The sequence below is a fragment of the Balaenoptera acutorostrata genome, chromosome 18 (genome assembly GCF_949987535.1).
Source record: "Balaenoptera acutorostrata chromosome 18, mBalAcu1.1, whole genome shotgun sequence".
NCBI classification, from domain to species: Eukaryota; Metazoa; Chordata; class Mammalia; order Artiodactyla; family Balaenopteridae; genus Balaenoptera; species Balaenoptera acutorostrata.
The window spans coordinates 78,700,273-78,844,451 of record NC_080081.1 but is presented as its reverse complement, the minus strand read 5'-3'; the positions used below and the strand labels follow the sequence as shown (position 1 = coordinate 78,844,451).

General features: G+C 42.0%; 2 protein-coding genes, 1 long non-coding RNA gene and 1 pseudogene across 8 annotated transcripts; 3 read left to right on the top strand and 1 right to left on the bottom strand.

The window, feature by feature from the left end:
* The first annotated feature begins 2,852 nt into the window (after positions 1-2,852).
* On the top strand, positions 2,853-49,194 carry SGCG (sarcoglycan gamma). 3 transcript variants are annotated; one of them, XM_007164216.3, is made up of 8 exons: positions 2,853-2,918; positions 24,960-25,154; positions 25,770-25,871; positions 27,397-27,484; positions 32,434-32,553; positions 39,179-39,251; positions 45,945-46,068; positions 48,393-49,194. In XM_007164216.3, the coding sequence occupies exons 2-8, from the start codon at positions 24,960-24,962 to the stop codon at positions 48,564-48,566; spliced, it is 876 nt and encodes a 291-aa protein (XP_007164278.2). In that variant the 5' UTR covers positions 2,853-2,918; the 3' UTR covers positions 48,567-49,194. The 3 variants fall into 3 exon arrangements, with proteins under 3 accessions (XP_007164278.2, XP_057388637.1, XP_007164277.2); XM_057532654.1 differs by lacking the exon at positions 2,853-2,918 and adding an exon at positions 4,314-4,415; XM_007164215.3 differs by lacking the exon at positions 2,853-2,918 and adding an exon at positions 14,374-14,541.
* LOC114236026 (U2 spliceosomal RNA) lies at positions 5,151-5,296 on the top strand (annotated as a pseudogene).
* Positions 49,195-53,367: 4,173 nt separating the features above from the next.
* On the bottom strand, positions 53,368-131,764 carry SACS (sacsin molecular chaperone). Of its 4 annotated transcripts, XM_057533206.1 has the most exons (10): positions 131,644-131,764; positions 114,623-115,147; positions 92,400-92,550; positions 86,370-86,457; positions 85,388-85,473; positions 82,808-82,919; positions 79,518-79,664; positions 75,961-77,452; positions 75,253-75,344; positions 53,368-66,242 (listed from the first exon to the last, which is right to left on the bottom strand). In XM_057533206.1, the coding sequence occupies exons 2-10, from the start codon at positions 114,640-114,642 to the stop codon at positions 54,685-54,687; spliced, it is 13,746 nt and encodes a 4,581-aa protein (XP_057389189.1). In that variant the 5' UTR covers positions 114,643-115,147; positions 131,644-131,764; the 3' UTR covers positions 53,368-54,684. The 4 variants fall into 4 exon arrangements, with proteins under 4 accessions (XP_057389189.1, XP_057389190.1, XP_057389191.1 ...); XM_057533207.1 differs by lacking the exons at positions 114,623-115,147; positions 131,644-131,764 and adding an exon at positions 92,617-92,850; XM_057533208.1 differs by lacking the exons at positions 82,808-82,919; positions 85,388-85,473; positions 86,370-86,457; positions 114,623-115,147; positions 131,644-131,764 and having other exon boundaries at positions 92,400-92,522.
* LOC130705633 (uncharacterized) lies at positions 93,739-110,080 on the top strand. Its single transcript, XR_009005968.1, has 5 exons — positions 93,739-94,133; positions 98,263-98,433; positions 103,452-103,514; positions 107,118-107,202; positions 108,819-110,080. It is a non-coding gene; the product is annotated as an uncharacterized LOC130705633 (long non-coding RNA).
* Positions 131,765-144,179: the final 12,415 nt, after the last annotated feature.

Below are 144,179 nucleotides of genomic sequence, written 5' to 3'. Positions count from 1 at the left end.
CTGTGGAAGTCCCCGCTTAGCCTGCCTCTGCCCCGGGCAGAACCTCGCCCCACTGCTCCAGAGCTAGAGCCCCCTCTCTCACCATGACCTCCACCTTACGACTAGGGCACTGATTAGGGACTGCAGCCCCTAGTCTCCTCTCCTCTCCGAGTGTGGAACTGCTCCCCTACGAAGGAGCCAAGATGGGGCAGTAGTGGCCCCATATCCTTGGCCTGCCACACCTGGGGGACAGGTTCCACGCTCGAGTGGTGGCTAGGTACGTGGGAGGTCCCAGACCTGTCGGCCACACTTGCCTGGAACAAAGCTTGTGCCTGCAGCTTGGCGGAGGGGGGCTGAGGATGCTGGAGGCCTGCCCCTTCTAAGGAGAAACCAGCAACGCAGACTGGGAACTGGAGGGGAGGAAGGCCGTCTTCTCGGCTGCACCCACATAGCGCATCACACTGAGCTGGGGTGGCGCAGATTCAGTCCTAGACCGAATACCCAGATTCCTGCTGTTCTTACCAAGATTTAGTAGGTTCTCATGAATGAATGTTTCTCCATTTACTGTATGCCCTTAGGACAATTTCCAGAGACTTTAAATAAATGTTTTTAAAATAATTTTCACCCCTCACTTTTGATTGTTTCACTGGAGAGAGGGTCTACAAAGAGGCTCACATCACCATGCCAATACTTTTTCTATTTATATGCACTTTTATCATTCATTTAAAATTTTCTCTTTGTGTTTTACAATCTAAGTAATTTATTAATCTTCTGCATGTGATATGTTCATAAATACGTATAAGATGCAAATAACTGTAATGTCCTGTGTCGCTCAAAATATCTCAGATAAGGCGCTCAATCAAAACCATCTGGAGAGTTCAGACCTTGTATACACCCCTGGCTTTTTCCATATTCCACTTTGGATATATTTACCTTTTCCATCAGGGAAGTCATAGCACGTGCTCTGGGCCCTTGATGCCGTCACCATCCCCAGCAGGAAATTCTTGCCAGCTCTTTCTTCCTAAGCCAACGAGAGAGATGATGCTGGCTCCGGGATCCTGTCAGTTTTGGCAAACAGAATACATTAATAACTTTTACACTATTTGACACAAATATAAAAACAGCAACCTTTACTTGATAGTATGGACATGTTTAGAGCAACAATTCCCAACTCTTTTCATTATGCTGGCTGTGAAATATGTAGAAAATTATTAATCCATCTTTAATAGTACGTCTGAATCTACAGCAATCTTACTTATCCCTGTGAGAGTAAATTTTTTTAAAAAATGGTTGTCACTATCACCTATGAGGTGGAGAATAATTAATGAAAATTGTCATTGGACTTTTCTGGGAAAACGGCTTTTGATTTCCACCTGTGAAAAGTCTGCTTTAAAAAAAAATGTAATCTAAGAGTTGTAAACATTTCTGCCTTGCAATTATCCACTTGGTTACGTGAAAAACATTTTTAAATACCCCAGCGTCTTTGTGTTTCCATTTGCTTCCAGATAAAATAGCGTTATCTCCATTTAAAAATTCACAGAATACACCAGTAGGACCCTTCCAGGAATGTGTTTGATAATCCACCTCCTCAGTACGTTCACCAAACATCTGCAGACACCCCGGCCATTCCCCAGACACAAAACTGCGGGAACCAAGTCACCCTCCCGTGCGGAGGTGTCAACAAGTAAACAAGTGACAGGCACGGAAGCACTACCAGGAAAACCCTACGCCTTAGCATCATTTGAGCGAACCGCTCCAGGCTTTAAAAAAGGAAACAAATCGTAGTACAGCTGCCCTTCAAAGCAGCGGGAGGGCGCGCAGTCCCCTTGGTGCCGCGGCCAGAGTTTCTGCAAACCCCGCGGGGGCCGCCCAGCGGCCAGGCCCCGGCCCTGCTCGGTGTCCGGAGCCGCAGAGCCTCGCGGGGGACAGGCCGGGGGACACACTGGAGCCCGCGAAGGGCCGGGTCCCCAGCAGGGCCGCCCTGGCGCGCGCGGAAAGGGCGGCGCCGGTTCTGGTACCTCGTGGGCCGAGGGCCGAGGCAAGGACACCGGAGCTCCGAGCCGCACTGCGTGACGCGACGCCGCTGCACCGGGAACGGCTGGAAGGCGCCCCCGCGGCGGCAGAGGAGACGGGCCGGGGCCCAGCGACCCGCGGGTACGTGACTCGGGGTTGGCACGTGGACGCGCGCGCCGGGCGGGCGGGGGGGCGGGACGCCTCGGGGGCCCCGCGCGCCCCGCCGAGGTCTGCGGTCCCCGCCCGCCCGGCGCCGGGTCCCAGGCGCCCCGAGCCCGCGAGGGGATGTGGGCCCCCCCGCCCGGGAGCGCAGTCGCCGCTGCGGCCGCCGAGGACGCAGGACGGAGCCGCGGCCCGCGCTGTCCGGGGAGCAGACGGCGGCCCTTCCGCCTGCGACGACGGGACCTGCGGCGCCGGCCCGCGCCCCCGGCCCGCGGGGAGCAGCGCAGGTAAGGAGCGCAGCCGCGGGCCACCGCTTCGCCGTCAGCTGCCCGGTCTCCAGCCCCTGAGCGGGCCCGCGCGTGCTCAGGCGCCCCCTGCCCGGCCCCGCACCTGCTTCTTCCGCCGCTGCGGCCCGCGGGTCCGGGGGAAGCCACGCAGTGTAGTTGGGACCGTCCGCCTGCCTTTGCCCCAAAGAGTTTTGCCGGCCGAGCCGCCCTCCGTCTGGACTGAACTTCGGGGGAGTGACTCGTGTTCCGTGAGTTGGTTTTGCGCATCGCGTCGCCCTGGGTTACTGACCGGCCCGCCCCCGGAATTAGGCGCGAGCGCACTTGGGGGCTGACCTGGGCTTCCCGGGGCGGGGCCGGGCGGGGGGTGGAGACAGAGAGCCCTGAAGTCACGTGTCTCACACCCGCTTCCCTGGGTTGGGGGGGTCCCGGGGGGGGTCCCTCCAGCTTCAGCCACTACCCACCGAGTACCCATGGTTGGTAGGTACATATTTGCGTGTTATCGCTTGGTTAAATCGGGATTAATTAGAAAGTTGATAGGAGCCAGCGGTGGATAGTTGACTGGGAGAGTCACGTACGGTTTTTCTGGGAAACAGCTGCTCATCCAGTGATACCTACTGTCGTAGGAGTAGATGTTATAGAGATGGCACTCTGTGTAGATGCGTGGTATTGTTGTACTAGGGCTGCTGGGTGTCCCTTAAAGTGGGTAAATCTGTGTAAAGCAAGGGAATTGTATTTTTTAACTAAGCCTTTTTCTATGGCTCTTCTTGTGCTTTTCTTCCTTGAATATGAGCAGGTTATTTAAAAACTATGAAAAATAGATTTTACAGTATTTTTCAAATATTTACCTAAGCTGATCTCTTGGTTCTTGGTGATGGACTGTTTTACTGGAAGGTTCAGTGTGTCTGGTATTAAAACTTCCTCTGGAGAAAATGTGCTTCCAAACAACATGATTGCAAAGTGGCCTTCGGTCCACGTGTGTAAAACATCCTGCAGTGAACTTTTGAGGTTGTAGAACAATCATGTTTTCAATTATTTTACTTTCTCTGAATCCTATGTTCTTTCCATTTTCAGTGTTTGTTAGAGCTGAATCAGACATTAAAGACAATATTTAGTAAATACTGCACATAAATCATTAACACGGATAGTACACTTACACTTCAGGCTTAGAAACGTAAGAAGGTGCCCTGCATAACAATTGTAATCTATGAATAATGTTTCTTTAATCTCAGGAAAAAATGTAGTGATGAATAATCCATTGAACAAATTAAATTCGTTAGAACTACATAGCAGACTATAAAAGGAATAAACAAACTCACATTTAACCAATAATTTGTTTGCTTTTTCAAACTATGAAAACACCTCTCTCAGAGATAATGAGGATAATACTCATTTCATTTTTAAAGAGGCATTTTATTCCTGTGGCTAGATCATGTTTCAAATATATTATATTAAAAAATATATATGTACTATTACATTTTAATCGTCACCATTTCATTTTCTTGGTTCTGATTTTTTTTTAAATAAACCTGTAGATTACTTAGAGTTTTGTTTTTAATTTTATTTATTTATTTTTGGCTGCTTTGGGTCTTCGTTGCGGTGGCTTCTCTTGTTGCAGAACATGGGCTTTAAACGTGTGGGCTTCAGTAGTTGCAGCAGGCCAGCTCTGTAGTTGTGGCTCGAGGGCTCCAGAGCGCAGGCTCAGTAGTTGTGGCACACGGGCTTTGTTGCTCCACAGCATGCGGGATCTTCCTGGACCAGGGATCGAACCCGTGTCCCCTGCATTGGCAGGCAGATTCTTAACCACTGTGCCACCAGGGGAGTCCTGATTTATTTTTTTTATTTTTTATTTTTTTTAACTTATCAGACCCTCGTTTAGTCTTTACTTCTTCAGACTGTGCCCTGCAAGAGCTCCTGTCTTACTGTGGATAACATCTGCAAGTATCTACAGACATAGTTACAGTTAAGCAAAAAAAGGTAATTGTATTTCTTTCTCCAGAATTGTATTATTAGAAAGTGATTTATGTGGGAATGATCATTGTAGTATAACAACCCAAACATTTAATTTTCTAGACTTAGGAAATGGTGCTTTGTGATTTTTTTAAAAATGCCCATTTCATTGTTTTCTTAGTTAAATTTATACGAAGTAAACACAACTGGTTATGTGCTCTCAGTGATACAAATACAGTGTTCTCTGTATAGACAGCCCTCCTTTGAAGTATATTTGCATATAAATTTCTGAACATGACGCCTTCCAAATTAGGAAACAAAATAACTACATATAACGCCTTGTCTTTTTAGCATATCATTTTGTTATATGTGAGGGAGATATTTGTACTGGAATAGGAGGCCGCAGGAAAAGGAGATAGTAAAGAGATGCTTCCTAAGTATTTTAAGGTCATGGACCCCTTTGAAAGTCTGGTGATAGTTATAGACGTGCTATCCAGAAAAATGCCTGGACATGGATACCTACTTTGGATTCACTTTCAAGAGGTTAACAGCTCTCTAAGCCCAGCCTTGGATTCCGACCAAGATCACTTAAATTAGATTTTTAGCATGTCAGTAGGCTTGGTTGCTGCACATACAAAACCCTAAGTCATTCCATTATATCAAAACATAACTGCATTAATAATTACCTTAATAATAAAACAATGAAAACTTAATTGGAAAAGTAACATGAACCAGGTGTTAATTTATAAAAACGTGCTTATTATCGCTTCTCGGCCTTTTGGCTAAGATCAAGTGTGAAAATGTGCTTATTATTTTTGTGTAATGTTTGTTGCTAAACCCTTTTTTTCAAAAATAAGGTCTCTGAATGAGAAAAGGAAGAATTTTTAAATATGAAAAACTCAACTAAAATCATATTGCATTGAAGACAAAGACCTAAGGAGCAAACAGATATGAAAAAGCTAGGGCTGTATACAAGTTATATTTTTACAAACAGTGCCTATATGAATCATGGAGCTATTTAGGTGCAATTCTGTGGGTTGTGTTGTAACTCAGGTTCCTGACCAATGGCCCCTCCTCTGTATCCTTCTCCTTTAAGATTCATGACTCAGTCTGTTTGTTTATAAGCTCTTAATTCATAATGAATTAAGGGAAATATTCAAAAAATTATTCTCCAGAGAATCTCCTTCTCAGATGTACCCCTAATAGCTTGCTCCTTTACCTCTGTCTTCTGGCATTTGCCTTAACAAGAAAAGGGCTGTGTCCATGCCATCATCGATTGAGCTCCTGCTTTAACCCAGGCACTTTAGGAATTCCATTTCATCCCACCTTCACAAGCACCCTGTGATTAGGGCCCCCCTTTACACAGCCGGAAACTGGGCCACAGAGGCTGTCATTGGCCCAGGTGGCCGCTGGGCAGAGCTGGGTAATAACAGAGACCTGCCCCCAAACCCGTGGTTCCCACTGCAGCACAGTGCCCAGGAAAACCTTCCCATGAGCCCTGCATTTCACTCTTCTTATGGATGCAAAACAGCTCAAACAGCCAGCCCATATGACTAGGGCTAGTAATTCCTTGAATCAAGGGAAAAGAAGACCAACGTTTAAGGTTAAAGTGACGTCGTATAAAAAATAAGCACCACTAACCTTCGTGCCCTTAAAACCTCACAGAATTTGTCTTTGGAAACTGTAGACGCCTCCTTTAGGTCTTCCTCCTCTCATTAAGTGTATTTCTTTGACTTTATAGTAAGTCAGGTAAATATAGGAGATTGATGGAATAATATCTTATTAACACAGTATTCTATTAGCAAGTATCGAGGTGAAGTGAGTATAGTGGAAGGGTGGTTTAGCCCATTGTACTTGCTTTTTATGAAAGATTTTAATTTTATTAACATTTATCCTAATCTGCCTGGGACAGTTCTGTCATCCTTTACACAGGATCATGTTTTACTACCCCGTTTTTGCCTGTCTTCCTTTTTTCCTTTCCTGTCCTTTCTTGATGGGTCCTAGACCAGTTTTTCTGACATTTCATGGGGGGATTTAGAGCACATATTTGTTGTAAATTTGGTCAAACTCACACCCACACACGGTGCAGGCTCGTGGTTGGTACAGGCCCTGACTTTGCTGTCGTTCCGTCCACAGCCTTGAGGAGGGAGGGGCCTCTCCTTGTACTTCCTTCCATGGCAGGAGCTCTGGCCTTGCTCTGCCCAGAGGCCAGCTATCCCTGTTGGGCACAAAGATTCAGGCTGGGCCTCTGGGCCCAAGAGTGGGTCTCATCACCTGCTGCCTCCGCGCCTATGAAGCTGCACCTCCCACTGTCTCTGGCTGTGACTTACGTCCGTATTTCTAGCCCTTGAGAATTTTCCACTCTTTCCTATAAGTTTGACTGTATATACTTTTTAATTAATTAATTAAATCATTTTTTACAAATTGAAGTATAGTTAATTTACAATGTTGTGTTAGTCTCAGGTGTACAGCAAAATGATTCAGTTATACATTTTATATATATATATATATATATATATATATATGTATTCTTTTTCAGAGTCTTTTTCATTATCGTTTATTACAAGACATTGAGTAGAGTTACCTGTGCTGTACCGTAGATCCTTGTTGGTTACCTGTTTTATGTATAGTAGTGTGTATCTGTTAATTCCAAACTCCTAATTTATCCCTCCCCCCAACCTTTCCCCTTTGGTAACCATAAGTTTTTTTTCTATGTCTGTGGGTCTATTTCTGTTTTGTAAATAAGTTTATTTGTATCATATTTTTAGATTCCACACATAAGTGATATCATATGATATTTGTCTTTCTCTTTCTGACTTGCTTCACTTAGTATGATCGTCTCTAGGTCCATCCCTTTTGCTGCAAATGGCATTATTTCATTCTTTTTTATGACTGAGTACAGTTGATTTTAGTTTTTTGAAGGTGGAGGGGATGTAAGAATGTAATATAATTATCAGATTCACTTCTTGAATTGACTATGCTAATTAGACACAGTAAATTTATTTTTAAAATAGTAAAACCAAAGTAAAACATGACCCACAATACAGTTTATTTCCAGTGGGTTGTGTCAGGAGGTAGAAAACTTTTTCTGTAAGGAGGCATGTAATAAATACTTCAGGCTTTATGGGCATAAGGTCCCTGTCACAACTAACTACTCAGCTCTGCAGCGTTGGCCACCATGGGGATCCCTGAAAGAATAAGCATGGCTGTGACCTGGTCTCGCTCTACCTACAAGGACAGGTGGCAGGCCTTATTTGACACACAGGCCATTGTTTACCAAACCCTGACCCATACTAATGAAAGCAGTCGATTATTAAGAAATATGTTTAGTTGTGAAATATTTTTCAACATAGACTGGAATATATGTAAACATTCTTTTTTTGAGAAATCACCTCATACAAAATACTGCTTAGTCATCCTCGAAAGATTTGGCAAAGAAGGAATTAGTCCCTTTTATCTTGACTTTGCTTTCTCTTCTCATCTCTTGCTTCAGAGAATGAGATAATACACAACCCCTGTACCCCCGTGCAAAAATAAATAAATAAATAAAAATGTTGCTTTCCTCTCTGGAGCTAAAAATTCAAACTGAGTAAATTAATGTTTGTAAACTATGCCCAGGTTGTAAAAAATTAGTACAAATAAGCGTTTCTCTTTTTTTGAAAAATAATATTGTAGTAGCTGCATCACTGAGAATATACTGTACATGTTGCATTACATTAAGAATCATCCCTGAGTTCCATCACTCTGCAAAACTGTTTCAACAGTGAACAGCATAGAAAACTATATGAGTGACCCATACTTTAAAGGGGAGATTGCATTGTACCTATCAGTAAACCATGATCATGTGCATAGTTTTGATTTTATATTTTTATTACTTCATACAATAATCAAATGAGGTGAGCCAGACGAGTACTTGTACTTGTTCTTTAAGAAAATAAGCAGGAAATAAGAATTGGAAATAAAAAAAAAAAAACCTAAAAAATATTTTATAAAGTTTGCCTTTTTGACATTTGTAAGATTTTATAATTTCATTAGACTAAATATTCTTAGTTTCATATTGGAAAGGATTCCAGATTTTTCTATGTTGCTTAATTTTAAAATATTAGCTACATATTGAAAAGTGATGTTATCCTTTATTTGCTACATATTAAACAGTTGGGAGATATTTTCCAACTTACTGATTTTGGTTATTTGTAGATTTTTTTTTCAAATAAAATAGATGCCCAGGGTGATGAAAGGGAAGGTATCTGTATCTACTTTCGTTAAGAATATTTTCCTGCAAATAAACTAAATGAACTACTTTTATTAGATTTAGAAAGTAAATGCAAGGCCTGCAGGTGTGCTTCACTAGGAGTAGGACGGGAGAAGACAGCGGAACCCAGAGAATCCCACAGGTAGCCTATTTGTTCCAAAGCAGATGACTTCAGTGTTGTGGTGCTGACATGCCTCTGGTTTCACACATGAGGTTATTTCTGTGTGTAAGTTAGAGAAGCAAGAGTGTCCCGTAAAACCTGAGCAGTGTGCTGGCGGGGGTGTGATGCAAGAGGAACTCCCACTCACTGCTGGTGGGGGTGCAGAATGGTGCGGCCACTTTGGAAGACACTCTGGCAGTTTCTACAAAATTAAACACGCTCTTAGCATATGATCCAGCAATCGTGTTCCTTGGTATTTACCCAAAGGAGTTGAAAACCTATGTCTACACAAAAATCTGCACCCAGGTGTTTATAGCAGCCTTATTCATAATTGTCAGAATTTGTTGACAAGCAAGATGTCTTTCTGTAAACGAATGGATAAACAAACTGGTACATCCAGACAATGGAATGTTATTCAGTGATAAAAAGAAGTGAGCTATCAAGCCACAAACAGACATGGAAGAACTTAAATGCATATTACTAAGTGAAAGAAGAAATCTGAAAGAGCTACATACTGTATGATTAAAACAATATGACTTTCTGGAAGAGTCAAAACTATGGAGACAATGAAAAAAGAGCAGAGGTTGCCAGATGCAGGGAAGCGGTGTGAAAGAGGTGAACAGACAGCACAGAGGATTATAGGGCAGGTAAAAAAATATCCTCTATGAATCAATACAGGAGGAAAGCTGGAAAATTCACAAATGTGTAGAAGTTAAACAAAACACTCCTGAACAACCAATGGGTCAAAGAAGAAATCAAAAGGGAAATGAAAAAATACCTTGAGGCAAATGAAAATGACAACACAACATAAAACCTTTGGGGTGCTGCAAAAGCCATGCTAAGAGGAAAGTGGAGAGCAAAAGTGCCTACATTAAGAAAAAAGAAAGATCTCAAATAACTTCATTTTATACCTCAAGGAACTAGAAAAGGAGATCGAAGTTAGCAGAAGGAAGGAAATAACAAATGTCAGAGCAGAAATAAATGAAATAGAAACTAAAAAGACCATAGAAAAGATCAATGAAACTAGGAGCTGGTTTTTTGAAAAGTAATTAAAATGTACAAACCTTTAGTTAGACTAAGAGAAAAAGAGAGGACTCACATAAACAAAATCAGAAGTTAAAAAGAAGTCAGGGGCTTCCCTGGTGGCGCAGTGGTTGAGAATCTGCCTGCTAATGCAGGGGACACGGGTTTGAGCCCTGGTCTGGGATGATCCCACATGCCGCGGAGCAACTAAGCCCGTGAGCCACAATTACTGAGCCTGCACGTCTGGAGCCTGTGCTCCGCAACAAGAGAGGCCACGACAGTGAGAGGCCCGCGCACCGCGATGAAGAGTGGCCCCCGCTTGCCGCAACTAGAGAAAGCCCTCGCGCAGAAATGAAGACCCAACACAGCCATAAATAAATAAATAAACAAATACTTAAAAAAAAAAAAAAGAAGTCATTACAAACAATAGAACAGAAATACAAAAGATCATAAGAGACTACTATGAACAATTACATTCCAACAAATTGGATAACCTGGAAGAAATGGATATATTCCCAGGAAAAATACAGCCTACCAGGACCAAATCAGTAAGAAATAGAAAATCTGAAGAGCCCAATAACAAGTAGGGAGATTGAATCAAAATAAAAAATCTCCCAACAAAGAAAAGCCAGAGACCAGATCCGGCTTCACAGGTAAATTCTACCAAACGTTTAAAGAGTTAATGCAATTTCTTCTCAAACTCTTCCAGAAGAGTAAAAAATGTGAACACTGTTTTTTTGCATTTTCGTATTTTGAATCCACCTGGTCAAATTGTAGGAGATACAGGAGATGATCATTTCAGAATGGAATGTGAATGTGATCCGTTTGATCATGTAGAAGTAGTCAGGGGAAATGCTGATGTCCTCGGAGGGCAGAAGGGTGGAGAGATGTTCTGTCATTAGGAACCAAGAAACAAATGCTTACATAGACTGGAATTTCAGACATGACCACGGGTAAAACCACATGGAGAAAAGGAGGGGAAGGCTACTGGGTGGTAACGTACATGAACTCAACCCACAGGGTGAGTCTGGAGTTCGTAAATCGAGCTATAGCAATATAAAGTTATTTGAAGGTCAGAGGTTAAGTATGGGGAAGAAGATGTAAGTAGTGACCTCAGACCAGTGGATGTAGAGATGGCGGGGAGAAGCGGGAGACGTCGGGGGTTTATCACAAGCCCTTCTGATGGATTTCCTCTCCAGCGTGTGCCGGTTCTGCCTTGGTAATTACTTAGTGGGTTTCCTGTCATTCTGATGGACACACGCTACACTTCCATTCTCTGCCCAAAAACCCTATACTTAATGGAGCTGCGGGATCTGTTCCCTATAATTATGCAAAGTTATATGTTCATGGAATAATACTTTTTAATGATTATGACTCACTTCAGGCATTACCATCAGGTAACTTTTGAAATTTCAGGTCATGCTCCATTTTCTCCTCTGAAATCTAAAAGTTTTCTATTCCTTTTAGTCTTTCCTTTTCTTATCTCTTATTTCTCCAGATGGTTTTATCCCCTCTGTCTTCCCTGAAAACACTGAATTAGCCCTTTATACTAAATATTGACTTCTAAATTCCCCCAGAGTACCATGAAAAACATAAAATACCTACATTCAGTAGTCTAGTAGTCAGTTTCATTTTTTATTGATATGGCAACTCTAAAGGGAATATGAATTATCTTTGTTAAAATGCATACACTTGGATCATCCCTATTTAAAAATAATCAGAGAAGCTGGGTGAGAATCATCCAGGTACTTACATTAATTACATTCCAGATGAAAACTGAGTTATCAGTTGTGTATGGAATCATTTGATCACTTCATTTTGCTTACTTGGAAAGTCTGTGGCCACGTATTTTGAAGACGTATAGCTTCAATTGAAAGTGCAAATAATTCACATGGAAATTTTTAAAGTTTTAAAGTTTATCACTTACAAAAAAATTTAATTTGATTTCACATTTCATTTGCCCCGAAAGCCATCCCTTATTGCTGTTATACTGACCTCTTCTGGATAATTCTTGTAATGTCATCCTGATTGTGTATGTTAGCTCTATTTTTTTTTTAATGTTACTGTGCACTATAGAATTGATATCATAAAAAAACAGAGTCTGGTGTAACTACAAAGTTCAACTAATTGAGGGTTGACTCTAGGCGGGTGCTGAGCAGGGAGTTCATGGTCCAGTAGAGAGAACAGGTCTATAAACCAATGTTGGCAATGTAAATACAAACAATTATAAAACGTTTAAAAATCCATATACAAGGCTGGCTCTGAAAAGGTAAGAGATGAGAAAAAGATGAGAGGTGACTCTAATCTGAGGTACAGCTGGGCAGCCGACAGCACTGTGACTTCTGTGGTTTCTTACGGAGCCCAAAGGAAGGGGACAGGTGAGATGGGCAGGGGTCCGCCGTAAAGGTGCGTGTGCCTGTCCAGAACCAGATACCGTTTCCTGACGGCTTGCTGAAGGGCTTGAAGCAGGGCGGTGATAAGGACAGAATTACCTGTCCTCAGCGTTTCTCTGGCAGCCCCAGGGTATGAGGTGAGCACAGCGGTGCCTAGAAGCAGGGAAGCAGGTCGGCTACACACAGACCAGGTCCCGCAGTCAGGGGGGCACTGATGGGTGGAGGGGGAAGCAAGGCAGCAGGCACTGGGGAGCTTAGGGACCGACAGGCTGGTTAGCGAGGGCGATTCCCAGATCTGTCGCCCCTGATTTTTGCGGAGGATGGACGAAAGAGTGGGTCTGGGGAGACGACGAAAGTGTGGTCTGGTTTGGGGAGATTTTGCCATATAGGCGCTCACAGCTGCAGTTAGCGTGTAAAGCCACAGGGACGGTTTAAAATGGGACTACTGTGTATTCATCAACTTCAGCTGGGCCCGGAACGTGGTCTAATAGGTCTCACTAGTAACTGTCCTGCCAACTCTTCAAGGCAACTACGCCAGACTTCTCTGTTCTTTCCAAACCTTGAATTATCTCGTCTGAAAGTCACTTCTCTCCACGCCCTTAGCGGCTCTGACCTAGAACGAACTATTTTACATCTAGTAGAGGGTTAGACTAGTTTTCTTTAAGGCCCCTTATAGCTTTAAGATGTTATGATTCTGTTGAAAACAGATGAGACGTGTATGTGAGTTACAAACCCCAACTAGACCTACAGTGGAAACTTTGAAGATCTCGTTTCAATAATCTCAACTATGCTAAAAAATCAAAAGATTTTTTTTTTCTCGAAGTCATCCTCCAGCAGGACCAAAAGTAGAAGTCAATAGTGTTAAATGAATCTGTGAATGTGAATGGAGATCCAACATACAACTTGACTAATGGCCTTACAAAGCAGCCCCCAATGCTGAAAAGTTCATTGCTATAAACCAGTTAACTGATGGTTGAAAGGTCCCTCAGTAAGTAACCTTTCAGTGTGACATTTCAACCAGAATATTGAGTTAGGAGTTTCAAATTTTGACTTTTCAGACACACAGTAATACAAAAGTACATCTCATAACATCACTGTTAAATATAGTAGATATTTTTGTTGAGAATTGGTAGTTGTGCCATGGTTTTATGTCTAAACGAATTGCCATGATAAGAAAATCAGTAATGTGCAAAGAAGTCATGGAAGATTTTTAAATGTCTTATAAATAAATGTACGATTAGTTGAAGCTGTATCAGCTTTTCATTTAAGACCTGCAGCTGTTGGTGTTAAGAAGCATCAAATTTCAAAAGAAGTTACAGCGTAAATGACTAGAATAAGAGAAAAGGTCTCCTGAGAAGAAAATTAAAATTAACTATATGGATTATCATTACACTGCTTCTCATAATCAAGGTTTAGTGCTAAAAGGTGAATTTCAAATGTATAATTTAGTCAGTTTTAATTCAGACTCTAAAAATAATGCAAAATAAAAGATTAAGGTTATTTGAAATTTTGGTATTTGTTCTGTGTTCTTTACACCTTATAAAAATTGAATGATCTACTTATCGTTCTTTTTAAATAAAGGTAAGACAACATAACATCACCTTGTTACATTCACATAATTTGTTAAACAAAATATAAATTCAGTTTACTTAGAAAACAACTGTGATAATTTTAACATGTAGAGTTTACCTTCTGTTTATTATGATGATCATTATTTAAGGTTTTCTCAAGTGTTAAAGTTTTTTCACTTAAAAAGAAGCCTAAGGAAAGTGATTTTTAAAGAGTGACTATTAACATGAGAATATGCAGTTTACTTGGAGGAGAACAGTATACATTTAATACCAATAAAGTTACAAGTTCTAAGTGTTGCCTGTGAATTTGAAGCGATTTTTTTATGAGATTTTTGTCAACATTAGATTCTACTGGAAACTTGTCCCAGAAGTTTTTGCTGTTCATTTAAGGTAAAGTTCATTTTAGAAAGTTACAGTTACGTAAGACTGTCCTGATTCAGGGTTTAGCTGGTGGTTTCATAGGAATTGTTTTCCTCTTGGCATACTTAGCGCTGTGTTCTGGAATTGGTGCCCAAACAATTTTAAGTGTGGTATATGAGTGGTTTGTGTCACTAAGTAAAATTAGATGCGCCGGCTGCTAACAACCGGGGATGAAACCTGAGACGAGGCCAGGCCGGGAGCCTTTGCTTCCAGGCTGGCTGGTGGACTTGACCCGTCCCCTCTCAGCGAGTCGTGGGACAGCCTGAAACGCTCTGTCTCAGAAGGCTCTGGGGCGGTGCAGTTAATTCACAGTGTGCTTTTTACAACACCTAAGGTAAGTAATCGGTTTTTACTTGGATCTTATATAATTATAATGTTCAATTTAAAAACCAAATAGGTATGAGGCTTCTTGATTATTTTTTACCTTCATAGGTATCATAATGGAAAATGAATTTTAAATGTTGAATAAACTTAGCTCAAAATGATTATGTATTAAGTATCAACAAACTGTAGTTAACGTCTCAAGTTTCTTTCAAGTTATTACGACTACTAATATGCTACCTGTTTTTAGCATGATTATGTCCTTCTAATAGTTTTAATTTGTATCAATAGAATACCATGATAGCATTTCTGTATTATCGGGCATTCAATCGTTATACTGTAATTAATCTAGACAAAGGGTAATCTTTAAGATCACCTACTGCTAATTCTACTCTTAAACTTTTGTGGCAGAATTACATTTGATTTACATTTTGCCCATAGTTTTGTTACAGACATTTAAAAACAGGGTAAAATTCATGAGAACAGAAGTCCAGGTAGTTTGATACATTGAGAATAAGCAAAACAAGAGCAAAATACCAAGTTTGGCTGCCCAGCCCTTCTTGGATGAAAAAGGGAAGAATGTATCTCTCCCTAAATCTGGAATAAATAATGTGTTGCTCAAAACATGTATGAAAAAGTAAAAAGAAGTAGAATCAAGGTAAACTGTGCTATGCTTCGGCTTGTTTAAAGTGTCTGTTGTTTCTGGTGGATCCTAAGTTAATTAGGGCCCTTAGAAGACAAGTTTGTAAAGAAAGTCATCAAGAAAGATAACGGGGAAAAAAATAGCTCAACTGGCTGGAAGATTTGTCAGCAGGATGGAGTAACTCACTAGGTACAAAATGAACTACAAAACATACTGTGTTTATTTTTTGCTTATTTTCTTGGAAACGTTTTGGATCCACAGAGCCACTTACTGCCTCATGGTTCAAGTTGGTGTTAGTCTTAGAGGTTCTAGAATTTATCTGCGGTTTCTTTCAAAGCCAAAGGAAAAGTAGTATTTCAATATATTTAAATATCAAATTCCAAAGACTAACAAATCCAAGTTTCCCGAACATGCTGGCTAAGCTTGCAGCTAAAATGCTGCAAATCAAATTGTTCCATAATGTCCTTTAAAAAAACATACACTCTAGTCACTAAACTAGATTGCTATTATATTGAAGATGAAACTCAAAGAATAATTGTAAATTATGAATGGGTGCCCGTTTGGTTTAATTTTGCACATGTTGTTGGACCTGGGTGGGGTCTTCTCCGTGGCTTCCTCTCAAGCGAGCACAGCCCTGCTCACCCACCATGAATGTGGTTTCCCGGTGGGGAACCCTCAGGACCTGCCTCCCGCTTCTTTCTGTCCTTCCCGCCTCCTTCTCCTCCCAGCCTCAAACGCATCCAATGTTGTTCTTCTCTGGACCCACTTCGGGACCAGATGTTTCTCTGGTGTTCTCATGAGCTTTGTAGAATCCCTCACCCACTGTCATTGCCATTCCAGACTCCAAGCTCATCTCCTATTTCACATGTTATTGTGCCTTGGGGAATTTTACGGGAAAATAGATGCAGGAGTGTTTAGCGATCTGTGGATTTGCAAGGGTCTTGAGACTTCTCCCCAAGCCCCTCACAGCATCCGAGTCTGCTTGACTTTGGTGCAGCTGGTGTGCTGTGCACGCTGGTGAAGGAGATGGGCTTCCCAAGGGCTGCATGTGCCCAAGGCATCTGTGCTTTCTCCTGAAGCCACTGGGATAGAATTAGTCTTGTGGAAGGTCACTCTGGTTGCCATGGAGACTGGATAAGGGGCGTGGAGGGAGGAGAGAGGAGCTGTAAAACATTGACAGATGGCCTCAGCTGAGGTCTGGAAAACAGACCCCAAGGGAGAACCAACAGGAAGAAGTCGTTGCCATGGAGACCATACCTAAAACCCAGCCTCACCTTTGTGACTATTTTAACTCTATTTTAAACATTCTCAGTGAGTTTTACATGTGAAACATATCTGAAAAAGCACACTGTCAAGAAGCCTGATAGGTCACTTGAGTTGATCAATTGACCAACTGATTGTTGATCGGTGGACGGAATTGATCATCATATGACCTAGTTAAGAAGGCATCACTTTGGAACTCAGTCTGGTTTATATGATAGCTAAAGGGAAATACCTAAGATAGTATGGTTGAAAAGCAAAGGTAGAAACAGTGCTTTTCTGATGCTAACCTTCCTCCCAAATCCAACTCATTTATCAAGGTAGAACTTTATGTGATCTTGAACCTTAAAATACACTGTTGAAATACAGAGTGCTTATGGATTAACATTCCAAGTAGAAAATGAAGTAGTATGATGGTCACTGAGATGTGAAACGCAGGAACTGTCAGCCTATAAACTATGACATATGCATCAATCAGATCATTATGGCAATAAAAGGGCCAGGAAAATAACAATGTATAAATCTATTAATTTCCCCTTTTGTTCTATGGGTTCCGGTTATTTTCCTAGCAGTTTATGGAGTTTCTGTTAAAGTTGGTATGAGACATATATGAAGTGTGGTAAAGATGGAATGATTTCGGTTTTCAATCATAACATTGGACCTAGACATGGGGACCTATTCCGCAAATACATCGTAAATGAGAATATACTTCATTCTGCCTGCCTGTCTTTAACAAATACGTATAATTGAGCCCCTGCTCAGTTCCAGGCACTGCTGTAGGTGCTGGTTATATTGTGGTGAACAAAACAGTGAACAAAACATCCTTATTTTGGCCTTATTTCCACCAACTTCAACTTCTGGACTTTGATATAACCCTTTAGTCAAATACTATATAAGGACGTGGTAAAAGCTTCAGATTTCTGAGTTTCTTTAATAAAACCAAGAATAAAACACTAAGAAAATATATTTGAATTGCCCATCTTTATAAACTTAACACTGCTTTAAAATAAGCCTCTATCTGAACTAAGCAAACATGCCTTTTAAAACCACAGTTTTATGAGCTAACATTTGCGTGACAGTGGATACGAGTGTTTTTTTTTCCTTTTGTTACTTTTTCATTTAAAGAAAGGTTTCTTACCTGTTCAGGACTGTTAGCTACTTAAAGGGCATTTCTTCTGTTGATTTGGTGTATTTTGTAAGGAACTTTTTAAAATGGCAGTTTGCCATTTTATTTTAAAAGTCAATTCTATTGTAAAGAAGAGAGAATGGTTTGATGACCTTTTAATCTGTGTGTGTGTGTGTGTGTGTGTGTGTGTATGCACGCGTGTGTGTATTTATAGCAGGGGCATTAGTGATTGTGAGAATTGTACTGATTGTAACTTTGGATGAAATGGATAACTACAGTTTGTGTACTTTGCTCTATTTAGTGGCCATGCTGAGCAATTTGACCAAAAGATGAAGCAGAACAATTTTTGAAATTATTTGGTCGTCCTAAACGTAATCATAAAGTTGGGACAAGTATGGTGAATTTACTATTAACTTTACTATTATCAGAGGAATATATATATCCAAAGGTATATATATATATATTTTTTTTTTTTTTTTAAATCTGAAAAAATACAGAAAAACATTTGGGAAATGAAATTTTAAGTGAAAAAGGTGGAATATAGGGGGAAATGATTGTTAACAATTTTTAAATTTCTTTATCGTCTATTTTCTATGGGTATATATATTTTTTCATAAGTATTTCAATAGTCTTTTTCATTCAACACTCTATCATTAACATTTCTCTAGGATATTATATGCTTTTCAAGCAGTTAATTCTGAACTAATTACTCTAATAAATTATCATTTATTTACTTTCCAGTTATTCACCATTACACATAACGTAAAATAAATATCCTTAAACATGAACCTTCATTTTCATTCCTAATTGTTTCTTTGGAATAAGTTTCTAGAATTGAAATTACTGTTTGTTTGAGGTTCTTGGTACACCATCCTTCGAGAGGGACGATGTTAATTTTCACTTTCAACAGCAGAGGAGTTCCATGCCCATTTTTCGAACACTTTGCCAATAATGGCTACTACCAGTTTTTAAATCTCCCTTAATCTTTGAAAACTGCTTATGGAACTTGTGTTTATTTGCATCTCATGGTGAAGCTGAACCTTTTGCTGTGTGTATTAATCATCTGTGTTTCTTTAATGTATGTGCATTGTTTTGTTCAAGTTTTATTGGATTATTTATATTTTTAAGGGTAATAACCTTGTCTTATCTTTAAGGCAAATATTTTCCCCGTTTGTTATCTGCTGTTGAATTTTCCTTGTTGATGTACTTTTGTCACATCTACCAGGGTGAGCTCCTCCCCACTGCTCTTTCTTTTCCTAAACGTTGGCACCGGTTGGGAATGCTATGAGTTGTGATGCAGACAGTGAGGCAGGAAATACCTTGACAATTAGCAATTTAATGTGGGGATTAGCTACTTCCTGGAAGTTTAAAGGAAAATGGAGGTAAACTCGTCCAGTGATTCTCAGTGCCAGCCTGACCTAGTCAGCTTTAACTTAATAAGCATGTATAAGAGACATGGAAGCAACCTAAATGTCCATCAGCAGATGAATGAATAAAGATGTGGTCTACATATGCAGTGAAATATTACTCAGCCATAAAAAAGAATGAAATAATGCCATTTTCAGCAACATGGATGGACCTAGACATTATCACACTAAGTGAGGTAAGTCAGAAAGAGAAAGACAAATACCATACGATATCACTTATATGTGGAATCTAAAATATGATACAGATGAACTTATTTATAGAACAGACATAGAAAATAACTTATGGTTACCAAAGGGGAAAGGTGGGGAGTGGGGGATAAATTAGGAGTTTGGGATTACAATATACACTCTACTATATATCAAATAGATAAGCAACAAAGACCTACTGTGTAGCACAAACTATATATTCAATATCTTGTAATAAACTATAATGGAAAAGAATCTGAAAAGAATATACATAGTAAATGTATATAAATTCAACTGTACTTGTAAATCAACTACACTTCAGTTTAAAAAACAAGTATATGAAGAGCGACCCATAAATACTGGATGTCTCTCATTTCTCACTTTTGTTTACTTATCACTTCTGTGTATGGGCTTGTTCTCAACTGTTTGCTGTTTTCTTTGTCTATTTGTCTGTCCTTTTGTCACTGTCTCATTTTTTCATTACCATAGCATAAAACTGTGCTTTACATCCAGCAAGGTAAGCCCCACTCTTCACACATTCATTTGTTCAGTGCATATTGGCCTGTTATGTACACGTAACTCCTGCAGGTCATGGTATGTCGTCACATGGTTATGATTGACTTTGCATGTGAGTGGCCTTGTCATTCTGATGGATGATGTAACATGATGGTACTAGTTATGTCATAAGAAATGATGCTACTTGAATATAGAGCCACGTGACTATGAAAGGCAATTTTTGAAACTGAAAAATAATTTTCCTGAAGTTTTCAAAGGGACATACATGATGGATGCTATAAGAGGTTTGGTAATGCCCCAGTCAGCATGCCCTGTGGCCTGGCAGGACCTCACTCGGTGCTATAGAATTCCATCCCTGACATTCAGATGACTCTCCCTTGAAGAAGGGGGATGACCAGAGAAGCAGCACCTACGGGATCCCCTCCATCCCTGCCTGTGGTTCTCTTTGCTAAAATTAGCCAGTGAACCTACGGCAGGAAAGCAGCCTCTGTCAGACGTATGTGTGGAAGTGAGCATAACCCCAGACCTCCTAACACTTCAGAGATCGATTTTTGTTTTATCCATTGCATTTCTAATTTTACTGAATTATGACGAGAGCAAAGGATTTGTATGAAATTTATCCTTTGGCATTTCTTCATTCTTCCTTGTAAATGTTTATCAGATTTTGCAAAGGTTACACCCATGGTTGAAAAAAGTAAGCATTTCCCAACTTCAGGGATGGAGCTCTACACACATCCACTGAAACACATTTTAATTGTATTGTCCAGGGTTTCTATAGAAATATGTTAAAGTCTTCCACTATGGTAATACCTTTCTCGGTTTTTTCTTAACGTTCTTCTTCAATTTTTATCCCGTATATACAGATGAAGAGGTATAGAAACAGGTATAGGTGTATCAGGACATTTGAGAGATGCATACACGTCTAGAGTTTTATAGCCTCCTGATGAATTTGCTTATTTTTATATCCATAGTATTACAGCAATGCCCCATCGTCACGTGCCCTATAATCATGGGAGTTCAGATACAGCATAAATGTCAGGTGGCTCCTGTCCTTTGCTCCTGCCCCAGGAAACAGTGCCTGGTTTTCGTCATGTCTGGGTAAAGGATGCGAGGCGGGGTGTGGATGTTGCTGAGTGCCGTGTCAGGGTCGTGCAGGGCAGGCTCTGTCACCAGTAATCACCGGAGTGGGTTCACAGGGAGGTCCTTCACCCCGTGAAGGTGGCTTCACCCACGTCCTCTTCCCCTCCGTCCTGGAATCACTGTGCAAGCCCAGGGGCTCAGGACCACTCCCTTAGGTGGCCGAGCAGGAAGTGCGGGCCGGGGGGCTGGATGGGACGGTCAGCCCACAGCCTGATCATGTCTCCCCTGGGGCGATCTCACCAGCTGCACGGCACGACTCTCCACTTACAAAGTTGAAATCTGGGACCCATACCTGTCATGAAGTTTCTTTGCTTCGGCGTTGTCCAGACTCAGAATGATTTTATTTAATAGACTTGAATTAAGTTATCCTGCTCAGGAGTCAGTATCTGTTTCCAATCTCACATATCTTCAATTATAGAAAATTCTTGGCAATTACCTCTAATCATTGTCTTTCCTATGTTTTCTCTGGTTACTCCTGCTGGAGCTTCAGTAAGACATATTTAGACCGTCTCGTTCCTCAGACATGTCCTTTAAACTCACCCTCACGTTTCCGATGCCTTTTATCACTCTGGCGTGTTTTCTAAGATCTGTCTTCCTATATGTACTGATTCTCTTCTCAGCTCTGTGTAATCTGTTAAATATAGGGAAATTGTCTTTATATGTCACAACTTTAAGCGATACAACACGTTCTTTGGAATTTAAAATATAACTGAACTTCTCATTTCTAAGGAGTCTGTTTAGGTCTTTTTCAAACCCACCTTTTTAAAAACTCCTTTTAGATTAGTTCCTTTTGAACATCATATGTGTGTTTATCATTTCCATGCCTCAAACTCCTGGCAACAGCCTCTCCAGACTAGGCATTCAGTAAAGGTTAGTTAAAATTAACAATGTCATTTAACAACATTTATGTAGTGGACGCTGCCTTCAGTTACTGTACTATGTGCTATGACAAGAATCAAAGAATGTAGAAGGCAGAATTTCTATCCTTAAGATGGTTTTATTTTAAATAATAAATAAGTAACCATGAATTCAAGAGCATATGAAAACTGATATTTTTGCAAAACATACTATAATGTTTCGTGTCTGGAGCCTTATGCGTTAAAATATTGATAACTATATTTAGAGAGAAGCATTTAAAGCTCATCAAAATTAAGTATACCATCAACATACTATAAAGATGGTTAACAGGGAAAGGGGTGGGATATTTTTTAGTTAATTAATTAATTTATTTTTGGCTGTGTTGGGTCTTCGTTGCTGCACGCGGGTTTTCTCAAGTTGCGGCGAGCAGGGGCTACTCTTCGTTGCAGTGCGCGGGCTTCTCATTGCGGTGGCTTCTCTTGTTGTGGAGCACGGGCTCTAAGCGTGCAGGCTCAGTAGTTGTGGCGCACGGGCTTAGTTGCTCCGCGGCATGTGGGATCTTCCCGGACCAGGGCTCGAACCCGTGTGCCCTGCATTGGCAGGTGTATTCTTAACCACTGAGCCACCAGGGAAGTCCCCATAAATTGTTTTTTAAATAAAGGAGCCTATGAAAATAATTTTTGCTCAAGATGTAGTAAAACTCAAAATTATTTACCTTGGAGTATAGATTTTTAAGTTCTAACATAAAATATCATCTTATTAATTTTTTGTAAAGGGTCTATAAGTAGATCATAAAGCATAATGCGTTGTTCCAGAGCAGTTTCTTGCCAGCATGAATACTAATACTTTACAGTTATCTGACCTCGAAGTGATAAAGAACTGGTGTCCTTTCCAATGCTAATTTTAACACATATCTGAAGGAAGCTAGCTGAACCTGATAGCCTCTGAAAGTCTCTTCCAGAAAAAATTGAATATACAGTGTCAAATAAAAATGGAAGCCACCATGAGTCACCATTAGAATATAAGCTAATAATTTATTAAAATAACAACATCAACTTTTTAGAAAAAAAAAACTGGAGTTGAGTGTTCTGCCTCATCATTTTAAATCATGCCTGTCTAGAGTAAGATCCTTGTTCAATGCAACACATCTAACACTGGTAAATGGCAGGTTAACCAAAAGAGTTAAGGGGGGCAATCATAAAACGTGACTTTGTTACCGAAACTCAGGCCCAGGTGCCTGCCGCTCAAGCAGCCCTGTTCACACTTTGATTTTTAGCCCCGGAAGACCCATTTTCATACTTCTGACCTCCAAAACTATAAAATAATAAAATTATGTTGGGTTAAGCTAGGTTTGTGATAGCTTTACACCAGCAATAGGAAGCTCTAGATAGGAATAGAAATATGTAGCAAGTGGAAACCATACGTGTGTGTGCGCGCATGTGCATGTGTATACACACACACTTAGAAAACTGCTGTTTTTATCGATCTGTAGCAATACTGTAAAATAACGCACTTGCTTTAAATTCAGATTCTCTGGCCACCCTTCCCAATCCAATCGCAGACTCCTAGCCTATCTTTTACAGAAAGCGTGGTTTTGCCACCATTATTTAGATGACAAGTGCTTTGAAATAAATAGAGTGCTATGTTGGGAGTGAGTGAGTGTCAGGGAAGACTTGTTTGAGGAGGTGACATGTGAGCTGGTCTGAAGCTGAGGAGGGAGCTGGCAGAGGGTTTCAGGTGGAGGGGATGCCCAGGAGTGAGTCCTGACCCGAGGGTTCACCTGGGCTGTTAAAGAGTGGATGGGCCGCTCTGAGCAAAAGACCAACAACAGCAGATGAAGAGGTGAGCGAAGGCTGTCACGTAGGGTCTGGGAGGTGATGGAGGAGGTTGGATGTTCTCAGTGGGGAAAAGTCACGGGAAGGTGTGAAACTGTAGAGTGGCAGGCGCTGACTTCCATTTCACATGTCTGCTTGTGGGTAGAGAGGGGTTTCCGGAGGGGAAGGAAGGGAAGCAGGCTTGCAGTGGTGCAGATGACAGTTCGCGGTGGCTGGTACCAGAGCGGTAGCCATGGCAATGGAGAGAAGTAGACAGATTTGGGATGCAGGTTGAAGGCAGAGCTGATGTGGGGCTATGTGGGTGGTGATGGACTTTCTAATACAAAAAAAGACTGGAGGGGTCAAAGGTGAGAGAGTAAAGAATGCCCTCATGAAATTGTTAACCACGTAGGTTTTGAATAATGCAGATTGTCAGTCCTGAGTGTTTGAAAATACTGAGTGATGAATAGCACCACTTTATACAATCAGCTAGAACACGGGGAAATGCCTGTTGTTTGATTGGAAAGAAATTTATAGAATTATTTTGACCATAACATTTTAAATAAGGACACCTCCAAATCATTCCTAAAAATAAATGCATAAAAAATCTCAGAGGAGAATATTTTATATGATTCATCATTTTGCTACATTTACAATCAGAAAAGTCATAACTTCTAATCTTAATTTAGACAGTTAAAACCATGTTCTTTTTTTCCTTGTGTAAAGGGGAAAATTGAGCAACTTTTAAAAATCTCTTCATAAAGTGGAAATTGTTACTAAAACTCTTAACCTAATTTACATAAAACAGTGAATGTTTGTAAACATTTGTACACGTACACATTTTGATCTTTCTTGAAGTAGGTCAGTACTTGGGAGCTTTATTATAGGCCAAAGTTGGTATAGTAGGTATCTTGAAAAGAGCCTTTTTAATTCTGAATAATTTAGTAGCTGAAGGAAGATGTAATTTAATCATTTGGCATAAAATTGAGTAATTGGATTTTTTTTTCAGAAGGCTCTTAGGTACCAGCTTGATTTTCCTCCCACTGAATCTTTTAAGAATGTGATAACTTGATTGTTGTGGGTTGATGCTTCAATTCCAAGTTTAATCTTGCAGAATTTTGAAAGCTATATATGTATTGATTTTATTGATTAAAATCTGAAAATATAATCACTGGATTTCAAATGAATTTGTCCTATCTAAATATGTTGCATGACAGATTATCACTGTGGTTGAAATACAGTGACATGTTTCAAAGTAATAGCCAATGCTCATTTTAAACATCACTAATTTTGGAAATTTGTTATTGGGGTAAAAAATATTTTGTTGGACTAATGGTCAATCAATATTGACAAACAAATTCTCTTTCTGGCCATGTGTCTCTCCCTCTCTCCCTCTACCCCCCTCCTCCCCCCTCCCCCCTCTCTTTACCCCTCCCTCCCTTGCTCCCCACCCGGTGGCAGATGGTGCGTGAACAATACACCACGACCCCAGAAGGCACCCACGTAGAGCGGCCAGAGAACCAGTCTGTCTACAAAATCGGCATTTATGGCTGGAGAAAGCGTTGCCTGTACTTATTCGTTCTTCTTTTGCTCATCGTCCTCCTTGTGAATTTTGCTCTTACAATCTGGATTCTTAAAGTGATGTGGTTTTCCCCAGTAAGTATTTTTTTTCCTGATAAACATGTTCTTGTTTTGTTTGTGCTGTCCCTCCAGCCACATTGTATCAACAGAAGCTTCCTTTCATGCAGTTAATGTTGGTTTCCTGTCTGGATCAGAATTTTCAGTAGCAAAAAATAATATAACATTTACTTTTCTTTTTTACCTTTTTAAAATAATTTCACTGCGAACTAGAGCGTGTCGGTTTTCATTGCAGTTCTGTATTCTGATTGTGTTGGTGGCTACCCGAATCTATATGTATGTTAAAACTCATAGAACTGTAAGCCTCAAGAGTCCATTTTATTGCATCTTAATTTTTTAAAATTTTTAAATAGTAATGGTAAGATTTTTTTTTTCTGACATGGTGGTGGGCTCTTGCATGTTTGTTATAAAGTGATTATTTAAATCTTATATGCATTTCCTAAATAGTCCTTTGTATTTACACTAGACGTAATAAAATACTGAATATTGAATAAAAACAACTAAAGTTTTAAATAAAGTATTTAAGAGAAATACAGTAAAGTGCCGATAGGAAATCTATGAAAATGCATACATAATTTAAGTTGATACTAAAAGAAGTGAAGAAGAAAGCAATAACAAATCTCTTTTTAACAGACAGGGATGGGTCACCTGTATGTTACAGAAGATGGACTTCGCCTGGAGGGGGAATCGGAGTTTTTATTCCCACTGTATGCCAAAGAAATACACTCCAGAGTGGTAAGAAAATGAGGACACATTTAAATAATTTGTGTTTCATGAAAAATAAATAACGGTGAAACACAGAAAGTTTGCTTTTCTGATGAAAGGGGTGCATGCGTCGACACTGCCTGTTTCCCTGGCCACGTGCCTTGGGTGGGCCCTAGCGAGTGACCGCCATGGTCACACCCAAAAGCTTGCCTGGAAACCCCCAGCCCCGCCCCAGCAGATTTCTGCTTACATCTCATTGACCAGAATTGTGTCACTTGGGTCTCCCTCCCTGCAGGACAGGCTGAGAAAGCAATTAGCCTTTGCAGCCCCTGCGGTGGAAGCCAGAAAAAGAACAGTGTTGGAGAGCATGCATTGGATCAGACAACCAGAGTGGTTCCCGGGACAGCTTACTTTGTCTAGGCCCAGGGGTGGGCCTCACAGCTCTGACCTGGGCCATGTCCTCCCTTTCAGGGAAAATGATTAAAAAAATAAAAAAAAAAGAGCCTAGATGTTGGGGCCTGAAGACGGGTTCCATCGTGGAACTGTCACTGCTAGCTGTTGCTTTGGGAGAGCTGTCATTTAATCTCTTTGAGCTCAATTTCCTCATCTGTTTGTGAGGAGTAATGCCACCTCCTTCAAAATGTGGAGATAAAAGGAGAGGCTGGATGGTAAAAATCATTGGTGAATTATTAGCTCTTATTATCATGCTGGTTATTTCACAGCAAAAACAAGTAGTAAGGTCACGCCATTGGATAAAAGGTGAGACAATGGTAAATCCATCTGCTTCCACAAAGCAAGTTGGAGAATTTCTGACCTGCTAGAGTTCCAAAGCACTCCTAAAACTTCTTTTCTTCTGAAAAATCATATTATACCCCACAACTCTGGAAGATATTTGGTTCCCTCTGAGTGACATAAACCCACCTGAATCCAGCAGCCAAATTACTGCATTCCTTTTGAAGAAAACTGTTATAGAAGAGCCAGCAATCTTCTGTGAGACAAAGCCCCTGCTCAGACTATGACCCCACTTACGTGCTCATAAAGCCACTGTATCTTCCAACAAGAAGCTCTAAAAACGTAGGCATCCAACAGATTTTAAAAGCTCTTTTGAAATTGTGAGAAGCCTTTTGCGTTTTGAAAATAAGTAATATGGTCTTTATTTATAGAAGAGCTAACCACTCTCTGATATATCATGTCCTGGACATAAATTATGAGAAATGAAATTGTAATTCCTTGGAAAAGACAAAACACTGATTAAAACTTGATTGTTTCAGATCTTCACCTTGAGAGCGGACTTGGTCCATTGTAACCAGTGCACACAGGCTCCGTAAACCCAGGAGGTTATTATATTCTGTGGGGAAAAAAAATTAATGCATTTACCCCCTTCACATAATATAATCCAAGTTTAAATAATAGTTTTAGCCACAAATTTATAGGTTCACAGGATCTATGACATTGGAGAAATTAGTTTGTATAAATCCTCAATTTATATACAGATACAAAGGTATAGTCATTTTAAATAGTCTGTATTTGGCTAACTTTGTAAATCTGTTTTTAGGACTCATCTCTGCTTCTGCAGTCCACACAGAATGTGACTGTAAATGCGCGCAACCCGGAAGGAGAAGTCACAGGCAGGTTAAAAGTGGGTGAGTCCAGCTTCATAACAGTGCTTTGCATGTGTGTGGTCCATGAACAGTTGTGCTGAATGGATCCATTTGTTTATTTTCTTCTAGAGAATTCAAAGTTATTTATGAGCAATCAAAGTATGAGTTTTCTAAATATCATGCTGTGTGGACCACGGAGACTAGTTCAGGTGGTGGGAGGACAGTCTGAAGTATTTCAAGTGAAGTTATTTTGGTTCCAAGAAATAAGAGGACCATTTAAGGTAGTACAAGAAACACAATGATTGTCGCAGGATACAAAATAATCTCACAGAGACTAAGGAAAGGAAACAAAGTAGCTGCCCTCAAGAAAAGAATCACCGGGCTTCCCTGGTGGCGCAGTGGTTGAGAGTCTGCCTGCCAATGCAGGGGACACGGGTTCGAGCCCTGGTCTGGGAGGATCCCACGTGCTGCGGAGCGGCTGGGCCCGTGAGCCACGGCTGCTGGGCCTGCGCGTCTGGAGCCTGTGCTCTGCAGCGAGAGGCCGCGATGGTGAGAGGCCCGCGTACCGCGATGAAGAGTGGGTGGCCCCCGCTTGCCGCAACTGGGGAAAGCCCTTGCACAGAAACGGAGACCCAACACAGCCAAAAATAAATTAAATAAAAAAAAAAAAAAAAAAAAAAAAAGAAAAGAATCACCAGGGTGGGAGAATCAAAGTATTCATCCTCTCTCTCCCTCCCTCCCCCTCCTTCTCTCCGCCATGTTCCCCTCCTTTCCATGAATCTCTGTCCATGATCTTCACTTGGGTATCATGGTTGCACCAGTTCTAACTCTACAGGACTCTCTGGTTCTTCATCCGATTGGCTATAGTTCTCAACGCCAGCCAACTTGGTCTTCAATGTCATGAATTCCCAATTCACAACAAAGTACTCTAATTGGCCCAATTACTCTGTTCAACCAGCTGCCCTTGGGTGAGCCATGTACACCCATCCGATCAGCTAAGACCAAAGAATATGGTCACGTGGGAGAGAGGTCCTTTGGGGTCGTGCACAGAGAGCAAAAGGATTAGAAAGAAAGAATATCGATGGAAGAAATAACAGAAGAGCAAACAGCTGGTGAAAGGAATATACCTTCTCTACACCATCAACACTTTATAGATTTGCTAAATCTAAGAAATTGGATGGCTCTTCAGATTATGGGGAAATAGATGACAAGTGTACTACCAACACAGGCAGGTAACTTTCCGTGTCCCCCTTTTTTAATGGCTGTTGTTACAGGACAATAATGTTACATTGGAAGGTACAGCCATATCTTAACTTTATGATTCCTCTTTATTACAGTAACACATGAGTTCCATAGTCTGTGTTCTGATTTAACCTTTATAACTTTTTCTAAATGACAAATTGTATTTCTCTTTTGCTTAGAAGCTTGTTTGATCACCAAGTCCAGTGAAATTCTCAATAAATCTAGAGATGAACCTGAGCTTACACAGCGTACATGTTCATGAAACTTGTCTAAACCAAATCATATTTCTTTATAAATTATGTTGTATTATGAATTGTGTCTACCATTTCTTAAATTTCTTAAAAAATCTTAACTGACTATAGCTTTTAAATGTTTGAGGGATTTTTACCCATCTTTTGTCATTCATTCAGCAAACATTTATTGAATGCCTATGTGCTACTTTCCATATGCTGTCAAGTAATTAATAACATTTAGAGTGTGTAATTATTTTTTAGGAGTTCCAAAAGTAAAAGATTCATTTTATATTCTTCTGAAAATGATTTAACACAAATACTCATTTTCACATTTAATTTTTTGCTAGGTGTGGATTTTCATATATAGGGGAGTTAAAGATAACATAAATCTGTCTCCAGTTTCGTGGATGAAATAATGGAAGCACTGAAAAGCTAATTTTCTCAAAAACACACAGCTAGTTAGTAGAGAAGCCAAACCAGGAGTCACCTTAGGACTTGCTTCTCCATCAGGGGTGTTTCCACCACCCTCCGTCTCTACTCAGATTTCATGAAATCATGACACGCCAGGAACTGTCCTAGTTGCTGCAAATACGGTGTTGTTTTTGTCACCAAGGAATTCACTTTAAAAAAAAAAAGTTTCCCATCAGAATTACTTTAAACTGTTAACCTCAAATTTTGAGTTTTAACCTTAGTGTTTCATACCTGAGGTAGAGTTAAAATAAGTGATTTCTATTAAACCTTTGGTTGGAAAGCCTCTGCTATATTGAGACTCCTGAACTAGGAAATATTCAACTCACCAAATCCAAGATGATTTTCAGTAAATGACTTCCCACAATCACACTCATTCCAGCCTCACGTTTCCTGAAAGAAGTTAAATTTAGCCAATCTGGATATTCAAATGTGATTTACGTGAACTAGACAAAGTAATCCCATTTAATTAAATGAATACTTGTTTATTACTAAGACCACTGAAAAAATTGGCAACCAATACAATCAAAGACAAAAGTCTTAAATTCCAAAAGAAATCAAACATAGGAAAGCAAGCATCAACAGCTAGCATTTCAAATCTTGGAACTAAAGGACAACAAATTGTGAACAACAGTGGAATCTTACTAGTTATAAATACAGCCCTGGTTACTACAGTTAGTGTTCTTTTGACTTCGAATAATAGAAACCACTTCTGGTTAGCTTCAAAATAAGACTTTTTAGCTGAATGGGGTCAATTTTGGCAATTCCTATTTCCCTGAAATTTTCTGTTTCATCTAGATTTTCAAATTTATTTGCATAGAAGTCTACATAGTACTCTCTTTTTGTTTTTTTAATTTCTTCCATTTCAATGGCATTATTTTAATGGCTACATAATATTCCAAGGAATATATATATATATATAATTGTGAATATAATCATAAAATTATATTGTAAATATAATATATATTTATTGTAAATACAATATAATTATTGTATATATACAATATTATTGCATATTTTATATATATATATATATATATATATATATATATATATATACACACACACACGATAATTTGATTATGTAATACTCAAAAATTGGAGTTAGTTTATTCCATTCAGTCAACGCCACAGTTCTTAATCCAGGCCACTCATATATTTATGAGGTATTCAATAAATACTTGTTGAATGAATGAATGGAGGAATGAATAAAAGACTGTGTAGGAAAGGATGGGCTGGAAAGCCAGCTTAAGTGTAGGAGAGAGTTCCAGGAGATGGGGTGGGGGAAGATGGCCTGTCCAGGGTGCTCCAGAGTGGACAAGGGTTCAAGTATAAGTCTGAGCCACAGGTGTGAGGGATTTGGGGTCATGAGTGGGAAACAAACTCAAAATTTCTCAGGTAAAACAAACTCAAAATTTCTCTCTTCTCAGGTAGAAGAGAGAAATTCAACAAAGAAAGTCAGGAATAAAAAACAAGGGGTTAACATCACTGTTCACAATAGTCAAAACATGGAAACAACCTGTGTCTATGGACAGATGAATGAATAAAGAAGATGTGGTATACACACACACGCACGCATGCACACACACACACACAATATATACATTGTGTATATATACAGTGGAATACTACTCAGTCATGAAAAAGAAGGAAATAATGCCATTTGCAGCAACATGGATGGAGCTAGAGATTATCATACTAAGTGAAGTAAGTCAGACAGAGAAAGACAAATATCATATGATATCACTTATATGTGGAATCTAAAATATGACGCAAATGAACTTATCTATGAAACAGAAACAGACCCACAGACATAGAGAACAGACTTGTGGTTGCCGAGGGGGTGGGGGAGGGGTGGATTGGGAATTTGGGATTAGCAGATGCAAACTAGTATATATAGGATGGATAAACAAGTCCTATTGTATAACGCAGGGAGCTATACTCAATATCCTGTGATAAACCATAATGGAAAAGAATATGAAAAAGAATATATTTATAACTGAATCATTTGCTGTACAGCAGAAATTAATACAACATCGTAAATCAACTATACTTCAATAAAATAAATTTTTAAAAAACAATGGGTTCATCCAAGGCAATTGCTGTGAACAGCACTGGAGCCCTTTCCTGGTTATTATAGGTCCAGGAACTCATGTGCTTGGATGTAACAGACTAGCCTAAAGAATAGAGTCAGGCTATACAGATAAGAGTCACTGACTCCAGGCTTATAAAGTTGAACCTAGTAATACAAGATGATACCAAAAAATTCGTAGAATGAACTTAACCTCAGTTTTATACTTCCAGTTCAGTATTTTCTGTGATACGATATTTGCAGCAGCAGAATAAATCTTTCCTTTTCTCAAAGGACTCTGTGACGTTTGTTTTGAACCGATGCTGTCTTACAGCTATCATGGTGGGCGGGTGGAACGGAGCTGTTAATGGGGCATACGGTAAAAGCCAGGAAGAATTTGATTGTGTCTTTACCAGAAACCGTTTGGGCCATTTCACAAACCTAATTCATCAGGTCATAAAACCTTCCTTTATTTAATTCCTTTATCTTTTATTTATTTCCCTCGTTATTTGTACCAAAGCCTCTTATTAAAATTGTGATTTTACCAGATAGCTCCTTTTTTAATCGCAAAGAAAGTATTTGAGTTTTATTTCTTAAAGAACTCTGCTGCACATGAGGCATATAAAATCCTCAGTTGGTTAATACTCAAAAGAACACCAATTTCAGTAATCTGCGTAGAAGAATTATATATTTTTTGGCAAGTTTTAAAAACCTGAAAAAATTAATTTTTATATAATTCATTCATGCATATATTTGATATAGATCAACATACATGTGACCTACGTTAATTTTAATAATATAATAGATTTAGGTTTAGGACTTAAAATTTAATCACAGAATCAAAAAAATTACTGGTAACAAATCGTAAATGTTTAATGATTTGGTACTACTGGGTGCCATGGCATGTGTAAAAGTAGAGCTTTTAACACTGCATAGACTACACACTTTATAATAAAATGTTTTAATTAATTCTTTAGGTCCCAATATGGTAGAGGTGCAGAGTCAACAGTTTCAGATCAACTCCAAGGACGGCAAGCCACTGTTTACTGTTGATGAAAAGGCAGTTGTGGTTGGTACAGATAAACTTCGAGTAACTGGTATGTGGTAGCTCTTTATTTTTAATTAAGGAATAATTGACAAACAACATTAGTTTCAGGTGTACAACATAAGGAGTCAATATTTGTATATATTGTGAAATGATCCCCACAATAACTCTAATTAACGTCCGTCACCACACATACTTAAAATTTTTTTCTTGTGACAAGAACTTTTAAGATCTACTTTCTTAGCAACTTGCAAATACACAATACGTGGTAACTGTAGTCGCCATGCTGTATATCACATCCCCGTGACTTATTTGTCTTATAACTGGAAGTTTGTACCTTTGACCACCTCCGCCCATTTTGCCCACCTCCCAACACTCACCTCTTGCAACCATCAATCTGTTCTCTGTGTGAGTTCAGTTTTTGTTTTGTTGTTGTTTGTTTTTTAGATTCTACATATCAGTGAGATCATATAGTATTTATCTTTCTCTGACTTTTTTCACTGAGCATAATTCCCTCGAGGTCCGTCCATGTTGTTGCAAATGGCAGGATTTCCTTCTTTTTCTGGTTGAATAATATTCCATTGTGTATATACCACATCTTCTGTATCCATTCATCTGTAGTAACTCTTAAGAAAAACAGTATCCCATGGAGGGCACTTCTGCAAAAGCAAATTGCAGTTTTGGCAAGTTTACTGTGGAATATTTCAGGCCGACAAGAAAAAGTACTGTAGTTTGAATTTGTTGACTTTTCTTCATGGCATTTCTTTTGAAATTCTTTGATACTCTCTTACAAGAATGAAATCTTCCTCACAAATCTTTACCCACTTTTTTTTCCCCACCATATTGTTTCCTTTTATCTCTTTCCAATTTGTGTAACCCAAAGGCTTTACACAGAAATAGAAAACCACTACAGCCATCCTATAATTCCAACTGTGTTGGGAAAATTGCACCAAAAAACAAAACTTGATTTATTGTTTATGTCATACGATTCCATAATTGCTACAAGGATGGTTAAGTTTTGTTAAATATATAAAATACGAGAAGAATATTTTTATAAACGTTAATTTTTCCAAGTAGATTCCCATTCAAGCTTTTCTCCACTATGTACTATAAAAGTTTGGTCTCTGTTTTAAATGGATTGATTTCAAGTAGCCTTTGGAGTTTCTTGGATCAGCAAAAGCAGCGGCAGTTGACGGCCAAGGAAAGAGGAGTGAGAAGCGACAGAGAACCAGCTCACTCTGGGGGCTGAGAAAGAGAATTCAATGCTTGGCTACACTCTTCCCTCTGGCCACTTGCCCTGAGCATGGGGCGGAAGGGGAGGGACTCAGTGGTCTTTCTTTAAGGCGGCCCCTCCAGATTCCTGACTTGCAGTGCCTCCTGATCTGAACGCGCATCAAGAAGTGCTTTCTTGCCGTTGCCTTTGTCTCAAGTACTCAAAGCGTAACGTGAAATCCCTCGTCCATTCTTAAACAGCTGCCATATATACTCCAGTCAACGGGGAAACTGAAAAATCATTTTTAAATCAAATTCATGGAGGAGATTAAACAATTTCACCACCCCAGTTTGAAATTGACCTCGGCCTTCAGCAGTCTCATTTTTCCCCCTAAAAATAGAATTGTCACCAAGTGACCAAAATCAGCACGTCTCTTTTACTAACCCCAGTTGCAGAACATGTTATTGGAGCAGCATCAAAATGTCATCTTCGGGCTTCCCTGGTGGCGCAGTGGTTGAGAATCTGCCTGCCAATGCAGGGGACACGGGTTCGAGCCCTGGTCTGGGAGGATCCCACATGCCGCGGAGCGGCTGGGCCCGTGAGCCACAACTACTGAGCCTGCGCGTCTGGAGCCTGTGCTCCACAACAAGGGAGGCCGCGATAGTGAGAGGCCCGCGCACTGCGATGAAGAGTGGTCCCCGCTTGCCACAACTAGAGAAAGCCCTCGCACAGAAACGAAGACCCAACACAGCCATAAATAAATAAATAAATATTAAAAAAAAAAAAAAAAAAAAAAAAAATGTCATCTTCAAAAAAAAATATTTTATCCCGTTGCCAGAACTGGCTTCTGGAAGACGATGCACGGTTGGGTACTTTGGTTCCTTGGCAGTGATTCGCTAGGCGGGGTCCATTCCCCAACATTTAGGAAGGAAAACAGGGCCCTGGAAGAGTATCCAGTCTCATCACTAAGGAGAAAGACACAATCTAGCGATAAGGCAGTTCAATCCCTTCATCCCCCTCTGAGCAGCTAAGTGGGATTACATATGTCACAAGTGACGACGTAGAAATTCTGGAGTCACCCACAAAGCCACCCACAAAAGAGGACCTGGAAGGTAAGGTTTCAGCCACTGAAGAAGAAGTGAAGGTAAACACAGGTGGTGAGCCCATGTCCCTTAAAGATGTGAAGACGGATCTCTAGCAGCTGCTTAGAGAGGACCACACCCTTCAAGCACCTGCTCAACACATCTGGCTCCGGATCCAGTCATGCAGCCCTGTGGACAGCTGATGACCTTCTCCATCAGTTAACAGCCCTTCAGCTGAGAGGAACAAAAGGCCCAATTAAAAGTGGCTTCAACTCTAAGGACATGCATGATCCCACAGGAGGTCTGCAGGCTGATTCATTCGGTATTTTCCTCCAGCTCTGCTTCTCTCCTGACTTTCCCCTGTCAGTGGCGGTGAATGGTACCACCAATTCCAAGGGTCACTTCCTTGTGCAGTGACTTCTCCAAACTTCCTAGAGGACCTTGATGGCCTCCGCGGGTCTGTGCTCCTCAAGTTGTCCTTCCAGCCTAAATTCTCCTCGTATTAAGTTGCTTGCGCTTCTCTTGTAAGTAGCACCTCGTTGGATTTTTTGTCTTTGAACCCAACCTAACAGAATGATTTTTAGCGGAGTTTAAGACATTCACATTCATTTTGATAACTGCTCTGTTTGGGCTTCTCTGTATCATATTATGTCATGATTTTCACTTTTTAATCTTAATGAATTTGAGTCTGAAATAAACCTGGTGTAAGGAAAGATGCAAGGGGAGCAGATCATGCAGGGGCTTTGGGCCTTTATGAGAAGTTAGGATTTGTTTTAAATGCAAAGGAAAGGGATTGAATTGTCTTGAACTGGGTACTCCTTGATTTATTATACATTTTAAGATCAATATAACCATTACAAGAGAGAACAGCTTGTTGGAAGGAAAGAATGGGAGCTGGAGGACCAATTAGGAGGACGTTAATTGTAGTAATTGTCGTACAGGCAGTAGATGATGGTGACCTGGCCCAGGTGGTAGCTGTGCTCAGAGAGTGAAGCTGATTGATGACTCCAGATTAAGAACTAACGTATAGAGACTTGACAGTGGAGCAAATGGGTGGCAGGCATCCAGCGAGAGTGTCGAAGATGAGAAGATTACATTTGTTCCTGGATGAGGGCGTTACTCTTGGGTAATGGAGGTGCCTGAGGAGGAGGAGAATACATCTGAAGGCAGAAAGAACCAACAGTTAATGTTTTAGACACTTACATTGAAGCTGCCTGTGAAACAGCCAAGTGCACGTGTCAGGTCAGCTATGGATATGCGAGTTGTCTGCCGCTCAGAGCAGAAGTCCCCGCTAGAGATGTAAACGAGGGCATCGCCAGCCAGCTGGGCCCCGAGAGATGCCAGCGTCAGAGCCCAGGTAAAAGGGAGCAGCCATCAGAGAGAGTGAGAAGGACCGCGTGGTGGGAGGGACGTCCCAAGAGCCGTTTGCCCGGCGCCAGGAGACTCTGTGTCCCCGGGGTTTGGGTCCAGGAAAGGTCGGGACAGAAAGTGCCCTTGGATTTATCATCAGGAGGCCATTACTGTCTCAACAAGAGCATTCTCACTGGAATACTGAAGCAAAGGGCACTTTGAGGTGGTGGCAGAGTGGATAGAATGGGACACAGGAGAGACGTGTGGAAGTGTGACTTGAAAAGCTCGTTTCAGCCCATAAATGCTCAGTGAATGTGTGGAATGAATCAATAGCTGTCAGTTCAGATACAGACATCACACAGATGTCTGGGTGTGTATTATCCACTGTTTGAACAGAAGTGTTAATACTGAACTCTACATATATCTGTAACTGAGGGGACCCGGGGGAGCGGCAGGGGGAAGGATGGGGCCACTTGGAGCAACTTCCCCCCAGCTGTGGGCTCTGTCCACGAGCCCTTGAACTGCTTTCACCACCATGTCCATCCATCTTGTCCCACGGTCTGACTGTAGATCTTCCCAGGAGCATCATTCAGCATAAACTGCTGTAGGACCCAGAGGAGAAGGATGGTGTCATCCAGATACTACTGATACTTCATAGGAGAAATGACCAGACGTTTACTATGTCTACTCTCATTGACATAGTCATAAAAAAGTTAACATTTTAACACTGAGCTTTTTTTGTCTTTTTGATTATACTTTCTTGTATAGATACTATTCATACAGGTCATATTATACAGGATCATTTCAATACATTTATTTCTAGGATGATGTTTTATAGTGGAACTTTTGTTCCCTGCCTAAAATTTAGATTCTACAACCTCAAATAATATGTTAGTTCTATTTTCCACAAGGAGCAGAGGTTACACCAATTATATTTTTTATATAATCTTGGTTGGGAATATTTAAATATGAGCATGAATGTAAAGGAAATACAATTACATTGAAAATCAACAACCATTAACTGAGATTTATTTTATGAAACCATTTAGGAAACACCCATTTTATATATTATATGCATACCACTTCTCAGGAGTAGTTACTGAATAGTAATGATATAATCAAGATCATACAATTTGGGCATCTACAGTTTCAGTGGTAGAGAGCTGCTCCTCTTATTTGAAGATAATACATAGTGTTTTATAGACTTCATGTCTGACTGTAAGTACGTTACCATTATCACATGTCACTGTACTATCACTGACTGTGGTCATATTAGAAGGTGAGTAATTGGCACGCATTTAAAATCTGATTGCGGAGTCATATTTTCTTGTAAAATAGTACCACTGGCAGTCTTAGAATAATTTCAACTCTTGGAGGAAAAAGAGTTGAAGCTGTGTTAAAATAAAAAGCGCCTGGGTACCTGGACTACATTGCAGTTTCTAGCTTGTCTTTTAAAGGGTTTTTAGGGAGTAAACCTTGTTGGCACTTTTTTCTCAGTCATATCATTTTATTCATATAAAAATTAAAAGGTAAATAATTACACAAAAGTTTATGGCCCACGTTCCTTTTGACTCTGTCATCCTAGCTATGGAAAGGAGTCATTTTTTTTTTGATGATCTGTAAAGCCCATCCTAGGTTTCTTGGCACAAAGCACGAATCCTGTTTCAAACAATGCTGTATAAACCCAGACGATAAATCTACTTCACAAGTAAAACTATACTTAGCATGTCTCCGCCTGTCTTACTAATGATTGACTTGAGATGTATTTTTTCTTTACTTTTTCTTTTATATTTTTCAAATCAGGAGAAGCAAAGGGGAAAGAAAAGGATAAAGGGAATGCAAAAGTCATACAAATTACTGTTAAATTATTTTCCTTTCCACACCAAACAGAAAATGTTGTCTATACTTCAGGCAAACCAGACACCGACCTGTGAAATTTGACTGACACAGTTTACTGTGGAAACTCTAGTGCTTAGTATAGTCTTATTCTCCACAATGGTCGCCATCATCATTTAGGTTTGCTTAAGTGGTATTTTAAGGAGAAGTGTCCTATTATGGCCTGTATGAGGATCTGTTTCTCATCTGAATATAATTTACGTGAATTATAATTTTCATGAACATTAACCTTCACTTACCTGTGCTCCTTTAGTTCAGTTTATTATCGCTTTTATGTTGATCACGCTACCAAATCTGGTTTGTAATTTTGAAATTTCATTTTGTACTGACGGGTGTGGTCTAGGCCAGGCAGAAGGACCTAGGTAAATCATGATGAGCACTTATCTGTGAATAACCCTGCTGTGCATAGGTTAAAAGTGTGGGCTTTGAAGTCAAATCACAATCCGGCCACTTAGCTGTGTAACTCTAGGCAAGTTAATTAACCTTTCTGTTTGTTCCTCAGTTTCCTCTTCAGTAAAATGGGAAAATAATCATACCTGCCTTGTAGGGCTCTGAGCACTAAGCAAGTTAGGATATGTCACCTTCGAATCTCTGCACCCTAACCCAATAGCCACGCCATGTCTTGCACATAATTAGGTTCTCAGACTAACCAGACAACTGGGAACATACTGATTCGTACAAATTAGAAAGTCAATTTTAAATATTCAAAATTTGGATTTTTCTATAAATTTCCTGATGTACCTTAAGAAACAGATGACACAAGATACAATTTTTACACATAAAATCTAGAGAATGAATGAAATTACTATTACTGAAAATATATGGACTTAATGCAATTTTCAACTGAAATTTCTTTAAATTTGAGGGCTAATATTGCTTTCTGGTTTTACAATAAGCCTGGGTATTTGTAACTGCTTTAAAAATCATATTTTGTTTATAGACATCTAATGAAATCATGGTATCCTTGGAAAAGCAGGAAAGCAGTTATACCTACTTTTTTCCTGCAACTCAAACATCTGTATGAATTCAGCAACGATCAGAACCTACGTGTCCTGGAATATGCAGTGTAAATGCTCGATTTGTTGGCTGTTGTTTATTTTACTTTTGTAAAAGCTTCACCTTTGGTTTGTGTTTAGGGTCTGAAGGGGCTCTTTTTGAACATTCAGTGGAGACGCCCCTCATAGAACCGGACCCAATCCAGGACCTTAGGTAAGAATTTTGTTCAAATATAAACAAACTCTCTTATAGAAGATACCTGGTTATGTGCTAGAATAACACGTTAGCAGATATTACCAGGTTGTTTCTTATTCCATTAGTTGTCTTTATTCTGATGAACTTCCGCCCATAACAAGTCATTTCTTACAAAAATCCAAAGGAGGTTAGAAGTCCTACTGTACGTCCCGTCCTTTTGTCTCTGAGCTCTTCACTAGCCCTGCCCCTGCCCCAGTGCAGCCTGTACTGTTCCAATAGCTAGTCCCGCCTCCAGAAAATCTGAGGGATTTGGCTAAATGCAGCTATTTTATTTATTTTTTCCGATTTTTTAAATTGTGGTAAAATACACATAAAATTTATCATCTTAACTATTTTTAAGTGTACAGTTCAGAACATATTTATACTTTACATACTTTAAAAGAATTTTTTTTCTTTTCCATTATGGTTTATCACAGGATATTGAATATAGTTCCCTGTGCTATACAGTAGGACCTTGTTGTTTATCCATTCTATATGTAATAGTTTGCATCTGCTAACCCCAAACTCCTAATCCATCCCTCCCCCACCCTCCCTACCCCTTGGCAACCACAAGTCTGTTCTCTATGTCTGTGAGTCTGTTTCAGTTTCATAGATAAGTTCATTTGTGTATATTTTAGATTCCAAATATAAGTGATACCATATGGTATTTGTGTTTCTCTTTCTGACTTACTTCACTTAGTATGATAATCTCTGTGTCCATCCAAGTAGCAGCAAATGGCATTATTTCATTCTTTTTTATGGCTGAGTAATATTCCATTGTCTATAGGTACCACATCTTCTTTATCCGTTCCTCTGTCGATGGACATTTAGGTTGCTTCCATGTCTTGGCTATTGTGCATAATGCTGCTATGAACATGGGGCTGTAAATGCAGCTATTTTCAATGTTTCATTGATTCCACATCAGCCATAGTAAAGTCCAGAATGCTACTGGGGCACTTGACCTGTGACCTAGACTCCTTGGGGCTCTCTAGGTTGGCACCCTGGGGGCCTCCTGCCTCACCCGTCCTGAGACTGAGCCGCTGCCAGGCCCCGACTCCACACTTCCACATACATTGTCCCACCTGACTGGGGTGCCCTCCTTCCCTTGGAGACCCCACGAATGTCTGCTTGTCCTCACGCTTCAGGTCACATGCCATGGGGTTATGATTCATGTGGTCCACGAACCCTTCGTTTTTCCCTGAAGAGCATCAGCTGAGGCAAAACATTTGCACGTGTTAGTGAAGGAGGATGGTGTCCTATGTGGGCTGGAAATTTGCAAAAGGCATTCTTGAAAATTTCAATTTACATTACATTTTTTTTCTTTTTATTAATAGACTTTTACTTTTTTTTTAAGTATTTATTTATTTTTGGCTGTGTTGGGTCTTCGTTTCTGTGTGAGGGCTTTCTTTAGTTGTGGCAAGTGGGGGCCACTCTTCATCGCACAGGCTCAGTAGTTGTGGCTCACGGGCCCAGCTGCTCTGTGGCACGTGGGATCTTCCCAGACCAGGGCTCGAACCCATGTCCCCTGCATCGGCAGGCAGACTCTCAACCACTGCGCCACCAGGGTAGCCCTACATTACATTTTTTAAATATGTGCACTGTTAGTAGAGACAAGGATGTTACAAAACCGAGAGCTTGACGGATTCATATATGCAAAAAAAGTTGATACATCTTTTTTTTCAATTGTGGCAAAATGCACATAATATAAAATTTACCATCTTAACCACTTTCAAGTGTACCGTTCAAAAGTCTAAGGTACGCTTATTGTTGTGCAGCCATCCCCCGCCTCCATCTCCAGCATTCTTTACATTTTGCAAAACTGAAACTCTGTGCCCATTAAACACTAACTCCCCATTTTCCCCCAACCCCTGCAAACCACCATCCAACTCTCTGTCTCTATGAATTTGAGGACTATAGGTACCTCATTTAAGTGGAATCAAACAGTGTTTGTCCTTTTGTGACTGGCTTATTTCACTTAGCACAATATCCTCAACCTTTGTTATATCTTTACATCGTATCAGAATATATAAAATCACCCAGTTCCATATATAAGTTTATTCTTTATACAGAGTCTCTGTGTGACTGTGTGTATTTCACTTTATTACTAGGCTACTGAACGTTCTTTGCTGCTGTAACTGTTTATTCCAATAGTATATTTGTATTTTATAACAAAAACAAATAATATTTTTAAAAACAAATGTCTTAAAGTCTACAATGTCACTTAAAATCACGTTTAGAATTTGAACTTGAAAAATATTCAGGAGACAATTAACATGTTCACATATTATGTATAATAGGGAATAATGTACAGTAGGAATCCCAGCTTTACAGACAAGCCTGGTGACCTTGGCCAAACTAACCTTTTGAGGCTATTTTTTCTCATATATAAAACGTTGATAGGGACTTGGCTGGCAGTCCAGTGGTTAAGACTTCGCCTTCCAATGCTGGGCATGTGGGTTCGATCCCTGGTCAGGGAGCTAAGATCCCCGCGCATCTCTCGTAGCCAAAAAACCAAAACATAAAACAGAAGCAATATTGCAACAAATTCAATAAAAGACTTTAAAAATGGTCCACATCAAAAAAAATCTTTAAAAAAAGTTGATAGTAATGCACATCTCAGAGTGTTCTAGGAAAGATTTAATAAGCTATTAAGTTAAAAATATTTTTTCTAAACTGAAAGTGGAATACAAATAATCATTTTTATTATCAAGTAGATATTCACACAAAATGGAATTAGGGTTAGGAAATTCAGCATTTCTCTTAATTTTAATGTCTAATTAAATATTCATCAAAAGCAAATGAGAGTTCAATTCATCTTACCCACTTAGAGAACATTGGCAGCATAAAAATAGATTGTGACAATTAAATTATAACAATTTCATTGATTTTGATAAAGAACCATAAGATTAATATTACAGAATTATTAGAGTTAGGGAAAAAGAACATTTTATTTTCCTAGGAGAGGAAAATGATTCAATATCTTTAAAAAATAATCCCATTAAAACCATTTTGGAATTATAAAATAATGTAAATTGTAGAGATGCCAAGCCACTCTTTGCAATAAATGTCACTATTTTAAAATTATAGGTCTCAAACAATTCATCATATGTTTTCCCATTAGGAAATAAATCTGCTGGCTTCTACAGCAGTCCCTTACTAAGAAAGAAATGGCAGAAGGGTATTATTCTCTGGCTTTCTAAAGAGTGATACTAAGAGAGGATTACATAACCCAAATGTTACAACCAAAGTGATTGAGAATGTAATGAAATTGTAAGGAATTGCTTACAATAAGGAATGAGGTTTGGATGGAAGATGTGAGCTAATATGTACTGAATGCCTTCCATGGCCAGGAAAGGTGCTGTCACATAATTTATCTCATTTACTCATCAATTCAACCTGAAAAGTATCAACTCGATCCTCATCTTATAAAAGAGAACACTGAGCTCTAGATAGTAGTTCTAAGGCACAAAGGAAAAAAATGTAACCAACTCATGACTCAACTTCAGCTCTGACCCCAAAGCCCTTCCATATACACTCTGTTCCCTCTTTCTACCGTGCAAGTGAACCCTTCACTGATTTATTCTTTGATTTACTACCAGGCTCCACTGATTGAGTACATGAGAGTCGTATTTTCTTCTGTAAGTTCTTGCCATAAACTGTCTTTCCCTTTTTATTTCTGTCCAGTAGCATTACTGTTCCTGGCCTGAGTAAAGTAAAGTAAGATATTCCTGGAATATCTTAACTGACCCATGAAAACTTTGAATGTGGATTTTGTTGGGTTAAGATCATGATGCATTTATAAAAAGATCTCTGAAATATACACGTTTAAATATCACAATTCAAATTTTGGTATTTGCTCAAATGGTAGTCATGAAAGGGTAACAATTATTATTTTAGTTAAGAAAAAAATATAATTAACTTGTGTTTAAGCTAGATTTACATTTCTTACAGCAAAATCATCCTCAAAAAAAGTGTGAACTCTGACATACTGTTTTAAAGCTACTTCTCATTCACACAAGATATAATTCCATCTTTTTTTTTAATTTAGCAAAAATGTATTAAGTGTATTTATATGCCAGAGTCTATGATAGATGTTGGTTCTACAGTGATAAAAGAACATCTGGGTCTGTTTCTGCAGTTTCTACTCTATCCTGCTCAGCTGTCTATTCAGGTCCAAGTACCAACTTTGTTACTTAAATAAACTTTAAAAGATATTTCAGTGTCTGGTAGGGCTAGTGCCACACAGACACACATACACACACACACACACATACACATACATACATATACACATACGTACACAAACACATACACATATGTACACAAACACATACACACATGTACACATACACATACAAACACACATATACATACACACATACACATGTACACATATACATATATACATACACGTGCACATACAAACACACACAAACACAAACATACACAAACACACACATACACATACATACACACATACGCATGCACGCACACAACACACATATACACACAGATGTACACATACACACAACACACACACATACAAACACACACACAACACACACATACTCACACTCTTGCAGCTTTTCCCTTTCACCATTTCTGTCTGCTCTTGCTTATTTATCCACATGAACATGAGGTCTTTGATATCTGACCACTGTTGAATGCGTTCACAGAGAGGTGCACTTCAGAGCATTCTAATCTCAGCCGTTTGGGTAAAATGTGTCTACACCTGTGCTGAACTGAAACGTTTCATCTTCAAGGATAGAAATGACGCAAAGGGTACGAAGGTTGCTCTCCCAGGAGCTCGTAGTATAAGGCCGTTAACAGCTAGTCACTGGACCTGTTGAGGTCGTTTGCGGTTTGAGAACTGATCTTTGAAACCGACTCACCCTCACCAGGGTCCCTGAAACAGGCCAGACCTGTGCAGTTGCTCACTCGTCCACCTCCCTTCCCTTCCTTCCCTCCCCTCCCCTTTCTTTCATCAATCCTGGCAGGAGAAATGCAGGCAGTTAGCAAAGTCGGAAGGGGCCCGCGATCAGCAGACCAGGCTCATGAAGATACCAGCGTGTTTCCCCAACACCTAAACCCAACAGAATTTGACCGATAAATTCTAGGAATGTCTCTGTTTCCTTGCACTCAAAGTAATATTTTAAAATGTGTAACAGATCAGATCTTACATACTGAGATGTACATAAGGAAGCTTTGTTTTCCATAACAAGTAGTGGTAGACAAGAAACTTGCTGATCAAAGGGAACAATCCACCTGATTTAAAAGTCGATCAATACTACTCAGCCATAAAAAAGAATGAAATAATGCCATTTGCAGCAACATGGATGCAACTAGAGATTATCATACTAAGTGAAGTAAGTCAGACCAAGAAAAAAACCATATGATATCACTTATATGTGGAATCTAAAATATGACACAAATGAACTTATCTATGAAACAGAAGCAGGCTCACAGACATAGAGAAGAGACTGGCGGTTGCCAAGGGGGAGGGGGGTGGGGGAGGGATGGATTGGGAGTTTGAGATTAGCAGGTGCAAACTATTATATATAGAATGGATAAAAACAAGGCCCTACTGTATAGCACAGGGAACTATATTCAATATCCTATGATAAACCATAATGGAAAGGAATATTAAAAAGAATATATGTATGTATAACTGAGTCACTTCGCTGTACAGCAGAAATTAACACAGCATTGTAAATCAACTAGACTTCAATTTTAAAAAATTGCAAAAGTCGATCAAACACTCAGTCAATTCAGCAGCAAATTCATTACCAGGCACTTGTCTCCTCTTAAACATTACCCTTTCTGTCTCCTACCCACCTCCACCTTGCTCTTACCCTGCAGTGGGAGGGTTTCCATCCTGTTCTCCTTCTTATGGATCTTTACACATTTCAAGGAAGTCACCCTTTCAGCTTCTGGTTGAGTCAGGTTGGAGCAGCTGAAAAACCTGTCCAGTGATCACGTTGTGCCATCTGGTGGAAACTCGGTCTTTTCCAGGCGGAGGCAAACAAGAGAATTTTTCTGCTCCTGTGTTCCTGGTTCTGTATCTGTGTTTGACTACATCACAAGGAGATGCTGATAAATTTTACAAAAACAACGCCAGCGCAGGCCAGTCTCCACCCTGTCATTAATTCAGTATTTTTCCAAAAGAAATCTTTGCATCTGCCCTGTAATCTTCCTAAATGAAAAAAAAGAAAAGCAAACAACACCTAGAGTCCAAATTTACATCCTATTTTGTGAACGTGTTAGCAAATGTACGCGTTGCCCTTAAATTTCTCTTTTTCCCGAAGAAGTTTGTATTTTGGCTAAAAAATAGTTTTCCAGAGATATTCACCAATAGCATTTTCGTCTGCTGTGGAGTGCCAGAGTGCAACCACGCCGTCGAAGCTACTGCACAGGGCTAGGACTGTCTAATGTTTGCATCTATTTTCAGAGGATGCTAATTTCATGGACTCCATTGATGGGAAGTTAAAATTCTTTACTGCGCTTTATTTCTGGATTTATCAATGAGTAATGTACCATATGTTAGCATTCAAGAATGAGTGAAGATACCATATACCTTACTGATTATATTTTCTATGCTAAGCCCTTGGTTGGGGGACTCCTGGGGTGGCTGTTTTTTATGCTATTTTTCCTGGTTTCTCTCCCTCATTTCAGACTAGAATCCCCGACACGGAGTCTCAGCATGGACGCCCCGAAAGGCATTCATATTCAAGCTGCTGCAGGGAAAATCGAGGCCCTTTCCCAGATGGACATCGTTCTTCACAGCAGTGATGGGACGGTGAGTCCAGTAGATGGGGGCGGGGTGGGCCTCCCGTTGTACAAGCCTCACGTCCCCTGAGCACTGATGACACGCTTGCCCATTAAGGCATCAGCATAGTAAATTTATGGTAGTGTGTAAAGAAACGTCATGAAAGGCATAGCACAGAAAATGTGAAAGGAAGGAAAAGACAATTTAGCACTGAAAGAAGGGCCAAGAAAGGTTAAAATAATTCTATGTTGGATCCAGACTGCTTTGTTTGGTATTTGTGCTATCAGGTCTCTTGTTATTTTTAGCTTTGAAAAAGTACTAGACTTTCAGAGCTTACAGAGAACATCAGTACTGCCATTTCCTAGTGATCCAACTTCCCTCAGTAGGGCCGTCACTAGGAGTTACCTGTGACAGCCGTCATCTGTTACTGCCAGGGGTGGTCGCTCGCACCAAGTTCTGGATAAGTGAAAATTAAATATGAAAAGTAGGAGCTACAGTAAGAAAAAACCCAGAACCTCAGGTCCAGAAATAAAACATCGCTGATACGAGCTGTGGCTATAACGGGCAGCAGGGTACAGGCTCCCCACTATTGACCTTTCTAGTGCGAGATCAGTTTGCCAATTACTGTGTGAATTCAGGGACACTAACGGGCCTCTCTGGGCCTACCCCCTCAATTGTCAAGTACGGGAAATAGTATTTACTTCACAATGTCACAGGGTTATGAGACCCCAATGCGGTAAGATAACTTTGAAATGATATTAATTTAATAGTAAGAGGGAGGTGTTGTTAAGGCAGCTCCTGAGTACACAGGACCCTCGAGGGCAGCCAGCTCGTGGGAAACCAAAGTCATCAGGCGAAGGCCCTGCAGGTTGTAACTTACAAAGTTTTGATGCATGGAGCAGATAAATGCAAAAGTGGAAGCCAGGAATTTTGGAATCTTATTACTAAATCGTAATGTCACTACGTACTGAAAGCCTATGACCTTGAAAAAAATCTATACTGATCTTAGTTTTGAAATAATATTACTTATTTTCATGAATTGGGTGCCATTTTACAAGTAGCACTCGGCCTGACCCCTACTTGAAGTGGGGAGCTAGTTCAAAGTGAAGAGATGTCTGGCCTCCCAGAAAATATTCTCCCAAAAAGGCAAATGAAGATGAACAAGAAAGCAGTATATGGACCATCAGTGACCAGAGTTTGCTGGAAGGACAGGAAAAAAATAACTAGAAAAAAATTAACCAATTAACCAGGAAAAAGGAGAGAGGAGAAGCCAACAAGTTAGGGAAAAGCAAAGAACTGGGCAGAACCCAAAGCATTAGACAATAACCCAAATAGGTTCTGCTCTAAAAAAATAAGACCCACTTGACTTCCTCCTCTGACAGTGACCCAGACCCCAGGGCAAAGCCTGCCTATCACGCATGTGTACTGTCACCCACCGCTTCCGTGAAGAGGTCAGCATCCCGAGAGGGGACACAGACGCAAACGCCAGTTTATTAAAAGCTTGGAGTATACAGGATGAGAGCCACGTAAAACAAAGGAGGGGTCCGACCTTGTTGGCGAGGAAGAACATGGAACCTTCCCAAACATGGTTTAATTCCTTCTGACAAGTGAGCGCCCTGGTCAGGCTTGGCTGCTCTGCGTGACCACACTTATTTCCTTAAGCTGTCAGAGAGATTTCCAGATCTCAATAAATGGCCATTTGTTTGTATTTCAGTTCAACTAAACCTCGATAGGAACAAAAAAATCCAGTGGCTTTCATCTTATTTTAGTTGTCTGTGTGTCTACTGCTTTCCTGCATTTAACAGAAGGCAGCAGAGTTTCAAATAATATTTTAAAAGCCGGGGAAATGGTTGACAGCTATTAGGATGAATTTAATTGCCTCTCACAGGAAAATAAAATCAGGAGAAATTCCAACAATCACAGGTTAAAATGACTAAGATGAATCTACTTCTGTGGCTTGTATCAATACTTTATCCTAATAGGGAGGAGAAGCTGAAGGTCAAAGTGGAACACAAGGCAAAGAATTGTATTATTTTGGTCAAATAATTCTGAAAGGTCTTCATAAAAGTGTCGCATCATACATTTTTTTCTAGCTCGCCCAGCACAATGAGTAAAAGAAAAAAATGACTTCCCTCCAGTTCCTAAGGACTATTTATCCCCTGCCTGGATGTAAACTAGAAATAGGCTTTTAAAGAATCAGATAATTGTAATATGATTTCAGTCAAGCCAGGTGCCTACTTCATTTTCTCTGCAGAGAAACAACGAATTTGTTTGGAACATTCTGAGCATTTAATTTTGTGCTTGTTGCGTTCATTCCTCCTTGACCACTTCATCTCTCGTTCTCTCCCAAGCAGCTTGTGCTCGATGCTGAAACCGTGTGTTTACCCAAGTTGGCTCAGGGGACTCAGGGTCCCGCAAGCAGCTTGCAGGGACTCTACGAAATCTGTGCGTGTCCAGATGGGAAGCTTTACCTGTCTGTGGCCGGCGTGGGTACCACGTGCCACGAGAACAGTCACATCTGCCTCTAAACCAGGGGCATCTTCCACGGAGCTACCTGCCTCGTTTCGGTGAGCTTTGGAGTGCCGACCTTAAGCCTTCACACCTGGAGCAACTCGACAAAGTAAAGCTGAGTTGGCACATGGGAAGGAAGTAGGACCCGCTTTCGAAAGGAGCTCAGAAAGAAAAATGTACCAGTGGAAGTGTTCCCATGAAACTCCGTGATCTCAAAGTGGCGGGTGGACCTTAGACACAAAAGTCAAAGGAATATCAGGAGAATGTGTTGATTCCACTAGACTGATTCATTTCCATCAGAACCATTGTGACTTCCCCTTTCTTGTACGTGTCGATCTACAGTGAAATATTGAACTGCTGTGTGGAATATCAGCTGTGGGTATGTGACTCCCCATGAGAGTAGCCGTGGTCCTGCTGAGGTGCCCCGAGAGTTCCATGAGGTTTTCCTCTGTGTTGCTCAAACCTGTAAGTGCTCTCTTCATTTAATGCAACGTTTGTCAGGTTTCACAAGAAAACCTTCAAGTTTTGAAGGGATGTTAAGGTTGATTTGATTTTCAATATGTAGTCAGGGGAAAACATTATACAAAACCATGCTTTCTTTATATAGTCAATGAGCAATAAAAATCAACCTACATTTTTCACAGACTTCACAGTGTGTCTTACTTTCTTTAATCCTCATAACTCTTTGAGGTAGGTACTACTTTTCCCCCAGTTACTGGTGATAAAAAAAGGTTCAGATGAGACAAGTCACAAGGTCACACAGTATCTGTTAAAATTAAACTAAACTGTGACCCTGCATTTCCACATCGGTTTTCACTTCAGACAACTTTGACCTGTGTCTCATTCCATCCGCGGCACCAATCTACCTGATACCTGCGCAGATGGGCTGGTGCTCGCTTGGCAAGTGGAGAAACTAAAGTCCAAATGGTCTTGTCATCCACCAGAATCGCACCGCGAGTAGGCAGGGGCTCCCAGCTGCCCAGCAGGCATGCTCACTTGACAGGACAGGCGAGGGACCAGGTGGAACCTCACGGAGTCAGCCTCTTACACTCACCGTCGGTTGTGTGATTTGTATTTGCATCCGGTGGGCACACTGAACCCATGAGCACGTTGGTTTTGTGGAGGCCACTCACTCACTCTGTAAAATGCCCTTCAGCACACAGAGCTGTGGATGTCAGTTTTGGTTTGTGGTTTACCAGTTGTTTATTTATTTATTATTTATTTTTGGCTGCATTAGGTCTTCGTTGCTGCATGGGCTTTCTCTAGTTGCGGCGAGCGGGGGCTACTTTTCGTTGCAGTGCACGGGCATCTCATTGCGGTGGCTTCTCTTGTTGCGGAGCACGGGCTCTAGGTGCGCGGGCTTCAGTAGTTGTGGCTCACAGGCTCAGTAGTTGTGACTCGCGGGCCCCAGAGCGCAGGCTCAGTAGCTGTGGCACACGGGCTTAGTTGCTCCGCGGCATGTGGGATCTTCCCGGACCAGGGCTCGAACCCACGTCCCCTGCATTGGCAGGGGGATTCTTAACCACTGCACCACCAGGGAAGCCCAGCACTGCAACTTTCTAATTAAAGCATTTATAACTATAAACACAACTTCAGTTTCACTTTCCACAGTCTCAGAACTGAGAGAAAAGTGAGTCTTTATTTCCAGTGCTGTTTTGACAAGGTGTTAACAGTGCAGCCCACTTCTGACAACTCCACGACTTTTAAATTACTAGTGTCATAAACACTTGAGATTACAAAAGTACAGTGTTTCCTAAGCAGTTAAGGGCAAACTCAACTCTAAATATAATGCTCCTAGTTTCTGGGGGCGGGGGGGGGGGAACTTTAGATTATAAACTGGTATTTGCCTTTTCCATTTAGTTGAGTCCTGATTTTTAAAATTAACGTCTGCTTTCTTGCTCTAACATTCCTATTGTCATAGTAAATAATGTCGCCGTTTTCGTGTCATATGTACTTTCCTGTACCATGTTTGTGCAAAATAAAAAAGTCTTCCAGCCCAGTTGATGTAGATGGAACACAGGATCACCATGGAACATTTCTAAACTAGTTTGGTTCTCATAGAACGTGTGTACATGTCAAAAAAGATGATGCCAATGATAAAGTGAGGTCGAGAAAAACAATCAAAGAGAAAGTATGCAGAATAGAACCTTTTAAACAAAAGGTGCACATCAGATCTTTTTGCTCCTCTGCTATAATGGAATCATCACTAAAGCTGTTTCTAGCTTCATTCTCCAGAGTGATCAGGAATTTCTCCTTGGTTAGAATAAGAACTTTTAGATGGGCTGTATTCTAAGATGTATTACATAAACCTGTCTTCTTAAGTACATTATACAGTGTAACTTAAATTTCCATTAAAGGTGCAAGGCCATGCTTATGAACGTACCCAATGAGGCATACACACGGATAGCCCTACACACTAGGTGCTTATCGACCGTCGAGTGCTGATATTTTAGTGACCTCGCAAAATTGTCCTTGTTTCTTTTCCAATTTCCGAACCGACTGAGAAGCAGACACAAATGAAAAAGATGAAGATCACAATATCAGCTTTAATAGTAAAGTTGGATTTGCAGCAAAATGGACTTGCTAAGACCTTTCAGCAGAACAACCCCGAACCTCTCCCGCCCCAGCAGGCTCCGACTCCGCAGCCCCTACACGAGTTCAGGTCCCCCCGCCCGGACACCCCCAGGTCAGTCTCCACTCGTGTGCGGACAGGGAAGCAGGGTGGGAGCTCCGGCGAGGCTGGGTCGATTTGTATTGATTTTCATCCCCTCCCTTCCCTGATCCAACACGCCTCTTCTCCCTTGGCTTTAGCTGGCTTCTCCGTACTGTAAATGCCACTGCAAATTGGCTGTGGTTTAATAACCAAACAAACTTTGGGTCACGTATAAACAAGCAGGTGGAAGAAGCGGGTCTGAGGGCACCGAGGGAAAAAGGTGGATTCGGAGCTGAACAGTCAGTGCAGCTTCACCTTTCGTCCTGGGCTTTGGATCCAGAACAAATGAGGGCACTTCCCGGGCCACTTAGCAGCTACAGGAGAAACAAGCCCAAATTTTAAACACATAGCTCTTATTTTTCAGTAAAATGTACCTCGTGTTGGCTTTGGTATCCAAGTCTTCCCCAGTCTCTCCCACACCTGGCGGCACGCGGTGCCCGGGACCAGCTTCCAAACCAATGAAGGAGTGATGACACTTTTGGCCAAACTTGTCAAAACAAGATAAATGGAGAAAAAGCGTCAGAAGACAGAGTTTTAGGAAATTCCACCTGCCGACTGCAGCTCTTGCCCATGGGGTGCGCGCCCTGCAGGTCGTGGACTTGCCGGCCCCCGCGATGGCGAGTCAGCTCCTGGAAGGAGAGCTCTTCCCAGGTCTGTGTCCGTGTCTCCTGCTGGTTCTCAGTCTCTGGTAGAAGCCGGAGTCATACATGACTCATTAAAAATCTCATCTAACTGCTGTTTTCTACTAGCTTTTATCCTTGAGGTCTGCAAAATATTGGAAGGACGGACGATGTCAGCTGGCGCTAGTGAAAAACATCCCCACCAGTCCCCAAAGCAGACCTGTTCTCTTTGACTGAACGCTATGTGAACATTTTCCCACCATCATTCTCAGGCTCGTCACTGGTCTCCCCCTGGGGGCTGTGGCGCATTCAGCCCTTCCGCTCACGGGGAAGCACAGAACCCGCTCCTGAGTGCAGAAGGCCTGTTCCAACCCCTTTCTCAGGAGCAGCTACGCCCACACCAGCTGGCAGTTTCCACCTTCTTTTTAATAAAAAAAGCAAAATAGGATAAAGGGTCGGGGGGAGCCTGATACAAAAAATAGTTCGGGTCCAAAATTCCTTACCCTGAATTTGAAAATCTAAAAAGTTCCAAAAAATGAAAACTTTCCAAATACATCTACTGCAAACTATGGATGGCAAAACCTGACCTAAATTTAGATGAGGCTACTTCTCATGGCTGTGTAGTTTACTGTGGGTGGGTATTCATGGTTTCACTGCAGAAATACTAATGTGTTTGATTAAAGGGAGCTGCCCAACTCTGATGGAAAAGCCTCATTAAACCCAGTTTATATGCATTGGTATTAACGTTCTAAAATCCAAATTCTGAAAAACATTTGGATGCAAGCGTTTCATATAAGGGACTGTGGACCTGTATTTTTTCTTTCAAAGGAAGTCTAGAAAAAACACAAAACTCCACCTAGATCAACTATCACAAAAGCCAGACAGGGTGTTCTGTGTACATTTTAATATCCAAAAGCAATGAAATATATTCCAAGTGTCGAATCTGAGTTTTAAAGCAGCAAGAACTTAAGAAAGTCCCAGACAGCTGGAGACCCAGCGTTTGGGTCGCCCCGGAACACAGAATTCCAAGCCTGGTCTGCCAGATTTAGAAGACTTGTGCCTGAGGTGTAAAGATAAACATGTCCTACCTGTTAGGGCTCAAGTGTGAATTGGCCCCAGGCACACAGCCCTCCCCTGAGGCAAGGTCGGTATCAATCCAGCTTCTACCTACAGAAGAACCATATTTAACGTATTTCCAAATACATATGTATACCACATATGTCAACTAATTTTATTCCCTAAAAAGGCAAAATAAAATCAACTCTTAACAAAATCAGTGAGCACCTAATAAACCTAGTATATGTCAAGTACTTTATATTCAATCGTAAAAAAAGGAACCTATTAAAATTCCAGTATAAAATATATAGGAAAGTTCTATCCTAATATTTCCAATAAACGCACATATACACACAGGTCAGAACTTCATATAGGAAGATATTAAGTTTGATCTTCAAGGAACTGTTTCTCAGGAAATACCAGCTACAATGATTTCATATGTACATTTGCTTTATTAAAATTGTGGCACTTAATATAATAGCAGAAATTATCACGTGGCTTCACATCCAGAAGCAATACAATAGTGGAGGCGCAAACATTCCTTATTACCAATAAAAGTAAAAAAGTTTTAATATGTTCCATAAGCCCTTAATTGCATAAAATATTATATTTAGCATCATTTACAGCCAGCACACTTATAGAAACTAATTATCATCACCTTTCTTTTACATTCTGCAAAAGAAGTACATTTGTAGGACATTCAAACAGGATAAAAATTAAATGTCAGTTGTGAATTGTTCATGGGGAAAACACAAGCTGATAATTCCTCTTTTATAACTTATTAGATATTGTCACATGATTTTACAATTTTTTAATGCCTTCAAAGTGAAATCCCAAAAACTCCACTAAGTGCCATGTTGAAGGACAAAAAATGTTTACTGCAGCACCTTTAGACAACAAAAGATTGCATCCTGTTCAACCACACTATATAAATTATGACGTTTGTGGAAAATATGTACAAACATAAAGCAAATGTTCTAACAGGTGACAGATGTCGCTTTGGCAGGCGGTTCTTGGAAGCAGTATTCACATCCAGCGGCCAGAACGGCCACCACTGGGGTCTCCCACGTGCTACCTTCACGAACCAGGAAGCCTGTAAACCCAGGGCGGGAGGACATCCAGAACAAGGATGTAAAGTGCACTCAGTGCACCCCAGCAGTACCGTCTGCAGAGTCTCAATCAAGTAATATTCAGGAGTAAAGTACTGTACCATGTTATACATGTACTGAGGGTCTAATATGTAAAATTGCAACAAATTCATAATCGGATCCAGCTGATAAGAAAATAACACACCCAAGAGGATCCACTTAAAGAGATAATAAGTTCCAAAGACTTAATTCCCCTTATTTGTTTAAATCAATGATATGTCCAGTGTTTCATTAGCTCCTTCAAAAAATACTACATGGAAGACATAAAACTAACTTCACCCTAACCAGAGACAGACAGACTCTTATCTAACAAACTGCTGAGCTTTGGTTGTATAAAGTGCAGTTCAACAAGCTGCCACCTCAGCCGGCCAGCTGCCTCCAGCAATTCCACAGTTCACCACCAGCCTCAAAATAGTTCTTAGATCGGGTTAACGTCTTCTGTTGAAATTCATGTTAATAACAACTCCAAAATTCTCCCCGAACAGTCTGCAGTGTGCTTCACGATTCCTAAATAACTGGCAAGGAAGCTTAAGGACAGCAATTCATACTTGTGCTACAGCACATTCAAGACCTAGCTCTGCTTTTTCTTTAAATACGTTCACACTTTTTGTTGTATAAAATTTTCAAGTTTTATGATGATACAGGCAGTACATTCCATCACTCTCATGGCAACCTCAGAAGTGAACCTGTCATTCGGGATCTGTGGGAAAGGCAGCAGATCAGGGTACCTTGTTTTTAAACTGTCTACACCGTACGCTTCCAAGGTATGGACGTCATTCGTCAGGCCTTCCAGCTGCTCACTGTATTCCTCTATTTTCTGCGCGAGTGCAGTCGGCTTCACGTCTTTGTCGGACTTGCCCCGCACAGCATAGTCGGCGGCGATCAGAGCCAGCTTGGTAGAGAGGAAACATTTGAAGCACACCCATTCGTTGGCGTTTTTGTGGAGGTCATTCCTGGCGGCTGAGAAATTGGCTCTGGCTTGTCGTAGCCATCTGCGTGCTTCGACTGGGTTACCAACTGACTTGAAGGTGGGGGGAACAAAGAACCTCGGAGAGTAAGTCTGTCCGGCTGAAGGTGGGCATTTTTCCTTATTTTGTTGTTGCCTTTCAGATTTATGGCTCGTTGCTTCTTGATTCCATGAAGTGTAAAATCTCTGAAATGAGTACTTCTCTGACTGAAATCGGGATGCTGAGGTTGAAAACGTTCGCCTCGAGCCTCTGTCTGCATTTTGATCTAGAAAAGCCTGTTTCTCTAATCTGTTGATTTCATTCTGCAGATGTTTAAAAACTTCATTAGCAATGTCATGATTCTCTGGGTTTTTGTCAGGGTGCCATTTCAAATACAACCGCCTAATAATCTTTTTTCTTTCAGATTCTGGAAGCTTCCAAGCTTGCTCCACCACTGATGTCACTTCTTTTAAAATTTCCGGTAAAGAATTCACCTTAAGCTTCTTGGGGGAATGATGCTTCGAAGATGAGGTCTTGTGGCTCTCCCTACCAAAGAAAAGAGGAGGGATGCTTCGCAGGCCAGGGGCCAGGAACTCTGTAGGGCTGGTGGGTGTGGAAGGGGCACTGTCTCTGCTCTGAGAGCTTTCCTCTGGCCTTGAAAACTTATACAGATCAAGAGAGCTAACTATTTTATATTCACTATAACCAATATCAATCTGATATATCTTTCCTAGAAAACTAGAGTTGTCAGCATCTTCTCTTTCAACTTCTTGTACGATAATGGCGTATGTATATGTCGGCTGGTATGACCCATAGATCTCCCCACCTTCAGCGTCAACAAGGTACCCGACGTATTCCCCCGGGTAAAAGACATTCATTGGGTCCATAAGCAGAGTGTAATGAATCTCAGCAGGTATCGGAGTGCCGGGCATTGGAAGTTCAAGTTTCGATGGTTCTGAAGAGTCATATTTCACTCCTAAACTGTCGAGTTTCTCACTGATCCTGTAAATATCATTGCATCCTAGCATGGCAATTAGATATGAAGTGTCGGAAATCAAATTGTCGGTCGCTGATTTAAGCGTCATTGCCAAGGCTAACAGGAAGTTAATGTCTTTACTGTCTGAATGCTGTATGTAGAGCAGGATGACTGCATTCCCAAACCTCTTCAGGAAAGCAAAAGTTTCACTTCTGCTCTGGGGAATAGGATTGAAACCTTTAACTCTTAACGTTGTCTGAAGCTTCTCAAAACAGGACACTTTCAAGCCTTCTCTTAGAGCTTTGCAGAGTCGTACGGCTTTCTCCTCGTTGGCCAGAAAAGCGTTATCGTTTTCATGCTTCATGATTCTGATCAGGCCTGTGATGAACTGTTCAGAGGACAAGAGCAACTGCAGCCTGCCCTGAAGAGAGCACAGCGCTCCAAACTGGCAGACTCGGGGGGTCTCCTCATCTAACTGCTCCTCGAGGATGCTGCTCAGCAGACGAGGCCTGAGTTTCTGAGGAACGAGCATAGTCAGCTTAGTGTGGAACCCGTGGTCTTTCCCTAAGTAGCACTGGCTGAGATCCACCAACATCTGCACACCGATATTGCCCTGGATCCTGCTCTTGTAATGCGGGGCGTCATCAAACACCAGGATGTTGGACTTCACCAGCCTCCCGTCCTGGCTCGGCAGGTAGAGTGCAAGGTCCCGGATGTTCTCGAGATCGCCCCGCACCTTGACCGAGTCATTCTGTAGACTCTTGAACAAGCCAGAAACGACTCTCTTAACGGTGCGCATTTCATTAGGATCTAACTGTTTTCCTTCAGAATTTTTGAATATGCGGCTCAGCACTTCAACATACTGCTTGGTTGAAATGATATCTTCAGTGCCTAAGTGTTTGAACAGCTGGTGAAAGGTGCCCAGTTCTAAAGGCAGCTTGTAGAGATACGGTTTAAAATCAGACTCGTACTCAAGATTGATCACCACCTCCTCTGGCTTCAGAAGCTTCCAGCCATCTTCCACCATCACAAAAGCAACGCCCCGCAGTTGAAAACGGAACTCCCTTTTCTCTGCGCTGAGAAACTCGTATATGCTCCTTAAGACCTTTGCTCTCGTCTTGACCATGTCTTCATCCAGAGTTGTGATGTTGCATATGTTCCTGCAGTTATTGATGACCTTATCCAGAGGCGGGTCCAGGTTCACATTCAGCATACTTAAAACCTGCTCCAGCTGTTCTTGTGGACCAAGGTCACTCCCTTCTTGTTCTTTGATACTCAAGGGGGTGGCTTTCTCTGGAAGAATAGGGCATGACGTCCATAACAGCTGGAGCACATCGCACTGCTTGAATTTTGGATTCACCTGTGCTCCGTTGAACTTTATAAGAGGAAGCGTTCCGTTCACCTCTTGATACTGAGGATGAAATCGAATGAATTCGGCAGGGGCCCGCTCGGGACATAAGAATGGTATTAAAGACAGTTCTTTCAAAAAATTTCCAGATAACAAATCCATTCGTTCTTGGAATATATGGTAGAGAAGGATATCGACTGTATTTTGCAATGTTTCTTTAGACCAGTTTTCTGTATTAGCCCTCACACTGATCTCCTTAGCAAACTGTAACAACTGCTGCTGAGAAAGGATGTGTTTTAGTCCGATATTTCTTAAGAATTCTACCCAGGATGTCATAAATGCAACTTGATTTTTGGGTTTTATAAGTTGTTCCAATTTTTTAAAGAAGTCCTTAGGAATAAACAATTTTTCGGGAAGCATAACTTCAAAAACTCTCACAGTTCTATCATAGAAATGTTTGGCTTGCTTTAGTCGACTGTTAGCATCATGGATTATCAATAAACTTTCCAGTTTTTCAAAAAGTTGTTCCTTGATCTCTGACAATTCCTCAGTACTTGAGAGTCTATTCTTAAGATAGATCAAATGCTCTAATTTTGCATCATAAGAGAGATTTTCAATTTTTGGTAAGAGGTGTTTCAAATAGACCTCAAGATCATCTACGGGTACACAACCAAGCACCTCATATAGTTCTTTTAAGTGTATTTTTTCTTCAAGAAATGCAGAGGACGATGATTGTGTCCATTTTTCCACTTCAGTGGAAGGAATACTTTTTGTAAGCACATAGCATGTTCCAAATTTCGCAATGCTCATATAGCGACCACTGATGGATTTGTAGCATGGAAGTGACTTTAAAATTTTTATGTCATCTTGGGACATCAAGTGATTCAAATTGCAGTTGAAATACATCAAAAGTGCTTCAAAGTCACTTTCTACTAATTTTTCAGTTCTAAAAGTTGAGGTTTGGACCATATAATGCACAGCCCTCAAAATGCTTGTGGGGCTCTCTATGTTCGCTGTGTGACATGACAACAGAGGAACAAATGCACTGTCTTTGGAGCAGATTTTGTTCAAAGCAAGCTGAATACAGCCAGCTTTCATGAGAGCATGAAAAACCTTATCACTCTGGGCATTTGGAAAGACTGCAATGTGCATGAGACTTAGAGGAAGCAGAACATCACCTTCGGGAACTACAAGCTGATTGGCTGACACGGTAAACTTTGTTCCAGGGAGCAATGCCCAGTCTTTTAGGGTGTCAACAACAGTGTCAAAGGTTGCTTTTGTCTCTTCTTGATCCTCTTTCACATTTACAGATTCGCTGATAAAATGCCATGCACTCTTAAGCCAAGACTCGCTTGTAAAACTGTCTTTCCACTTTGTGCAACTTTTGGTCTTATATTCACGGGGCAACACAGAGGCTAACAAGTCAGCAAAGCTGGAAATGTCAAACACTTTTGCAACTTTACAGTTCAGTAAAATATTATTGTACTTCAGGTACAATGTATTCATGAACAAGTCTTTGCGGGATGGAATCAATTCATGGTATGTTGTTAGAAACTTGGGTCGTTTTGCATCAAAAGTTTGCAAAACACTGTCTAGTGTAATGAGAAGGGGCAGTCCCTCCACTTCAATCCCGTTTTCTTCTGCATCCTTAAAACAGTAATCAACTAAGAGTTTTAAACTGTGAAAAAGTTTCAGGTTAGTCTGCTGGAGACGACAAGGCAGCTTCCCAATATGGCAGTTAGTATCGGGAGAGGAAAACGTCATTAAAAAAGATCGCACATCAGCAGGGGTGACATAACTAACGGGAATATCGGCGTCTATCAGACAGTGGTACAGATTAGCAGTTTCATCACAGTTATAAACCAAGTTGAAGCCAATTTCCAAAAGCAGGTGTTTCAGCCTATAGACATTCTCTGCCACTGTTTTGCGTGTGGTGATGTTATAGTCTGCATTTTTAAGGTGGTGTAATTCATCCTGCAGCAAATTGTCAAAAAACGGTCTAGTTTTATTTGAAGTCGACATATTAATCCAAGTGATTATAACTGCAGAGTGCAGGTCGGAGCCATCAATGTTCGGAGCCCGCACAACGGGTAAAAGGCGCTTCATGTCCTCGTGGATGCAGCCGTAAAGTGCTTTCACCAGACAGTATAAATCTGGCTGTAGATCAAGCCTGTTGACTGGGAAGAATGACAAAAACTTCTTTAAGGTGTCCTTTACAACATGAATAGGCGTGTTCTGTAAGACCGATAACGTCGGGTCAGAACCAGGGAAATAGCGCTTTTTTAGCTGGATTAATAACTCGACGTACGCAGGAGCGATCAGGGCCGTCATTAAGCTGTTGTTCCAGTCACTCCGAACGCCCACCCCGTTGTCATCCCGCCACAGGTTCCTCCTGGCTGAATCGAGGGCAAAGTGGCCGTTCATGTGAAACGGTAACCCCGTCTCTAAAGAGAGGGGCAGAAAGCAGAAGGCCCTGTGGGGCTTTTTATAGTTGTGGGTGATGCAGGCAGCTACTCCACCACGTGGGAAGAGAGTGATATCTTGGTTCTTATGAGCTGATATAACGCTCTTAGATACTTTCTCCATACTTGAAAAACCTGATCTATTACAAATTAGCCAGGTGGTAAGGTTTCCCTCAGAGTCCTCCGTATCCATAGTGTAGGTGATCTGCTGAACCGGTATGTCCTTGAGCGGCCTCTTTTTAGTGACACTGTCAATTACAGATGCGTGAAACTGCTTCCTTTTCAGCCTGTCTCCATCGGTGATGTTGCCCTTCACAGAATATAGCACGTTTAGGGCTCCTGTAGCTTTATCTATTTCACAAATAGAAATTTTTTCCATGTGATTAAGAAACATTAAAAGTTCAGCCCCATCTGACCGCAGTTTGTCCAAAAGATTCTGGACCATTCTGTCTGATGATGGAACTGAAGAAATTTCTGAAACTTTTGCCATTTCTGCATTACGAAGAGGAAATCGAAACATTGTGCAATTATCCAGTTTAAAGTGGGTTCCCAGATAAAGATCCAGAACATCTGAGAACTGTGTCCTAAAATCTGCATCCAAATCTCTAAACATGCGTCCAGGACTAACAGATGTGGCTCCTGGTGCGTATCTGGCATGAGGATCAAAAATACACAGGATGTCATTGCCGGAAATAAAAGAAGGGCAGTCTGTAATGTGATACACAGAATTGAATCCTATTCCGTATTGTCCAGTTTTACACGGATTTCCTTCCTTGGTGCCTTTCCCGAGGTTCTGAATCCCTCTGACGTCGTCTTCTGTGAAAGGCTGGTTGTTGTACACACACAGTGCTGGCCCCTGCAAGGGGGCCCACTTGTCGTCAAATATCCTATCAACTGGATGCTGTCGAGGGTCAAACACAAAACAGATTTCTGTAGCCTTTGCATCATCAGCATTCTGAAGAAGTTCTTTCAGCATTTCCTTTTCTGAGGGATAGGCATTAAGGATACTCTTAATTCTGCTGGTCAGTTTTTCCTTCTGTCCAAATTCAGTGCCCAGTGTTGTAAAGCAGATGTTGGACGCATACCTTTCTAAGGCTTTATGTCGCTTTGGTACTGCTCCTAGTTTCACAGCCACTTCCCTGGGTATATCTGCATGACAGTATTTTACAGTGCTATCCTTTACTTTTATCCAGGGACAATCATTGTAGCATAAAGATTTTGCAGGGAGAAGCTTAAGATTAGTATCTGGCAATAATATTTGGCCATAATTTTTCTCACAAAATTCTTGTTTCTTTTCTCTAATGAGACTCCATATTCCTTCACTGATTATTCGCCGGCAAAGCTGAAAATTCTCCTCTGTTATTTGTTTTGTTTCTTTTTCTTGAGCAATAGACTCCAAAACAAGGGCAAAATCTTCAACAGTAAAAGACTGCCTCACACCCACACTTTCAAAAAGTTCACGGAAATTATTTTTATATTTATTGGGCAACTGATAAAGGTATGGGGCTGCTTCAAAATTCAAATGAAAAGCAATTTTTTCTGAGTCAACATATGCACTCTCAACTAGAATGAAGCTAAAGGTTTTTAACTTTTCAATAATTGATATCTTAGTGATGTCACTTTGCATCATTGCTTCATGAAGGTATTTGTAGCAAGCATTGGTGATGTTCTCCTGGTACAATGTGATTCCATCATCAACTGATTTTGCAACTTCTTTCAATTGGTTTACGACCAGGTCAACTGTGGGCTTCCGCAGTAACCCCAAAAACTCTTTAACAGCCAGTGGCACTGAACCGCAGCCTCTGAAGGAATGTGAATTTTCGTTTAGAACTGGCTGCAAAAGACAAACTATATCCTGATACTCAGCTGTATAAAGGTCGGTTGCTGCAAACATGGTTTCAGGCTTAAAACTGTTACCTTTCCAGTCCAAAGAAAAACCTGCTGGTTTTGTGAGAAATGGGAGGAAGGGGATTGTTTGATATTTTGCAGCAAAATCCTTTGCTCTAGGATCCCTTATTTTTAGTTTTTCATCAATAAGACTTAACAGGATGCTACTTCTTAGACAAGCAGCACTGTGATCACTTTTATTAATTTCAGCTACTGACTGGGCACGTTCTAGCATGTCATCCCATAAAATATCATCTTTTGCCATACCTAACTGGACGAGTTTAATCAGAATAATAGGATTTAGGTAGTCCTGAGTAGAGCCGTAAGGAAATCGTCCGTCTTTAGTATCAAATAACTTTGCAACCCGTCCTTCAGGGTGGATTAATCTTGATGGTAAAACCAGAGGATGCCCCTCCAGAGAGCAAGGGATACATGGAGTAACACGAAGAATTCCTGAGAACTCATCAACTTTCTCATTCAGAACAAAATTCATTAAAGGATCTCTGAGTTCTGCTTCAATTTCTTGAATATTTGGAAAAAACACTTCTGAAAAAAACTGTTTCTCTGAAAATGTATTTTCAAGCAGTATCTGTTTGCAGCCAGCTTCTTCAAATCCTAATTTTACTGAAGAAGGAAGTTCAACAGCACAGAGGTTTTTCGACCCAGTCTTCTTGAGGTATTTCAAAAATATCTTGAAGGCTGCTGGACCAACATCTCTTCTCTTAAGTATACAGTCATCTAGAAATCTCACATTCTTCATGGAAACCCATGTGGATCCATCAGAGAAGACTCTTGTCAATTCCTTCCCTTTCCCGTGAGCTACATCTTCATAAAACCCTTGACAAATTACAGAGAAGTCATCATGAACCAGATCAGGGTCAGGCCACACTGCATGGTAAGTATAGTCCATCAGCTCCCCACTCGTGGCCAGGTCACGCAGGATGCTGAGTGCCTCTAGGTAAGCTTTCACAACCACGTGTCTCATGAAGGTGGTGTTCCAGCGTCCTTTCGTATCTGTCTTCCAGATCTCTTTCCTATTTGAAGTAACAGCAAAGCACCCATTGATGTGAACTGGCAATCCTGTTTTGATTCGTAGGGGTAAATAGCAGAACACCTCTCCAGCCTGTGGTCTCACAGCCCACTTCTGGTCCTGGATCTCAGCCAGAAAAACTCCCACTGCCCCGCAAGGAACCACTCCCAGCCTTCTCCCGCTCTCACTCAGGGAAAACCTGAGAGCCTCTCCTGTATCCATGCAGGTACATATAAGCCACGTGGTGCACTCCTTTGTTTTTTGTGGTAACTCATCCGATGGCTTTTTGGATTGGCCAGACTTAGCCATTTCAAAGAGAGCAGCTGGGTCATCATCTGGACCTCTAAAAAGTGGTGACTGTAAATCAGCAATCCTTCTGAACACGTGATGAAATTCCTCCACTGTGATCTGAAGGATGCAAGCTGACTTGGGTGCATCAGCGGGGAGCTTCTTGTTACTGCTGTCGCAAGTCTTCATGAGCTTAGCAGCTTCTTTTAAAACACTGATGACAGGTGCAATCAATGCTTTGGAAGAGCACAATTTTTTTTTAATTACGATTGTATCTTGAGCTAAGCTGGGATTGGTTTCCTCAATTTTCAAGTACTTCAGATACATTGAGGTTACACTCTGAGTGAAAATGATAAGCCTGTGTCCACAGAGACTGAATTCATCCACAAGAGAGTAAATATCTGCTGTGTTGTAGCAGGTACTACTAACTTCACTCACTTTGGCTTCCTGCTGAGTTCTAAAGGACAGTCGGAACAGAGTCCCACTATAGCTGTAAGGTGCTTCCACGGTCAGAGGTAACTGACAGCCAAATACGTCTATGAATGGTTTGAACTGATTAGGAAATTTCCTAAGTCTTTTCTGCTGTTTACTCCAATTAATTTTGATCCCGGGATTAGATCTGTCTTTAATGTGTTTACTGATGTGGTTTATGTTGGGATCAAACATTATCATGAATTCTCGACTCATGATGATGGGAATGTCAGTGATGTGGTACACGGAATTAAACCCAAGACCAAATTTCCCAACTTTGTCAACTTCTGCCCTCTTTAAAGATTCCCCTAGCCTTGTTATGTTCACGAAGTCTGAATCTGAGAATTGAGAGTTGTTGAATGACCACAGAGCCGGCCCATGACACGCTGCCATCCCCGGGTCCAGGAGATTCTCTCGAATGTCCATGTTTCTTCTCATGTCAATCATGAAGCTGCATTCTGTTGCATTCGCGTCGTCAGCATTTTGAAGAAGTTCTTTAAAGATATCTGACACTGAAGGGTATTCTTCCAGAATATTTTTAATTCTTACAGTCAGTGGTTCTCTTTGTCCTGACTGCTCAAAGCCCATGTTTTCGGGGTTGATCAGTCTTGTACTGAGGCACGGGACTTTCAGCCACTCTGCAGTTTTCATGGGTATGTCCTCATGCACCAAAATGATTGGTTCCATGGAATCTTCCAGTAAGTCATTCAGGTCATCAACTTTGATGTCACAGTAACAGCATTCATGAATTGGCTTCATGATAAGCTTGGAAGGATCTCTGCTATGATGTATAGGAACTGGTGTGTTGAGGCTTACTGGAATCTGATTGCTATAAAGCCATCGGATAATATTCAACATAAGATGAAGATTCTGTTTGCTTTCTTGGTCACTGAGGTCCTGGCCGCTTTTGAGGTACACCTTCTGAATGACCATGGAAATGTGATCTGGCATCAGCTCCTCTACTGAACCGCAGGCCTTGAACAGCTGGTGGAACTTTGCCATGGTTTTAGGCACACTGTGCAAATAAGGCTGAAGGTCAAGATCATAAAACGGTTTTATCACAGCTTGGGCGAGAGGACAGAACTTTTTGCCAGTCCAAACCCACGGAAATTTTAAGGCTCTAAAAGCATCCTTCCCTTCATTTAAATGATCATGCATGAATCCATAAATTTCGAGCAAAATGTGCTGGAATTGATAGTAGTCTTCATCACTAAAGGTGTTCGAAGTATACCAATCGACAACAATTTTAAAGTGCTTTAAGACAGCATTGATATCAGGTTTTGTGAAGATACCTAAAGCTTCTTCCAAGTTCACATGGACACTCTCAACAAGAGGAAGTGATGAGCCGACCAGAATGGCGTGGGCCGCGTCGCACATGTCCGCGGGTGCACAGAGGTCCCAGAGATCCCCTTTCCAGACTAAGGAGCCTGGGTAGTTCGGAGGCCTTTGCTTGCAAGCTGGAGCCCATTTTGTTTTCTTCAGGGCCATCTTCCCTTCAGATGACTGCAGCAGGGCGTGGTTCTTATTTAAGACCAGTAAGAGCGTTCTGGCTTTCTTCAGGAGAATGTCCTGATTTGGACAAGAGCTGGCCTGTAAAGCTTCAATTTTTTTAGCCACTTGCACAACATCTTTCTCTTTGAGACTGGCTTCATTTTTTAAACCAATCTGTCTTAAAGAGTGAAGAATATCTGGTGAGGTAAAAGCTGAGGGTGGGAAACAAGTTTCATCTTCATCATAGAAGAGGTCCTTTAATACTTCCACATCAGGGTCAAAGAGCTCACTGGCTGATACCAGCCGCTCCTGTGAGATCTGAATGAATTTTAATGGCATTAGCCAATCAAGCACATTTGGATTCTCATTTTTAAGAGAGGATAGATTCTCGAGGACCCACAACATAAGGTGTGTCATCTCTTCGTGTGAATAAAATGCATTTTCGATGTCTTTTAAGATAAGCTTTAAGCAGCTGGTGGTCTTTACCTTCTCCACCTTGAGCAGGTTTGCCAGGCGGATGGTGGCCTCGTCGCTGCTGTCCACGACCGAGATGGAGAGCCGCAGGCCAGCCGGGAGCCTGGACGTGTGGTGCAGGACCCTGCAGCCCTTCAGCCTGGTGTAGGAGGAGATCCCCTGACTGGATGAATGGTTAATGCGCTTGAATATTGGCAGTTCCTGAATTACTCTTTTCTCCTTTTCACTGCTATCAGTTAAGTTAGCTAAGAACTTCCTTAGGGCATCTTTGTGCGTTGGAAGGAGCGACGCAACCTGGTTGCACAGCTTCTGCAGAGGCATCTTCTCCATCATCTGCAGAACAGCACTTGGGGATGGCGAATGAATGTATTTTTTAATAAGTGGATGTTGCATGGAGGCATCTAATTGCTTAAGGACAATCCCTCCAAGTTTTTGTACAATGTCAGCTAAAAATTCTGGGAGCTGTGCTTCAGATTCATCATCTAAAATGACTAATGAGGGGATCCTGAGTCTGATGAGTTCCACACACGTCTGACCTTCTTCTACTGCGGTTCTAGGGATGAGTGGCATCTCATCAAATAAAGTCAAATCCTCTGAAAAATGTATATAGAGATTCTTCCACACCATTTTAAGCCATGAAATAGATGGGTGCTTTTTGTCTTCATCACATGGATACCACTGAACAATCAACTCCCTGCCAGGCCAGAATGTGTTCACTACTTCTTTGATAAGACGTGCAAAACGTTCTGGGTTTAGAAGCTGTAGCTGGGTACACGGTCTTCCTGTAAATCACATAAAGAAATGTTATGAATACATACAATTCTACTGTAACTTATATAACTTTCTATTCTCATAGATTAGACAGATTAAATAGTACTAGAAAGTCATTTTGAGAGTTTTAGTTAAGTACACTGTGAAAACGCAAAAATTGGGCATAACTGGGCTGATCACACATAAATCCATATTTATAATAGCCTGTGGGAGTGATAATTCTCTCTGGAAAGTGCTTATTTTAAATAAATATCTAAAATGAATTTAGATGTGTTTTAAAAATTATCCTATAATGCCCTACAAATAGAATCAACATGGAAAATAATTTTTAGTGGTGATTTGTTCACAAATAAAAGCACCAAAGAAAATGTGGATAAAGTTTAAATAAGTACTCTTTTATTTAAAGGTAAGTAATTTATAAGGAGGCCCAGTTTCCAGGAGCCGGGTGGCCACAGGATAAAGCAAGGCCCGAGTGAGCGCACGGGGGCTAGCACCCTGTCCCAGATGACCAAGGTTGCCAGGAGCTGAGGCCGCCAGGACACTGGAGTTTCCTCTCCACCAGTAACTAGATGTGTGAGGAGTTAGGGGTCACGCAGCCTCTCTGGGATTGGAAGTCTCTCACCTGGAGAAAGGACGAGGCTGAGGTTCTAGCTCTAAGACTGCTCTGTGCGCGTGTCCGGGTACGGAGCACAGTCACAACCCCCCGAGGCAGCGCTTACTTGGTACTCAGCACAAAGTAAAGTGTGTTCTTCTGGGATCTGGGCTTTGCAGAAGTGCTTCAGGGACAAGCAACAGGGGAAGCGGGCCCTGCTGTGAAGGCAGGGTTACCCCCAACAAGGCAGCTCCACTCCCAGATGTTTTATAAACTAGGAGACTAATAAGGTTTTCTCTGGGGAAGAAAAGATTTTTGCTGACTTTTAATCAGTGGTCTAGAAAATAACATTTTACTTCTAAGTGCATGTTGTGTTTCAGAGTATTTTATTTGCAATACCAGGAGTAACAAAATTTTAAAGTAACACTAGGTACCTATAGGTATGTTATTTGCCCATATAGAGAAATAAAAAGCACCTCAAATTCAATCTTATGGAAAACTTAATATTCCATTTTCTCCCTAGGTACACATAATTTCTAGACTCTTAAAAGACTAATTTTGGAAAAAGTTATAAAAGGGGGCACACCTCAAGCCCCTTGAAATTCTTCTGTATCAGCATTTGTTAACCAAGGAAGGACACCCTTGTTCCACAGACTCACACATCAGGAAGATGACCTTACTTTCTACCATGAAAATTATCTTTCATGTTACAATAAGACATTTAAAATTACTGCCATAGAAGTTTAAGCAAGGGCATACTTTTGCAACTTTTGAAGATATCAATACCCACATTCTGATTATTATCAGTTTCTACATTGTGTGACTTAGGGTAAGTCAAGTAGTAATATTTAAGAAGTCATAAAATCTTGTCAGTAGTCTGACTAGCATAGCCTCCTCGGTCTATGAGTCCCATTAAGATATAATTTTTTTAATTAATTTGTTTAATGTTCTAAAAAATGCTTACTGAATTGAATTAACTATAATAGAATTTCCAAATCACAAGTAAGGCAAGGATACAATACCAAAGATACAAAAAAGGGTTAGAAATTAAAAATCAGAACACTCAACAAAAAAACCAAATACGTACCACACTGTGTCCTATGTTAATAATTGGCACATGACATGCATTTTGTAGATAATCCTATCCAATATCCTTGCATGAACTTTGGAACTTATAAAACATACCTACCTTCAGGAAAGTTATCTAATATCAATGTATAAATAAAATGCCAATAAAACCCGCACACCACACGTAACATGCGATTAACACCAGTCATGCTCAAATGAAAAAACAGCAGGGAAAATAAAGGAGAGAGAAAATGTAGTAGGACACAATTCTAAGTACATAAGTCAATTCAATCTGAAGTCCCGATTTCTGTTTATTTCGTATTTAAGCCTTTAGCTTTTACCCTAAAATATAAATGTTAACACAGAAAGAAGCCTCCCTGCCCTGGATTAAAAGTCATTGAAGTGTAAAGCATCTCCAACAGTATCAGTAAAATAATTTCACAGCGTTTTAATAAATGACTTGTGTTTCTGTGGCCTAGCCTTTAACATCATCAGCACTGTCAAAAGAGGTTACATAGTACCGTTAGGTGTCCCTGGAGACAGAAAGTGCTTCTCTAAACTCCCATCAGATGTGTCTGTTTAGAAATAGCTCTTCTCAGGGTAGTTTGTGCTTTCCTATAGATCGGTTCAAGATAATCACATCGACATGCTGAATCACTATTCAAGGATTGCACTACGTTTTTGTTTATGTGTTTATGTTCAGTCCTAACTTTGAGAAAGATTTTCAACATGAATGGAAATAGGATATTACAGTCTACTTCAAAATAAGGTGAGGGGCCAATTAAATGGTATGCCATCAGTCGGTCAAACCTTCAAAGAAAAAGGAAAAAAGGGAAAGTAAATGAGCACACGGAAGGTGAGGACAGCCCGCCGGCAGGCTCAGCACTCCCTCGGGCACTCTGCAAGCCTGGCGGCAGCACCTAACACCCCAAGGAAGCCAGCGGAAACCTCATTCTACCTCGGAAGGCACCAGCGTCATTCAGAACAGCACTCGTGACCAAACTTCTCTCAAGAAGTCATCACTGACACTGCTTCGGCTTCCTAGTTTCCATCCCTAACAGGAGACGGACAAGTGGGGAGATGGCCGACACAACCCAGAGTCCCCAGGGCAGGCGCTAACCGTGCAGCCTGCTGACATCAAGATCCTGTCTTCCTCTTTGCTCACACCTTAAAAATATAAGAATATATAGTCATAGCAGCTGTGGATGATCAGCCACTTTTAATACAAGCTAGAAACCAAAGTTAATATTTATATGAATTATCACTATAACAATGACTTGGTTTCTAAATTTATTTCAGCTTCAAGGAAGAGACTGACTCAAAAAATAATGTTTACTATAAAAACAATTTCTGTAAAGCAAATCTTACGTCCTCTGATCTTCCAAGTGAAACATGACCTGGGGGGAAATAATACAAGTTGAGTCAAAACTTGTTATTAAAAAAAAAAAAAAAAAGTCAATAACTGACACTCAGCATTGTGTGAACAGTCAGCGGCCGCCCCTAATGGCAGCTGGCGGCCACTCTACCTTTGCTCGTCCCCCGGATGCACCAGGCACACTGGACCAGGCTCCTCAGTGGCCGGTCCACACAGGGCCTCTCACTTCATCAGCACAGGTCCCAGAACGGATCCCCCTCTGACCTTTTTAATCTCAATATTTACGTGCATCATATAATAGGTGTGTGCACGCTCACACTTTCCCCTTAAATACCACAGCTTAAAATACCAATTTCAGCATAATTCTTTCATTTGAGACTAAATGTTCTATGAAATGAATGTTTCCAAGTCATTTAAATATGGTTTTATTGTGGTATGTGTAACAACCACCTATATACTCTACTAGTATAGTTTCCTCTCTCCTTTAAGAATTACCACCAGAAAAAAAATACTGATATAAATTCTAGCTACTTAGGTAAACAAAAGAACAGGATTCAAAGAATCAAATGAACAAAAACATCAGGCTACAAATGAACACAACATTTAGTCATCATACCTGAATATCCCCAGAGAAGTTGTTGTGCTAGAATATAATTAAATCCGTTCTTAGAAAAAGCCAAAATTGTCACAATTTTCACATGATGGCTACAGGAATTATTCTGTATCTTAAGATAACACAGTTTGCAGAATCTTACACATCATTATATAAAAGAAAAGCCATAAACAAAACTCCAAACATAGCAGAATGTACATTTAAGATTTAAAGATATATTTCAATACGAACTAAAACCAAACTATTAGGCGTTCCTACCATTCGTCTGACTCAACTTTTTTTCTATTTATTTCCTCCAAAACCCATTGACCTGCTCCTCTAACTTCTGATTGTCACCCATTTGCTCAGGTAACCTAACACAGAAATAATCTAGACCTGTAATAGGAAAAACAAAACAAAACAGAATCATCATTCCAACTCTGCAGCTCAAGCAAGGCACTTAAATCCTTCAAATTCTTTCAGCTTCAATGTCTCCACCCCTCAAAGGAGGATGACGATTACCTCACGATTGTGGAGAACAAATAAGATACTGATGATACAAGAAATCCTGACTCACAGGCACAATGGGGGGATCTGCCTTTTCGCCCTTGTCCCTGCAACACCATCCCACCTGGCCCATCAGCTTGCCACCCAGGCACTGGGAGTACAAAAGAAATAACAGATGGCCCCTGCTCTCAAGGGTTCGTAGTCTGGCACAGTGAAAACGCGCCTGTGATCAGGCAAAGAGGAGCACATGGATGGCGACAGGGTCCGGGAGTGAAGCAGAGACGGCCCCTCAGGTCTGCGGGCCGGGCGGGGCCGGAGACGGGAGAGTGGGAAAGGGAGCCGCTTGGAGGAGGCGCGCGGGCTGAGGGCCCGAAGATGAAGGAAAGTCACAGGGCGACGTGGAGGAGGGCGCCAGCAGTCTAAGCCAAAGGAACACCGTGTGCAAAACACAGGTATGAGAAAACCTTAATTCGGGTAAAAAAAAATTTACCAAGCGCCCACCTTGAAGTGGGTGCTGTGCTGCACGGCGGTGACAAATCTCACAGGGCTCTGCTCCCACAGGGTGCAGGGCACTCAAGTTTGTCCACCTGCAAGCGCCTGTGGTGACGAGAACAGAAAAGGGACACCGAACGAGTCGGGGCCAATCACGGGATGCCCCGCAGGCCACACGAACAAGACCGCGCCTGTCCTGAGTCGGGATCCGCTAGAAACCCGTGAGCGGGGCAGGCGGTGATGAGATGAGGGGTGTGGGCACAGTGACGCCGTGGCCCAGAGACAGAGGGCCTGCAGCACAGCCAGGGAAAGTGCGATCCCCAGACCCCGGAGACTGGAGAACAAGGAGGGCGAACGGGGGTTCAGTCCTGGGCATGGTAACGGGCGCCTTTCTCAGGAGGAAGGACCGGGCCAAAGGAGAGACAGACACGGGACAGGATGAGGACCCCAGCTGGGAGAACGCCGACTTTGAGACACCTAAGGAACTCCAAGGGCAGAATGATAACAGCTGCCATTTCATCACCATTTCTTAGGAGCAGGTAGCGTGTTAAACTGTACACGCTCTGTACACATCATCCAATCTTCAGAGAAGCGCCTACCACGACTAAAATATTACAGTGGAGGTTATCAATAAGCTGCCCCACTGCGGTAACGCAAACTGGATAAAATTCAGCTGGCAAGTTGTGACTGCCGTCCTCCACTCAACCCTTATTCTCATTTCATTCCACTTGTGAGAAAGCAATCTTGCATTTCATGTAATTGAATCTTGAGGGCCCCAGATATACTCTTATGGAAGGATGTTCCTGTACTGCCATGACACTGATGAGGAAAGAGAGGCTCAGACAGGTCGGGTAATTTGTTCAAAGTCACACGATGGAGGAGTCGAGTCTGAACCCAGATTTGTGCGGCCACAGAGCCCAGGCTTGTAACCACTACACTGCACTGCACTGCCCCTCTTGAGACTGGGGTGACAACTGAAGGTATGGAGACCATTACATATGCGTGACAGTGGATGCCTGGGGGTGAATAAGTATACTCGAAGAAAGTAAGGAACAAAATGAGAGCTGAGCAAGGAGTTCCTGAACTAATCCCATTTAGCGGGTAAGCTGAGGAACGGGAATTCATAAATAATTCTCAGAAGCAGGCAAAGAAGTATAAGGACACCGAGAGAGTGGTATCATCAAAGCCAGGGAGTTCAGAGGGAGTGACCAGTAGTACCAAAGCTGCAGGGAGATCAGGTAAAAAGAACAGAACATTCCACTAGATTTAATAATTTTTAAAAAGTCATTAACTGGTGACCTCAGTCAGGCAATTTTATTGGAATGATGTAGAAGCAAAAGTCCATGTGCTGTGATAACAGATGACGAGAAAGTACAGACAACAAACACACGCCACTCCTTCCAGTAGCTGGACTAGGACGGGATGCAAGAAAGCGAATCAAAGTCAAGGACTGTTTTGTTTTCCCCCAAACGGAAAAGACGGAAGCATGTAATTGCAAATGGGAAAGAGGTAACAGAGGTAAACAGCGAAAGTACAAGTAGTAACTTAATATTTAGCTCAGGATTTTAAATGTGAAAGAAGTGAAAGGTAAAACTACCACATAATGAGACAGATTTTGCTTGGGCTACAGAATTAGAGAAACACCGATTGCAGAGGAAAAAAACTTCACACTTCAATTGTATGCAGCAGTACTTTCAAAATTGGCCAGTCAGATTTTACTGATAATTGGTAAACAGAAGTCCACAGTGCTTTGTGTCAGCAAAACAATCACACAGTCATTATTTAGAGCAAAAAAGATCCAATGCTGTTAGACACCTGGGATGTTCCCTACCATAGGAAGGGAGCTACACAGACGTAATACTCTCGGCCTCTCCCCTCCCCACTCGTAATTCCCCACCTGCCCCACACACCAGAAAGAGGAATGACTTATCAACCAGTCAGGGTGAAGAGACTCTGCCCCTGCCCAGGGAGACTCGTGGGGCAGGGCGTACCTGGGAAGGAAGCCCGAGGTCTCCCAGTGCCCCTGCGACTGGCCTGGCGAGCTCACCCGCCTCACTCTGGAGCGGTCACACCACAAGTCCACCACGCACCACAAGCCAGGAGCCCCACTACCAGGATTATCAGTAACACAGGGGAGACTGGTGACGTCTACCTGCTGGATCCCTCTCTGTGCATCTCTTCACGGACGCGGCTCTCAGGAAAGCAAAGGTGTCATTTATTGGGTCCCCATCAGCCCCTACACATGTTTAATGTTTAATGTTCCCAAAACATGGCAATAAAGTAGTATCAATAACAAATTTTTGTCTGGAACCAATGGTATAAAAGCAATAGGGAAGATACCCAGGAAGCAGTTACCCATCACCCATATGGCCAGGTAAAAATACTGGAAAGGCTCGAGATCATGATTATTAAATAATCACAAGGGTGGCAGGCCAATACTTAAATCAAGATAGGAAAAGCGACCATGAAGACAACTTCTGGGGTAACTGAGCCACACGTTACGGGCAACAAACACAGTGAAGACGTCCCTTCTAGTGTAACAGTCAAAAAAAATTAACCAGGAACCAGAGATAAAACATGGTGTTGTTATGATCCCAAAATAACAAATCAGAATCCACAGTAGGTGAGAAAATGAAAAGACACACAAAGTGGGAAGACTCAACGTTATAACAATGTCAAATTACCAAAGTTAAGAGTATATAAATTTAATTTGTCCCTAAAAATCTTACAATAGGTACCCCATCCGTCTAAGGCCAGAGAAGCAAGTTGTGGCCATGTTCTGTGCTACAGGGTACTTGAACATTTTGAGTAAAAGCAGTATGATTCTGCTGGTTTTCTACCCCTTTTACCTGATTTGATTCTGAATAACTTTTGACTGATTTCCAAACCCCTATCTACCTCAGAAACTACTGGCCATTAACAAAAATTCTGTCTTCAAAAGAAAGTAAAACCACACAATGAAATAGCACAGCCATGGAAACGATGATCTACAACTGCGTGCACCAACCTGGATGGATCTCACAAACTCAGAGTAAGTGAAAGCAGCAGACAGAGTGCACACTGTGATTCCCCCCACAGGGAGTACAGTAACTCGCTGAATCAATCGGTGCTATTAAGAGTCAGGGTCACGGTTACCGTTGAGTGGACAGGACTGTCACAGAAAAGGCAGCCAGGAGTCCCTGGGTGTTGGCAGTCCTCTGGTTTTGATCTGGGCGTGTTCAGTTTATAAGACTTCATTAGGCCTACATTTAAGATATGTATACTTTTCTGTACGTACATTATATTTCAATGTAAAGTTTTTATGTAAGAATGTAATAGAGAATTTGAAAAGCAAGGATCTCTAAAACTTTGGAGCAAAGAATGGCAGAGTAATAGGAATCCACGTTTAGACTCCCAAAAAGGCTACTCTGAAGATGACAATTCCCAGTTAAGGAAGGGATCTCGATATTGGGAAGAGCAGTGTCCCAGGGATGCCCTCCTGGTTCACACCCGCACTCCCTTCAGCGTCACTCTGCTCCACCCTGAACTCGCCTCCCCCATTCCAGCTCCTTTCCCTTCTGTTTACATGAATGAAGATGCACAATCATTACCTTTGAAAAGAAAACAGCATATAGTATAAAAGACACATCACAAAGAATATGCTTTACAACCTCAACTAGTAGGACAAATCTAGAATTTTTCAGGCCAATATCTAACTTAGAAAAAGTTCAGGCAACAGTCTTACAAGAGAAAGGATGCTCACAAAAGTTGGAAGATAATACTAAACAGAACCATGGTGATTTTTTCCCCCAATTATTCTGTCTTTTCCTAAAAAGGATTCCCAATAAAGGACACCCAGCCTTTGCTATGACCCCAGGAGTGCCCTTTCCTGGCCCTGCTGCAGAGGTCATTTTGTCAGCCTGCATCTCCTCCACGCTGCCCCAGGACAGCCACACAGAACTGAGGAGGCAGGTGGTGTGAGGACAGAGCAAGGCTGACGACCTTCTCTCCGTGTATGCGCCCTCTAACCCACGAGAGCGCCCTCACCACCGCATAGGCTACAAGGGATGAGGCTGGGGGCACAAATGGAAAAGGAACGGGGAGCACTGAAAGCTGTAAAGCACTGCGCACGCGCCAGGAATCACATCCACAAAGGCACACCGTCAGACCGTGACGAGAGACACTTAAATACAGTATCACGTTCGGATTCTTTTAGATGTCAGAATCCAGCACTGACACATCTTAAACTACAACAAGTACATGAAGTTGAACCACATGGAACTGCTGAGTGATAACGTCTAAAATGGGTAACTAATAATTTCCTATCAGTTCAACGTAATAGGAAACTTACATAAGCTGTCATTTTTATAAATACATATATTAAAAAAAAAAACAACAACTCAACAGCTATAATACCTCGGGTTTGGGCAGCTTCCTTTAAAGCAGCCAGAAGGTGAGGCTTCAAGTTATCCAAAATAAATCTTCCTTCAAGACCTGGGAAAAGGGACCTAAAAAGTGAAAGAAACACAGCAATTTTAATCTTCTAACAATTCTAAGATACAGAAATTCAATCATATAATTTCAAGCCAGTTAAATGTACTTACTATTTTACATCAATTATAAGGCACACATCTAATCACACTGCAATACTTTTTGATCAAGTATTATCCAGGCTTCGCTTTAAAACATGAGGACATCATGCACCATATCCAAATCCAGAAATTGTCTAAACTTCTTAGAATAAAATTCATTTTATTTTCTGAAATGTCAATACACACCCTGAGTTATAAAGAATTACTTAGTATAGTATTTTAATTAATTTAAATTAACTTCATCAAAATAATTCACTTTTGACTAACTGTAGTTATTATTAGTTCTTTATAAACATTCTTTTCTGTGTTCTGTTATTGGAATTTCCAAGAAAAACAACTGCTTGGACCCGCTCTTTAACTGGTAAACATCTGGATGCCTTTCACCTTAGAATGTAAAAATGTATCCTTTCCTATTTTAACAAAGCAGCTCTGCAAAAGTCACCCTAAGGTAACATCCGCACTGACAGGAGATGAATTTCATAGCAGCCGACTGGAGGTGCGGGCAGGGGCAGAAGGTGGGGTCCGCGCATACCTGGGATAGTTTTCTGAGCTTATATAAACCACATCTTGATCGGACACAGACGAGGAGAAGGGGACGAAACTTCCGTTCTGTAGGGGCAGCAGCTCCAGCCCCAGCAGCTCGCCATAGGCCTGGTCGGAGAGCACGAACTCTAGCAGCTGCAGCTTCTCGGCGGCGCTGGTACCGCCCAGGTGGGCTGCCTTCCGCAGCACCTGCCGGGTCCACGCGGGTGTCACCTTCCTCACGGGCCTCACGCCGGACGCCGCAAGCTGAACGGCGGCGGCCACGTGGGCCGGGACCCTGACGACCTGCTTCCCTGAGCTCTGGAGATAGCTGAGCACGGACCTGGTGCATTCCAGACTCTCATCCAGTTCCGAGAAGCACGCCTGCTCCAAGGGGACCCAGTGGCCGCTGAGGGAATACAGGACTGAGTGCTGGAACAGCTCGTGAAACAGAGGCTCCAACACGGGCTGCCAGTGCGCCGTGACCCGCTTGACGTCGGGCCACAGCTTGTAGATGACGTCCACCGACAGGGGCAGTTCAGGGCTCCTTCCCGCCTGCAGACGTTCTATGGAGTCTAAGATCAGAGTGGCGTAGGCTCTAGGGACGACGTTCAGGACGAGAAACTCATTCCACAAGGCGGCCGGGTCCCTCCACTGGTCCAGCTCTCTCCATTTGATGCTCCTGCGATTGTCCGTCAGGCCAAAGAAGCCACTGATGTGAACTGGGAGGCCTGTTTTGCTTTCCTCGCCAGGCGGTAAAGGAAGGAAGCAGAAGGCTTTCCCTGAGAACGCGGACGCTGCTCCTCCCTCCTCCTCAGCTCTGCTTGACAGCAGCATGGCTATTCCAATGACAGGGACGAACTTCAACTCATCAGCCAATGCATCGAGCCTACTACTAATCCCTCGCCCGCCCACGCCGTTACACACCAGCCAAGACGTTTTCTGTGCACCCCTGGCACTCTCATCTTCTAAAACTATATTTATAGGGTACGTGACACAGGTTATGCTGTTGCTGGGAATCTTCTCACAATAGTTACCGATGGCGGCTCCCAGGATCTTTATAGAATCCGGCCGCTCCTGTGTCAGGGCTGCATTCTCACTAGCACTCACTCTGAAGACCAGCTTCTCTGTTCCATCGGCCTCACGGACAAGTAAGGAGATGTCCTGCACACTTTTCAGAAAGAGCAGCACCGTGTCTGCATCTGCCCTGAAAGACTCAAACAACTCGAGAACCTTCTGCTTATTGTAGAGGTTACTACTAAGCTGGGAGGGCTGTAGCCGAAGGGGGAAACGGAAAAATGTTCCTGGAAAACTGCCATTTATAAACGTCTCCTTGGTGCTTCCAAAGATGCCAATAAATGGTGCAAACTGGTCTGAAAGTTCGCTAATTTCTTTGCTGTCATCTTTGAGATTCCAACATTGGCCTGATTCATGTGGACCAAAAAGTGTCTGATGAGGATCTAACATCCCAATCTGATCACCACTAAAGATACAAGGAACATCTGTAAAGGAAAATTCAAGTCATGATCAACTCTGAAATTTAAAGGACAATTATAAGTACAACTACAATAGATAGTTACTATCATATATTACACATGAAAAAGCATGAGCCACAAGATGACTCTAAACAGATTTATCTAAAAACAAACTAAATTTAGCTTTCGAAATATAATTCTTTGAGCACAAAAAATGGTTTCTCTTTTGATTCAAAAAGTACCAGGCATTGAGAGACTTTACATGATTGTTGTGAAAACCTAAGATATATCTTCAAACACTTATTAAACTATTAAAATACGTAAAGAGAATTTGGATATTTACACTCTCCCCATAGCCTTGTGAACCCAATTAAACAGAAGAGAGTTGCAGCCTATGCTCAAAATAAAACCTCAACCACAGATTCTCTGAGAAAAGAGGGAAGAGAAAGAACAACACAGATGATCTGCCAGCACCATGCCCTGGAGCGAGTGTGAAATGGGCAGTGACTTGAGGGCCTAACCTTCACACAAGACACAACTCCGTGAGGTCCACCTGTAATACGCATGGTCACTGACCACAGCCTCAGGTGTCACAACCGCCGACTCCTAAGCTCTCGGGTATTTTAAGTAGGAGATGTTACATCCACCGGCCCAGCCACCACGTCCACCAGCAACGCCGGTCCCCGGCCCCCTCGTCCACACTCCCTGTTCCACTCCCACTATTGAAACTATGTCAGGGAGGCTCCTGATGGTTGTAAAGCAGGACTCAAGAACTTCGCAAATCCTCAGATTAGAGAACAGCACCCTGGGTAACACTGTCCCACATAAATGTGCTCGTTCTCCGATAGCGAACAAATCACAGTGAGAGCAGATGCTGGCCATCAGGGGAATCTCTAAACAATTCACTCCTGTACAACTGGCTCCATGCTTATGCAACTCACGTGTGTGCCCCCATAAAATTTAAAAACTACTACATGACACAGATGTGACGAGTAACTCACAAATAGTTGAACACATGAATATTAATATTTGTATAATTGTTATATAATGTTATGATTTCATCAGTGTTATTATATAACACATAACTAATATTACTTAACACAATATCATACAATATATCGTAATAATGTAAATGCAATTTAAAAAATAGGCTTAGTAAATAAAAGTGGGCCATAGTGATGGTGACCCTATATCCCACTTGCCCAGGGCAGTCCCAATTCAGGCCAGTGTCTGAGAATAATACCACCTCTTTCACTCTCAGCAGTGTCCCAGTTTGGGCAATAAATTATATGCCACTCTAGCTACAGCTACAGCTCTGCCAGCTCAACCCTCCTTCTCCTGCAAGTTCAAAATGCACAAACGGTTTCAAACTTAAACGATAACAAGTGCTAATTTCATAAAAAAGTTTTATCACAAAACTACAGTAAATACTAAGAGCTCTGATTCTGGAAGAACAGCCATATACCCTTAGAGGTGTCTACCCTAAGAGTTTCAAGTATTTCCTACTATAACCATGAATCAGAAACCTCATATTCTTTCTAGATTCCAAGCATGATTTCAAAGTAATGGTTAAAATACTCGTAAGTTTAAAGAGAGTAAAATGTTTATGAAGAAAGTGAGAAACCAGAGTCATTTCAAAGGTCCTCTCCTTGTCAGTTATTCAATACCACTGGATATTATACTTTCTTCTTCCTGTTATTTAAACCTATGTATAAGAAAATCTGTGAAAATCGGTTTGCCTGACTCTTAAAGATTTGCAGTGTAAAAGTTTTTAGAGTAACAATTTTGTCTAGGCTTTCAACAGCTCACGTAAAATCTCAAACCTCACATAAAATGACTTAATATACTACACTGATTCCACCGGAAATGATGGCATTAACTTTTGCATCACATGATGAAGATTTGGTATAGTTACCATGGTAACTTGAGAAAACACAAGACGCACTGATATTTCATTGATATACTTGCCACTGACAAGAATTCGGGAAAAATGCCTTTTAAAACAGTATCATCTCTGAAGTTAACCCAATAAAGTACAAAATATAGGCTAAAATAATTGTCAGTCTCAAGCCTGAAAAGCCAAACACCATACCTGTTATATGATAGACAGAATTAAACCCAATTCCGAATCTTCCAACCTTCAGAGGGTCGTCCTTCTTCCTGCTCCGTGCTATTTCCTGAATGCCGTGCCAGTCCTCCGGGGTGAACACCGCGTTGTTGTGCACGTAGAGGGCGGGCCCTGGGCATCAGGAGGCACACGCACGTGTTGAGAAAGAAGGGAGCCTGGGTGATCACTTCTCTTACAATAACTTCCTCTACATAACATTGCTTATTTGATGGGAAGATGGAAAGAACTGAATGGAGTGACTGATCCAGCATTACAGTTTGGTTGCTTTCACATTAAAAACAGAAATTACAAATTAATGGTAAAAATTACCAGCAGAGGAAATATAGTATTGTTGACCAAAATTCCAAAAAGGAAAACTTATGGTACTTAGATACTCAAAACACAGGGCAAAGAAGAAAATTAATCACAGTGTACTACTTTTAAATTTGTTCCTAAATAGAATATTTATTTTTGTGAATGGAATTACCTGTAAATGTATAAGAAGACCAAAGAAACCTTGTTAATATATTATTTCATAGGGTGAAAAATAACCCTTCTCGGGCTTCCCCCTGGTGGCGCAGTGGTTGAGAATCTGCCTGCCAATGCAGGGGACACAGGTTCGAGCCCTGGTCTGGGAAGATCTCACATGCCGCGGAGCAACTAGGCCCGTAAGCCACAACTACTGAGCCTACGCATCTGGAGCTTGTGCTCTGCAACAAGACAGGCTGCGACAGTGAGAGGCCCGCGCACCGCGATTAAGAGTGGCCCCGGCTTGCCGCAACTAGAGAAAGGCCTCACACAGAAACGAAGACCCAACACAGCCAAAATAAATAAATAAATAAATAGCGTTCCTTAAAAAAAATAAAATAAAATAACCCTTCTCACGCGCCTATGAATTCAAGCACAGATATGGGTATGCTGGCCACAGTTTGCTTTACAAAAATGGCGTGACTGCTATTCGGAAAATAGTCAAAGTGAGGATATGAAAAGGCCAAGACTGCGAGGCTTTTGTAGGAAGGACAAGCACGTGGAGGCCGCCTCTGCTAAACCCAGGCCACAGGGTGTCCTCGGACACAGCAGGAAAGGGCCTGGGGGAGCCCCAGATTTCACCACACTCCTTCACTTGTACCTCTTAACCACATCCTTGAAATCCTCAGTAAAGTGAGAAACTGGGGAAGATCTCTGAGTTTTCTGCATCGGATCTGACATTCTGAGTCTTTTGTCATCTCATTACATAAAAAAGAAACAAAAACAAGTTGAACTCAAGAGTTCCCATCTACAACACTAAGTGTCGGTAAAGGGAAAAAACTGTGACCCAAGAAGATGACACCAGCCAAGATACCGCTCATGTCTGAATGCGAGAGAAAGACCCTCAAACACCACAAGCATGGAGGGCCCTCTACAAACATTTGTTAATTAAAGAGATCAAAGATCATGTCCACTTCCTTCTGTATGTGCAAGTTTTAAAAAATTGTCTAATATGACGTCACTTTAAAGAGCCTCTAAGTATGCTTACGCATAAACTCAGCTAATTAATCTTGTTTCATAATTTTTTCTTCTAATGAGGTGAAGTCAGGGCTGGAAGGAAAAACTCCTAGACATGAGAGAATTGTGAAGCAGAATACTTCCAGGACCTCTTCCCGTATACGGTTCTACAGGACACTCCCCCAATCAGGATGACACCAGACAGAAAGCACTATGACACACACGAGCTCCCTGAACCCTCAGTGACTGGGGGCGGACTGCGTTCTCGCCACTCCAGGGGAGAGGCTGACAGGCAGCCGGCCTCGGGGCCCCACTCAGGCACAGGAAGCACGAGGCGCAGGCCTGACTGACACTCAGCACACCAGCAACCCACAGACGTGGGCCCCGGGGAGCCCGGCGCAGGATCAGGATTCAGACAAAAGTCCCTCATATCTACACGGGGCATCTTTCGACAATGATTACATTAAATCACAGGCTCTCAGAGCCAGGAAACCTGACTGGTTTCACCCTCTCACCGAACAAATGAACGATGGGGGTGAGCTGACTTGCCCGAGATCATGAAGGGGGCAGGCGTCAGGGCTAGAATGAAAACCTCCTGACATACTACGTCTCATCCCAACTCCTTATAGAATTTTAAAAATGCAACTTCCATATCACAAATATGACCTAAGAATAAATATATTTATTTATTTCTATAATAAATATGTCATAAGTGCTAAATATTTAGTATTTAGATATTTAACAGTAATGTTGATTACCCTCCTAAATCATGAAACCTCTTTTAAAAACCATATGACTGGGCTTCCCTGGTGGCGCAGTGGTTGAGAGTCTGCCTGCCAATGCAGGGGACACGGGTTCGAGCCCTGGTCTGGGAAGATCCCACATGCCGTGGAGCAACTAGGCCCGTGAGCCACAATTACTGAGCTTGCACGTCTGGAGCTTGTGCCCCGCAACAAGAGAGGCTGCGATAATGAGAGGCCCGCGCACCACGATGAAAAGTGGCCCCCACTTGCTCCAACTAGAGAAAGCCCTCGCACAGAAACGAAGACCCAACACAGCCATAAATAAATAAATAAATAAAACCCCAAAGTTTAAAAAATAAATAAATAAATAGAGTGGTCTTAAAAAAAATATATATATATATATATGACTTACATCCCCTTAAAAATATGTCCAGGAGAGTCTGAACTGATCCTGCCTTTTTTCAATGACTTTCTACCACACACAGTCATTCACAATCACCCTACTGACTTTAAAGCTGTACTAAAAGTTATGCATAGTCTTTTCAACACAGCACTTCAAAGCGCAGGACTTCGGAGTCCTTACGTTGGTTATCATTTCTTACTGTCTTTACTTTCATTTTCCTTACTCACTTCTCTCCTTCAATCTTCCTTCTCACCCTACTTCAAAATAATTCAAGGGCACTCTCAAAGCACAAAGTAATACACAAAGCCACAGCCTCTAACTTCTTTCCAAATGCAGAGAAGTGTTCTATTTGTCTCGCTAATGATATAAATGCTCACAAGTTGACTGAACAGAATAAGAGGTTTATGTATTTACATTGCTTATTACTCTGAGTTTCAAGATTTTTATTCTTCACTCTGTAAAAATACCAACTAGCAGAGACATCTGCCCACAAAAAGCAGAGAAAAACATCTCTTGGAGTTAAATACGCCAAGAAGTGAAGGACAGGTGGTAACTTGACTGTTGAACACTGAATTGTAAATCACTAAAACTCACCTGTTAGTACATAAAATAAAACTTGTCCGTAACTAATTATTGATTCTTACCCTGATATTGTGCCATATCGTTTGACCAAAGAGTCTCTGTTCCATACTGAGTTTCATCATATAAAAATCTAACTTCTGTGGCCCCAGCATCTTCTGCATTCTGAATTAATTCCTAGTCAAGAAATACACCAAAAAATAATAATATTTAATAAAACAGTAATCTACTGCCCATCTTTGTATTTACTTATAATATTTAAAAAGTAATTACACATAAGTAAAGGAAACCCACTATCTGCATCATGAGCGAGGTCTTTGTACATTCTTACAGTTAGCAAGCGCTGATGTGTAGTCCTTCCACGTTGCTCATTGTGTAGATCTGTGTGCCAGCCAACTCAGTATAATTTTTCTCCCTTGGATATTTTAGTAGAATTCGACCTAGTGTAGTCTAACGTAAAGAACAGGTGACAATCTCCTGGATGAGCTCTGAATTAGACCAAACCAAATCAAGGGGTTATATTTTAAATGGATGGGTCTTTAGACACAGAATAATCCACCCTGTATTAGCACACTCGTGAACCTCTAACTCTGGGGGGCACTATTTCTTACTTTCCCAGCACGCTGGAATCACTAACGGGGGTGGGGGTGGCAGGGTTGGGCAGGAACTGCAGAGGGCGTACACTGATGCTACAGCCATGCGGACAGCAAAGCCCTCATCCGAGCGGGTGACACAGCGCACCGCCCGCATGCAACAAGATAAGCATCAGACTGGGTGCGGGAACAGTGTGCAAATGAGAGCTGGCTGTGACATCAGGTGGGTGGTTAGTTCACCCCGTGCACACCAGAAGGCTGGGGACACTTATCCCACATGCCGTTCAACCCCAAACACGAACACATGACCACGCCTTTATCTACCTCCTCATCAGCTACAAAGTCTTCCTGTTTACACAACTTCCTATTTCTCATGGGATTTTTAAGACCCACTCCCACCCTATTTAGTCTAGTAGAATCCCTAAAAATTAGCAATCTTATTTACATTAGGGTATAATATAAAATAATATTAAAGGTAGAAATAAAAATTAAATAGGTAGCAAAATGCAAGTTTAACTTACAGAATGATAGCACTTTAGAGGCTGGATCTTGCTTTCATCTGGATGGCTACTTGAGACTTATGTGTATTTTAGGCAACAGAGATGAAGAAAACAAGATAACATCCCAAGTCCCAGATTCCAACTATCAGTCTCAAGTTGAACAAAAAATACGATGGGGCCCTTCTTCTCAGGGGATCTCTTTCAAACTGATTCTGAGAAGAAGAGGCAATAAATGTGCCCATTTGCATAAGATCTTGAGCTAGTCACTAAAATTTCTCTGGATCTATTTCAGCAAACATCACACAAGGTGGTGGCCTAAGTCTAGGTAATTCTAAGATTCCTATTACATCTAAAATGGTAGAATTCTACTAAAATATCCAAGGGACAAAAATCATACTGAGTTGTCTGGCACACAAATCCACACAATAAGCAAAGCGGAAGGACTACACATCAGCGCTTGCTAACCCTAAGAATGTACAAAGACCTCGCTCACGACCACTGCCTTGTTTGCCAACAGGATCTCTACCACACATTTCTGAATTGATGAGGCCCTACTAAATCCTATCTTAAATTTATTCTGTTCACCTCTCTCTACCCCCATAACCCAATAATGACACTCTTCCCACCTTCACTTTCCTAATATCTCAATATAAAAATGGCTTTCAAATTAGCCTTCTGTGGGCCACTGGTGCCTGCTCTCAGAGATGGACTTAAACTGCCCCAGTGCCTCATCATTAGTAAACTCCCTAGGGTACAGCACTCCTCAATCAGCGCCTGCCTGAGTATGACTAATACTTAAGGTAAGCTAAACTGACCTAGTGCTTATTCTCTAAAATTTTACCATCTAAACTAGAAAATATAATAAGAGCTAAGATATTGAACACAATAACAACTAAATAATTAGAGGAAAATGCATAATAATTGATCTACTTTTACACTTAATTAAGGAAGTTTCTTATTAAGCTTAAACACAAAATCTAACTTTTGCAGTATCTTCCATTTGCATTCTTTTATGATTGTTCAGTTTGTTTTTTTAATGAGTTTATTCAAACTAAAAGAATATATCGTAAATAGAAATACTTAACTAAAACAATTATCCTTTTAAATAAACTCTCCCAAAAAGCAAACTTCTAAATCTAGGGGAGTCAAACAGGCATGGGTTCATGGCCTCTGAATGCGGGTTTTGTCTTATTTTATTTGGTCGGCTGGTTGGTTTGTAATGCCCCTGCACAATGTTTTACATAAAATTCATAAAATTACACTACATAATTACATAAAATTACCAAATAAATGTTCCTAGAGCAACACTGCATGACTACAGCACACTGCAGCTTAGGGGGTTCCTTTGCCTCTGAAACCTCACATATTTACATGGACTGCATCTCAAGCCATCCCATCCAGCGTATACACTGCAGGTGCAGAGGGAAACAGACACAGCCATTCAAATCTAGACAAAATTCTAAAATGTAAATACTAACAGGACTTGTAAGTAATACTATTCCGTCTCATTTTTATCAATGTAAATGCACACATGCACACACCCATACCTCACCTTAAGAATCTGTCCTCCTTCTGGATATCTTCTTAAAATGTCCTTGAGGAAATCAACAAGTGGGGGAGTTGTTTGACCAAATCGACCTGAGAACACGTGTAAAACACTTTAGAAGAAAGTCCAGTCCTCTGGCCTATTATCAACGTGTTATTTGGTTCTGAGACACAATGAAGTTGTGCAAGTTCTGACTTCACACACTTCACTGCAGCCCTCTGGTACGAGGGCTACCTGACTAAACAGATTCAGTACAAAGCAAAGCAGATTCAATTTTATCAAATCTCAAGATTTTTAATTAAACTACAAATTAGGTTTTTAAAAAATGTTCAAACATATACCAAATGTCACATAAGGTTATTAATTCAAAAATAAAGAGCATGGCGGGGTGTTGCTATTTTCCAAAGCAAATGAAATAAATGGTGCTATTTTGTGGGTGCTTTGCCACTAAGTAATAAGCCAGAGATTGTGGTGCCTGTTATGACATCCTTAATAGTCGCAAACTCAACCAATGTCCTGAGTGTTTTGAAATACGGCACAATGTCTCAATGGCTGCCCAGTTCAAATACCCTAAGTCTCTCCTAAACTGGAGATTCTCAGAACTGACCAACCAGGTCACCTTCAGATAGGTGACAGCAAAGCGTAGGGAGCATGGGGGAAGGGAAATAATTTCTCAGATGCACAGAATAAAAATACATCTGTTTATAAGTAAAAAAGAAATCTGTGCTTAAGACAGAATCATCACTATGAATTTACCTGCATCACTTTAGTACAACTACCCACCACGACCAAGCATCCACAGGACCCTGCCCGCAGACTACTCCACCCATGCATCCTTACAGCTCACTGGCTCCACCCACACCTGTGTTCCTCTGGCCCTGACATCCCCTCATCACATCCAAATGTTATGTACATTCTTTTTATTTTTAAAACATAATCTTTATGCGACTAAAAGTGCAATTTACTCCTGGTAAAGTCAATGTTATACCTCCCCCTTTTAAGCCTTTTGATTGAAGGTTTACAAAAAGATGACAATTTTGGGAAGTCAGATCTCCAATCCTGATCCAGTCAGATAACTGAAAAAAGAAAATAAAATTATGAAAAGCAATATAGTTCTTAATTCTGCAAGTTCAAAACTTTACCTCATTTTTTTTCACCTAAGAAATGTTTGTTTTACAAAACAGAAATAGAGTCACAGATGTAGAAAACAAACCTATGATTACCAGGGGGGAAACGGGGGAGGGATAAATTGGGAGATTGGGATTGACACGTACACACTACTATATATAAAATAGATAATTAATAAAGACCTACTGTATAGCACAGGGAACTCTACTCAATACTCTGTAATGGCCTATATGGGAAAAGAATCTAAAAAAGAGTGGATTTATGTATATGCATAACAAAAAAAAAGAAATATTGTTTGTTAAGTGTTCATATAAGGAAATAAGTTGTTCTGGAGAAGTGAATATTCCAAAGAACAAAAATTTAGTCAAAAATTTTAGTTAAAAATGTAAATGCTTTTTCCTTAAATAATTACAAATAGATAAAGATATACAGATTCTGCTTTAAAATAATTTTTAAAATTTTATGGTGAATCAGGATTATCAACATAAACAAAATCATTATTTTGATCAGCATTTCCAGAGAGTATTACTCAGAACAGAGCTCCATGGGATTCGACAGATATTAGAGGACCAAAAAAAAAAAAAAAAAAAAAGCTTTAATTTGTTGGAATAATTTGGTTTTTAGGGCATTCAACATATTAATATTATGGTAACCTTCTTTCAAAGGATTATACTATGTGGTATTTCACAAATCTTAGCAGTAATTTTTTTTTCATTTATTTTGAAGAGCACCTTGTAAGATACTGTTCCTAGAAATACACTTTGGTAAACTGCTTATAGACGTTGTTATAAAAAAGCTATGATGTGAAAGGAAGAGACAAGTGAGGACTTCAACCTCTGAAGCTGCTTTGGTCTATGATTTCCCCAACTGGCTTTCCTGAAAAATGCCTCAGTATTCGTTTTCCTTTTGGTGACTGCTCTGTTTCCCACAAAGGCAGGGTACAAGTGTGATCATGACCCACAGGGGCAGGTGATGGACGGCTTTTCTGAAAAACTGCCAGATCCACTTCTCCCCAGCAGCCCACTCATGTTACCGAGGAGTGACTCACAGGCAACAGTCTGCAAACACTACCCCAGCTCTCACCTCTGGTGGAAGAGGTGAGAACCACCTCTGTCACTGACTCTTCCTTGACAGGGAGGACAGGTGCTGAAGGACAGTGCTCTCCATACCACAACTCCACCATCTCCATCGTCCACCCCCCACCTCACCCGGCTGCCCTCCAGGCTCCCAGAGCTCGGCCTGCCAAAAGGCGGCTTCAGCGGCCCTCCTCCACCGACAGCGGCACCAGCGTGTCCATTCCCAGTTCCTCTCACATCTAACTCGGTCTTCTCCACTTCCAACTGTTCAGACTCTCAACTTCTGTTGGATTTCTATAACCATCTCCCACCTGGTCTCCTTACTTTCTGTACATCATCTTCATTCTAGTCCCCATTTCTAAAATACAAATCTGAACACGGTTGTTAACAGTTGTTACAGCTCCCAGTTTATAAAGCACTTTCATATACGTGTTCCCACTGAATCTTAAGGCAAGCCTGTAAAAAAAACCTCTGTGCACAGGAAATACGGAGAAAGATAATCACAACAGTACTGTTGTTAACAACAAAAATTCAGAAACAACCCAAATCCTATGACATATTCATACAGTGGAATATTATACAGCAATGAAAATGACTTAACTAAACTGTACATAAATTGGGGTGAATATTCATAACATAATATTGAGTGAAAAAAGCTAAATCCAAGTTGCTACATATAGCATAATAAGCTTCTTGTAAAGTTCATAAACAACTAAAAGTAAACAGTATATTGTTTAGCTTATACACACACATCCATACACACATACAAACACAGGTATCCACACACACACACACACTTATGATAAAACTATCGAAACAACTATAAAAAGGCACCAGAATAAAACACACGAAGAGGTAAGGCAAAAGAGACAGGCATACAGGCTGGGGAAGAAAAGAACAGAGGGAAAGGAAACTGTCAACAGCATTCTAGTTCTCCAGTTGGATGATGTCATCAAGGTTGTTCATTCTATTATTAATTAACTAATTAATTGATTACTAAAAGAGAGCTATGCATAAACCAAGGATTAGTAGTCCAATTCAGTTAGCTAAGGTACTTTTAAAGAAGAACAGCAGGAAGGGAGGAAGGAAGGAAATCTGTAATACAGGAAGATGTCTCCAGGTCTTAAAGAGGACTTGAAAATGAAGAATACATGGAGTAGAACCCTGTCAGTGAAAACACACCTAACTGCTGTGTGAGTCTGACACTGAATGCTTTTGGTAGATTGTAATCAGTGGCCCATATCAAGGCGGTGATTCTCCCAAAGAGAAATCAAGCAGCAGAGATAACCTCAACAGTGTTACCTGCTTTCTCCCCCTGAGACTGCCAAGAATTGGGAGTTCTGCTTGGGCCTCTCTCCTTGGACCCTAAATCATTCAACCAAGCAAAGTGACATTGGTCGTGTTCATCTCCAGAGGCCACGAAACCTTAAAAGTTGTCCATTTCAGTCTTCATATTTTGTTTCAAACAGAATGATGACAAAATACTTTGAACACCGGGTCTCTGTTCAGGCCAGCCTAAGCCTCCCTTGAGGACCTCAGAGACGCTCACTTTCATTTACTAGGAAACAATAACTCTCTCCAAATTGTGAAGCAAATAGTATAATATGAACTGCAATCTGGATCTCCCAACACTTTCCCCTCTCTTCAGCTGTCAAGAACACAAGGAGGTTCTCAAGATTCAAGAGCTGATAGGCAGGACGTTTCCGATCAACTAAAAGACAGGAAAGGTAAGCAATACTTCAGACCTCCGGGTTTGAGGCTCAAACACATTTGGCTCGAGGAGAAAGGGTCAGGAAGATACGCAGCTCTAACGAACAGCTTCACTCTCTTCACAGAACAGGAAGAAGAACTTACAGATTCCTCTTCCAGACCAGGAAAAGCAAGAGAGACAAGGAGAAGAGGATGGTAGGTGACCTGGAAAGACTGAGGACCAAGTAAGTGCCCAATGCTAAGTCCAAAACCAACCAGAACCAGCGAGTGACACCGAGGTGTCAGCAGCTTTTGTTTCTGCTTACCCTGAAGTATGCAGAAGTCTCACCAATGATTCAAATCTAAGAGGTTCTGAGCAGCACTGAATAAAAAGGGAGAGAAACCACCTCTGTGAAAGATTCGCTTATAAAAAGGAGACCCTTCTTGATGACATGCGTTAGCATCACTAAGTTCACCAGTTCCGTAGAAGTCATAGCCCGTCCTCTGCATCAGGAGAGAACTGTGCCCTCTGATTGTTTTCTAGGAGAGCTCCATCCTTGAGTTCAAAGTTCACTTTTAATGGTTTAAGCTCTTCTTTGTTTTAAAGAACTTTACATTTAACTTTTACTTATTCCCAATTGACAGCCTGACAGGTTCTCTCTGATGTGGAACAGTCAAAAGTCCATAGACTTTGGAATCAGACAGATGTGGGTTCAAATCCTGACTTGATACTTTATCTCTCTGAATCTTAGCTTTGCTCTTCTGCAAAATGGACTAGTCACAACCATCGCCTGAGGCTGGCTGTTCTGAGTAGTAAATGAGATGATACACGCAAAGTCCCCAGCAGAACAGTGTGTGGAGCGTAGTTAAGTGCTCAGAAAATGTCAATCATATTCCCAGTGAGTTCACCAAGGTGCAGAAGGAGAAACGCACTGAGCAAGCTGCTTCCCAAAATCATGTCCCCAGCCCCGACCGCTATCCCTTGAGCTTCAGTGCCAGATCCACAGCTGCCTGTTGACGATCATGCCCTAGACTCTTACACAGCAGAGACCTCAGAACTGGTTAGAATTCATTTTATCCCATTCCTACCAGAAACAGGAAAACAGATTCTAACATGTTACTTAACTTGGCCTCTGTTATCCGCTGGTAATACAAGAACAGGATCTAGGTCATCCACCTCTTCACGCATTTTCCTAGATGCTTATATCCTGCCACCAGCTCAAACATATGCAAAAGCAAACTGAAACTTGGATCCCCGCGAACTTGTTCATCTCTGCTAACTGAGCATTCTTTTCCTGGTCTGACTCAAGGCCTGTGAACATCCTTGGCCGGGCCTTCTCCCTAATTCTACATCCACCACCGCCACCACCCCTCCCTCGGTCTGCACAAATACACACCCCCATCCGGTACCAAACCACCATAAATTTGTCTTTTACAAAGCCCGCTGTGCATCCTTTCCTCTCAGTTTCAGCTCCATGATCGAAGTCTGGAAGCTCACCCCTCATACTAGCACAAGCTTCCTAACTAGACTCGCCGCTGCCCACCCGCTCAATCCGAAACACGTTGCACACCACGCCCGCGTCCGCCATCCCACAGCAGTGCTTTGCAGAGACACCTCCAGAAACCTTTCCAATAGCAAGACAGAGCCCCACCTGACTCTTTGGCTCTGACCACATCTAGGGGATAAGATGACAAAGGAGAACCAGAGGAGCAACCAAAGAAGTAGGTATAGGACCCGGGAGGGTACACAGGAAGGTCAAGAGACTGGGGCGGACACAGATAAAGAGGTAAGAATGATAAGCTTTCCTCCTCGATCCTGCCCAAAGCCCTGAATCAAGCCACTGTCTGACACCAAAGACCCTGGGGAACCAAGCAGTAAGGAGGACTGATGCCTGGAGGAACACAAGAACAGGTTAACCTGAAATCTGTCTAAGAGGGCAAGAGACCAGAGGGTGCGCCCAGGCACACAGAGGCCAAGATTACACTGAGAGGTTAAAAATCACGGGTACCAAGCATGTCCCCAGTATTTGTACTGGGTAGTAAGGAAATCCAATACTTGAAATGCCATCCTGGGTGGCTCAAGCAGTCCTTGTGTATCTGGTTCAACTCTTTTTTACCCCTTTATCACTTAAAAAGTGAAGATATTTACCAGGATAAAATAAGAAGTTAATTTCTAGTAAAACGTCTCCATTTAACACCTCCTCAAAGAAAACAGTACTATTTCCACCAGTCTTAAAGGTTATATATAACATGAAATACTCCTATTTTCCAAAGTTTTGATCTGTTAAATCATTCATTTGCACCTTACAAGTTTTAATATAAATTTACTCCTCAAAATAACAGCTTCCATGTTAAAGTATGCCTGAAGAGCCTCTCAGTCCTAAATTTCTCTGATTCAGAGATGGGTAGAAACCTCTAAGACATAAAAGGTGAAAGTACTGACCAGGATTCCAGTTAAATGCATAACAAAATCAGAAAACTATGAGTAATGATGAAGTCACTTCAGTGGTGATGGCTCCGAAGAAGCAAACCAAAAAAAAAACAAAAAAAAACCCCTCTTGCTAAAACGCCCATCAAAAAAGTATCTTAATTTCAGGAAGTGAAGATTCAGACAAAAGCGGGGAGGGGGAAACAATACTGAAACGGCAGATCGACAGAAATCACAGCAGTGACAGGCACACAGCCCCGTCATTCGATCGGTATCCACCAGGCATGATCATTCCCGGGCGAGCGGGAGCCCGGTCCCCCGTCCCGGCCGCCCCATCCCCGGCCTCTCCCCCGAGACCCCGTCGCCGGTACCCCCCGTCCTCCGCCTCCGTCCCCGGTACCCCCCGGTCCTCCCCCCCGTCACCCGGGCCCCGTTCCCAGCCCGCCCCCGCGTCCCCGGTCCCCAGGCCCCATCCCCGGGCCCCGTCCCCGGTCCCCCCGTCCTCCGTCTCCGTCCCCGGAACCCCCGGTCCTCCGCCCGCGTCCCCAGCCCGCCCCCCCCGTCCCCGGTCCCCAGGCCCCATCCCCAGGCCCCGTCCCCGGGCCCGCCGTCCCCAGGCCCCGTCCCCAAGCCCCCCGCCCCAGCCGCCCCGTCCCCAGGCCCCACCCCCGTCCCCGGGACCCCGTCCCCGCCCTACCTGCTGGCCTCCGAGCCACAGCCGCTGCTCCGACGCGGGGAAGCCCGTCTCGGCCGCGAGGCGCCGCTTCACGTCGCGCACCGTCCAGGACGCGGGCACCGCCATCGTCCTGCAGCCCACGCAGCCGGGCAGCACGGTCACCCGGAGCCACCTGTGTGAAGGCAAAGGCCTCAGCGGGCGCCACGTGGGGCCGCGCCCTGGGCCGACCCGCGCTCACCTGTCGCCCATGACGTGTCCTCACCGCCGGCGCCGCCGCGCCCGCACCATGCTCCCGCCGCAGCCCGCGCCTCCCGGCCCGGCCCGCCGACAGGGAGCCGCTGGAGGAAGCCTCGGCAGAGGAGGGGCCGGCAGAGGCGGCGGCGCGCTCCCGGCCGCAAGGGCCCCGGAGGCGCCGCCCGCGGGTACGCGCCCGCCCGGACCGTTAGCTGAGGAGACGCCTGGCCTGCGCGTAAGGCCCACCCGCAGGCCCTGCCCCAGGCCCCAGGCCCCGCCCCTCCGAAGGCCCCGCCCCTCATGGACCGTTCCGGAGGAGATGCCCCTCCCGTCAAGCCCCGCGTCTCCCTCACCTTTCCTTGAGGAGACGCTGGACCCACCAGGCCCCGCCCCGCCCTCAGGCCCCTTCCCGCCCATCAGGACTCGCCCCGCCTACAGGCTCCACCCTACCCGGATCTGTAGTTGAGAAGCTGCCTGGTCCCGTCCCTCCCTCAGGCCTCGCCAGCGCCCGCCCGCCCTCCGTCTGCGACAATGCCAGGCAGGGACCGCCTGCAACACTTCGCTGGAAACGCGGGACGCAGGTTTACAGAGGACTTGTGTTTTCCTTGACCGAGTTCAAAAGTGCCAGGACATGCAGAACTAGACCTGCAGGGCCTACGTCTCCTTCAGCCGTAATGATTTGAGTCTCTGGAAGCATCTCCAAATGAGGTTGACGGTGGCCTCTCGGGCACCAGCGGGGAACGAGGCGGCCGCAGAACAGTGTCTCCGCGGATTCGTTTCCTCTTTGTTTTTTTTTGTTTTTTTTTTTTTTTTAAAGGATTTTCTTATTTATTTATTTATTTATTTATTTTTTATTTTTGGCTGTGTTGGGTCTTCGGTTCGTGCGAGGGCCTTCTCCAGTTGCGGCAAGCGGGGGCCACTCCTCATCGCGGTGCGCGAGCCTCTCTCTATCGCGGCCCCTCCCGTCGCGGGGCACAGGCTCCAGACGCGCAGGCTCAGCAATTGTGGCTCACGGGCCCAGCCGCTCCGCGGCATGTGGGATCTTCCCAGACCAGGGCTCGAACCCGTGTCCCCCGCACCAGCAGGCAGACTCCCAACCACTGCGCCACGAGGGAAGCCCTCCTCTTTGTTTTTAAGGTACAAGAGGAGGATCGATGATTCGGTTTCCTGATGGAGTGAGGACTGCCAGCAGGAAAGTGATAGATGAGAATGCACGCGAGCGTATCCTATGACGCGTTAAAACATATGCAACTTATTTTGGCAATATTGTCTTCTGTTGTTGTGGCCCGTTTCCCATCACACCTGCAAGCTTGTAGTCAGAAGCAGAGTCTCAGAGTTGATGGAATCGCCCCAGAGTGACTAACGTTGCCTTGTAATTTGAAAGTGTATGTGGCTTGTTGACACTTAAGAACATGTCAGTCCTTTCTTCCGGCTAACGTCTCTCGGAGGTGTGGAAGAGACACATTGCGAAAAAAAAAGGCAACGTCTACTCAGGCAACTCAAAGGCTCTGTCGTGAACAGGTAAACTTGTGTGCTTCTTGTTTAAATACCCTTAATAGAATTAAATTTTAGTGTTGACCCCAAAAATGGTATTAAATACTGTTTTTCAATTTTACCCCCTCCTCCACAGAAAATATTACTCAGAACTCACTATCAGTAATAAAGATACAAAACACCCTTACAGCTGTTCCATTCCTTCCTTCCAACCGTATTTAAAAGTGAAGTTGCTATAAGTCATGCAGGTTTTTCCCTACTTGGAACAAGTAAGCATGTTCAATCAATTACAGGAGAACATGCAAATTCAATATAAAGATCAGGGAAGAAAACCCTAACGGATGAACGTTCACTTCTTCAATCAGACGAGGCCATACAAGCAAGTGCATTAGTGCCAGGACAAATCTTTCACACCTCAATTCTTTGATAACCCTCAGATCTCTGATTTCCTTAAGGAGCCAGGCAAACAGGGTGTAGTGGCAAAGGAACAAAGGTGCAGAGTGAAGACTCGAGAGACAAAGAAGTGGCCTGAAGGGAGAGGATTTCACAAGAAGTGAAGCAGATTTGGCTGGGGAAGGAGGCCGATCACGAAAATCTTTGAACACCTGGAGTTCAAAGTACACTCAGGATATCCTTTAAAGGGTTGGTCAGCGTGGGGCATGCAAATCTGGAACTCAGGCGAGGTGTCAAAGCTAAGGATATAGATTAGGGAATCATTCTTTTAATCACTCTGTTGATATTTGTTAAACCTCTCCTGTGTCCTAGATGCACACACTTCTAAATTGCAGGAATACAGCAATGAACAAAACAGAGTCCCTATCTCATGCTTACATTTTGAGGAAGAAGACAATAATAAACAAGTGGACAAATGATACATAAATTCACGCTATGAGGTCAGCCAGTTCTGTTTAAGTGAGGGGAGGGCGTTGGGGCTGTGCAAGATGGGACAGGAAAGGCACTCGGGTGGTCGCAGAACTTCTTCCTAAGAAGTGACAGGGAGCAGAGGCCTGGGTGAAACACAGGAAGGTGAGCTTCTCCAGAGAGAACTTACAAAGGGGGCAGAGAGCTGGTGCAGCGCACATTCCCCTCCTCTTTCACCCGCACTTGGTGTCGCTGCCTAATTCTTCCCCCTCTTCCAGTTCTCTCTCTGATGCATGCCCCAACCCGACACAAACTCAGATTTGGAATTAGTGTCTCCTGTTACTGGTGGCTTCCCGGGGCCTGGAAGAGGTCCTAACACAGAATAGGTGCTCAGTAAATATATACAAAGAAAGGAAGGAAGGACTGAGGGAGGGAGGGAAGGAAGAGAGGGAGGAAAAGAGGGAGAGAGGGAAAAGAAGGATTGAATAAATATCTGGAAAATACAGAAAAGTGGAAACTCAGACATTATTCATAATTCTAACACCAACCTTAATACAAACAACAATTTTATACATGGCCATAAATTGAAGGGGTTTTAATATGATGGTAATTATGCCATGAACACATAGTATTTTTCAATGTTTTTATCACTGTGTAAATCTCATTTCTATTAACTGCCTAACTTTCCATTGAGAAGAAATATCTTAGGCTACTTAACCCGATGAATAAGTATGGTAGTTTAATTTTTAATAAGTATGGGTATTTTAATTTTTCAAAAGTGCACAAACTTCGTAACTGTTGAATATCTGTTCATGAACCGTCACCATTATGTATGATAAGAAGGAAATTTGCAAAATGTATTCTAAGAAATGTTAAGCTGAGCCTTATATCCATTCTGTAGGAACCTATTATCAAATGCAGAACAGCAAGAAGCCAAAGCTTTAGTCCTTTCTTTTAGAACGAGTCCAAATCAGTAAGATAGGAGGGGGTCATGGGACCACCCTCTGAGCCTGTTTCAGTTATAGAGACGGGCAAATGAAGCTGTTTTATTGGACAACCTGGATTCAGCAGGACGCAGAGAACAATGTTATTCCTTCTCATGACCCCTGTTTTAACTTGCCCTGGTGCTTTCTTTCTCTTTCCCTGGATGACGTATCTGGCATTGCATGGGCCCCAGCGTCCCCATCACTATTAGATGATGAAAATCTTCCCGTCCCTAACGTGGACACATTTTAGTAACTGAAAATCCTATCCGGGGTAATCATCAAAATGCCAGTCCAATCCAGTGTAAAAATTCTTAAATTTTTATTCTGGTCCATTTGCAGTCTCACACTGCAGTTTAGAAGCATAGCTCCAGGCTCAGGTTAACTTCCCCTGAAACAATGCTTTGTGATTTTACAAACTGGAATGCACCTGATAGCATGTCTTTGATCAGAGGGAAACAATTAATTAGCCCCTTCTGGAAAATGTTCTCCAATTATACAAAGACAAAAGTATAACAAATCATTATTCCTTTGTTTCATGAGTCAGCACAAGGCTGTTTAGCTTGGAAATAAAAAGATGAGGATATTGTGGGCATGCCATTCAGTGAAGTCCTAAAAAATAAGTAAAACCATAAACGAAACAGGGAGAGGAAGAAGATCTCTAAGGGAGAGAAAACAGCACCTGCAAATTATGGAGTCAAAAATAGCAATAAAGCTGAGGAACTTCTAATAGTTCCCTACGAAAAGGTCAGAGGGCAAAATTCGTGCTGGAGCGTAAAAAATATGACCACGCGGTCATGAAGTCTCTATGCCACATATGGAGTGACTGGAGGGGATGGGGAACCCCTTTCAGATTTTAATCAGGTTAGGCGATCATAGCTACATTTTACAAAGATTCCTCAGGCAGCAGAACTGAGGGTGACTTAAGGAGACAAGACTTAAACTAGGAACAAAACCAAGGGAAAAATCGTATCCGTGAGATTAAGTAAAAAGCTTCAAGAAGGGCATCAGCAATGCCAAGTAGCTGAAGTGCCTATAGGATCGGACGACAGGGAGGCCATTGTTGACTTAGTTCTTTGCTCCAAAACCTACAAGAATTTGTAGGATCCAGGGTCAAGTTATTCAGTGTGGCATACAAGGCTCATCACAGTTTAGCACCAATCAACCTTCTCAGAGTCTTCTCAGGCCACCCTGCCAACCATAAAAGTCTGTGTCCCAGGATAAGGGAAGACACCCGTCCTGTCTGTTTTATGGGAAAAGAAGGATTTTCCCAGCAGACTTCTATTTCTCTCATTAGCCAGAACTTTATCACATGGCCACCCCATAGCTGCGAGGAAGGCAAGGAAAGTGAACACAGTTGTCTCTCGATATGAGGAGCAGGAGGGAGGGGGGATTGGTTCCAGGACCCCTGTGGTTTCCAAAATCCTTGGATGCTCAAGTCCCTTATATAAAAGGGCATAATATCTGCATATAACCTACACACATCTGTGTACTTTAAATCATCTACAGGTTACATATAATACCTACTACAATGTAAATGCTCTGTAAATAGTTGCCGGCTCATGGCAAATTCAAGTTTTGCTTTTTGGAACTTTCTGGATATGGAGTTTCCACAGGTTTATTTAGCTTTTCAAGCCTCCATAGTAGGTTCCAGCAAGATAGTAGGGATTTGTGCGTGATCACCGGATCAGCCTACAGCATTGCTCTAATCTACATGGCAAAATGATGTTTAAATAATCTGCAGAAATATTAGAAAACAGTGCAACTGATAAGATTTTAAAAGATGTTGTGTAGTAACATATCAAGGTACATTTTTCTGAAGGATGGGGGAGGGGTGATATTGTGTGCAAGTAATCTTTCTTGGCCTTGGGATGGGAATTTGGGCAGATCCTATGATTCTTTTGCTCACTCTAATATAATGGCAGTCCTGAGGTCACTTTAAGTTATTTCAATTCTATGATTGGAATAAGTTCAGCCAAAATCATTACATAAAAATTCAACCTTCAATCCTCATTCAAAGGTCAGTTTTCTCCTCACTGAAGCTATCACCACCCCACACTAAGGCGGGTGGTCAGAGCCTTCCTAGAGGGAAGGGGTGGGGGGGTTCTCCCCTCTCCTTGTTCCCCCAAATAGTCAGCTGCGATTGAGCCCACACAGGCCAAAGCCCTGAGACAGGAAAGGAAAGAGGGTGGTCTGTTCCTACTTGGCTGGGTGGACCTGAGCCCTATGGGCCTGGCAGGTGACTGAGGTCACCCTTTCTCTTCCTTGCCTCTGTGTTTGATAAACCTCCCCCCGTTTCTGCTTTCCATCAGATCGCCTGACCTTGAAGAAGCATGGGGAGTCCACCGTCCTGAGTCAGGCTTGCTGGTTTCCACTCGTTTTGTCTCCATGCTTTCCTGGGGCGTCCAGCACCTGCCCTCTGCCCGCCACAGCCTCCACTGCCGGTGAATATCCTAAAATCACTGAGTTGGACCCTTTAAAAGGTGAATTTTATGGTATGCGAATTATATCTAAAAATAATAACATTGTAGTTGATGCGAAGGCAAAGGCATTCCCTGTACCACAGTGTGTAGAGTCCCTCTGGGCACGAACATTTGTGAATGTGGCTACTTTGACTTTTCTGGTGAGTCCAGTGGTTTGTCTATTTAACCGTCTTCTTAAGATGCTCTGGGTCTTTTTCCAGAATGGTCGGAATTGACATCTTTGCCCTCACATACATACAGGAACAGAATGAAATACAAACTCCTTAGAAGGACCTTCAAGTTCTACTTGTCACACTCATCTCTCACTCCCCGCCCTCGCCCCAATTTACTCTCCCCCAGCTCCCACCTACCCTTCCGGGCTCTGCTGCAGCCTCATGAAATTAACTCCCCAGCTCTCTCACATGGTCTCTGCCTGTATTCCCCTTCCTTCCCCGATGTCCACTCCTCCTTCAGATGCACCCCAAGGATCCTTCGCTGGGAAACCTGACGCCTCACAGGGCACCTTGGCTGCGAGCCTGGTGCCCACCTTCTAGATGACTTCCCCCGTGGACCCCACAACTCCACCATCAAGGCCTTATGCAGAGTGATCCTTTGCACAGAGGATCTGGGCTTCAACCAGAAAGGCAGAGCTTAGCCGGCAAGCCACGTTCAATACAACAAGCCAAACAAGTGAAAGAACTTCCCTTCTCTGTGCTAATGGAGACACGGTGCCTTAACTTTTTTTTTTTTTTTTGAAATAACTTTGATTTTATTTGTAATTGTATATATTTGCTTATAACTTTGACAAAGAACATCAAAGAATTTGGCACTGAAATCTCATACTGCTGTGATTAAAAGGAGCCTGAGAGCCTGGATAAGGGCAGGATTAATAATAATAATAATTTGACTATGATATCTTATCCCTGAAAGCTTTTGACATATTTTATAGTGTTCTTTAAAGGCTCAGTAAATATAGTATGGTATTCTGGATTGGATCCTGGAATGGAAAATGATACTAGTGGATAACTAGTGAATACAAATAAAGTCTGGAATTTAGTTAATGATAATGTCCTAATGTTGTATCAGCTAGAACTCTTGTGATTGAAAGTAACTGAGGCTCAGCTCAGCGTACAAGGGAAATGGAACAATCATGAGTTTATCTCAAATTAGACTTGGTATGGTACAAACTTCTTTCTCTCTATTCTGCTTCTCTCTCTGTCTCTCTCTCCTCTGGATCCCTCTATGTTGCTCTAAAAGAAAACCTGTGTACTTCACTAAGATGCCATTGTTAGCCCCAACTAGTTATCTACTTAACATTCCAAGTGGAGGAAATGTATGCTTCCCTCTCCAATATCTATGTATGAAAAGTGCTAAAGAGCTAAAATCTATTTTAGTTATTTATTCACCCTTGAAATGATTACTAAGCCTGTTCATTTTGGCCATCCAAACTCATGTGATCAAATAAGAATCAATCAACTACAGAGAAAAAAACTGTCTTGGGAAAACTGAATCTATGCAGTCATGTCACCAACATGTATGATCTCAAACAGGATAGGGTTTCTTTGCTACATGATCCCACAGCATCCTGTATATTCCTCAGTGAAATTATTCTAAATCATCGCAAGTCTGACTTCCTCATAAGATCATCTTTGGTGACTTGAGTTATGAAATATTGCCTTACTGATCTTTCTATCTCCATGTTTATCTGATGTTAGTAACTACAAAATATTTGATGAATGGAGACAGAAAATAAATCAATCTGATGCAGGTAAGAAAAATAACTGGAGTTAGCACAGAATATGTTAATATTCATTTTTGTTTTTTGGCATTTAAGCAAAATTAATTTTGTTTAATGGAGGCATTAGATGTTAGTCCATGCCTCTGTTTGTTTCTCTGAGGTATAAGTGACATGTAATATTAGTTTCAGGTGTACAACATAATAATCGGCTATTTGTATATGTTGCAAAATGATCACCGCAATACGTCTAGTTAACATCTATCACTACACATAGTTACAATTTTTTTCTTGTGATGAGGACTTTTAAGATCTACTCTTAGCAACTTTCAAATATACAATACAGTATTATTAACTGTAGTCACCATGCTGTACCTTAAATCCCCATGGCTTATTTATTTTATAAAGATGCTCATTTTTAACATAGCTCCTAGATGCTAGCTTTTCCCTTTTTTTTTTTTTAAATGTATTATCCATTTAACTTGAAGGTGAGGTTCTAGACTCAGCATTTTCACATGAGTGAGAATCCACTGGAGCATATGGTTTCTAGCCAACGGGTGAAAGAAATCCAGCAAGGCTCTTTAAACCCCATTCAGGATGGGAGTATGGGTGGCCCAGGAAGCCTGAATGATCATCTCAGATTCTCACTTATTCTTCCCTTCTACACAAGGAAGGAAAATGGAAATAGAGGAGACGGTGCCTTAACTTTTATTTTTAGTTCCATTAAACATGCTCTGAGAAATGATGTCATGTTTCTGAATGAACAATCCTCCCTTTCCTCCTTCCAAAGAGGGACTACAAATTCCCTAAACTGCTGTAAAAGTTTCGACAAAATAGAATTGTATAGACTTTGCATGATGCTTTTGAATCTATTGTTAATGTGAATGCGAGGTAGCTGTTTGGTTGCCAAAAATCCTAGATTATTCTAATATAGCTTTGCCAAAGCAAAATTAACCAGGAAGGACCTTAAGTGTAGTCATGGTTATATACAGCAATGGGGTAATCCGAAAGAACTTTGCATTAGAAAGGAAAAAAGTGACTCAGGCCCTCAGATTTTGTAAAGGTGACACATCTTGAGCCATATTAGCCATTTCAGGAAATAATAAAACCACATGTGGTTTCTGAATTCCTCTTCCATTTATGACGACCTTGATTAAACATCCCCTCTTGGAACGCTTTATAGAAAATACGGAGATAGAGTGAGCTAACTATAGCATTATGTACATTAAAATAAATGTACTGCATGCTAATAATTAGAGTGTTTTAATGGAGTCTCGGCCCTAGACACAATGGTAGGAAACTTATGACATAAACCTATAAAACACTCCATCATAAAATTGACTAAATTGAACATAAAAAAAAGGAAATGGTATGAGCAACGAATACCATAATACACTCTAATACACTTCTTCCTTTTTTCTGTTTCTTCCAGCTATTGATATTGTGCTTTTCTTTTAGGGAGTTAATAATTTTCCTTCTGTTTTGTCCTTTATTTACACAAGTTGCTTTTCTTCACTTTCCACCTGTCTCCATCCTCCACCCCTTGTGTGGAGGTGAACTGATGGTCAGACCCGACCCCCCCTGCAGCCCCGCTCTCACGCCTTTCCATGGGAGGGATGTCACCGCTCCGAGCTCACTTCCTCACCTGTTACGACCCTTCCTCAGGGTTACGGTGAGATGAAAAGGGGTGTCGCTGACCTGGGAGGGTCGCACTTATTCATACAATAAAAATGCGTGACAACCACGATGCGCTGGGTGCTGGCATCCTGATAAAGGAGCACAGTTCCCGCCTCTGTCTGGGGGTGCGTCAGCTCATGGAAACGGCACGCAGGCAGGCATCACGAGAGGGCAGCCCCCACACTCTTCTTCTCACCCTCATCCTCCCCATCGCCCTCCTCTGTGGCTCTGGCACCTGAACAGTCAAGGCCAATGCCAGAAAAACCGTGCAGCAGGCCAGTGGTGTCTTGGGTACCCTTCAACATCTGGATCTGAACTTCACCTCCTCTCCTGATGCACTCTGCACTTTGATCTACTGCTTCCCCAGCTCTGCTGAGTTCAGTAAGCGTGACCTGTGCCCATCCTATGTTCAGGCACTCCGCCGGGTGCCCAGAAATCAAAGACCAATGATGCTGTCAATAACGACCCCAATGCCTGTAAGGAGCTCAAAGACTGAAATGATACACAAACATCATTTCAATATGAAAGGGAAAGTGCTAAAATAAAGGAAAGCTCCTGAGTGTCAACGGCGTTGTCTTCCATTAAAGGTTTTCTTGGATGAGCACAGCAGCCTCAAGTCCCCGTCAGGAAAGAGACTGCCCTCCTGGTTGACTCCGTGTCTGGACTGAGATCTGGTTCTTCCTTTTCCTCCTTCATTGTCTTTACTCCCAAGCGTACCCACGGTCGGCTCCCATCAGCTCCATCCTCCACGCCGTCGTGGATCTGCTTCCCTGCCAGGCACACCCCTCCTGCTCACGAGGAGTCCCACTCCAAAGTGGCCCTGGGATTCCCTTCACGTGCATTTCCCTGCGTCTGTGTGTCTTTAGAAATAGAATTTATTTTTCTTTCCGTCTCTTCAACCCTTCTTTGGAGAAGACCACGCACACGGGGTAACTCTCAACAAGACGTATCCCTCTCGATGCCAGGGCACTGTCTCCTCTGATCCCCACTTGCTTCTTCCAGCAGGAAGGCAATGCAGCCTATTCCTCTCTCTCAAGGATATTTCTGTTGCTGTGTGGGCACTCGGTTCAGAGTTTGGGAAGGTGAGTCACCCAACTGCCTCTGAAATCGTATCACAGAGACCACGGTTCACTTACAGCAGTCATTGGGATGGTGAGAAATTCAAAACCACACATTATAATAATACCTGCCATAATGAAACACTTACTGGGCACCCAACACTTCTAATTTAATCTTCACTAAAATCCTATGAGGCATTTTTATTTCTATTTTACAGATTTTTTTAAAAAAGAGATTCAGGAAGGTTATAACTTCCGCAGACCACACACAGGGCCAAGATCTAACCCCACTCCGTGCAAACCCATACCCTGTCCATACCCCCATATGGGGTTGTTATTGGTGCTAATAGAGATGTTTATCCTGGGGAAAACATGACTCCAGGGTACATGTTATACTGTTCAAATAAGAGAATGGTTTTCATGTATAAAAATTTCTGTGTCTCCAGAGACAGATTTGGGGTTCACTCTAAGGAAAAATATTCCACCAATTAGAACAATACTCATTTGTATTCATTTATCACCAATCACATGCTGAATCTTTCACACCCACTGTCATATTTAATTCCCAGGTAAATCTACAAAGAAGACATTATCAACCACATTTATAAATCAGGATTCAGGACCCAGAGATGGTAAGTAATTTGTCTAAGATTTCCTTGCAAATGCCAAGTGTCAAGACTGGAACCCAGGTTTCCATTCAATTTCCTTATTCTATGCTGCTCCCCAGAATTGAAGTAAAGGGGAAACACTTTGCTTGAGATTCTAAAAATCTCACACAGTCAGCATGCTTTAGGGGTAAAAGTGCCCTAAAATCTCTCCTAAGAGCTAATTACAGTCTTGTATTTTCAAGCACATGGCAATTTTATAGTCTGGCTGGATGTAGGCAGCACAAAAGCCCTTACACACGTGCTGGAAAACACTTTTGAATGAATATGGTAAGTCAGACAAAGACAAATATCATACGATACCACTTATATGTGGAATCTAAAAAAATGGTACAAATGAACTTATTTACAAAACAGAAATAGAGTCACAGATGTGGAAAACAAACCTATGGTTACCAGGGGAAAAGGGCGGGAGGAATAAACTGGGAGATTGGGATTGACATATACACACTGCTATATATAAAATAGATAACTAATAAGGACATACTGTATAGCACAGGGAACTCTACTCAGTACTCTGTAATGGCCTATATGGGAAAAGAATCTAAAAAAGGGTGGATATATGTATATGCATAACCTATTCACTTTGCTGTACACCTGAAACTAACACAACATTGTAAATCAACCACAGTTCAATAAAAATTAAAGATAAATAAGTAAGTAAATGTGATATATAAGCATGAATTACAGAATAGAGATATAGACATATCTACATGTCTATATAGATATAGACAGCAAAAAGGGTGAGATTTTACAATTCACTAGTTCTGTTCAGTTAATTACAGCCAATTGAGTTACTTGTGTAAAAATACACTCCCCTATGTTTAGTTGTTAAGCAGTGTCTCAGATAGAATCCCTAGACCGTGATTTGATTAAACTAACATCCTTTGGATCAGAAGTATTTGAGAAATGAGTTTATTTATGAAAAATGGAATCTTTTTTATTTTGTCATATTTTATTTTTAACATTTCTTGCTTACATTCATTAAAGATTTTTAAAAATAAAAAAACATGTTCTTATTTATCTAATGTCTAAATATCTGGACTTGGAGTAATAATGTCAATGAATGATCACTCCAAAAGCTGACCATTGTTTTATCTCTGTGCAGAGTCAGTGCCACAATAACTTGAAAATATGAATCACAGAAACTGTGTCCACAAAATTACAGATCTGTGAATTTGTGAAAAACAATGTTCTGTTTTTTCCCTTTGCTTTATATGAAAATAGGAGCGTGCTACAGCCTTCCTCACACGGAAGGGTTCATGAATGGCTTCATGCATTTGCTGTTTGGAGAACAATGATAGTAGTTGGCAGGCAACCACTACTGGAGGGGACACAAAGGAAATGCTAGTTAGAAATAGGTCAAGAGAGCTTTTTAAGGAAAATTGGGAATGAATCCATAAAAAACCAAAATGACTGAATTTTACATGATTACTGCAATTGAACAGATGCTTCATCTGTTAAAATCCTACATTTTTGCTCATTTCCCAAACCAGTTCAAATTTTCTCTTGATAGGATTTTATTGGATAAATTAGATAGTTATAAAATGGAAAAAGGAAATGTCTATTTACTGACTGCTTCTAAAAATGAATATTTCTGAAGCAGCAGGGACAAAATTTTTAAATAGAGAAAGGGTAGAATAATATTCAAATGTACAGTTTTTCTTTCAGAATTCACCCAAATCTAAATCTAAACAAACTGTATGATTGTTCACTATTTCCATAATCTTTATAACTACAATGGCTAAGTAATTTACATTAAAAACTCATCAGTGGGGCTTCCCTGGTGGCGCAGTGGTTGAGAATCTGCCTGTTAATGCAGGGGACACAGGTTCGAGCCCTGGTCTGGGAAGATCCCACATGCCGCGGAGCACCTAGGCCCATGCGCCACAACTACTGAGCCTGCGCGTCTGGAGCCTGTGCTCCGCAACAAGAGAGGCCACGATAGTGAGAGGCCCACGCACCGCAATGAAGAGTGGCCCCCGCTTGCCGCAACTAGAGAAAGCCCTCGCACAGAAACGAAGACCCAACACAGCCATAAATTAATTAATTAATTAATTAATTAAAAAAAAACCCAACTCATCAGTGGAAAACTATTAAGGGCAAGTGAATGTAGTTCAGAAAACACATATTTAATGTCCTTAGCAACGAAAGTTATATATGTGTTTGTCTTGTAAGCCTTTGGTCACTTTCTTGTTTTCTAAATATCTTCCCTTTTTGGTTAAATAATCTAAAGATATTATAGATGCAAAACAAATATTCCAAGAAGGAAATGCTGGTCATTGTCTGCAAACCGTCTCCTTACACATCCAATCGGCCACCGTGTCGAAGTGCTCAGTCCTATCAACACCTTTTGAATCCATTCCCTCCGTCTGTTCCTGTTGGTTCAGGTCCTTACCCTCTTTTACTCAGACCACTAGGTCAGGGTCCCAGCTCTTCTCACTGCCCCAAATCGTTTCCCCTCCGACTAATCCTTCCTGTTGCCACCGAGTTGATCTATAACGAAGCACGACTGAGCCTTTCCCCAGCATAACAACACTCAGTGCTTCAAGTTCAAAGGCTTCAGAGACAGGCTCACCTCTCCTGCCTTGCCCCAGCCCCTCCTTCCTGAGCATCCTCCCAGAGCCCTGCAGCCATGCTCATATCGTTGTACCTTTTTTGCACATTTCCCTGGACATTCTGTTTTAAAGATGTTAAAGTGGAAAAAAAAGCACCAACAGCTAGGCATGGCTTAACCAGTCAACTGAGTGGACGCAGAAGGTTAAGACGACTCAATCCAGGGGGAATCCACGCTCTGAAGTGAAAGAATGGGCTAATCCTAACCTAACCCTTTGAGCAGCCTTCACTAAATAACTGTAAGTAAATTGGGTAACATTCATGGTAATTACTCTAAAAATGTATGGTCACAATTTCCTGTTCCAGAATAGGGAACAAGGGTTCTTAATCATCTCGTATTGTAACACGACCTATGGATCCAAAGAATATGATGACGAGGTACTATTAGTAAAGTGCAGACACAGAGATGACCCTCCCAGTGTTTGCCTGTTTCAGTGGCTGTGAGCAGCGGACAGAGAAGCCATCAGTTGCCTCCTCCGTACTTAACACGGTATCTGCAAGACATGCGTCCTCCTTGCAAACCTTCTCTCCTCTCCTTCTGGGGCTCGACTGAAGCTCTAAGCTAAGCCCTCCCTAGTTAAAAATAAAGGTATGGTAAACATGTATGATGGGTCTGTAGTACATCACTGTCTTTTTTTTTTTTTTTGGCTGTGTTGAGTCTTCGTTTCTGTGCGAGGGCTTTCTCTAGTTGCGGCGAGCGGGGGCCACTCTTCATCGCAGTGCGCGGGCCTCTCACTATCGCGGCCTCTCTTGTTGCGGAGCACAGGCTCCAGATGCGCAGGCTCAGTAGTTGTGGTGCACGGGCCCAGTTGCTCCGCGGCATGTGGGATCTTCCAGGACCAGGGCTCGAACCTGTGTCCCCTGCATTGGCAGGCAGATTCTCAACCACTGCGCCACCAGGGAAGCCCCATTGTCTTTTAAAAAACACATTTGCCTTCATCTTTCTCCATGCAGGTGAAAGGAACAAATTAAATACTGTCTGAAATCCATTCATTCGGGACTCTGCATTCAGCCACCACTTTCTTGCAACGTGAGAACGGTCAGTTCCTTTTCGTTGTTTTCCCTTTTGTGGGCAGTGGGGAGCAGGTAGCAATTTAACCTTACGTCAAAATGTCAAATGGTTTGGCTGTGCCTTCTTATGCCAGAGGGCACAATCATATGCAATCACTTTTATACAGCTTTTCTGTCTTTTATATTTTCTACGATTGTTCTAGGGATTTTGTTTTTTTCTATTCACTCTTTGAGGGCTTTTTCTACAGCACCTATTTACTTGGTCTAGGAGGTGAGGTGCTGTAGCTTTCAGATGGAGTTTGCCTCTGAAAAGAATTAGCGTTTTGTTTCTGTACTGTTTTTCGATGGCTACTGCTTTCAATCATAACAGACTAGAAATGAGAACCATTTATATTAAAGTTTCACATATAAATCGTTTTGCCTACTGCTTAATTTAAAAAAATCATCTTGAGTCAATTTAACTCTATGCTATCACTTCTATATGAGATTCCTTCCCCCAGCACCCCTCCCCAGGAGATTCAGTAAATGAGGTAATTTAAAATCCTGTTTCATGCTGGGTAATAAGTTAACTTTCTATTATTCTGAAGAAAAAGCTATCAGTTGATTTTTCAGCGAAGGGGACCTTCCTAAGCAGTGTCTAAAGGGCAATGATTCTGACAGCCATGAATGTTAAATAACACGTGTTTCTATGGCTGTGACTGTTCCTCTTCTCCCATCTGTGCCTTCTGGTGACCGCACCGAACTTGCCCCGGCTCCGCACACGAGTCCCTCCTTCCCTGAGAGGAACCTGCCTGGAGCGGAGCAGCCCTTGGGGCTCCTCAGAGGACCACCCTGCAGTTTAAGAAGTGCCCCCTGACACAGATGTACACGCAGGGCCCTGCCACAAACACCAGGGAAAAATAAGACGTCTAGGGTTTGCTTTAACACACTGACACAAAGAAAAAGAGGGTCATGAACAAATGTGGTGGATTTCAATCATCACTGAATCTGCCCATTGGCTATATGGATGTTCATTGTAATAGTTCCCCCTACTTCTGTGGATGCCTGAAATTTCTCATGATAAAGTTTTTATCACAAGGTAGAGGGGTACCAAGGCCAAGCATAGGATTTCTGTCAATTCCAGGTAAGGAGGGTGAAAGCCCAAGCACCCCTCCACATACACCAATACTTTCCCTTTGCCCCATGGGCCCACTCTCCACCCTGCTCTGGGCCTCTGGCCAGAAATCCCCACCACCAACCAAGAAGGACAAGAAAGATGGGTTTGCAACTGCTCATTAGGCTGGGATGGTGGTGGCAGCACCGTTCCTGGGGCATCTGCGTGATGACAGATGCTCTGGACTGTGGGTGAGCCATCAGTGCTGGTTTCTGGAGGATGGAGGGATGAGAGCAATGGTGCCCTTTTCCACATCAGGTACTACACAAGTGTCTTACATTCACAGTCTCTGATCTAACATTATTATAGGCATTATTTTCCCCATATTATGAAAAGAAGTAACTTACTCAAGGCTCCATGACTAGTAAATGGGATTCAAACCAAGTTATGTCTGGCTCAAAAGTTTATACTCTTCCCATTACACAATTTGTTTTCTCTTAAAGGAGCTGGGAGGGTGTTTGTTGAGTTGGTTTTGCTGTGTTTGGATGCAGAGGTAGGTGTCTAAGGAAGAGAGGAAAGAGAAGACATAGAAGGGATAGGATGGGAACCATCCTCCCCTCTCTGGCCACACACGAAGGACTGGTGTGGAGCCTATGAGGACAGAAGGTGAAGAACCAGTGCCATGAAATACTGAATGGGAATAAGTCCATGCAGCACTGCCTCTTTCCTAGGAAACAAAATCAGCACGGGCTTGAGGAGAAGCCATTCCTCTTCCCGACCTACCATCCACAGGTTGCAGTCACTTTGGTCCCAAGGGAGTCCATTGGGATAAAGTCTTACTGAGGCACCAACTGCAGGGGTCATGACAAGTGCCCTTGACCAAGAGGCTCAAGTGGAAAGAACGTGAGCAAATTCGTTCCTGGGCCCATAGGAGATGTCACCGCCCTGAGGACACCCAGAAGTAGCTGGGGAAGAATTTAAGCCAACAAGAAGAGCATGGAGGTTAAGGTCTTACCAACAGGTGAAGATCTGGAGCCATGGAGACATGGGTGTAAATATTAATTGACCTTATTTATACTCACAAGCTATTGAAACCTAGGAGGTGCGGAATAATTGCTAATCCACTGTTCTTTCTTTGGACTCTACGTCCCTGGCTCTATTCCGGGGTTACTGCCACCAAATCCATGACTCCATCAGAAGTCAGGGCTGGCAGGTTTGCTTCGCCCTCTCCTGCACACCTGCTCTTCCCTGTCTGGGCTTAGTTTTCATACAATTGGACTCAGCTTATCTGCCTGCTCTCCTGAAGACTGGACTCTGCTCTCTCATCTGAATCTTTGTTACTTCGATTATGGGATAATAGGAAATAAATATTTGGTCTTTGCCTCTGGATCCTGGCACAGAGCTCCTAAAACTCTTGGAATTTCCTGAGTGATAAGAGTGTTTTCTGTATGCTGATGGCAGGGCCCCCAGGTAGCCTCAGATGGGGGTGGGGAGGGGAGTTGGTCACCCCAGGAGCCAACCACATGATTAGAGGGTAGGAACTTTCTGACCCGTTCTGATCTCCAGGGAGGGGAGATAGACTAGAGATTGACTTCAACCACCAACGGCCTATGATTTAATCAATCACGCCAACATGATGATACTTAGCTGGGAACTCTGGAACAACCACCAAGCTGCAGGAGTTTCCAGGCTGGTAAGCACATGAAGGTGCTGGGACGGGACGTGCACCTGGAGAGGGCCCGGGAGCTCTGCACACCTGCTGCCCCCAAATCTTGACCTATGCATCTCTGCCATGAGCTGTTCCTGAGTTGTATTCTTTATAATAAACTGTAGTCATAAGTAAAGAGCTTTCTGGGTTCTGAGTCAGTCTAGTGAATTATTGAACCTGAGGGCAGGGGTCCTGGGAATCCCTGAATTTGTAGTGGGGGTAGCCTGGGGATTCCGTCCCTGCTGGCACCTCAAGTGAAGGCGATCCCGCAGGACTAAGCCTGTAACCGTGGGGTCTGTGCTAACTCTGGGTAGTTAGTGTTGGAATCAACTTGAATTGCTGGACACCCAGGAGGTACTGGAGAATTAGGGAACCGATGGTTGTTGGAAAGATCCTCATCAGGTTGTCGACATTCATCTTAAATGACATTCCGACACTGCCAGGTGGTCAGGACATTCTCCCAGCCTCCCTGGACAGACTGACACATGAACCAGCATAGAGCCATCAGGTAAGGGCCTCTTACACACAGCCCTCCTGGCCAGAACTGCCGTCATCTCTCACCTGGGTTGTGACAGCAAACCATAATGGGTTTCCCCGCCTCTACCCCTGCCCTCCACACAGCAGCTAGAGGGACCCTTTTACAAAGTAAGTCAGACCGTGTCACTCCCTGCAGTGGGTCCCCATCTCCTTCACGGCTTCCTCTTCAACCATGACTTCGACTCCCTGGCCCTCAGTCCCTCCCCGCCAGCACACCAGTCTCTTCCCTGTTCTTGGAACGTGCCAAGCAGCGCCCACCTACGGGATCTGCACGTGCTCCCCTGTCTGGAACATTCTTCCCCTAAATAGCTTATGACTAATTCACTCACCTCCTTCAAGTGTTTGCTCAAATTTCATCTCCAAGAGGTCTTTCCTGAGCATCCTATTTAAAACTGTGACACACGTTCCTATGACACCCCATCAGACTCCCACCTCCTTTTCATGCCCACTGGTCCTTTTGTTCCATTGTATGAGGTACCATATAATCTAATTATGTATTATGTTTACTGTGTACTGTCTTCCTCTGTTAGAAAGGAAAAGTCACAAAAGTCGGTATCTACATCCATTTCATTCCCTTCCATATTCTAAAGACCAGGCATAATAAATGCCCAACACGTGTTAGTTGAATGAATGACTTTAAGGACAGAGCTTCTGTAGCGAGCAGAACTCTGTGGGGTCTTCCCAGAACAGACCACCCTCACCAAGTCCTCTGCCTGCCTCTTGTCTGTAGAAAAACTATAGCCTCCTAGGCCTTCCCCGAGTTCCAAAGAGTAAATTTAATCAGAGAAGTGAGAAAACGCAGAAAGAAAGGAAAACAGTCAAGCAAGACAAAACAATAATAGTTTAGCCATTAAACAAAGTCAAGGACCTTTAGTTCCTCCTCCAGGGCTACAGGTGATATTCTGAGCCATGTCCTTTGAGCTATTTGGCAGATACTGAAATCCCCACCAGTTAACTGCATGCTGCCCACAAGCATGGAGACCCCAGACCTGTTGGAACCAGAAGGCTGATGATGTTGACTCCCAGTTACCTCACCACCAACCAATCAGAAGAACGTCCACAAGCTGATCACGCCCTCCACAAGCCCCCTCCCTCCCCCTGTCTCTATAAACCTTTACCTGAAAGCCTTTGGGGAGTTCAGGCCTTTTAAGCACTAGCTGCCTGGACTCCTTGCTTGGCACCAGCAATAAACGCTGCACTTTTCCTTCACCACAACTGCGGGGTCAGTACGCTGGCTTTACGACGTGTGGGCGAGTGGACCCAAGTTTGGATCGGTAACAGTTCGTCTGGAGGATCCTCACTGAAAGGGCTGCACTGCCATCCCCTGGTTAGATGGACACTCAACACCTTGGATGGACCCTGCAGGAAGATAGCACTGGTCCAGTTGTGGCTGGGCTTGAACCTGACAAGGGTTCTCCACTTGGCCAAACTTTAGAAGGCTCCTCTGAGCCCTCTTTTCAACTAGGCCTCGTCCTCGGGCTCTGTCTTTGAACTGCCTAGCCCAGTTTTAGCAAGAATCCTGCTGTCAGTTTAGCAAGAATCTCCTCACCCTTGAGATCTGATTAACCCCTGCAGCTAACCAAAGTCCTCCTCCCGACCCTTGATACCTTATCACCCTGGCCTGCCTTCAGCAAGTACCCTGTCAAGCCGGTTTAGCTGGAATTCCCCACCCTGGATGCCTCCTCTTATTAATTTGCCATCCACTGGCCCCCTCTCTCGGCTCACTGGCTATAACTACCTAGCTGTCTTTGCTGTATTATGAGTTAAGCCAGATCTCCTCCACAATTGCAATCGGTGTCAAGTCCTAAATAAAATCTTCCTTACCATTTTAACAAGTATCAGGATAATTTTTTCTTTAACCAAACTTATGAGTTTGAACAAGTCACATAACTTCAGTTTTCTCATCCATCAAATGAGACACTAAGACAGGACCTCTTAGACGTTGTCACCAGCCTGAATCAACCCCAAATGGACCAAGCTCTTTAGCACCGTGTACCTAGAACTGTTTCCTTAGCATCCTAGGGGGCAGTTTCCCCAAATCTCGTCCACCCCTCCGTATCCTGGAATCTGCTCTTTGCACTGTCACATACTGACACTCCAGAGTCCCCCTGAAGGCAATGGAAGGGAACCAGTCCCAAAGCAGCCTTCAACAAGTGAGACTAACTCAATTTTTAGTTTAATGTTCAGATGGTATAGTCAATAATATATCTGCTTTTATCTTAGCGTAACATTTTATATTGCTTATCACACAGATAATCTAACTTCTTTTCCCCAAATACTTGCCTAAAGCCAGTTCCCTGGGAAAGCTCTGTGTGTTAATTCAGTGGCTCAGAGCAAGGTCCACGGCCCACACATGCCCCTGAGAACTCGGGATACAGTGCTCCAGAGATCAAGCCCACCCCGGATCCTTTTTAGCTTTAAAACTTATTATCTTGCCCCAGGGACAAAAAGACCAGACAATCAAGTTTTACATAGTAATGGTCTTAATAAGACAGGTTTTAAGTGTCTTAATAAAAGTGTGTTTATAGGTTGATGCTTTGATTATCAACCCATATACTCTGCTCTGTGTATTCATAAATGTTGCTGTAACCAGTCACTGACATTTTCACTTTAAGTAAATTATAAGTTCTGCGGAAATTCGAAAGTACCCAAAGCCTATAGGATGTAAATCTCTGCAAAGATATTCTCAAAGTTAATTTACACTTTGTTCTAGCTGTAAATAGACTTTATCACCTAGTGACTGCAAAGATCATCTAATCTGTTGGTTTTTTTCACTATATGTTAGATGCTTCAAATCAATCCTGATTGTTGAAAATGTATACTTAGTGTCAGCATCAGTGAGTCTATGTTATCACTGCTATTTAAAATAAATTTATGAATGAAATTATTTCTAACAAATCAGCCAACTGATAAGTTGAATGTAAATGAGGTCACCTTTAATTTGAAAAAACATCTACTTTCAAAACTACATGGAGAAAAGCACTACATGGAAGCAGTTTAGAAGGTAAAAAAAAGAAAAAATCCAAAGAAATACTGTGATATAACACATATGATGCTACATGAGGGTTCTTCTTTCAAGCTTAAACAATTTAGCATCAGAAATAGTGAGAAAATCCATCTCAGGTGACTTCTTATAATATTAGAAATAATCAAATATTCCAACTTGTCAATAAAAGTCAGACCCATTAAGTAGTCTCTATACCTGTGTGAACCACACATTTGAATGACAATCAGTCACAAAATGAATCCCGATTTGTTAAGAGGTTAAGTTATTTTGAAAAAGTTACACTTACTTCCTCTGTCTAATGAATAAAAATTTTCAAAAGGTAAAGAAAAAAAAAAACAAATATTGGGTTTTTTCAATATTTCAAATTTGGAAAGCCAAATTTAAAAAATCTTTTTATTCATTGACATCATTGGGTTACAAGATGTGAAGCCCTACCTGGTCTCTGTGGCCCTAAATTTTGAATTACTGAACACGCTATTTGAATACAGCCGTCAAAAACCAGTGAAAGAGTATTTTGTTATATGCTTAAGAAAAAAGAAGAGCACAGAGAAATTTAAGGGGTAATTATAAATATACACCGATACTACATTTTTGCATAAACCCTCAAGCTTATAAAATAGGTTCTCATAAAATAGCAACTAAATTTGAGGAAAGGAGCAAATGTTATCTTTTATCGTCATAGTTTATAAAGGAAAAGCAGAGAGCTCTCTATCTCTCTTCTCTCAGCTTATTTGATACAACTCCAAGTACTTCACAGTTGTTATTTAATATTTTCTAAATAATCATATGGCCAGTGAAAGGCACCAATATATACATTTTACAAAGGAGAAAATAGGATACATCTAGTCAACTGTCCATTGTAAGAGCCACACAAGGAAACAAAATCCAAAACCGTATAGAGAAATGTAAGGAGTGATTGTCAACCACGGCTTGAAGTGTTATCTGCACAATTCCCATTAGAGCCAGTGTATCTATGGTTGATTCACTTTTACCTCTAAAGAGCTTTCCTTTGTTTTTGCCAACATATGTTTCACATGGGAAAACCCAATAAGCCTTAAAATCACAGTGCAAAGTGTTGTAACTTAAAACATTAACTCATTTACCTATTATCCTTGGTCTCCATTATCACTTGGCCTGGAATATCTGTCTGGGAAAACCATGAAAATATTTTTCTTTCTTCCAAGTCTTTCCTTTGTGTTTCCTGTAAGCGTGTACTCCAGTTCAGCTCCGCCTGGCCAGTGAAAAGGCCGTTTTCCCCTCAGCATCCACTCATCATCTGATGTCCGAAAGCGTTGCTATGTTTTGTGTTTGTGTTCCTTAAAGTATGACTCTCCAGTCTCAAAGTGTTGCCTCCTTGGGTTATGCCTTCTGATCCAACAACCCACAGATGTTCTTAAGGTAAAATGGTATTGATTAGCTAATGGGTTTTGGCTTTTCCCCAAAGCAAAGATAAGCTATTTTCATCTGAGAATCTTCCGTATTTCTTTTTGAAGGAGTTGGGAAAGATATGTAGACGTTCTCGGGCTCCGTGTTCCTCACCCTTATCTCAGCAGACGTGCAGTACTCCTTGGCGAGCACCTTTCTTCTTGCTCCTGTGATACCTGCATCTTGGCATCACTTTTGGGCTCCTGAAAGAAAAATCAAGGAAGGGTAAAGGAAGGGGTAGGGGAAAGTACTCAAAGTAAAGGCACTGACAATGCAGTTCCTCGTGGAAGACTGCCATGGTTCTGAGCTCCAGGGACTTTCTAATTATAAACTGCTGGTTGCACCACAGCCCTGCCAAGTAGCATGGCACTTAGCCTTCCCCTCACCACCGGCAGACACACATCGTAACCGCACAAGGCCGCCTCTATAAATAAAGACATGTCCACTTTATTTAGTTTCATGTTCTCACTACCTGCGCATTTCTCCTCATCCCTCTAGTTCCCCGGCTTCTTCCAAGTAGAAGATGTGCTTCCCACAATGTGCCTTTTTTCAGGAACCCCTAGATCCAAGCCTATGACTTTACACATTATAGCTCATGTTTGAAAATGAAACATCTACTTTTTAAGAAGAAGAAATTTTACTAGTCATATGCTTAATAATCATTGTTGCCTGCAACAGTCTAACATTTTAAGAAATAAACCAGAAGAAAAAAATGACAAACTGAAACCATGGTAAGCCAGAGGGATGAATGAAACTGAATTTTCTACCCACTCCTACAAGTATCATGGTTACAAATTCTTTATAATTTTCAAGGCGCCCTCTTAGACATTATCGCGGTTCTTTGATAGAGACAGAAGTGCGTTAAAGCAGGAAGGTGAGTCGCTATGCTTCAGCGTCCTCGACTAGAAAGGGAGGGACTGAAAACGGGAAAACCAGTTCCTGACTTCTTACTCTGTTTTTGCTACCCAGCAATGCTTCCTCTTGGACAAAAGTAATGTAGAGATAATAATCTAAGCTATATTTAGAACACTATAGATTCTTGGATTCATTAAAACCCAGGGAAGAAACTCAAAACTCACTGCAAATTCTTCCCCAAACACTTCCCTAGTGACTTGCTATAATAAAAATATTCCTAGGCACCATGAGTGAGACTAACGGAAACAAACCAACCCAAAATCTTATCATTCTTTTATAGGAAATCATATATCAAAAAATTTGACTGCCTCCTGTCAAGAATTAGAATAATTCTAGATTTTAAATTAAAATTTAAGAATCAAAATTAAACTAAGGAATTGTAGTAGCAAGAGAATGGAAGCCTTTGGCATGATAATGGATTTTAAAAATTGGACTCTTCAATTTGAAATGCTCAGATTCAGAGACATTATGTATAATAAAGTGGAAGAACAGGATTGATTTCTTTATCTGTAGAATGAGAGAACTAGAATGTGTTCTAAGTTATCAACTCCTCTAAAATTCTATGATTCTAGACAAGTATATGTACTTTTAACTCATCAACAATTGTGAGACTAGGAATTAATCCAAATATCCTTTTTTTAAATTAATTTTTATTGGAGTATAGTTGCTTTACAATGTTGTGTTAGTTTCTACTGTACAGCAAAGTGAATCAGCTATATGTATACATATGTTCCCTCTTTTTTGGATTTCCTTCCCATTTAGGTCACCACAGAGCATTGAGTAGAGTTCCCTGTGCTATACAGTAGATTCTCATCAGTCATCTATTTTATACATAGTATCAATAGTGTATATATGTCAATCCCCATCTCCCAAGTCATCCCCCCCTTCCCCCCTTGGTGTCCATACATTTGTTCTCTATGTCTGTGTCTCTATTTCTGTTTTGCAAATAAGATCATCTGTACCATTTTTCTAGATTCCACATATATGTGTTAACATACGATATTTGTTTTTCTCTCTCTGACTTACTTCACTCTGTATGACAGTCTCTAGGTCCATCCACATCTCTACAAATGACCCAATTTCTTTCCTTTTCATGGCTGAGTACCAAATATGTCTTTTAAATACAAAAAAAAAGTTTTGTCAGTGAAAATATCCTTTTAAGGAAAACCATAAAATATGCGTGTATTGTTGAACAGATGCAGGCATGAACATACATGAATGTTTACGGCAAAACATGAGCCTCTGAGGGAAATCTGGAATTGGCTATCCTTGGAGCAAGAAGACTTTCAAGGCTTTGCCTGCAGCCTGCGTGGGTTATCTGCGCAGGAAGTTCTGCCACCCTAGGAACATCAGCAGGAAATAGGAGTATCGATCTTAGTGGAACACTGCACGTCCATGCCCACCAGCCCCAATGCATGAGTTTCCATCTCTAATTCCAGCTTCTGGATACCTTTTAAAATATGTATTCTGTCATCTGGGATATTAATTAACTTTATATCACCTGGCACGCTTGACAAACTTGCTAAACAGCAAAGAGCCCTGTGGCATATTATTATAACTTTCCTCTGAATGGACAATGATACATTCATTACAAAAAAACAATCTTTGGATTGTTTTTCCTAAATAACTCTGCGCCCTAATGAACGTACATCAAACACATTTATTGCCATCATTTCTAGCACGATACAGTGACTTTGCCCAGCGTATTACTAAAGCCAAGATACAGTCTTTCTCCTTGACCACTACTGAGCTGCCAGTCTAATAATCTTGTCAAAGGGAGAAATGCATTATATAGATGTGCGCTTCATGAACCTGTGCTGGGTCCCAAGGATCACCGTGTCCTAACAGCTCATGACCTCTCGCTAGTAATCCAATCTTCAATTGTAATATCACTTCTATTATGAATATCTTCCTTTTTTAGACACTGGATTGTTTGTGTGTGTGCATCTCCCCAGAACCTGTCTTATTTTCTAATTGCGCAGAACTCACCGTCTGCGGTTGAATAACTATATGCCAATGACCATGCATGTGGATGAGAGAAGGCAGTGTGTTGACTGGAACATCAGTTTCCCAAACAATAGTCCAAAATTATAGTCATTTCATAATGTTTCTCATATTTGAGATGCAACATACCACTTTGAGGATCTTTGGCCTATTGTGTACCACCTGTTTGATTATTTACTTAATTTTTTTTTCTTTAAATGACTCTCTACTTAAATAAATGTATTATAAAAGGAAACCCAGTACCACGTTCCACAAATAGAAGGCAACTCTAAAAATAAACAAAAGGAATACAAAAGGAATCTTATTAAATTCTGGTTGAAAACACAAGTGTCCATGAAAAACACTGAGTCTTTGACTTGCTCTTTCCTCATTATAAATGGGGATTAGTAAATTTATGGGGCATTCATTGCCTTCAATGATTTTATTCAGAAAGAAGAAAGGCTAAAGATTAAGTATCCATTTCAAGAACTTCGAAAAAAAGGTAATGGGGATAAACTCAAAGAAAATAAAGTTGAGAGTAGATAAGAGTAGAATTAATGAAATAGAAAACAAAGATACAATGGAAAAGTTAGTTCTTTAAAAAGACTAATAATATTGGCCAACTTGTGGCAAGACTGATCAAGATAAAAGCAAAGAAGAAAAAAAAATGTTGGAATGCATCAGAAATTAAAAAGATAAGAGAATATTATTTTTTTAAAAAAAACTTTGTTTTTGGCCGTGCTGTGTGGCTTGTGGGATCTTACTTCCCCGACCAGGGATTGAACCCCGGCCCTGGCAGTGAAAGTGCCAAGTCCTAACCAAAGGACCACCAGGGAATTCCCTAAATAAAAAACTTTAAGGTAATGCGTTTTCAAATTTTGAAAATGGACAAATCCTTGGAAAAATATAAAGTACCAAACTAATTCAAGAAATAAGTCAATACTATATTAAATAGTTTCAATCACTGATATTTAAAATCTCCCCTTGGGGAAAACATTAGGTTAGATGGCTTTACTGGTAAGATGTACCAAATATTCAATAAACAAACAACTCTAAAAGCTACAGATTCTACCAGAGAACATAAAAACAGACAATATGCCCAAATAACGTCATGAGACTGATAATATTCCCAAATCTAATTATCTAAACCAGACTGGGACAGTCTGAAAAAGGAAAATTACTGGCCAATCTTACTCACGAACATAGATGCAAAAATTCCAAATACGTATTAGGAAGTTGAATGGAGCATGTGTAGTATAGTAAAGATAATACTTTATGACCAAATTTATTGGACTTAGAGGATAAAATTCAATATCCATTAATGAACCCCCCTCTCAAAAAAAGGAAAGAAAACAAAAAACTTTTAGTAAATAGGAAGTAGATGGGAACTTCCTTAATGGGCAAACCTCACACTGGGCTATCTCCATTTCTAGTAAACATTTCACTGCAGGCACTGCCAGGAAAAGACAGGAAAAAAAAAAAAAAAATGAGAGGGGCAGGAGGAGTGGGGAGGAAGAGGGGACAAAACCATCACCATTCACAGATGGGACAGTTGAAAAGAATTTCAGACAAATTAACAGAATTAATGATAGAGTTTATCAAGATTAGTTCTGATAAAGTTGATTAGTTCTGATAAAGTAATTGAACTGATAGAGTTCAATTGCGCTTCTACACACCAGCAAAAGTTTTTTTAAAAAAGGAAGTTTTTAAGACAACCATTTATAATAGCAAGAAAAAATAAGTTACCTTGGCATAATTATAACAAAAGAACTTGTATAAAAATTTTAGATAGGGGCTTCCCTGGTGGCGCAGTGGTTGAGAATCCGCCTGCCAATGCAGGGGACACAGGTTCGAGCCCTGGTCTGGGAAGATCCCACATGCCGCGGAGCGACTGGGCCCGTGAGCCACAACTGCTGAGCCTGCGCGTCTGGAGCCTGTGCTCCGCAACAAGAGGCCGCGATAGTGAGAGGCCCGCGCACCGCGATGAAGAGTGGCCCCCACTTGCCACAACTAGAGAAAGCCCTCGCACAGAAGCGAAGACCCAACACAGCCAAAACTAAAATAATTAAAAAAAAAAATTTTAGATAGAAAATCTATAAACTTGAACAAAAGACACCCTTTTAAAAATGGAGAGATATATATGATGGGCAGGAAGGCCCAATATCACTGAAATGTCCGCTCTCCTCAGATTGATCTTTTAATTCAAAGGAATTCCAGTCAAAATCACAACAACCTTTTTTTTTTTTTTAGATTCCATATCTATGTGTTAGCATACGGTATTTGTTTTTCTCTTTCTGACTTACTTCACTCTGTATGACAGACTCTAGGTCCATCCACGCAGACGTAGAGAATGGACTTGAGGACACGGGGAGGGGGAAGGGTAAGCTGGGACGAAGTGAGAGAGTGGCATGGACTTATATACACTACCAAATGTAAGATAGCTAGCTAGTGGGAAGCAGCCACATAGCACAGGGAGATCAGCTCGGAGCTTTGTGACCACCTAGAGGGGTGGGATAGGGAGGGTGGAAGGGAGACGCAAGAGGGAGGGGAAATGGGGATATATGTGTACATACAGCTGATTCACTTTGTTGTACAGCAGCAACTAACACAACAATGTAAAGCAATTACACTCCAATAAAGATGTTTAAAAAAAAAAAATCCCAACAACCTTTTAAAATGAAACTTGAAATTCTAAAAGTTTTATGGAAGAACAAGGGGATAAGAATAAAGAAAGACACTCCTTCAGAAGCATGAGGGGAAAGACTTGCTTTACTAAATAGCAAACTGTAATATAAAACTATAATAACTAAGTTGGTATGGCATTCACACAGAAACAATCAAAGAGCAGAAAGCTTAGAAACAGATCCATGCATTAATAGAAACTTGATACATGACAGAGGTGTTTGTCAGTTCAGTGGGGAAAGCTGGACCATTCAAAAAATGTTACCCGGACAAGTGCTCATCCACCTGGAAACATAAATGTATCTGTACCTCGCACTGCATACAAGTATTAATTCCAGATGATTAAGGGCATAAGTGAGAAAATGAACCATTAAAGTTTCTGGAAAGAAATATAACCCAATATCTTTATGACCTCAGGGTAGAGAAGAGCTCCTTAAACAACAAATAGAGAGCACTAACTGTAGAAGAAAAGATGGCTACATTCAAACCACATTAAAATTTAGAACTTCTGGGGGGCTTCCCTGGTGGCGCAGTGGTTGAGAATCTGCCTGCCAATGCAGGGGACACGGGTTCGTGCCCTGGTCTGGGAAGATCCCACATGCCGCGGAGCAACTAGGCCCGTGAGCCACAACTACTGAGCCTGCGCGTCTGGAGCCTGTGCTCCACACAAGAGAGGCCGCGATAGTGAGAGGCCCGCGCACCGCAATGAAGAGTGGCCCCCGCTTGCCACAACTAGAGAAAGCCCTCACACAGAAACGAAGACCCAACACAGCCATAAATAAATAAATAAATAAATAATTTAAAAAAAAAAAAAAATTTAGAACTTCTGTTCACCTAAAGCAAGCTACATAAATCAGGAGAACATATTTGTCACACGGACAATCAAAAAAAAAAAAAAAAAAACTTGAAAGTAAAAAAAGATACAACCTCAAAGAAAAGTGGGCCAAAGACTCCAATTTATATATACTCTTTCCTATGCATAGCATTTCCGTTTTAAAATGATAAAATTTAAATGTGTACTATATTGTGTCTTCTACATAGGATAATGTTGAAAGTGTTTATAACATGATGAAGAGTATATAATGACAGCTCTGTTTGAAGTAGTATCTTCAATATCTTTCATTTATTATCATAATAGCTGTTCATTAAGAATGAGGTAAGGATGGAGTAACAGAGTCTACGTAATAAGATTGTAAAAGAAGAGGAAAGGAAGGGAGGGGAGGCAAGGAGAGAAAAGGGATTTGCAGACAGGATCTCCCCTCACAGCATGGCTTCATTTTTTGGTGCCTACTTGAGTAGCACCCACTCCTTCCCTAAATACCTCTCTGTTATCAGGGCAGGCGTCCAGCCCCTTGTGAAACCTCCCTGAGAACTTATTCCCCAAGCATTCAACGTATTCTTTGGGGTTCCCAAGATCCACTTGGTCCCAACAAATCCTTCTTCATTAGTATGAAATTCTGCATGTGGTATTTAAATAATAGCACTGTAGGGGAGCAAAATTTGCCATTTATCATACTAAGTGAAGTAAGTCAGAAAGAGAAAGACAAATACCACATGATATCACTTATATGTGGAATCTAAAATATGACACAAATGAACTTATTTATGTAACAGACTCACAGACATAGAGAACAGACTTGTGGTTGCCAAGGGGGAGGGGTGGTGCCAGAGGGATGGATCTGGAGTTTGGGGTCAGCAGATGCAAACTAGTATATATAGGATGGATAAACAACAAGGTGCTACTGTAGAGCACAGGGAACTATATTTAATATCCTGGGATAAACCATAAGGGAAAAGAATATATATGTATATGTATAACTGAATCACTTTGCTGTGTCGCAGAAATTAACCCAACATTGTAAATCGACTATACTTCAATAAATTTTTTAAAAACTTAGGTTGATTATGTTTAAGGCCCCAAAGACTCAGGTACAACCTCTGACCTTCCCACAAACTGCCTAAAAGAACACAGAGCACGTGTTCCAGGAAGGGAACATCAACATACATAACTGTATTATGCACTCAGTCTGTTACCATTCCTCTCTGTGTCCCATTGTCTCTGCCTGGCCCAGCAAACGGTTGTTCACCAAACTTCTGCTTTTCCATCTTCATGTCAATTGCCTTCCTCCACTTTCAAGTCCCAAACCCCTATTCCCAACCTCCTCTCATGTCTTTAGCTGAGGATGGTATTTAAGGTGAGGGCTTCGGCCACTTCGGCGAGTGACTCAGTTCCTGGGTCTCTCCATGTAGACACGTTAATAAAATTTTGTCTGATTTTCTCATCTTAATCTGTCTCATGTCAATTTCATCCTTAGACCTGCCAGCAGAACTTAGAAGGGAAGAGGAAAATTTCTTCTTCCCCAGCAGTACCTTACCTATGTGTAGTCCTTTACAATTACATGCATTGTTTCATGTGATCCTCAAGACAACGTTATAAAAGAGGTAGACCAGATAGCTTCCTCATTTTACAGGTTAAGAGTCCAAAGCTATAAGAGGTTAGAGGATGTGCCCACACCCTACAGGCACAGAGAAGGGGACAAGATGACAGAAGTTCTCAGGACCTGTCGGTGTTTGTTTACAGAGATGTTAGCTCTGCCGGTGGAGTGTGAGGGAGCGAGGTCGTGCACACCATCACAGAGCCTCCTAGGGCAGCCGGAAGTGACAGAGCCCCAGCAGACCTCTTGACCCCCAGGTAAGGGATTTCAACAATAAACCAGGCTGCTTTCATATAATAATATTGAAATGTGTGGAGCTCATCAACATTCACAAATAATTATATATTGTTTATTATATATATAATAACCTTTATTATATATTGTTTTACTTATTCTCATGATTATATATTGTTATATATATTGTTTTATTTATTATATATTGTTTATTATATTTATAATAAACAAGCCTTTATTATATATTGTTTTACTTATTCTCATGATTACTTTGTACTAATTCAAGATCAAAATATGTAGACAAAGAAATATTAAAATGTCTTTCTTGATTCTCAGGACATGCTTTCACACACGTTTATTCAGTTCAACAAACATCCATTTCTTGGTGTGCTGTGGCCATTCTACATATGCAGATATATGAACACATCTCTGCCTATAATTAAGCATATATTTAGTTCTATTTCATTTTTATTGTATTAAACTACAGAAATATTTTGTTCCTTACTGATTATATGACTACCACTATATAGATTTTTATACTTATGTGTTTAATGCTTCTCTTGTGTATAAATCTTCATCTGATAATGCATCCATTTTTGAGTGCTTCAGTGTATCACACATTTACTTTTATAAATCCTTTACAATAACAATGCATGGAAGATAAAAGCTAGTAGCCTTTTTATAGCATCTAATATGATTGAACAGCAGTCTGATGCAATTTAAAAAAATGAGAAATGTGAACATTCAAACTATGCATACTGATAAATTGACAATTCCTCAACAAGACAATCAAATTAATCAAGATATGATAAAACTGGGTCTTTTTTTTACTTTTTACTGCTTTCATGATAATTCTGTGTTTACATATTTCATTAACACAGGCAAGAAAATTAGTATATCCTAAATTTTGTACCCAGTTGCATTGCTATTGATAGTAAAACTGTAATGCAGTATGGTAAGGTTATCTTGTAGAGGTATGGTATCTTTAATTTGTTAAAGTGATTTCATAGATATTATCTTATTTCAGCCTCATAACAGCCTCGTGATTTGGTGGGAAATTATTAATTCCATTTGACAGATAAGGAAACTGGTGTCCAGAAAAGTCAAGCACCATCTTGTGCTGGGACTTAAACTAAGGTCTTTACTCCACCTCTTACCTTAATCCCGCTATTGAGTACCTAACACAATAAAGACACTCAAATATTATTTCCTTCTCTGCCCTTTGGTTCCCAAAAGGGGAAGGAAGCTGCTCCCATCATATCACTTTGGGGTAGAGTAATTCAATCGAGGCCATGACCCGGGAGTCACATAACCTCTCCGTGCCCAGCCTTCCTCACTGTGACACAGGACAGCTTGCCCCATCTACACACAGAGTCATCATAAACACCAGCCTGAACGGTGTCTAAAAGTACTTAATGGATGGCAGGCCGGTCCTGCAAATACGGGATGCCAGTCTTTTTGCTCATGGCCTATCCTCTCACCCACAAAGGGCCAGGAAATGTTCATGCTCTTCTCGCCCAGTGATCCCTGCCCTTCTCTCACGCATCAGGGGCTAAACAGTCAGTGCCCTATGATGGCTATGAGGGAACAGGCCTGGCCGCCCACCCTGGCCAGCTGTGAAATCCCCGCGTTCGGCTTTGAGTCCTGAAGCCACTGCCCACGGCTAATACAAGCACAGTGTGTCCCTCCAGTGATTTCGTCACCTTCCCAGCAAAAACACCCTACTGTGGCAACCTGGCCTTTCCTCAGAGCAGTCGGATTTGACACCATATATGATTTCATTTAAGGAGCAGGAAAGAAACACGCTTGTTCCACTTACTCACTGGGGTGAATATTTCTTTGAGTTGCTCTACTTGAAATGGAAACTGGCCGGATACCCAGGGCTTAACTCATGGCCATTGTGCCCGAGGGCCCTGTTTTAAGGAAGCAGGGACGTCCAGGGTGCCCCTCCCCCTTCACAGTTCACATCGACCCCTGAGCTCTACCTGTCACGAAAGCTTCACTTTCCCTAGAAGCAGTCTTTTCACCTATTTATAGCAAAGACTAGAGCCAGAGTTGTCTTCAGCGATCTCCTGCCAACAGGATACACATTCCTCTAAAGCTGGGAATTAAAAATCAACATTACTCTTCATCATGTTTGATGAGACGCATTCACAGGCAGCTAAATCCTCTGTGACGTGCTGAAAATTCACCCTTGAAAGTCCCTAACGTTACAGAAATGAGGATCCAATACAGACAGACTCCGGGCCCACAGAAAGCCTCCACTGGAATTACCCTCAGAATAACGGTCTTGCTCTCCTTGCTGTCAGCACAAAACATGAGTCAGCACAGACTTGAACATAACATCTTTGCAAAACAGAGAAGTCAGATTAATTCACCCTATAAATCGATAGACCAAAATGTAAGGCAAAGCAAGAACTGCAGCTGTCATTAATAACAGAACTGTATGGGCACAATCTACTGTAGAAAAGGTCATGGTCACTATAGCCTTATTTGACCTCAAGTAAACATCCCTGAAATGGAAGATTTACAGAAATGCACTTTACAGAGCCCAGAAGTGAAGTTAAAGGTAAGGGATACTTATCAGTGGTGTGTGTGTGTGTGTGTGTGTGTGTGTGTGTGTGTGTGTGTAATTGAAGATTTCCAGTAGAATGTACAGCAGAAAAAATACTGTATCTCAAATTTAATAAGAAAAATGTATAAATTATTCCCTTACTGTCCCAAATCCCTTCTATGTTGTACAAATCTTCCTCGTCCACTTTGCAAAAAGTTCCTCAAGAATGTCTTACTCAACTTTGCCCCCCTACTCGGTCAGATGCAGGGCTATGGATAAAAAAGGTATTCAATAAAGAATGAATAGTTTAGTCACTTTGGCCCATTTCCAGGTAATAAAAGACATATATACTGTCATAGCATATCTTGAATCGAGTTGATCTAGCCTCAGCTTTTGGTCCGTCGACGGGCAGAGCTAATTGTTGGAGGCATGAGTTTGGAAGGGTTACCACTGGAATAAACTCCGTGGAGTCTTAGGTTTACCTTTAAAAGCTCAGTTATCTTCAAAGATAAACTTTACATAAAAATAATATGCCATATGGGTGAACTGTATAGTATGTGAATGATAACTCAATAAAGCTTTTAAAAATATTATATTAAAAATAGATATGATTGACATACATCTCCTTTGATATTATCTGACTACTATTATTATTATCTAGCTTCTTGAAGGGAAAAATAACATTCACTCATTCACTTGAAAACCAATGCTTCTCTGGAGTCTGCCAGGGACTTTGCTCACCAGCCATCTGATCCCAGCGGTGGGGAGGGGAGAGGGTCACTGAGCTATTCTCAGGCCCAGTTAAGGAGAAACTGAGGCTCCAAGAGATGAAGCATCAGAGCTAGTCTGATGTAGAGCCCATTTTCAAAACCGCGTTTACCTGACTCCTAATAAATGTATTTAAAGTCTCAGGTATTTTTTTTTCAGTCATTAGCCGGGCCTCTGGGGAAAATGAAGGTGAGTGGTACATAATGCGTTCTTCAGGATCAGAATTTTCTTAGGATAATCATTGAACTTAAACATTTAATAAACAAAAGTATCAATAAATAAACCCAGGGAAATGTTTGGCATGTTATGGAAAATTGATAAAGATTAGATATAATTTATATTTTAAGTTTAAAAACCTAACAAATTAATATCTTTACGCTCAAAGTAACCATTATTTAATTTATCAGTTAAGATTCTGTTCATATAAGGTTGCCAGACTTAGCAAATAAAAATATGCCCAGTTAAGTTTGAATTTCAAACGAATAACAAATAATTTTTTTAGGTTATGTTTATCTTATGCAATAGTGTCTGTAATTTATCTGGTAACCCTATTAGGACTTTTTTTAATGGTTAAATGTATCATTGCATTAAAAACAAGGAGAGGGGTGGGATGAATTGGGAGATTGGGATTGACTTATATACACTACTATGTATAAAATAGATAACTAATGAGGACCTACTGCATAGCACAGGGAACTCGTCAGTGCTCTGTGGTGACCTAAATGGGAAGGAAAACTAAAAAAGAGGGGATACATGTATATGATTCACTTTGCTGTACAGCAGAAACTAACACATACATACATCCCCACATCTCCTAAATGTTTTTATTAAAAAAAAAAAAAAAACAAGGAGAAAGACTAAACCTCTATTAATATGGTGAAATAGTGCACAAATTCCAGATGCCCCAAAAATTCAAATACAAACTCCTCTCTAGCACTTAGTACTTTAATGAAATAAGATCTATGAAGTTTAAATGATCACCCATAAAAATATTCAGGCAGCTTTGACTTATTTTAGAATGTTGTCGTTTCAGAACACGTGAAAAGGATATGTGAACTGCAGAGCCCGTATTTTTTTGACTAGAGGATAGACTCGTGGTCTCATCCAGAGCAGAATATTGAAAACGAATGCTTGTCTGGATGGCATGTTGCTGTAAGTGGACCACAGATTTCCCCTTACAAAACCGAGAAGCCCCATGGCATCCTGGGCTTCACATCGCCACGACCCCTTAGTGCCCTGAGAGGGCACACCGGGTGCAGGGGTCACCGCTCAGGGTTGGCAATCTGAGCGCTCACTGATGTCCAGCAACAAAAGCGAATTTAGATACCGCCCAGTCAACCCCCTCTTTCTACAAATAAGAAATGGTCAGGGCCCCACTCTTTTAATTTTACATTCTATAATCTGCAAAATGGGCTGCCTGTTTCACAAGGCTGTTGTGAAAGTGAAGAGAGACAACATACGTGAAAGCGTGCTATTTGATCAATAATTGTGATAAACTGGAGTATACCAGGCCTTGAAGGACATTTGAAGACTGCCTACACCATACCTCTTATCTCAGAGCGGAGGTTAACAGACTTTCCCATTAGCGCAAAGAGAAGCCACAGCCAAGGCAGAGCCACGCCTCTGATTCCCAGGCCAGTGTTTCTTCCAGCTTCTTATGTCTCCTGGCACAATGGCGTCATCCTCGACTTAAATCTGACACTATGTGCTAAGCGCAGAGTTTAAGGAAAGCAAAGGTGGCCAGGAGAAAGGCACGCAAAATAGAAACTAAAACAGTAACGGGGTTGGCAATATGAAAAGCAAGTTGCCACCCAGGTTGTCCAAGATCAGAACTGCCACGGGAACAGTTCCAATTTCAAATCAGCGCCCTTTTGCACCGCTCACTTGGACTCATGGCCGGACAGTCAATCATCCTCAATTCTGCCATCATACAGGATTCGATGGGAGCCAGAAAAAGGAAATTGGCCTTTCCTCTTCCAGTAGAACATGCCTGCGGCAACATGGAAATATCAGCATCACTTTTATAAGAGATCCTTAGCAAGTGCTGAATATATTTTTTGTACTTAGAGCTGATTAAGAAGCACTTGGTCAAAAGATCATTTCAAAATTCATACCTTTAGGGGTTTCCCTGGTGGTGCAGTGGTTGAGAGTCTGCCTGCCAATGCAGGGGACACGGGTTCGAGCCCTGGTCTGGGAGGATCCCACATGCCGTGGAGCAATTGGGCCCGTGAGCCACAACTACTGAGCCTGCACGACTGGAGCGTGTGCTCCGCAACAAGAGAGGCCGCGACAGTGAGAGGCCCACGCACCGCGATGAAGTGGCCCCCACTTGCCGCAACTAGAGATAAGCCCTCGCACAGAAACGAAGACCCAACACAGCCATAAATAAATAAATAAATAAATTTTTAAATAAAAAAAAAATTCATACCTTTAGTGAAATGGTATAAGAAACCTCTCTTTTTTTAATTTTTTAAAATAAAAATTTATTAAAGAATTAACAACAAAACATAATAATAAGCATAAATAGTAAAACAACAAACATAGAATTACCGAGAACCCAATCCCTGTATAACACTATGTACATTCTTACTGTTAAACATGGTCTTATCCAGTGTGAACAGCAATTTATGCTTTACTTATTTTTGCTTGTCAAAAAATGAAGGATTGGGCTTCCCTGGTGGCGCAGTGGTTAAGAATCCGCCTGCCAGTGCAGGGGACACGGGTTCGAGCCCTGGTCCGGGAAGATCCCACATGCCACGGAGCAACTAAGCCTGTGCGCCACAACTACTGAGCCTGCGTGCTGCAACTACTGAAGCCCACGTGCCTAGAGCCAGTGCTCCACACAAGAGAAGCCACCGCAATGAGAAAGAAGCCTGCGCACCACTACGAACAGTAGCCCCTGCTCGACGCAACTAGAGAAAGCCCGTGTGCAGCAACGAAGATCCAGTGCAGCTAAAAATAACAATAAATAAATAAATTTATTAAAAAAAAAAAATGAAGGATTTTCTTCTTTGCTTAATGAATAAATTTTTTGTTACTTTACCTAGGCTCTCCACTTGGGAAGGAAAATCTTGAAAGTATGTTAATCGTAATTGAAATTGTATTATAATTGAAAGTCAGTTATGTTGTCATCAGCTTGCATTGTTCTGTTGGAAATAATTGTGAAAACCTGAATTCCATCTTAGGATGATTATTTAGTCAACAAGGACTCTTCATTGCCATTTTTATCAAGGGGGTTTATTAATGTCTAGTCTTAAAAAAAGATAATTTAAAATTTTGACAACACTTTTTTTGGCTCCTATGTACCTATTCATTAAGGAATCATTCACCTAATGACATAAGCAAAATGCCTTTTCTTTCTCCTATCGTAATGCTTTCTATTTCTTCCATCTACCTGGCTCTGGGATGTCAGCAGTCACAGTGAATCAGTAGAAGGAAAGAAGACCAGGGCCCTTAAAAGAGGAAAAATAATCCACATTTCATTGTGCCCAAAGACAATTCAAATCACTAGATTTACAAGAATGTTTGAGAAACCTCTTTAGCCTGCTTCCCCACAGATGGGTGGATTGAATGAGAAAATGACAAAACACCCGCGAAGTAGCTACCTTTGTGCCAAGTACTGTGCTCGGTGCCTTCAGATGCACTGGATCATTTCAACCCTAGAAAACTGTGTGAACAACTGCCATCATCTCTGACACAGGAAGGAACTGAGGCTCGCAGAAGTTGAGTGGATTTTCAGGGGCTGCAGAGCTGAGATCTGAACCCAAGGCTTCTGAGAGCAAATCCAGTGTCAAGCAGCAATACACAAGATGCTGCTGATGTAAGCCAAAAGTCTTAAAATAAGGCTGTCAATCAGGTTTTCCTTCCTATTATGTGAAGAATAGAAAACACCATATTAATCATGGAAAAGATCTTACAAACCAAGCCAGGAACAAGGAAAATATGGGAATATGGTTTGTTTGAAAGGGAGACCGAAGGAGTCTTGACCTCCATAGAAAAGGAGGCAATTGGCCAGCTGAAAAGCCAGGAAGGTAAAGAAAGGATGAAGGGATGGCCACAGAGGAAGGAGGAAAAGGAACTGGGTATCATTTGTCCATGATGTGAAGAAGACTGCAGCAAGATTAGGGAAAGACAGCTGGTTAGTCATAAGTAAAACCACTGGGTTATGATAACCATGCATTAACCTAATATGTGTCTGGTTGTCAAGGAATAACTTCCGAAAACAATGTGAGAGATTTGCTTTTCAAGTGACAAATAAAATGGGATTAAGTGTCAATCGCTTATCTGCAGTGGAGGAAAGGTAAGAGCTCCCCTCGGTATAACTTCAGGGCAGCTCCCCTCAGCTCCGGGAGCGTATGGGCTTGGCCTGCATTCTGCCTTTTACTTAAATGAACAGGCTTTCCTCACACAGAGAGAACAAAACTTACACAAAAATTAAAGCCCAAGCTATCGACATGTTAGAAGCAAACCCAACACTCTTCACCGAGGTATCAACCTTGTTTTAAGAAAAAGAGTGAGAGATTTTCGTTGCTACTGTTAAAGCTGGGATACTCTAAGAATTTAATGATCACTTATTAAAATAAAATTTAATAACTAAGTAAAATGTTTTCAACTAAAAGCAGGATTTTCAGATATTACTACTTAAGATAACTGCAATAAGTGACATCATTTACGAGCATGCTGTTTCAAGGAGGACCATTACTATAAATTAGACCAGAAGGCACTTGGGGAACCCCGCTTTATTATTCAATAGCACTCTGCGCTCCACACTCTGCATTACAGCAATAGACCCTTTGTGAGCAAACCCACAGCCCGGGGTGGGAATTAAAATGACAAAGCCGGGAGCTCTGAGCATCTCGGCCGCGGGCATCTCTCTAGCAAGGCTGCAGCCGGCGCCTCCCCCGCAAACCGCAGGCTGCGGCCCAAAGTGGGAATCGCCAAAAGAACCCCTACCTTACAGCAGCACGGAGCTTTAAAGAAGCGTCTCTGTCCTCTCACAAGGCCGTTTCCCAAGGCGACCGCAGGGCCCGGCTCTCAGAGGACCTGGTGACCCATCCCCCGTGGAGCCCGCATTCCCGGGGGCCCCGGCCCGCTCCCGTGACATCCGGCCGGCCCCTCGCATACTCACCGGTGGCTGCCAGCATCGCGTCCCCGGCCTTTGTGGTCCTTGTGTCCCATCAGCAGGTTCCAGCGTGACTGCCACCGCAGCCGCACTGGTCCAGGCCAGTGGACGCCGTGCCGCAGTCAGCAGCTACCCGCCCACACCCCGCGCGCCTTTTTTTTTTTCTTTTTAAAGAGACAGGACCATCACCAACCTTCGGTTTCAATAATGCTGCAAAATGCGGCTTGGTCGCTCCAACGGGTGGTACAGAGGACAGTAAGTGCATGATCTCTCTTGTTCAAATTACAGAGTTGCACTTAGGAGGAAGGCATGGCTACCAGGAGATCATCTCTCTTGGACACTGGTAGACCTAAGGCTGTGTGACCTTGGGCACGTCGGTTGTGGGTTGCATTTTCCCCATGGAAAACAAAGACTGTGACCGGCCATATCCAGCCTGGAAATCCTATCATCTACTAGAATTAAGGAGCAGACACACACCTGCTGCTAGAACACGATAACATGCTATGCTTGCCTTGCAGGTTCTAGCTTACAAGGAATTTTTTGTATTTTATTTGGATTTGGGTAGGAGTTTCCAAAGGTTAAAAAGAGCATTCACTCAATAGGCTTTGTAAACTGTGAAATGCTTTACAGCTGTCAAACGCTCTAAGTTTTCATTGTTACTATCTATTTAATAATAAAACGATAAGAATGCTAGATCAGATAGTATCTACCTCCTTGCTTCCTACAAGAGGAGGATGTGAAATACCAGGAGAGTCTGTTTTCATAGGCAGCCCTACCTCCCCTCCCCCTTCTTGCACCGTCTTCCTCATCCAGGTTCCCAGTGAACGAGCCTGCTTCACCAGTGTGGACCTGGATGGCAGGCTTATCTGGGCACAGCTGGAGCTTTGAAGCTCCGGCTCGCTTTACCTCTGAGGAGAATTCCTAACTCAGCTCAGCAAACTCCAGACCTCTCCCCTGGGGAGACCGAGCAGGCCCCCAGTGTCAGAATCACTCCAGATTCAAAGCCACCTGCCTCTGCAGAATGGCCCTGTGCAGGCTGCACTCAGGACGCTAAACTGCCTGGTGTTTCCCTGGCATCTTAGCCTCACAGAGTTAGATGTATAAATATAATGCCCTAGGAGATGGTAAGGAAGTGTTTTGTTCTAGCAAAATCACTATGTAACGACAGGTTTCCATCAGGGAGAAATCGTGCTGGGGAGCCCTTTTCCCTGATTCTCACGTGGTGCTGTGCAGGCCCTTGGTGGCAGATGGAGGCCAGCCTGTTCCCTCAGTTCCAACAGCAGCCTTTCGATGGTCCCCAGGTGAATGAAGCCCATGTCGACCGAGACGCGGGCTCCATAGGCCCTGGGAAAACCTTCAGTTTCTTGTTCACCTAGCACAGTTATCTGCTCGTAACTCTGAGCTATAAGTTCTAAGTTTATTACTCCCCACTCCCCAACCTGCCAAGGAAAGTGGGTCCCTAAGAACATCCCGGGTAGGGGGTGTGGGGATGCAAGTAGCAGAAGCCCAGAGAAGAGCCTGGTCGTGCTGACCTAGCTAGAAAGTCCTCCAGGTGCCAGGAATCCAAGGAGAGGGAAAGCTGCGGGGTTGAGAGGACCCAAGAGAGAGCTGGAGGGGGGGGGCGGGGGAGGGGAGGGGAGATGAAATGTTTCTATGATGAGTGAGATTTGGGGGAGAGACTTAGAGAGTGAATTTCCAGGAAGCCGTGCTGCAGCTTGTGCGGTGTCATTCTGTCCTGTGTCCCCTCATCAGGAGCAAACTTTAGTAAGATTGTTCCCATTTCTCCCTGACACTCTGCAGCCGGGTTTGGGATCCCTCCGAACCTGCCACAGTGCTGAGTCACGTCAGCCTGGGAGCAAGAAGACATTTGCGGAGGGATGCGGAGTCTGCCTCCGGGGTGGAGACCCCCTGGGTGAGGACTGCCGTGTAGTGTGGCCTCTTCCTCGGGACCCCTGCCCCTAAGCGAGTGCCTCCGTGCCCTCTGACTTCTGTCTCTCCTTCTGGGTCAGTGATGCCATCACCCAGGTGCAGGCTTTCTCCACCCCAGGCCTACGTGCTCCAATTGCTTCTTTGGTATCTCTCGGATACATTCATCAAGAGTGGCTCTTCAGGGACTTCCCTGGTGGCTCAGTGGTTAAGAATCTGCCTGCCAATTCAGGGTACACGGGTTCGAGCCCTGGTCCGGGAAGATCCTACATGCCGCGGAGCAACTAAGCCCGTGCGCCACAACTACTGAGCCTGCGTGCCACAGCTACTGAAGCCCGCGCGCCTAGAGCCCGTGCTCTGCAACAAGAGAAGCCACCACAATGAGAAGCCCGTACACTACAATAAAGAGTAACCCCCGCTCGCCACACATATATATATATATATAAATATATATATTATGTATAATATATATTATAATATATATAATATATTATATATTATATATATTATAATACTATATATATATAATATTATATATATTAAAAAAAGTGGTCTTCAGGGCAGTGTAGACAGGAAGAGGGGTCGTGGGCTTGCCTGCCACCTGTGTCCACACAAATGCAGCCAGTTACACCGAATCCCGTGGTCTTGTGCTGTCACTCATTCGGTGATATTTTTGCAATTAAATGACAAAACCTAGATTTTTTTTTCTTAAGTGGCAGTTATTGCCTTACACTAATTAGAAAGACAATGTGGGTTTCTTTTAGAAAATATGACAAATATAGCCCATAATCCTACCATCTGATGTAACTGCTCTTCGTCTTTTGATCTATATCCTATTTATATATTTATGTATATATCAATTTTGTTTCTGGTTTTCCCACTTAAATTATACTGAGAATATTTTCCTCTTTTATTCTTTGAGAGCATACTTTTTAATGCCTGCATAATAACCCTTCTTACAGCTATGCCATAATTTATTCAACCAATTCCCTATTGTTGGACTTTAGGTTGACATATGTGGTTTTCAGAAAGGTTAATCCATTTTCCCCACCTACTCACGCTGCAAGGAAGCACCCAGCGAAATACTGGTTATGCAGAAGTCACCCAGTGAAGTTTCAGCACCTTCACAAGCTTGCACAAGACAGGCCTTTCCACTGTCATGACACTCGCACGTGATTCCCCATGGCTTTACACTCGTTCTGCAGGTTCCTGTACCCCCATGACCCCTGCCTGCACCGTCCAGATGCACCAGCACCCGCAGGAAACTGTACATGTTCAGTTAAATTCCTGATACCGTTCATGGTATTTGAATGTTGTTGTCAAAAGATTTAGACTTTGTCCTAACAATGTTAGGGAGTCAAAGGCTTCTGGATAATTAGTGAATCACGGATCTTCTGTGTTCCGGTCCATGATTGGCTGTTGATGCACATGGGTTAGAGGTCAACATAGCTCCACCTCACCTCGAGCTGACCCTAGGAAATAGCATAATAAAGTATCATCTAGAGCCACCCTTGCCCAGAACCATGAAGGCTTAGCCAGAGGAGAAGCCTTTGCCACTTGTCTGGGGCTTTTAAGGAGCTGACACCACCAGCCCTCTGGCTTCTTCTCCTGGAAGACTCCCAGCCATGGCTTTCACCATGGCCCACTCTTCCTTGCCAGCCATGTCTTGGGGCCTAACCCCTCTGCCCACGCGGCCTGCATCATCAAACTAGTACAAAGTCGTATGAGTGGCAGATTTTTATCAACTCAGAGATGGCCATTCAACCTGAGAGACGTCAACTCCATCTCAGCACCTACTCATAACTCTGGGGTCTTAGCTTTCGTGCCTTTTTCCCAGTCTCTGTTAGCTCACCTGTGTACAAGGCCAGGGCTCTCTCCATCCCAATAGCTGCTTTCAGCAGCTTAGCAAGCAAACATGGCTTCAACCCCTATAAACCAGTCAGGGTCCAGACAAGTCACCTGTGACTTTCAGTTTTTTCATCTGTGAAATGGGAATATTACCTTCCAATGTGGGAGTACAGGGTGCTTGGCACATAATCAGTAATTTCTAGGTGTTCAAATCGTAGAGGTTATTAGTTTTGTATATTTCCTGCTTTAAGACACTTTCTCAAGTTGAGAAGTATAACTTTAGACCTGGGGGCAAGACACTTGCCCTTAAAAACTACCTATGTTACTTCAGGTCAACTTTCAGAAAATCCCATTACATTTCTAACAACAGCAGAAAAATGATCCTATGCCAAGACCTAAGAAGGACATGGAGCCCCTGAATTGCAAGAACGTGAGGGCCACTGGAAAAAACTAACAGACCTACGTTCCCATAAGCACGTGGCCCTCGGTACAACTAGGCCAGCAGGGAAGAGGCACCAGCTACGTTGTGGGTTTCCTGTAAGTCCCCACAGCCTCTGGCCCCGGTGGACATCTAGGTGTGTGGCCAATGTTAGCTGAACAGAGAGGTTTGGGGCAGAGCACGCTATGTGGGGGACTAGACTACGGCACCCTGAAATATGCCACTTTGGCCTAAGGATTATTTCGAACTGACGACAATCGAGAAGCAGCAGACACAGAAAAGCTCGAAGTCCTCCTCTTAATCATCGGAGAGAACTCTGGGCTCCTAGCAGCCCACCTTGCGAAAGCCCACCTCCCTTCAACTTCCCCCGGTGTTTACCTTCCCACAGTTTGTCATTTTCCTTGGTCTCGTCATGCCCCTACACACCCACTGTCCTTTGTGAAGAGACTGTGTAAGCCCCAAGTTCTAACCACCCCTTTGGCGATTCATCCTTGAGTTTCTCCAGTGTGTATGGGCGCGGGGCATGGCTTAGCAAAATTTCTGGGCTTTACTCTTGTGAATCTGGCCTTTGTCAGTTTAATATCAGAGTCCCAGCAGAACCTAAGAGGGCAGAGGAAGGTTTTCTGCTCTCCGGCACGTACAGACTTGTCACTGGTTCCCTGAACTATTTTCTCAGCAGTCAGTCCCTGGAGCTCAGCTCTGAGTTAACATGCCTGCGGCTTTCTAGTCCTGTGATGTTCCAGAATAACCAGGCCTTCTGAGGCACATTCACATAGACAAAGAGACAAAGGCCATCGCCACACGGCTTCCTTGTAAGTAGCTTTCTGTACAAAGCTAAAATTGGGCTCGTTTTGTCCCTGCTTCAAAATATAAAGGTGTCACAGTGAAGAAATACAAACTTTGCACATCTTAATTACAAGGGACCCAATTCTGCCACTTAATGCTGTGTAGGCAAAATTACAATCGATGTTTACGGTGATGCGTGAAACCATCCTAGTCACCTAAAAAACAGAAAAGAAAAGAAAAAAAAAATCACACCAACGTACAGCATCATTGGCTACCTAGAAAAGGAACACTGTTGTCAATAACCCAAACCTCTGTGAGGCCACAAAACGAAACACAGTCTACACAACTAGGAGTTGTCTCAGGTCAGCTTCCCATCCCCTTCGGGGTTTTTTTTTTCTTTTTAACTTGAAAAATATATCATTTTGAATATATAAAAACCAACCATAATCCTACCACTCAGAAAAGCACTGCTGGCATTTTTTAGTGGGTGGAAATCATTCCCGGTTATTTCCTAGGCGTATGTGTGCAATCGACAACTATTTATTTATTGATCACCCTGTATGTGTAAGGCCCTGTTCCATGCACTGCAGCAAACAAACAGCAGTAAACAAACGGGCGGGGGGCCCTGCCAGGTGGAGCTTACATTCTAGCGGGGAGAAACCAAATATACACAAATAAACATATATGTAAGCATAAAATTAAGCAGTATAAGGAGATAATGGTGACATTGAGGAGGTGCTATTATAGACAGAGAAGGAGTTGAACCAAAAACTATTTACTGGACACCTACCATATGCCAGCTTTATGAAATATAGAATTTTCAGGCTTAGAATCAGAGTTACAATTCTTAACCTAGTAAGATTAAAGACAACAATCATCAAAGAAAAAAAATCAAATAGTTGACATTTTCATATATTTCTTTCTTTTTGTTTTTCTTAAACACTCAAAGTGTTCATTTTTAATTACACAAGTAACATCATTGCATTCTTCTTGAAAATGACTCAAACGTTACAGCTAAAAGAAACCTTCCTTTATAACCCGAACATCCTGCCAGATTCTCATCTCAGAATAAATAACTGTAATCATGCCGAGTGTCTCCTTCTAGAGTAAACCTAGATCCTTTCAATAACGTGTATCACTGCAAACATGACAACGCATTGTATCGAGTCTTCTGAAGAGCACAAATTAGACTCCCCGTCCTGCAAATTGCTTTTTCCACCTAATAATCTGTCAGTAAATAGGCTTAAATTTCATGCCAGTACCCCAATCTTTCTAACTGTTGCATAGTACTCCATAGTTAGGACAAATCAGCGTATTTAACTCTTCCTTTCTTGATAGATGTTAAGATGATGTCCAATTTGTAGTATTTAAAAATAAGACAGGGGCTTCCCTGCTGGCGCAGTGGTTAAGAATCCGCCTGCCAATGCAGGGGACACGGGTTCAAGCCCTGGTCTGGGAAGATCCCACATGCCGCGGAGCAACTGGGCCCGTGAGCCACAATTACTGAGCCTGCGCGTCTGGAGCCTGTGCTCCGCAACAAGAGAGGCCGCGATGGTGGGAGGCCCGCACACCACGATGAAGAGTGGCCCCCGCTTGCCACAACTAGAGAAAGCCCTCGCACAGAAACGAAGACCCAACACAGCCATAAATAAATTAATTAATTAATTTAAAAAATAAATAAATAAAAAATAATAAGGCAATAGAATGAATAAACTTTTAAAAAATAAATAAATAAGACAGTTCTTGTCTCTTCATGTCCATGTGACTATTTTCCTTGGGCAGGTAATAAGGAGTGGAATGGTTGAAACATAGGATTTAAATCTTAATATATGCTGTACAATGGCTCAATCCATTTAAAGTGCTTGTATTGGTTTAAACTTCACTGGAAGTACATCCTTTGCAAAATTAGAACCACAATATATTCATTGTTTAAGACTGCATTTTCTCCCATATAACAAAATTCTATGAACATTTTTGTATGTCTTTAAGTGCACTTTTAAAAGACAATTTTTAATGGAGGCTTATTATTCCATTTCATTTGATGTATTATAATGGCTTTTATCAATTTCTCTGCTGTTGGATATTTCAGATATATCCAATTGCAGCTATAAATCTTTGTATGCATTTAGAATGATTTCCTTATGCTATATTCTTTGAAGTTAATAGTGGACCAAAGAGGATGGACATAAGGTGTTTAAAGCATCTTATACCAGTTGCCAAATTGGTCTCCAGAAAGACTTCACCAGCTGACGTCCCCACCAGCAGGAGGTAAGGATAACCACGTTCATTTTTAGATGAGCTGGAATTCAGCTGTTCTGCAGGACGTACTACGTATGAGGAAGTCATGAAGGACTTTGTGAAGGTACCAAATCCCCCCACCGTGGAAGGACCTCACACGATGATGTGAGGCAATGCGGCAGAATGGGTAAGAACACGCCAGCTGTGTTCAAGCCCCGCCTCCCCACCTACCACTGTGGGTCCTGGTAACACGACTTGTCTTCAGGCATCAGCGTCCTCGAATGTAAAATGGGATGATGACAGAGCCTGGGTGCATAAAGCTTTTTGCACAGCACCTGGTGCAGCTCTCCCATAAGTATTAGCCAGATATCATTACATCATTGCCAACTATTCGCCTAGAGCAGCTACAGCTCCACAGACGCCCTTGCGGGGAGAGGGGAGGTGTTGACATGTGTCAGCCCAGGAGCAGCTGCCTCGGGTCATGGGTGACGTGACTCAGTGAATCCTCTGCCACAACGCCGGGCAAATGTTGGTATAACCTCACCGTGGACACGTGTGTGGAAGGTGGAGGGGGTGGCCTGGGGACACTCGGTCCCACTCGGTGACACACAAACAGTTGCAGCATCCGAGGAGCCCAAGAGAAGCCTGGTGCGAGGCAGTCCCCCTCCACACCCGGGCCAGGGCTTCCTCCCCGCCTCAGCCTCCTGCACGCCATTCATCCTTTAGCAAACCTTGTTTCCGTCCCCACTGTGGACTGAACGTCCGTGTCCCCCCTGAGTTCAGACACCGGAGCCCTGTCCCCAGTGTGATGGTGCCAGGAGGTGGGGCCTTTGGGAGGGGACTAGGGCACCAGGGGGAGCCTCAGGCGGGGTTAGTGCCCTTGTTGGAAGAGACAGGAGAGATGATCTCTGCATCACGTGAGGACACAGCGTGCCCGCGGCTGTCCACAAACCTGGAGGAGGGCCCTCACCAGGAACCCACCACGCTGGCGCCTTGATCTCAGACTCCAGCCTCCAGAACCGCAAGGAATCAGTGTCTTGATTAAGCTGCTCGGTCTGTGGTCTCTGGTATAGCAGCAGAGCTGACTAAGACATGCCCTTCTAGTGCCAAGACTTGCACTGGGCCCCGGGGACGGAGGGATGGGGACGGCCCCTCCCCAGGGGACTGCAGGTCCCCCAGTAGAGGGAGGCACACAGACAGCAGTGACGGTGACGGAGGCGTGTTTGTAACTGGGTGGGTCCACCCAGGGCTGGGGAAGAGGACAGAGAGGGCGAAAATGATTGCCTGGGGGGGCTCCGTGTCAATTAAAGACTGGTATTCTCAAGAGAAGCTTGTGCACAAAATAGCACTCAAATGTGATTTTCATATTAAAAATTAATATTTATTTTATTAAAGTTATACATTTAAAATTTAAAGTTTTCCTTTAGCTCTTAATCCAATTCACAAATCTTATTATCTTATAAAAACATACATGATTCTAGAGAATTTTAGCAATCTCTACTAAGGAAACTTTGACAACTTAATTAGAATGCCATAAATCATTCAGACTTATTAATAAATGTAAAATCTTCAACTTACTTTTATTTATTTATTTATTTAACATCTTTATTGGAGTATAATTGCTTTACAATGGTGTGTTAGTTTCTGCTGTATAGCACAGTGAATCAGCTATAAATATACATATATCCCCATATCTCCTCCCTCTTGCGTCTCCCTCCCACCCTCCCTATCCCACCCCTCCAGGTGGTCACAAAGCACCAAGCTGATCTCCCTGTGCTATGCGGCTGCTTCCCACTAGCTATCTATTTTACATTTGGTAGTGTATATATGTCCATGCCACTCTCTCACTTCATCCCAGCTTACCCTTCCCCCTCCCCGTGTCCTCAAGTCCATTCTCTACGTCTGTGTCTTTATTCATGTCCTGCCCCTAGGTTCTTCAGAGCCTTTTTTTTTTTTTTTTTAGATTCCTTATATATGTGTGTTACTGTATGGTATTTGTTTTTCTCTTTCTGACTTACTTCACTCTGTATGACAGACTCTAGGTCCATCCACCTCACTACAAATAACTCAATTTCGTTTCTTTTTATGGCTGAGTAATATTCCATTGTATATATGTGCCACATCTTCTTTATCCATTCATCTGTCAGTGGACACTTAGGTTGCTTCCATGTCCTGGCTATTGTATATAGGGCTGCAGTGAACATTGTGGTACATGACTCTTTTTGAATTATGGTTTTCTCAGGGTATATGCCCAGTAGTGGGATTGCTGGGTCGTATGGTAGTTCTATTTTTAGTTCAACTTACTTTTAAATGCTACAATTTAATAAACAAAATCGTCTTGAGTATCTAAATAACTCCTACAACTCATAAACTTATAAATGTAATGATTCTTAAGTTATCATAAATGTATACATTTTAGTAAGACTTCAATATACAACAGCAAATCAAAATGAGCTACTGAATCACATTTTTAATAGAATCATAGAGCTAATCATTGCTCCTACACACCAATTTCTTTTAAACATTACAGACACTTAAAATGTCAAAAATGCACACTTTAATCCTCAGCACTAAACTATAAATATCACAAAGTTGATGGATTTCATCCCCTTAAAGATTTCTATATTTAATTCACAAGCTTCTCAGGATTAAAAGATGCTTACCTTGTTATAAAGCAGAAACTAACACACCATTGTAAAGCAATTATACTCCAATAAAGATGTTTAAAAAAAAATAGATAACTAATAAGAACCTGTTGTATAAAAAATAAATAAATTTAAATTTAAAAAAAGAAAAATTAAAAAAATTAAAAAATAAAAGATGCTTACCCGCTAAGAAGGCAATTATGTAACCCCAACAATTTTGGAGGTGACTTTTCGGCCTTCTGAGGGTGCATAACAACAAGAGAGAAGAGCTGGGACCTAAGCTCGGACGCTTCCCAGATCCAGACTTATTTTTCTGTGACCTCGAAGCCAGGCTGAGCCATACGAATGGGGTCCTGCACCTCTCAGGGAGGATGCTGGGGGAGCGCACTTTCTCACCTCACCTAATTCTTCTCATCACTCATGAAGTCTACAAAGGCCAATCAGGATGCTCCCTCACCCGTCAGATGTTGTGTCTGACATGCTCATTGGCTGAGTTTAGACCTTCCCTTGTCTGAGAGAACGAGCACGGCGCCTCGTGGAGAAGGAGGCTCATCTATTTCCTGGTGTCTCATGCCCTCTTGCTTTCTGCCCACTGTCCAGGGCCCCCCTTGGGTGGCCCCCTGGTATGCTGGGGGCAGATGTGCAATTCTTCCCAACCCTGCCTTCAGTGACATCACACTGGGAGCTTGAAATCAGTCATGGTGGGAGTGTTTACACCATGAAAATTGGTGATGCTACAAACAAGGGCTTTCAGGAAACTGGTGGTTAAATACTCTCTGTCGGTGGTGCCCCTGGCAGGCTTGCAAACTCTTTGGTCACACGCTGTATTCTAGGTCAATCCGTTGATTATTCTCTCCTCCCAAACAAATTTGGTCCGTGCCAAGTTGGAGTGTTATAGAACTCTGTACTATTCTCTCTAGTAGAAAAGACTAATATTAGATAAATCAAGTCACATTAAGAATTAGTGACAGTTGTTTACAGGCAAGCTGAGAGAGGAGGCCTCTTCCATAGGCTGCTGGGAACACCATGATTTTTTTAATATGTGTCACCCTCTGAGAACCTTCTCTCATTGTCCTCATAACTGTCTTTCCACAGAGCTTTTTCTCTAGTGTCTTTTTGGTTTATTGTTGTTGATCCTAATCTTGAAAACAATCTGTTGCCTTAAAAAAGGCCACTTTCAAAATGAAGAAACAGAAATCTTTGTAATATCGCTGCTCAGAGACAACCGCTATTAATATTTTGGTGTATTTCCCTAATTCTGTTTTCTATCCATACTTATTTCTACATAATGTTTAAAAAATAGACACACATGATGTGTCTCACCTGGGACTCCCCCAGCTTAGCGAACATATCTTACACCAAAGTGACCTGACATCTCTGGCCATCAGACTCAAGGGTGGCCCTTTTTTTTTTTTAACATCTTTATTGGAGTATAATTGCTTTACAATGGTGTGTTAGTTTCTGCTGTATAACAAAGTGAATCAGCTATACGTATACATACATCCCCATATCCCCTCACGTATACATACATCCCCATATCCCCTCACTCTTGTGTCTCCCTCCCACCCTCCCTATCCTACTCCTTTAGGTGGTTACAAAGCACCGAGCTGATCTCCCTGTGCTATGCAGCTGCTTCCCACTAGCTATCTATCTTACATTTGGTAGTGTATATATGTCAATGCTACTCTCTCACTTCGTCCCAGCTTACCCTTCCCCCTCCCGGTGTCCTCAAGTCCATTCTCTACATTTGTGTCTTTATTCCTGTCCTGCCCCTGGGTTCATCAGAACCTTTTTTTTTTTTTTTTGGATTCCATATCTATGTGTTAGCATACGGTATTTGTTTTTCTCTTTCTGACTTACTTCACTCTGTATGACAGACTCTATGTCCATAGGGTGGCCCATTCTTAGACCGACTAAGGACCTGTGAGCTGTGGTCCTACTCAAAAGATGGGCTGAGCCCATCAGCGTAGGAATTTGGAACTGGGAGACAGAGAGGAAGCCAGTGAGTGATGAAATTGAGATGAACATGTGTGCGGTATGAGAGAAGCTAAGGAGGGCAGTGTGGACCATGTGCAGGCTGGATTGTGAGACAGCAAAGGCTGTGTTTCGGGAGAGGAAGTGTGGGGTGGAGAGAGGAAAACAGGAAGCAGGTGCAGGAAGAGGTAGATTTCCCTCAATAGGGAAACCAGGAGCCCGAGGAAGGAGCCTTATGCTTGGCGATTTTCCAGATTCAGTTTCCAGGAGATCCCTCTGTCTCTGATTCTCATGAGGCTCCTGAAACCTTCTTAAAGCCCCTTTCATCCAAGCCAGGTCAATGTTACTGACAACCAGAAGAGTTACTGACTCAAACAATTTAAGTCTGAATTGACACTTTTTATTGACTATTATAAAATATTTCCCCAAGTTTTGTTTATGCTTTAAATACATAGTTTTTAATGGCTAAATAATATTTCGTAGTATGGATACATTGTATAAGAAATCTAAATACAACAAAGTTGATTACTGTTAATGCTATCAAAATGAATCCCAGGGTATTGAGAAATCTAAGACCTATGGTCGCCCAGATGATCCAGGAAGAGCTCCAATATCCAAGAATCCTTTTACCCACCAGACATGGCAACACACACACACCAGAACTGACTGTGGAGAAATCTAGCATG

Bases quoted from the DNA above. Each gene is read 5' to 3' on its own strand.
- SACS (XM_057533206.1), bottom strand. From the start codon at position 114,642: ATGGAGACCAAGGATAATAG. The intron at 82,920-85,387 runs GTGAGGTATGGG...TTTCTTGACTAG, and splicing joins AAGGAGGACAGATTCTTAAG to GAATTAATTCAGAATGCAGA. The intron at 75,345-75,960 runs GTATGCGCGGAC...TTCACTTTTTAG, and splicing joins AGCTCAGAAAACTATCCCAG to GTCCCTTTTCCCAGGTCTTG.
- SGCG (XM_007164216.3), top strand. From the start codon at position 24,960: ATGGTGCGTGAACAATACACCACGACCCCAGAAGGCACCCACGTAGAG. The intron at 25,872-27,396 runs GTAAGAAAATGA...ATCTGTTTTTAG, and splicing joins AAGAAATACACTCCAGAGTG to GACTCATCTCTGCTTCTGCA. The intron at 27,485-32,433 runs GTGAGTCCAGCT...TTAATTCTTTAG, and splicing joins CACAGGCAGGTTAAAAGTGG to GTCCCAATATGGTAGAGGTG.